At 30.4% G+C, this 101,458-nt stretch overlaps 7 protein-coding genes across 13 annotated transcripts; 4 read left to right on the top strand and 3 right to left on the bottom strand.

The window, feature by feature from the left end:
• Nucleotides 1–4,129: 4,129 nt before the first annotated feature.
• On the top strand, nt 4,130–19,486 carry SERCA (ATPase sarcoplasmic/endoplasmic reticulum Ca2+ transporting SERCA). Of its 4 annotated transcripts, none has more exons than XM_065511130.1 (9): nt 7,818–8,018; nt 10,610–10,756; nt 10,846–10,946; nt 11,065–13,236; nt 13,315–13,430; nt 13,504–13,740; nt 13,811–13,928; nt 14,076–14,193; nt 18,893–19,486. In XM_065511130.1, the coding sequence occupies exons 2-9, from the start codon at nt 10,639–10,641 to the stop codon at nt 18,919–18,921; spliced, it is 3,009 nt and encodes a 1,002-aa protein (XP_065367202.1). In that variant the 5' UTR covers nt 7,818–8,018; nt 10,610–10,638; the 3' UTR covers nt 18,922–19,486. The 4 variants fall into 4 exon arrangements, with proteins under 4 accessions (XP_065367201.1, XP_065367202.1, XP_065367203.1 ...); XM_065511131.1 differs by lacking the exon at nt 18,893–19,486 and adding an exon at nt 17,115–18,591; XM_065511129.1 differs by lacking the exons at nt 7,818–8,018; nt 18,893–19,486 and adding an exon at nt 4,130–4,287 and having other exon boundaries at nt 14,076–15,639.
• A 4,119-nt stretch (nt 19,487–23,605) lies between these two features.
• LOC135960495 (uncharacterized) lies at nt 23,606–30,681 on the bottom strand. The gene is made up of 4 exons (XM_065511799.1): nt 30,344–30,681; nt 27,592–27,785; nt 24,194–24,471; nt 23,606–24,096 (listed from the first exon to the last, which is right to left on the bottom strand). Exons 1-4 carry the CDS (start codon nt 30,393–30,395, stop codon nt 23,826–23,828), a joined length of 795 nt encoding a protein of 264 aa, XP_065367871.1. The 5' UTR covers nt 30,396–30,681; the 3' UTR covers nt 23,606–23,825.
• Nucleotides 30,682–37,001: 6,320 nt separating this feature from the next.
• LOC135960065 (helicase ARIP4) lies at nt 37,002–48,145 on the bottom strand. 2 transcript variants are annotated; one of them, XM_065511263.1, is made up of 7 exons: nt 45,158–48,145; nt 40,635–41,281; nt 40,363–40,561; nt 39,796–40,279; nt 39,582–39,714; nt 39,230–39,502; nt 37,002–38,189 (listed from the first exon to the last, which is right to left on the bottom strand). In XM_065511263.1, the coding sequence occupies exons 1-7, from the start codon at nt 47,545–47,547 to the stop codon at nt 37,285–37,287; spliced, it is 5,031 nt and encodes a 1,676-aa protein (XP_065367335.1). In that variant the 5' UTR covers nt 47,548–48,145; the 3' UTR covers nt 37,002–37,284. The 2 variants fall into 2 exon arrangements, with proteins under 2 accessions (XP_065367335.1, XP_065367336.1); XM_065511264.1 differs by having other exon boundaries at nt 39,582–39,699.
• Nucleotides 48,146–54,960: 6,815 nt separating this feature from the next.
• Nucleotides 54,961–56,704, top strand: LOC135960531 (beta-1,4-glucuronyltransferase 1). The gene is made up of 3 exons (XM_065511836.1): nt 54,961–55,790; nt 56,111–56,267; nt 56,466–56,704. The coding sequence occupies exons 1-3, from the start codon at nt 54,994–54,996 to the stop codon at nt 56,673–56,675; spliced, it is 1,164 nt and encodes a 387-aa protein (XP_065367908.1). The 5' UTR covers nt 54,961–54,993; the 3' UTR covers nt 56,676–56,704.
• A 5,225-nt stretch (nt 56,705–61,929) lies between these two features.
• Mlp60A (Muscle LIM protein at 60A) lies at nt 61,930–75,222 on the top strand. 2 transcript variants are annotated; one of them, XM_065514550.1, is made up of 9 exons: nt 61,930–62,082; nt 62,208–62,339; nt 62,498–62,657; nt 69,646–69,775; nt 69,855–69,951; nt 71,084–71,180; nt 73,295–73,591; nt 73,664–73,984; nt 74,047–75,222. In XM_065514550.1, the coding sequence occupies exons 2-9, from the start codon at nt 62,225–62,227 to the stop codon at nt 74,315–74,317; spliced, it is 1,488 nt and encodes a 495-aa protein (XP_065370622.1). In that variant the 5' UTR covers nt 61,930–62,082; nt 62,208–62,224; the 3' UTR covers nt 74,318–75,222. The 2 variants fall into 2 exon arrangements, with proteins under 2 accessions (XP_065370622.1, XP_065370623.1); XM_065514551.1 differs by lacking the exons at nt 69,855–69,951; nt 71,084–71,180 and adding exons at nt 70,506–70,602; nt 70,772–70,856 and having other exon boundaries at nt 61,931–62,082.
• A 5,224-nt stretch (nt 75,223–80,446) lies between these two features.
• On the bottom strand, nt 80,447–88,942 carry Rap2l (Ras-associated protein 2-like). Its single transcript, XM_065510757.1, has 4 exons — nt 87,953–88,942; nt 84,515–84,652; nt 82,806–82,923; nt 80,447–82,634 (listed from the first exon to the last, which is right to left on the bottom strand). The coding sequence occupies exons 1-4, from the start codon at nt 88,085–88,087 to the stop codon at nt 82,477–82,479; spliced, it is 549 nt and encodes a 182-aa protein (XP_065366829.1). The 5' UTR covers nt 88,088–88,942; the 3' UTR covers nt 80,447–82,476.
• Nucleotides 88,943–89,349: 407 nt separating this feature from the next.
• On the top strand, nt 89,350–100,942 carry enok (enoki mushroom). Of its 2 annotated transcripts, none has more exons than XM_065513626.1 (6): nt 89,350–89,511; nt 89,702–90,247; nt 90,320–90,738; nt 90,819–92,390; nt 92,470–96,985; nt 97,703–100,942. In XM_065513626.1, the coding sequence occupies exons 2-6, from the start codon at nt 89,714–89,716 to the stop codon at nt 99,068–99,070; spliced, it is 8,409 nt and encodes a 2,802-aa protein (XP_065369698.1). In that variant the 5' UTR covers nt 89,350–89,511; nt 89,702–89,713; the 3' UTR covers nt 99,071–100,942. The 2 variants fall into 2 exon arrangements, with proteins under 2 accessions (XP_065369698.1, XP_065369699.1); XM_065513627.1 differs by having other exon boundaries at nt 89,350–89,549.
• The last annotated feature ends 516 nt before the right edge of the window (nt 100,943–101,458 follow it).

Genomic DNA, 101,458 nt, shown 5'->3' with positions numbered 1-101,458 from the left:
TTTGGTTTTGTTAAAAGATAAGTATACTGTCAAAGTTGCCTGTTGCTGTTTTTGCTTTTGGGTTTGTTGTATTTTTTGTCACAACAAACATAAGTGAATTGACAGCTCAATTGTCTAAACAACTGAATAAAAATAATAATCAACTGTTCTTCTGAGGCCTGTTTTTGCATTCGCCTTGAATGCAAAAACAGGCACTACGCCAAGGTGCATTTAATAAGGTGCCATCGGCAGCACAGCTGATTATAGAAATAGCTCGCACAAATGTCAAACTACATATATAAAAAATATTCGCCCGTACTTGCACTACGCCAAGGCGTATTTAACAAGGTGACAGCAGTGGCGAATTGAAATAAATACAGGCGAATTCACTTATTTTTTATATATAGAGTTTGACATAAGGGCGTACCGGCGGATATTTTTTATATATGTAGTTTGACATTTGTGCGTGCTATTTCTATAATCAGCTGTGCTGCCGATGGCACCTTATTAAATGCACCTTGAACAGGCATTTTATTGTCATCAAAAGAAGTAGAAGACAAGGCAAGGTGTATTTAACAGGGTGACAGCAGTGGCGAATTGAAATAATTACAGGCGAATTCACAGGCACTTTATCAAGGTACATTTAATAAGGTGTCATCGGGAGCACATGATTATAGAAATAGCACGTGATATTGTCAAACTACACATATAAAAAATATTCGCCAGTTCGCATTTATGTCAAACTCCATATAAAAAAATGAGTGAATTCGCCTGTATTTCTTTCAATTCGCCACTGCTGTCACCTTGTTAAATACGCCTTGACACCTTATTAAATGCACCTCGAGACAAGGCGCCTTGTTACATATTCCTACATTTACTGTATTTGATTTGTTATAATATAATATACCTACATATAAAATAAATTATAAATAAGAGTATGACTGAATTAGTAATCAGCTAATTTCATGTGGTCAACTTATTAATATGACTTGGTATACAGTAAAAAAAACAATAACAAGTAAAAGTGTTGTATTGGGCTGTGCCGAATCTTGTAAATATTTTTCTGATATGAACCGATCCTCACAAAAGTTAGCCGATAGATTTATGTTCATATAAGTGTCCAATTTCATCGCGATATTAATTATTATAAGACAACTATGAATGTTCATGTCATTTTCTGAGGGAGACCTTGTATGGGGACTAGGGAGAATTGTTGCCATACTTTACAGTATAATTTCAGAGTATTTTGAACTGATTTGCGCAAAATTTTATCAAGATTGACTTTTATAACTGCTCAATATTATGAGGACCCACATTATATATACTAATGTGGGTCTGCGACAAAAATTTTGATGTGTTACAAACGGATTGACAAAATCAATTACCCCCATCTTTTTTGATGGTTCGTATAAAAATATGAATTATTTGGTTAAGGTTGGCCACCGATTCGAAACGGTAACCAAAAGTATATGAAAAGGTGTACAAAAGTCCGGATGAAATATACTATTTGCAGAAAAGAAATTAACAAATGTTCTTTAAAATTAAATCAAAGATTTTTTAATGTGTTGTATGTATACATATTGTATATGCAAATGACCATTATTTTAAGTGCCGCCAGGTATCGGTTGGTCGTGTTATCTACAAAATTACATTTGACTTAATATACATATATACATACATACATACATATTTTATTAAATTAAAATTATATAAGAATTTAAGAAAAATGTTTTATATTAGTATGCATTAAATTAAAAAAACAATTAAAAATTATGTAGCAATTCTTTTAAAAACCACCCCCTCAAATTAAACACAAACTTTTATTTTATAAAGTTTCTTGACCTTTTCTAAAGATATATACATACATACATAAATATATATACATACATACATATGTATACATAAATATAATATAAATAAATACATACATATATTTTCACATATGAATGTGATAGTACATACATATATACATACATATGTATGTTTATGTAGATAAGTTTATATAAATTTATAATTTAATTTATTAACACGGTAGGTAAGTTTTATTATTGATTAATCCATTGTGATTTGTATACTTTTTATGGGTCTTCAGCAGGAAGGATTATAAGGCCTTTATTATTAAAGTGTAATTTGACATAATTATGTACAATATCTAAAGTACAAACAAAAATGTTTAAATTTATGTTTGTATGTACAAATATAGATATACATACATACATATATATTTGTACATAGTCGTATTAACATATATATACAAAAGTCTATCTATATTTGTACTATCCTTCGAATACTAGAATTTTTGACATTGCATGCCTTATTTTTATTTATATCTAAAATAAGTATGAGGTTCTGTAATATTTTTTCTACTTTTGTTATTGTTTCATTTAGTGCTTATTTAGCTTGCAGTGGCGTAGATTAAAAATATGTAGGTACGTTCTTGATTCCAAATAAACTTTTAATATGTTTTTTAGCTATGTGGCTCAGGCAAATAAGCGTAAAACAAGATGGCTTCTAGTTTTTAATTAAATTTTTAAAACAATTTTCATTTCCGGGAAATAATAATATGTTCATTCCCGGGAATTTTTTAATATGTACTAATTTAAGTCGAAGACCAGTAATATCGTTCAAATGATCGGTCAAAATTTAATAATGTACCTATTTACTTTTATTAAAGATTAAATATTCCGTCTAAATTAAATCTGAGAAATGAACTGTTCCAAATCAGAATTTACCTACATATATAATGACATAACTATACAAATTTAATTTAAAATTAGTGTAAACTATAGGTCACAATTTTAAAAATTATGAATTTAAAAATTAACCAAAATGTTTAATTTAATTTAGCAAATATAATGTGACACATTTCAGTAAAAATTTTCAGTATTTAGACCTTAGTGCATTAAGTTAAGTTCATATTGTTAATAAGCCTTACCCCCATTAACACCAAGTCTGGTTATGTGTTAACTAATAGTTAAACTGACAGTTTTCATACAAAAATATGTTTAACCGACAGTATAACTATTAGTTAGGGCATAACCTGGCTTCGTGTTAATGGGGGTTAGAAGTATTAATGTTATATTATACATCTTTAAAATTTGTTTACAACGTTGTTAGAACAATTTCCACACACCGAAGAACACATTTGTGTCCGTAATTCTGCCGACGTTTTCTTCCTGTGCGGACATAACGATGGCTAGTCAAGACAGAATGTTTGTTCTTACCCCCAGACTTGACAGAATTACGGACACAAATTTGTTAAAGTTCTTTGGCGTGGGGGAAATAGTTATGATTACTTTGTATTTTTTATTTTTAATGGAGGTATTTTTGTATGAAAATGAGATTTGATGTTAGACTTAGTTGTTATTCGAACAAGAACATAACATCGAAAAGAGTTGTCCACACGAGACAAATTCATGTGCGGAAAATAAATTGTCAATACGGGGATAACCCGGCTAATGTGTAATTTAAGTTTAATGTGATACATTTGAACACGAAAATCATTTAAAATCAGTTCCAGCCAACTTTGGCCTGTGTAGTTCTAAACTACGTCCCTGGTAAAAACACAAATATGTATAATAACCTTAAGCACTGTCTAAAAAATGCTTCAGAAAATCAAAACAACAACGGTAACAAAAACAACATATAGTGGTGGCTACTACTATATCTACACTAGCTGCGGCAATAAGTAGAAACCATCAAATACACACATTTTGTTTTCTTTAGCTTTATGAATATCATTTGAAACAACAACAACAAACAAAAAAAAAAAGAAAAACGACATAAACATCAGCTACAGGAATGAAGAATATATGCATTCATATTCTTAAAAGCAAGAACAACAAAAGCATCAGCTAAAAGCACACTACTAGCCACCACCAACCAAATATTTAGTATAAGCAAGCAGCAGCTAGCCTGGCTGACTTTCGGGCTGCCTTTGCTCGCTGTGGTCGCTTTTATTGTATTGTATTTGTTGTTTTTGTTGTTGTTGTTTTTGTATTATTTCAATGTTCTATGTATGTACAGATGTACAATCTGTATGATGATTCTTTCTAATATGCTAAAAGTATTTTCCCGGGCAGTAGAGAGTTTACGTCTGTCTGGGAATTTTGCCAAAAGCAACAAATTCTGTAATTCAGATAGACACTCTCATCAAGCACTTTCTCCCTGTGTTTAGTCGCCGTCGATCGTTTCAAAAGCGCGATCTTTTCCTTAGTTCTTAATTTTTTGGCTGGGCCAAAAAATACAAAAAAATAATAATTATATAAAAATTTCGGTTCGCACAGCATTTTAATAACAATTATTTTTGTAAGTTTCAACTAAAATAATTGTAATAACTTATAAAAAAAACAAAACAGTCTAAAAAAACCAACAAAGAACATTACAAAAGGATATTAAAAGTGCTGCAATTCCTGTACTAGTTTTTAATTATAAATACCTACTACATACAATTATTAAGTGCTTCATTATTATTGGTTAAGAATAAAACTAAATCAGAAAAAAAAACTGAAAATGCCTCAAAATTGCCGTTAAAAACAGATGAAAAAATAAAATAAATTAAACAATAACGGGATACATATTTAAATTGTCAGTCAGGCAAAAGAAAAAACTGAGAAGAAAATTATAAATGAAAGTTAAAGCAAAAAATAAATAAATTTTATTAATAAAAAACAATATGGATGGATGGATTATAATAATAAATATGTACATACATATGTATATGAAGAAGTTGTTATATAAATTGTTTCATATTTTGTACAAAATGTTTTAATTAAAAATGTATGAATGTATGTTTGCACAGTACATACATCCATATGTACATATGTATGTATGGATGTAAAATTACGTTCTTAAGATGTAAAATCATGCGTAATAGATAAATATTAGTTATTTTTGTAGTGTTTGAAACTATAATAATTATATTTCTGAAAAGAAAACAAAAGAATACTCTATAAATTGAAATATCTTAAAGAAATTACGAACATTGATACATTTTATTTCAATATTTACACATGTAAATATGTATACATATGCATCAGTAATGCTAATAAAGTGCTTTTTACGGACTTTAGAAAGGCACAAATATTCCAAACTTTCAGAGAAAAAGCTAATACTTCTTTCATTTTATATTTGTTGTTGTGAGATTTGCTCCCAAATTATTGGCATCACTTATTTCTACACACACACTCTGACACTTTTTAGAAAGACTCTCTCCCAAAATAAAATTTAATAAAAAAAACAAAAAAAATTAAAAATAAACCATCATATATTCAAGGTTTCTTAAATCTTTCAATACACACACTCATGTATATGCTTGTTCTTCATTAATTTCTATATATATAAATGATATATTTTTATATATATGTATGTATGTATATATGTACCTACTAATTTAGATTTTATTTATGTACATATATATTTATGTATATATATGCATGTGTATGTATATTTGTCATTGCTCGTCGAAAATTTTCGAGGTGATTTGAGCAAAAAAAAAAATTAAAACGCTTAAGAAAACACAATTCCGATGTTTTAATAATAAATTATTATTTCTTTAATGAAGAAATTAAGAAAATCACCTTAAAATTCAGTTGTCAAGGCATATCAAAATTTTCATCTACATGTGGATGTGTTTGTATGTGTGCCTGTATTTATATATAAATATGAAAAGAGGTAGAAAAAAGTGCTGGGATTTTTTGATGAGTATTTTTTTTTTGGTTTTTCATATTTTCTTATTACATAATAACAGATATTTTTGGCAAAATTATGAACATAAATTTGTATGAGTGCACATCCATCCATCCATACATACTCTCTATATACATATACATAGCATAAGTTTTAGTTAATACGTAAATAATTATTTACAGAGCAATAAAACAAAGACATCATATCATCATTAATCTTATATTGTGTCAATCAATTTGAAAAGTTACTCTTTAGCAATTAAAGGGATGTCAGAATGTAGTTCATATATATTTACCTAAGAATAATTAAAAATGTATTACATACATACATCCATAGAACCTAGAAATTAAAACATCTGATTAACCCATAATTTTATTTACGTAAAAACTAAAACAGGTACCCATTGTGTTATGCGTATGTGTGCGTGTTAAATGCCCGGGAAAAAAATCTGTTAAGAAAAACACCTGCTATTCGTTTTTAAATGAAAATAGGCCAGCTCACTTTATTTTGCATGTGTTCATCACAAATGTTATAAACAGATTTTGAAGCATCATGACAAGTGATATTTTTACATCTCCATATAAATCTTAATCATATTAGGTCAATCACTTTTTTTTTTATAATTTTTGTTAAAATTTGAAAATGAACATAGATAATATGTTTAACTAGGACATAACAAATTAAATGTATTAGTTTTTGAGGGTTTAACAAAATGTTATTTAAGTTTTCTAAAATCAAATTCGCAAATATTGGCCATGGAATACAATCACATACAAATTAATAATATTCATACGTACCTATGTACGGTTTGAAAAATGTCTTCGATGCTTTAGATTTTTGTTTCAAAATTATTCGTATAAAACGGTTGTTATTATGATCTATCGCTTAGTAATAATTTTTTTATTATTATTATTATATAGCTCAATGGGCCATATATAGTTAACAAAATTGCATATAGTAGTCTAGATGAAGATGAAAAATCCAAAATAAATTTCAATTGCACACTGTATCAATTTAGTTATAATAAACAAATTTAGCTTTTAAAGATATGAGAAAACTATTCAAATGTGTTAAGAAATTTTGGCAAATGATTTAAGGAGCTAACGCACCTTCTTAGGATGCGTTATGGAATTAGTTTTCTCATCTTTAGTTTTTTTTTTTAAATTGGCAAAAGCTTTAGAGACCAAACATCTTCTGAGGAACCGTTCTAGAACTGATTCTTTCAAATGTGATTTTTTTTAATTATCACGTTTGTAACTAGTTCCTAGAAGCTTTTCGTTTAATAAATAAATGGAATTTTTAAATTTCCAATTCTTGTAATTGAAGTATTAATTACAATATGTAGATTTAATCATATAATAACCGGGTCAACACCAATAACTACCCCTTTAACATAAACATAAGATGGAAATAAAGTTCCATTAAGAAATAGAAAATAAATAAATAAAAATTACTCGTGGAGACGGGGTAAGAAAAAACTTATTGAAATTCAGAAATTAAATTTTATCATGAGAGAATACAAATTGTAATCCATAAAAGCAAATTAATATGGAGAAAAATAAATTGAAATTCAATTTAATCTAGAGAAAATACAAATTGAAATTGAGTAATCGTGAAATTAATAATATTTATGAAATTTTTTAGTTAATATTTTCTTACAAAAAAATTATGCTCAATATCAATTTAAGTTTTCTCAATATCATATTGTATTTATCAATTTCCATTTTCTGAATATTCATTTCGATTTCTTAATTTCAATTATTTTATTCTCAATATAAAATTGAATTTGAATTTTTGAGATTCAAATTTCAATCATCATAATTATTTATTAAGCCTGTTTTAATTCTCTCAAAGAAGATAAATCAAATCAGAGCAAAGTCTATTTTAGGGTAATAATTTAAAAAAAAAATTCTATAAACTAATTTTTAAATAATAGTTTGAAAAGGGACTATTTTCTCTTATAACTATTTTGTAATATTTTATGCAAAAAGAAAACGAAAAATATATGTACACTTTATATATAGGATTTAAAACAGAGTTGTATTTAAAAGTGTTATATTTACTACGAATTGTAGTACAATTACCACACATTTTACTTAAACCTTGTCATGCAAACTCTATATATGTAGTTTTGACATGAAGAATAAGAAGAAGAAGAGGCACACAAGAGGAAAGCAAGTCACTGAACAATAACTAAATTTGAAAAAAAAGAAGAAAGAAAAGTCAAGAGAAAATCGTCAACATTTTGCAAATCATAAGTTATATTTTATACAATAAGAAAGTTTACTAATAGAATAAGTGAAAAAATATTATAACAGAAATTTTATAAATATATAAAACTACAACAACAGGTATTTAATAATCTTATTGAATGTTTATAAATCAGGGGAAAAAATATAATGGCAACAACCAACACATTTATTCAAGAGCTTGTTGAGACAGACGACCGACTGACTACTTTCGCAATTTCGAGGGAATTTATTGCATTTTTGTCCTTTTTTATTTTTTGTTATAAAAAAACAAAAGACATTTCGAAAAGTGTCGAGTGATTTGTTTTTAAAATAATTTAACTAACAATTTATTAATACAAAAAAAGCCACAATAGAATGCGCAATAATTCACTCATTGTATGCGGTTGGTTTGCTTTAGAAATGGTAGACAGAAATTTACGTACATACATTTCGTTCGGCAGCAGTAGTTCAGGGTAAGCGGCAAATAAGAAATAATAAAGACAACGTAGACGACGATTTGGCAAACAAACGAATGTACAATATATATATATATTTTTTTTTTTTTGCAAAATCTCTATGTTACACGTGTTCTTTTCGAAATGTTACCAAGTCATCTATTACATGGCAGGCAGTAAAATTTATACATATTTTGAATTTAAATAACTTTCTCAGTAAAAAAGTAAATATTTAACTTTGTAATTTAGTTTTAAACAAATGTAGCAAATGCGCTACATATCTCTATTTAATTAATATTAAAGATAACAAGTTTATTTGTTCAAGTTTTTCATCGGTCGGTCGTAGCTGAAGCAGATAGATATCCACTGATAGAAAGAAGAAATATTTTAATTATTTGTTGCACATACTTTTTAAATTGCTTCTTTAATTATAGGTATTGAATAAATGTTGACTAAACATTATTTAATTAGCAGTTAAGAATATTTAGTATGCGTGAGTGATGGCGCTGTAATCTTTTTTTTTTAATGACAACTATTTCAATAAAGATAAGGGAATTATTTTCCTAATTTGCAAAGTCTTATCAATAAATTTTTACCTCAATAAGAGAATAGGCGTTTGTGTGTGACAATCTAGTTTATATATGTATGTAGTCTATGAATGGGGTCACCACACTAATTTTCACTATTCCCATTTGGGGATATGTAGATATGTTTGTTTTTCAAGATACATGTTTGTACAGATGTAGGTAGTTGCTTTTAGTTGTGCCTTCTTTATATTTATTTCTAAAAAAAAACATTGTATGTACGTTGCATATTTTTGTTTTACTTACTTTTATCGCACATTAACCTTTTTTTGTTTCGTAAAGATTTAGTGATATAATTAAAAAAAAAATTATTAATTTTAATCACCGCAAAAATTTTCAAGCTGAAATCGCTTACGTGTACCTATGTCGATGTAGGTATTTTTTGTTGTTGTTTTAATATAGGTATATGTCTGAATGTATGTTAAACATTCTAATTTCTTTTATTTTGGGACAGACCGTTGATAAAAAAAAAGAAAACTGCATAAATCATGAACACCCGGAAATTTGATTTTTATATACATATTAGCAATCCATTCTGTTATAAAGTTTTTAACGAAAATTTGTCTATTGAGGCCTAATATTTGCTGAAAATTTAATAATAAAAAGAAATTAATTGAAAGTGAATTCTAAGCATGTCACTGGTGAAAATATGCAGTAAATGGCATATTTTGTAGACACAGGATGCCCAGTAGTATCGCAAAGTACACCACCATAGTGTGGAGGTTACAATGCGTTCATGCTGATGTTTTTAATGCCCTAAAGTATTAGTTCAATAGCCAAGCTGATTTAACAATGTCCGTTCGTCTGGCTGGCTGGCTGTCCATGTAAACCTTGTGAACAAAGTAAAAGTCGCAATTTTTTTCGGCCCAAAGACAAAGTCTATTAAATCTGGTTGAAATCGGTTCCTTATTTTAACCTAAAACCCGATACAAATTGAAATTAACCTCTAAATATTTCAATCCATAATAGACCATAGGTCCCAAACAATGCCCACTTCCTAGAAATACCTTAAATTCAACACAAATTAGTTTCACATAGCTACAATTAATTCACACGATCTAATTTGATGAAGATCGCTCCATTCGTCATAGCTTCCATATAAGGCAGACTTCTGATTTCGATTTTGAATGTGAATCACAATTTTTAAAAGTATGTAGAAGTAAAGTACATCTTATACCTATTTTAGAATGTGTAAATGAGTCATTTTGTCAAGTGAAACCCTATACATTTTTCCCCCAGGGATATTAATATGTCGCTAAATTTGGGTCAGACTGTCATAACTCAAAAAGTTATGACTAAGTTTATGTTTCATAAATAAAATTTGGTCCAATGTATTATTAAAGTTGAATGAGAATTAGAATTTAAAATTTAAACGAATTTTAACATTTTCAAATTACAAATTGCAAAGTACATATCCTGTTTATGTGGTTATTTTAGAAATAAATATTAAAATTTTTATAAAACTATAATAATCACCCTTATCGTGGTTGTCGTAAACGTCTTACGCCTACGACTGTTTCGTACTAGATTAAAGATAAAATGCAAACTGTTTCTTTAATCTAGTACGAAACTGTCGTAGGCGTATGACGTTTACGCCAACCACGATAAGGGTGAATGTTATAACAATATGGATATGTATATTAATTTTTTCAATATTTATATGTACTTGCAGTTACGTTAAGTGCTTCTTACCGCTAAGCCATGGAAGACGGTCATGCTAAAACCGTCGAACAAGTATTACAACACTTTGGTACAGATGGAGAAAAAGGTCTTACTCTTGACCAAGTAAAAGATAACCAGAAGAAATATGGTCCAAATGGTAGGTTTTATTCTTCGATACGTCCGTTTGAGAGTTGAGAATTGAGTTGATTTTAATGTGTTTATTGTACCTTCTTTGTTGACTTACAGAGTTACCTACTGAAGAAGGCAAGTCTATTTGGCAGCTCGTATTAGAACAATTCGATGATTTGTTGGTCAAGATTTTGCTTTTGGCTGCTATTATTTCATTTGTAAGCACATATTATCTATCTAAAAAATTGTTTATTTTTTTATTTTATTTTTGGTGAAAATTTGTATTAATTTGTAATTGTATTCTTTAAAATTTATTTTAAAATGTGTGGTTTGTAGGTTTTAGCACTTTTTGAAGAACATGAAGATACGTTTACTGCATTTGTAGAACCTTTAGTCATTTTACTTATTTTAATAGCCAACGCTGTTGTCGGTGTTTGGCAAGAGAGAAATGCTGAATCTGCTATTGAAGCCCTTAAAGAATATGAACCTGAAATGGGAAAAGTTGTCCGTCAGGACAAGTCAGGTATTCAAAAAATTAGAGCGAAGGAAATTGTACCCGGCGATATTGTCGAGGTGTCTGTCGGTGATAAGATCCCAGCTGACATTAGACTTACACACATCTACTCGACCACCTTGCGTATCGATCAGTCCATCTTGACTGGTGAATCGGTGTCTGTGATCAAGCACACTGACGCCATTCCCGATCCACGCGCCGTCAATCAAGACAAAAAGAACATTTTGTTCTCTGGCACCAATGTTGCCGCCGGTAAGGCTCGTGGTGTTGTTTGCGGCACTGGCCTCAACACTGCCATCGGTAAGATTAGAACCGAAATGTCCGAAACTGAGGAAATCAAGACTCCATTGCAACAGAAATTGGACGAATTTGGTGAACAATTGTCCAAGGTCATCTCTGTTATTTGCGTTGCCGTATGGGCTATTAATATTGGTCACTTCAACGATCCCGCCCATGGTGGTTCCTGGATTAAGGGTGCCATTTACTATTTCAAGATCGCCGTAGCTTTGGCTGTCGCTGCCATCCCAGAAGGTTTGCCAGCTGTCATCACCACCTGTTTGGCTTTGGGTACTCGTCGTATGGCCAAGAAGAACGCTATTGTCCGCTCTCTGCCCTCCGTCGAAACCTTGGGTTGCACCTCTGTCATCTGCTCAGATAAGACCGGTACCTTGACCACCAACCAAATGTCCGTCTCTCGTATGTTCGTCTTCGACAAGGTTGAAGGCAATGACAGCAGCTTCTTGGAATTCGAATTGACTGGCTCCACCTACGAGCCAATTGGCGAACTTTTCCTTAATGGCCAACGTGTCAAGGCCTCCGAATACGATGCATTGCAAGAAGTTTCCACCATCTGCATCATGTGCAACGACTCCGCCATTGATTACAATGAATTCAAACAGTGCTTCGAGAAGGTCGGTGAAGCTACCGAAACTGCCCTCATTGTGTTGGCTGAAAAAATGAACCCCTTCGGTGTCAACAAGGCCGGTTTGGATCGTCGTTCTGCCGCCATTGCTGTCCGCCAAGAAATCGAAACCAAGTGGAAGAAGGAATTCACTTTGGAATTCTCTCGCGATCGTAAATCCATGTCTTCATACTGTGTACCCCTCAAGGCATCTCGCCTCGGAACCGGACCTAAATTGTTCGTTAAGGGCGCTCCCGAAGGTGTTTTGGACCGTTGCACACACGCTCGCGTTGGTACCTCCAAGGTTCCACTTACTAGCGCCTTGAAGGCCAAGATCTTGTCTTTGACTGCTCAATACGGTACTGGCAGAGATACATTGCGTTGCTTGGCTTTGGCTGTCGCTGATAGCCCAATGCGCCCCGATGAAATGGACTTGGGTGATTCCACTAAGTTCTACCTCTATGAAGTCAACCTAACCTTTGTCGGTGTCGTCGGTATGTTGGATCCCCCACGTAAAGAAGTTTTCGATTCGATTGTCCGCTGCCGTGCTGCTGGTATCCGCGTCATTGTCATCACCGGTGACAACAAGGCTACCGCTGAAGCTATTTGCCGTCGTATCGGCGTTTTTGGTGAAGATGAAGATACTACCAACAAGTCCTACTCTGGCCGCGAATTCGACGATTTGTCCCCCGCTGAACAAAAGGCTGCCTGTGCTCGTGCTCGTTTGTTCTCCCGCGTAGAACCCCAACACAAGTCAAAGATTGTTGAGTACTTGCAAAGCATGAACGAAATCTCCGCTATGACTGGTGATGGTGTCAATGACGCCCCTGCCTTGAAGAAGGCCGAAATTGGTATTGCTATGGGCTCTGGTACCGCTGTCGCTAAGTCTGCCGCCGAGATGGTGTTGGCCGATGATAACTTCTCTTCCATTGTGTCTGCTGTTGAAGAAGGTCGTGCCATCTACAACAACATGAAACAGTTTATCCGCTATTTGATCTCATCCAACATTGGTGAAGTCGTCTCCATTTTCTTGACTGCTGCTCTTGGTCTTCCCGAAGCCTTGATTCCCGTACAATTGTTGTGGGTCAACTTGGTAAGTGGCAATTCGCATTGCAGTCGCCAGAAATATTAACGGTATTTTGGTATTAATTTGTGTCTTGTTTCACAATAGGTTACTGATGGTCTTCCAGCTACTGCCCTCGGTTTCAATCCTCCCGATTTGGACATCATGGAAAAACCACCACGTAAGGCTGATGAAGGTTTGATTTCCGGATGGTTGTTCTTCCGGTAAGTTTAAGATTTGAATTTATAATGCTGTTGTGAAAAAACTTACTGACTGTAATCATCTCTGTATACACAGTTATATGGCTATTGGTGGTTATGTAGGCGCTGCTACCGTCGGTTCCGCTGCCTGGTGGTTCTTGTTTGCTGAATCTGGCCCTCATCTAAACTACTGGCAACTCACTCATCATTTGTCCTGCTTGGGTGGTGGTGATGACTTCAAGGGTGTCGACTGCAAGATCTTCAGCGATCCCCATGCCATGACCATGGCTCTTTCCGTATTGGTCACCATTGAAATGTTGAACGCCATGAACAGGTAAACATTTCTTAATAAAACAAAAGACATTTCAAAGTACATGTGCTAACGATTTATTGTTTCTCTCTAGTTTGTCTGAAAATCAATCTTTGATTTCCATGCCCCCATGGTCCAACATGTGGTTGATTGGTTCAATGGCATTGTCATTCTCATTGCACTTTGTCATTCTCCATGTTGAAGTACTTTCTGTAAGTGAACATTTTTTTTATTTTTTTTTTTAAATCGTGACAAACTATTTACGTATCTCGATTTATATAATACATAATACTAATTTATATTTATTTTACAAATTTCTCTCTCTCTCGTACTCTTCATTCTTTTTTCTCTACTCATAGACCGTGTTCCAAGTGACACCATTGGGTACTGATGAATGGCTAACTGTGATGAAATTCTCAATTCCCGTAGTTTTATTAGATGAAACACTTAAATTTGTTGCTAGAAAGATCGCTGACGGTGAGAATCCCATTTATAAAGTGCACGGGATTATTTTAATGTGGGCCGTATTTTTTGGCCTTTTGTTTGTTATGCAGTCTTAAATAAAATAAGTTTAAAAATAATAATAATAATACTACACTTTTTAACAAAGCCCTCTAATTTTAAACAATAATCATCGTTATGCATACCACTAATAATTTCTTATCTCTTACGCTTCTTTATCCTTTTTTTTATATATATATAAATACTTTTAAAGAAAAAGAAAATGGAAATTAATCATTTATGATGATACAAAATGAAAACAAGAAAATCAAATCAATCCATTTACTTATTTTATTATTTTTCGTTTTGTTCACTCTACTAACTAAATAATAAGCTTTAATATAATCTGAAAATACCGGAAATATTTATTTTCTCATCATATCCGATATCTGGGGATTTCATGTGAATGATTTCCGTTTTGTTCGGATTTGATGATTTTACATAATCTATTGATTGCTTTATTGTTTATGAATGTTTTGAATGAATCTCTCTATGTAATTTCAATTTAGCTTCTCATACATGTGTTTTTTATTTTAATATCTTTCCTTTTGTAACTTTTTTTTTGTATTTTTTTTTTTTTGTTTAATTTAATTAGTGCAATTTATTCCCAATTTTCTTTGTTAAAATTCATTGGTTTTTCATTTCAAATAATAAGATTTATTGTGCAAAGGAAAAGGCTTAAAATAAAAGAACTATATTTTTTTTTGTTTTATAAAAAAAATCTACTCCTTTCAATGTACATAAGATCATACAAAAACCAGCAATATTCTTCACATTTTCCAAAAAAAAAGAAAGTAAAAAAGTAAAGAAAAGAATTAGGTTTCCATTTATTGTTCTAATTTTAACATTTATTCGGTACTTATCAGAAATTTAATAAAATTTAAAATAAATTATAATAATAGTGCATCAAAATATAAAGAGTTATTAACACTAACAACATTTTTAAAACAAACACCTAGTTAGTGTTCCTCTGATGCAGGTTTTACAAAAAACAAACAAAAAAACAAATTCTTTAAAGTAAATTGAGCATTTTGATTAAAACCTGCACATTTCAGTGGAACATGCCAAACTTGGCAAACTATAAAATAAAATGTTGTTACTGTTTTTGTCATAAACTCTTTATTAATACATACATACATATTGTAGGTTTTAGAAGTATTATTGTGACTTAAATATGATATACATACATACAAACATACATACATATATAATATATAGAAATAGCCTTCTGATAATGAGAGAATATGTTTTAGGAAACAAACAAAACAAAACAAAAATAAATTAAAAACAAGTAAAATTAGTTTAAATAGTGGTAATTAACAAACAATGTAAATTATTTAAAACAAAACTTTCATTTAAGGATCTGCATTACATTTTAAACGAATACTATGGATAGAAAAAATAAACAATCTGAAATTGTAACGTGTTTGCTTGCAATGAAATTTCAATTAACCCATCATTGAAACTCGAAACTAATTTGTATGCATTTACACAAAGACTCAAAGACTAGTTTAATAAACATTTATTTATCATTTTATTTAAAATACAACGTTAGATCAAAAATTTAGTTCATTTGTTAGAAAATAAATACAGCTAGCTAGCTACACGTTGCTTCTCCTTGTGATAAACTTTATTATTATTATTTTTATATATACATATATATAGAATAGTGTTATTGCCGTTCCCAATAAACATGTTAAATAATTCCTCTCATCTTTCCCGATGTAATTACATGTCGAAAATTACATTACGAATAAATTTAACAGTAGGTGTATGCACGTCAGTGAATGCGTAATAGCTGACGTAAGTAAGAATTCTTCGAGAAATTTTCTTGATGCAAAAACTTGTTAGTTTTTATTAATAAGTTTATATGCACAAACAACAAAAAAAAAGTAATTAGGTTTCAATATAAACATTTACAGTTTATATTTCTGGAATTATTGAGACTTAACAATTAATCTTGTCATTTTAAAAACAAGACAACACAAATTACTGAGTAAATACACACTTAGATAGTGCAAAGTTATTTTCCACAGACATGCTATTTCAAATTGGGAACGTGAATACTTTCAGAGTAATTTCGATATACATATGTGTGTTGTGAGCTCGGTATTTTTAAACAGTTGAATGTTAAAGTAAAGTTAATTAATTGGAAGTCATAGATCGGAAACTTTCCTGTCGAAGACCTAACTCAGTCGTGAGAAAGTAAAAATAACACTTGTATTTATAACAATACTCAAAACATAGCTACATTCACTAGTTAACTATATTTATTTTTGATTAAATTTAGGGATTTAGAAATGCAGGAACGCTTTAGCATATCAAATTCATGTATAATCTTAGTTTGTTGTTTTTTCTGTAATGTATAAACACTTTAATTTCCCTCAACAGCGGTTAATTGAAATTGCATTGTGTATCTATATTTATTTATAAAAACTTAGCATTAATATATTTTGAAATGATTTTTATATAATTTCTAACAAAAAAACAACCATTAAAAAAAATGTATTTTCCAAAGTGCTGGCCTATATTTCTACACAAATGACACAACCAAAAACTAATCTCAGAATGTTGACCCACAACGAATGAACGCTTTACAACTGTTGCAGCATTATTTACAAAAAAACAAAAAAACAAGTCGTTAAAACACTTGAGGATGATGCAATGATGTCCTAACCTATTTTATAGCGCTCTCTATTGTTCCCAACAGTCACACATAAACGATTTAAGTGGAAATTGCAATGCTTGGAGAACGTAATAAAATGGGTTAAATGAATGAATGGTTTATTATCGCTGTACTAATATACATAAAAATGCGTATTTTTATAGAGTTATTATTTATATCTGAATATTATTTAATATTTTATTTTCTTTCTCCAACCATTTCCCCCTTTCAGTTAACCCCGACTTCCATTAACGATATAAGGCACATAAACAACCCAACCCCGATGTATTTCATAAAACCAAAAATTTAAATTATATTTTTTCTAAGATGCTAGCTGCTTAAGTAATAAAACAGATACCAAAAAGGCAACGGAAAAACACGAAAAAAAAACATGTCATTTCATTTTACAAATTCGCAAAATACAATAACAATTCGATTATATATTAAAATATACATACATACAAAATACTCACATACATACATATATAATATATTATAAGAAAATATGTACTAGCGTTAATTACTCTTGGTGGTATATTTGCAAGAGTTGCAAACATTCTATATTATTTTGCTACAAAGCGTGAGTTTAGTTTTCCGAATCCGAGTAAGGTTTTGTTTTTAAAATGAATTCACAAATTTTCGTGATCGATATAAATTCCGAATGCTTCTTAGATTTCTAGTAAAAACTCGCTCCTTAAAAATTTCTATACATTATTCGATATCGAATAATGGTATCCCAAAAATAAAAAAAATCGCACTTTCGATTAAGTATTTCTTCGTAAACGAATACGAGAATTAATCATCAGATGATTTAGTCGATTTACTTTCGAGTAAAAAATCGAGCGATTTGTTGTAGAACATCAATTACATATTCGTTTTGGAAAATCATTCGGTTTTGAAATAATTTATTTTGGCGGCAAAACAATTAGCTGTTTTAGTCTTGCATGTATGCTAGACCCCCAAGGGGGTTACTCCCTAATTCGAATTTCGAATTACAATGTATTTTACCACACATTTTCGAACATTTTCGTTTTCGGATTGAGTTTCATATAATTTTCATGCTGTGACCTAGCAAACTGTAGTATTTTTGATAGACTTCCAAGGTTTGCATGCTTTGCAAAGGTAGTTTTGTACGAAGAAGTTAGTCTGTAAATCGAATAGTTTTTCAAATGACAATTAAAAATTCTAATATGAATGAAACTAAATCGAATATAAAGGGTAATATTATCAGCCCAATTATAAATAAAAATTCCCCGGGAGTTTTTCCCCTTTTCTCATTTTTCCTACTCAAATTCAATGGGAAAAAACTCCCGGGGAACAAACTCCCGCGGAATTTTTTATTCATAATTGGGCTGAATATCATTTTAAGTGCAGTAATTTGTAACTAAAATTAAAATAGTATAAATAGCAGACAAAGCAAGAGATACCTATGGGGGCTACTCCCTAATTCGATTCGAAAGGAAATCGTTTCGAATTACAATGTATTTAGTACACAATTTCGAACATTTTCATTTTAGAATTGAGTTACGCAGTAACCCCCCCCCACAAATTTAATTGAAGGCGTGGCAATTTATAGTGTTAAATCTAAATAAATAAAAATCATGCATCTTGTAAAATTTGCCATTACTATATATACTACTACATCCATCCGTACATTATTATCATCCTACTATTATTATACATAGAAAAGGTAACAACATAAATATGTATGTATAAATATCAAAACATCCAGACTCTTGCTAAACCATACAGTAGTTGAAGAGTAAATGAATGAATTAATTAATTACACCTGCGTTTACACTGTTTGCAGTTGTTTTTCTCTATCTCTCTTGTTTTTCTTAAAAAAAAACTCCATTCTCCTTACAGCTTTACCCCTAATTCCCACCCACAGCGAACTTATGCCAAAAAGGACCCAAAAAAAAGTTAATCGTTATTTGATTTCATAGTTTTAGCTGAATATAGAAATTTGAAATTAATATGTATTTAAATTTTATCCAAAACATTTTATAGTTCCTGATGTTGTCATTGACAAGTGGTGATCTATATCTCTGATTCGATCAGCGTATTAATCCACAAAAACAAATTTAAACTTATAAGTGAATCTACTACAACTACTTCTACTTCCTACAATACAAATAAACATAAACAATTTTGTTGTGTAACTTAGATGATCCGCACCAGTTTACAAACCCTGAGGAATAAAGAATTTACAAAAGAACTAAATAAAAAAAAAACAAAAAAACAACCAAAACAAATAATGAATAAAACCAAAAAACAAATAAATAAATAAATATATCTTTATCTATCTTTACCTTTAATAATGTTGAGTGTGTGTATATATGTATGTACAATGTACTAAATAAATACAATTAACGATCCTTAGTTGGAGCAATGAATAAAAAACACCAAAATAAATGACAACAAATATACTGATGTACATATACTATACTATATATACTCATTTATAGTGAAATTATATTTTATTTATTATAAATATAAACAAAAGTATTCGCCAGAAAACAAAGTAATTCAATAAATATACATATATACATATATGTTAATAAAAATACATATATGAAAAATAAAAAAAAAAACAAAATTAAATGTGTTTTATTTATGTATGTAGATTAAAATTTAACGATATTATATCTTAAAATAGTTTTGTATTATCCAGGCATTCATTATTAGAATATCAAATCAAACATATTTGACAATTAAGTTAAATATGTAGTCCACACAAATTTGGAATATTTCAAAATCATATTTTAAGTTAATTTGAACTTCTAGTCAAATTGTTTATCTATGGTTTTAAATACTGTTGGTCAATTCACAAGGTCTCTTATCAGTCATAATGTCCTAATATATCACGACTCCACAGCTCGGCTTAATCGACTCTTAGGCATTCGGCGCAGGTCTCTGCTGGTTGGTTACGATAACACAATAAACGGCATACAGAGTAGTATTATTTTAGGACATTTTTTGCTTGAAAAACAATAAAAACCATTGTGAAATATTAGGACATTATGACATGATAAGAGACCTTGTGAATTGACCATGTACATTTATAAAGATTGATTTAAAGGTTAACCAATCATATGCTAATAATCAAAGAAAATCCCTCTTCACCACTTCAAGTTTATATTGCGAAAGTGTAATTAATTCCCAATTTTTTCGGTTTTTTTTATAAATTTCTTTATTAACCCGGCAATTCCCATACCCTCGCCAAAGGGAGAAATAATTTGTTTTTATTAAAAATAGTAAAAATACGTCTAGTTTACACTATAAATAAGTTTAAAATATAAAAAAAATATAGCTAGTTTCGATTTTATAGCTGGGTCACCTATAGGTGACACTGGGCAGAAAAAAAATAATTTTCTAAAAATACTTGCTCACATTGCTAGCCGAAATATCTAGCAGTATTTATTAAAAAAAATTATTGTGATACTTACCCGTTTGGCATTTTTATAACAACTTATTTATCATAAGACACACACCAGTATGTTAAAATCAAAACCACTGCTTAAAGATTTTTAAAAATCCCCTAGTTAATAAAATTCTAGCGTTGCCAAAATAAAATCAGATATAAAACAGGATCTTGTCTGTATATAAATAATACCAATATTTATCGGCGATATCTGTTTCTATGTTTAAAACTACCTTTAATCTTTGTCACCTGTAGGTGACACTGGGAATTGCCGGGTTAAAAACTTGACTTTGGTGTTTTAATATACAAAACTTTGTGAAATTTAAATTGAAAAACATAATCATAAATGAATATACATACATATGTATGTAGATCGAAAAGACCTAACTCAATTGTCTAAAACCTAAGTGCTGAGAATGTATTAGTAAAAAAAAGTATGTGAAAACAAAAACAACACTCGTAGATGTGATTATTTTGTGTCTCTGTGAACATAAATCATTTGGGAATTAACCCTTTGACGACCACGGGAACACCGGTGTCTCAACACAAATATATTGAATAACTAAATAACGAAAAAAAGAATGGGTACCATCCATTTTAACTTTAATTAGTTCGTAAACGTGTCGCTTATTAATGTGCTTAGATTAAAACAAATTCGGTTACAGTTTTATTTTGGTACTGTGTTCAAGAATTGTGCAAAGATGTTTTTAAGTGTAAAACTAAAAAAATTTAAAATTTTATATTGCGATATATATTAGGCCTGGTATGTGCATGTTTGTTACATAAAGTTATAAAATCATTATTCATGCTGCGTGCATTGATATGTAGTCAATAAACGTGAGTATGTGGAACTAAAATTTGCACTTTACGACCAAAATTCCAGTAAATCAGTTAAAATTTTTTTTGTTTCAATTTCAGAATATGTTTTTTATTTGATTTACATTTTGTTTTTAAATGAATTCACAAATTTTCGTGATCGATATAAATTCCGAATGCTTCTTAGATTTCTAGTAAAAACTCGCTCGTTAAAAATTTCTATACATTATTCGATATCGATTTAATTTCGAGTAAACAAAATTTGTTTTTTTTTTGCTGCTAACTGATTTACATTAAATAGACAAAATGATTACTTTTATCCAAAGGAAAGGATTAACAAAATAAAACGGAATCTGAAGAAGCCTAAATAAAATCGGCCGAAATATATCACAGACATCAAATTCGTACGAAAGTGAATACTATAACGAATTTAGCTTCTATGAAAAAATGGAAGTAATAAATATCGTCGTTTTTGCTCAAATAAAATTTGGATTTTCTTTGGAAATGGTGTAGATATGAATTTAAATTTAATATCAACAATTTATTTTTGTTTATATTGTATGTTTGTTTAATAATCAGAATAGAAAGGCCCATGTGTTTTTTTTAAACAATATTTCTGTAATTAGTTTTATTTTTGTATGAAGGCTATAGAAATTCGCATAAAAATTATAAATATTTGTGAATATAGAGTTAATTGAATATGCAATGGGTAAATGCACAGTATCATAAATTTCCAAAAAATTTGTGAAAAAATGATGCTGGAAAAAATAGTGAAAAATAAATTTTGGTGACAAAAACAAATATTTAGTGAAAAAAATGTATTGTAAAAAAAAATTTTAATGAAAAAAAACAAGTCAGCTGTTTCGATTCTTATATTATAAGATCACCAAATTATACTTTAAAATAAAAATTTTGGCCCTAATTTTGTAAAACACGTCACCAAAGTGATATTTATATGGAAAACAAAAACAAAATTTCAAAAATTTTAAAAATTTGCTTTTGTTTTATATAGAAAATTTTCAAATTTTGAAAGGCAAACCAACGCTTGAATTTTGGTGCGTTTGTTCTGTTAAGAATTGGTATATAAAACAAAAACAAATTTTTAAAATTTTTGAAGTTTTGTTTTTGCTTTCCATATAAATATCACTTTGTGACGTGATTTACAAAATTAGCCTTTAAATATTTTTAGGAAAACTAAATTTAAAAAAAAAATTTCGAAATAGTTTTTTTAATTTTATAAAGAATTTTTTGAAATATCTATTATTAGATATCCATATTGTCTGTATTAATGATTTAGTAATCCAGATATAAATCCAAAATATGCCAAAAGCCGAGGTTGTACCGGGTCAGACGGACATGTATAATGATCCAGAATATATACTTATGTATACTTTGTGGGGTCGTAAATGGAAAAAAATTTTATGAGAAATATGAGAAAAAAATCGTTTGCAATTTTTTTCTCATATTGAATTTGTTTGAGAAGTTTTTATTACTTGTTCAAGTACTTTTTTTCGGTGACCATTTTGACCAATAGAACAGTTGTAAAAGAATGATTTAGAAAAGATAATATCTGACACATTTTTAAAAGGAAACGTGATTAAAAAAAATAAAAATTGTTGGACCAATGATAAGATTTGGAATAGTGTGTATACGATTTTTTTGACTCACTCTTTAGGTGGTGTAAATAGTGAGGAGATCAGATGGAGTTTCAGAAAATCGAGACACTTGAATGCTACTTTCAATACTTGAAAAAATGTATTATCATGTCCAGAACATCAAGAGCGTCTGATGCCACAATATTTACAACACCCATAAATACAGATGAAACGACATGATCTGTCGTTCGTTTTGTGTCATAACATGCTATTTTTTATTGTGATGGACAGTTCTCATATAAAAATTATATTAATTGGAAGTATATCGTTACGAAAAATGACAACCAAAAATTGAGAAAATGGGGCTGGTGTTTTTCAAAGACCTTTATTGTGATCCTTTGAAACAAATATGTATGTGTCAAAAACATAGAACTCTGATAATTTTGGTTTTTGATCGAGCCATGAAAATATTATTTTAGTGGGAAACAGCTATTGCTGACCAAATTTTTGCTGGGGCCAACATAAATAACATATGTATGTGTGCTAAAAATACTTACATTCATATGTATGTATGTATGTAGTATATATATTGTTAGATATGACCTCACATCGTATGGACACTGTCTCTTATTATTGCACGAACAACCAATATACAAATGTATATTCACAAATTTTCTTTATACGCCGATATTATTTATAAATGCTAGTATATACTATATACATACATACATACTTATGTAGTTTATTTTACAAAAAACTTTTTTTTTAATTTTTAAATCTGTATGTATGTAAAATTTATTGTAAAGATTGTCAAATTTAATAAGTATTTTTAAGTTTGAAATAAAATTGTTGAATAGATAATAAAATAGAAAGAAAAATTCTCATAAGTTGTTAACATTAAATATTTTTGATTTTTTTTTATTATTTATTTAAAAATATATAGATAATTTTATAAATAATTGGTTTATTATGTACATACATTTATAATGTAAATAAGTAAATAATAATAATTTATTAGTTTTAATGGATTAGATTTAAATTTTTTTTACAAAAAAAAGAAGAAAAAAACATTAAATAATAGTAAAGAACAAGCAACAAATATCTACAATTAGAACAAACTTAACAATTTCGAGGAGAAGGCCACAACCATTATTAGCCATATATGATCAAGGGCTAGAGAATTTCTAGCGACTGCCGATCTAACCGTATTGGCTGTAAGATTTAGATTTATACCATCAAATGTAATAAAACAGTAAAAAGCATCAGCATCGTCATCCGTATTTTGAGCTATGGCGGTCATGGAGGCATCGTAGTAGTCATTATTATGTTTTTCTATGTGCGTTTCATTACTGGACATCACAATATTCTCATCGGCAGATCTGAATTAAAAAATTTAAATTGTTTACCGTATTATATCTACTATAAATTCTCGTACATTCATATACATATATAGAATATTTATATGTTAGAACTTACACTAAATGTATTCTGGGCTTTGGAAATATGTTTGTGACTGTACATTCCAAATAGGTTTCATTTCTAACTGGCTGATTCTCAAACACAATTGAACTGTTGCTAATATCTACCACATGTAGTTCCTTTTCCATTGATTTCCAGCCATTATAGGTTTGTACTGAACACTTATATGTTCCACTTAACTCGATCGAGGGATTGATGAGTGTTAAGCCACTGTACTCATGGTTTTTTTCCGTCGATGTTGCTTCTATTTTCCCAATATGATGTTTAAAGGATGGCTGCAATTAATAAATAATTTTATCATTATTTTCAAAATTTTCAAAATTTTTGCAAAAATGTTGATTTTCAATTTTAAAACAAAAAAAAAAAACCTGCAAAAGTATCTTATTGTCCTCTTATCTAGCTCAGCAACGGACAAAAAGTTTATAAGATTAATATTATTTGGCTCTATATAAACGGCACCACCTTAATGTGTATAGTTTTTCGCTTAACAAATTATTAGTTTAAATCAAAATGCTGCCATTTGTTAAATTTGTTTAACATTTTGCAATGAGATCATAATCAGTGAAAATTTGTGTATTTTTAGAATAAAAGGAAATGTTTATTTTCAATTGTAATAATATACATATGGATTTGTATTTTGTTTTATTATTTAGTTCATATTTTCAAATGTAGGTAAATTCCTTTTAAGTCATCCATCCAATCAACTCAAGCGGACCATCTTAAGTACATTCATTATACATAATATATTAGCTGAGTCCAGAGATATACGAAATTTGCAGATGTTATTTACAAGGTCGCTTTAATTTTTCAGAATTAAATAAATTAATAATAAAAAAAAGAATATTTTTTTTAAATGTGCTAAAAATAAGAAAATAAAGTTTAAATTAAATTTAACTATTTACTACATTATACAATTTTTTATATCATATCGAGCCCTTTTCGCAAAACGGATGTAAGCGACATGATATTATATTATCGTTTTTTATGGAAATCGATAATTTAGGTCTATTAGCATCATTCCTGAAAATTTCGTAACTATAGATGCAATAGTTTCAATTTTACGAGAAAAAGTAAAAATACGTATGTACACATTTATTAATTTCTATTTAAAAAAATGCTCTCCTGTAAAATTTAGTTTTTGTCGGTTAAGTCTTTTGTGCGAAAACGGCTCGATATAAATTGTATAATGTAGTAAATAGTTTCACTTAACTTAAAGTTTGTTTTCTTATTTTTAGCGCATTTAAATAAAATCCTGCTTTAAACAAGTTTTTTCATTATTAATTTATTTTCTTCTATTTAGAGCACCTTGAATATGTACATATTTGTTATAAATACTTTAAAATTCATGAACATTTTTAATTATTTTCAAAATTTTATGTTCAAAATTAAAAAATTTAGAAAATTGGAATCAAATAAAACTAAAATTCTATTTTTTAAGGATCCTCATAATTTACATATTATTTTAACCGCTTGAAAAAATTTCGAACATAAGTTCGAATTTTCGAAAATATTATGCCTGATTTAGAGATTATTTTAAAAGCTATAAAATGGTTCGAACATAATTTCGAATTATCGAACATAATATTGCATTGTCATCAGGTATATGTATTATTGTCCCTTAGAATTAAAATTTTTGAAATGTTGAAACGGTACCCGCTAAAATACCACCAAAAAAATGTTTAGCTTGTTCTAAGAAGGGCAACCCGTGCCGATATTCGATTTAGTTTTGAGGTGCATTTACAAGGGGAAAAAATTAATTTGTTCAAAATTTTTGCCATTAAATAATTACTTTAGTAATTTAATTTAAAAGAATCGAAATGTGTACGTAATTGTCGTTCTAATAAGATATAAAGACAAATATTGGTTAAAAAATGTTGAAGTTATTAAAAAATCGCCAGGCCATTAACGTGTCTCAGGCCACTAGTAGGAACAAAATTAACATATTTTGAGAAATATTAAAACAAAAGTTTATTCTTACTTAAAATACATATATCCATATTTACTTGTATATGAGTTTTTATCTTCATAGGATACAGTTAACCTATTCGCAGGTATAACCAAAAAAAATATTTTTTTTAACGGCAGTTTCAAAATTCCAATTTCTTTAATTCTATTACAAATAAGATTTACTCCCATTTTCTCAATCTCTGGTTATTTTTTATCGTGAGGATAAACTGACAGTTCTCATTCAAAAAAAATGTTAATTGGAAGTTTTGTTAAAGAAATTTCAAAAATTTTTGATCATCACATTGGGATTTATTTACAACATAATAGAGAATAACAATGTGAAAAAAGTATATCAATACCTCCTATAGTTTTTCCGTACCTGCGATATAAATTTTGCGATATTTTGTCTAATAAGCCCAATTTCCTTACTGTTTAATTTTAATTAATTTTAAGTAAAATCTGTTCAGAATATTATAGTCCATGTAATTTTAAATATAGTCTGAAAGTTTTCCTAAAATCGGAAAACGTTAACCCTTAAATCGTGAAGATCAAAGGTACATTTTTTCAATATTAGGAATTTCTAATGGAAAGATTGCGAAATATTACATTTGTTTGGGCAGATTTTGATGAAACTTAAGAAAAATATAAAATAAAGTCTCGTACTTACAATAACAGTATAAAAATGGAAATTAACTCTTAATTGCACATGGGGTCCAAATGACCCTGAACTTTTAAAATCACGAAAAACATAGTCATTTTGACCCCAAGTGCTCTTAAGTGTTAATTTCAATTTTTGTACTGTTATTGCAAGTACGAGACTTCATTTTATATTTTTCTTAAGTTTCATCAAAAACCAAATTAAAAAAAAAAGAGAAAAATTACAACATTTTGAAAACATTTTGTAATTTTTCTCTTAAAATTTAATAATATTTTAAATTTGAAAAGTATTAATACTCAGTCTTGCCGTCTATAAAAGCATTTAATCGCACTTTAGAAACTTAATTGAAAACAAATGTCTAAATCTTATTTGTAATAGAATTAAATTGAAGAAAAATTTAATCATTAAGCTACATACATATATGGTATAGGATTTCAATATGCTTGAATTCGAATTCGTATTAATTCGTAATGAATTCTTTAAAGGAAAATGTTTAAAGTATAATTTAATTTGATTTTAAATCTTGCTTGATCTATCTATCAATCTATTCGTTTAAAGAAGTTATTACTCACTTTTAGAACAGTTTAACTAGTTGAGAACAACACTAGACACTACATTTTAGACCAGCAATATGATTTATTATTAAAATAGAACCAAAAGTCTCTGTATGGAATATAACTCAAAACACTCCACAGACAAATTAGCACATTACCAACTAAAATACCGGTGCACTCGAATGCATCTCTATTTTTGTAAAATTGATATCCAGTTTATAATGATTTTTACTTACTAGCACTGAAGGGGGTTGACCGCGTATCCACTGATATATGGTATTATTATTTAGAAACCATTTGACAACCAAATAGGAGGGATCTTCATCCAGTTCATAATTGCAATTCAATTTAATGGGCTCTCCATCATCATCGTTTTCGATTTTAACCAATTCGGGAACATCAATGTCGTGCAATACTACGCAATTTATACCTGAAATTATAATTAATATTATAGTTAATTAAATAAAAGTATTTATACAGGAAAAACATTCAAAAAGTATTATTAAAGGTTTACAGCGGAAATTTTATGTGTAATATGGCGATAAAAAATATTCCTGATATTAAACGTTATTAACCCTTTATTGTGTGGGAATAGAAATTGTCTTTATTTTATTCATGCAAGATTTGGAAAATTAGTTGCAAAATAAAGTTTTACAATATGTTCGTAAACTAAATGTTGTTTTTTTTAAGCCCGAAATAACTTACGAAAGGTGTAACTGTCAAACGAACTGTCATACTGCGCACACTTTTTGACATTTATGATCAGTAAACTCTGGCAAATCATCATGAATAGATTGAAGATTGAAAAACGCTACTAAATTATACAAATTTACTTTGAAAATTGTGTTGATTTAACGGGTTTGTTAAAAAACAAAATTGCCGGATATGGTGTGAGACCGAAAACCGGCCAACCGGTTTTTTCATCTTTGTAAACTCGACCGGTTTCTGTTTTTTGACAAAAAGGTATTTGGTAGGCGGTTATCCAGTTTTAATGATTTTTCTTTTAATATTTTCTTTCATTTCATTTAAACATATTTTTGAAAAACTTTGTTATCACTTTTAAAATATTGATTTAATTTATAGAAAATTGTAGCATTTGACAATATTTCATAAAAATATATAAAATAATTGCCAATTAAAGAGGCAAAATTTACAAGGATTTAGTACACAATTCTCAATATACATATTTCTTATTAGCGTCCACAAAATTGAAATAGGATGACAAAACAATAGGGATTAAATTTTAATATTAATATTTAAAGGTAAATGTAAACACATTATGCATAGGAATGAAATTAAACATGGCATTAAAAAAAAAACTTTACACATGAAATTATTTTTTCTTCAACAAAAATGTCTATGAAAAGCCATTTTAAGCTGGGTTTCCGCATACACCGTAATCGGCGCCGATAACGAAAACTGAAAAACTGGTGTTCGTCACCGTCTCGTTTCTGAATTGTTTTCGTGGGTGCGTTGCGGCATAAAACAGAAACGAAATTATTTTTTAATTTTGTATGTCGCACAGAATACAGAATTTCATTATTTTTGACAAAATCTATTATTTTTTCCTCTTTCAATAAAGAAAATTTATTTTTTTATTCATATTGATTTTCTTTAAATTTGAAATAAAAAAATAATTAAAATAATTTCGTTCCTACAGCACCGAAAACAACCTACTTGAAGTTGTTTTCGTTTCGGCCCCAAATGACAGGTTTTTTGTTACTGATCGGTGCCTTTTCGTTCCCAATTTTCGTTGCCAACTTCTGAAACGAACTTTTTTTCGGTGCAAATATATGGAATTTCGTTTTCGGGGCCGATTACGGTGTATGCAGAAACGTAGCTTTAATAGACCTTCATATTGAATAAAAATTTAATATAAAACGGTTAGTTAACCGGTTGCCAGTTTTTTAAAAGTCAAAAACCGAAACCGGGTTTTTTAGAAAGACATTTTTTCGGTTAAACCGAAAACCGGTTTTTTAACACTCTAGTGAGACCAATTCAACAGACTCCATTACATCCAGAAAAATGCATAGTAGAGGACCTGTCAATTGGCCACCAAGGTCGGGCAATTTGTCACCTTTCGATTATTTCCTGTGGGGCCACGTGAAGTCACTAAGTCACTGATGAACCAGCAACAATTGACGCCTTATAGGCCAACATTGTTCGAAATGCTTGAAAAAGTGGCCCAAAATTGCACCACATATGCTCGAAATCAATTTTTAATGTGAATGCCATGTATTTGATTTACTTTTTTGTGTAATTTTTTTTTATACAATTTCAATTTCTATCGGCCTTAAAAAACACCCTTTATGTAGCAATTTTGGTATTAATTTTTTCCAACTGTATAACACGGATATTGTACATACATATGTATATAGTCCAAAAATAATAACACATTCTAAAATTGGTTTATTTTGACATGAATCACTTTAATAATTCATACATACATACAAACACACATTGGTTTTCTTTAAATAAAATTGATTTTCTTTTATTTTCGTTATATCAAACAATTATGCATCATCATAAAGAGAGAAAAATAAAAACTTTTTATTTGAATTTTAGTTTTTAGTTTTTTTTTTATAAATATCACTTGAGATAAAAAAAATGTTTTCATTTTCAATTAATGCTAAATTTAAGACAAGCTCAAAATTTATATTTAAAATATGTATGTATGAATATATTTTTTTAAAAAATAAAAATGAACTTTTTAAATACGTCTTTATATAGCTGTTTTCCCAATTATTTCAAATTTGATTGTATCATATAAATTTCTTTGCACAAAGTAGTAAAAGCTGTGTTTTTTTTTTTAAACGAATTTCAAAAACTATACACATGTTACAAAATAATATTTTTTTTATAGACATAGACATATACTACATATATTTTGAATATACTAGATATAAACACATATGAATATGTATTATAGGCTATGTAACGATTTGTGTTTTGAAATAAAAACAAAACATTGGAAATTTCAAAATTTACCTTGAACGAATAAAACACTAAGAATAAGTGAAGATATAAAAAACAATTTCATATTTATTTATATTTGTAATTTTAATTTATTCGCAAAACAGAAAACACAATTATAAAATAAATATTCAAAGTATATTCATTTATTTATTATTTTTTATTTTATGATTTTTAAATATTGAAAACAGTTGGACTAAATTATAAAAATATTAAACCGTACCGAGTAGAATGTATCGAAATGTGAACTACTAAATAACTGAGCGAAAATTTTGTACGATCTTTATGGCATTTTGAGTGCGATACAAAAATAACGTATAGTTCGTTCCAATTGGCTGCCCAGCAAAACCGTTTGCACAAACATCACTGACTGGCAATGAGCGCAAAAAAGACAAAGGAGAAGAAAAACAGACAGAAACAATACAACTCAAAATATTGCTTGCCATCATGGTGGTGATGTGGTGGTGTGTAAATTGTGTTTTGGTCAAAAGGAATAAGAGTGGATATGGTACGGTACGATCGTTTTGTATCTCATGAGTGTCATATAAACATATCAATGTGTAAGTGTACAATATGGTTTTAAGAAAATAGAAAAAACAATAAAAACAAACAAGAAAATTTAAACTAAACTAAAATAATACAATATAATGTTTATAATTCATATTCCAACACTTACACTTGGCCACAAAATTATTCACACAAATATTTAACATCGTTCCAACTAGTTTAATCTTAAATTATTAAGAATAGGAATTTTGCTGAAATGTTAACATGATTCTTGGAACAGTGGAAGGAAGTTTTACAAACAAATTTCCTAAATTCCCGGTTTTATACCCAATTTCCGAGAACAATAAAAAATTCTCTTCATTTTTATACCCTTCACCTTCGTGAGAAGGGTATATATAAGTTTGTCATTCCGTTTGTAATTTCTACATTTTCATTTCCGACCCTATAAAGTATATATATTCTGGATCCTTATAGATAGCGGAGTCGATTAAGCCATGTCCGCCTGTCTGTTGAAATCAATTTTCTGAAGACCCCAGATATCTTCGGGATCCAAATCTTCAATAATTCTATCAGACATGCTTTCGAGAAGTTTGCTATTTAAAATCCGTCCATAAATAAAGGAGATATGAGCAAAAATGGGACAACCTTGATTTTTGACCTATTTTTTTATCTATATCTGGATTACTAAGTCATTAATATAGAAAAATATTGTTTAACCCGAATTTTTTTTCATCAAAAAATTATTTTTGTCATAAAAAAACATCATTTTTTTCCAAAAAAAAAATTTTTTAAAACTAAAAAAAAATTTAAAAAAATTTTTTTAAAAAAAATTAAAAAAACAATTTCAAAAAAAAAAATTTTAAACAATTAAAAAAATTAAATTTTGTTTAAATAAAAATATTTTAAAAAATTTATTTTAAAGTATAATTTGGTGAAGGCTATATAAGATTCGGCACCGAATATAGCTCTCTTACTTGTTAATACTAAATCAGGCCAAAACCCTGTAAAGTTTTTCGAATAATATGTTTTCACAGACTTTTGTGTGCGTTTTAAAAGTTGTATACAATACCCAGTAAGCACCAAAACCCCAAAGATTCAAGCACGTGAACATTTTGTTGGAATTTGACTTGAATACAAATGTAATTATGCTTTAAACTTGAAAAATATTTGAAAAAATTAAACATTTTTCAAACAAGATACGTATGGCTTGAATTTATATTTCCTTTTTACTGGAGAATGCTATTGAAATAAAGTGTAATACAACTGTAATTCAATTGCTTGACTATAATTCAATGCTTGAATTATACTTGCCTTCAACTTGATTTCCAGTAAAAATGTTTATTGGGTATTTTAGGTTGTACAATGTTGGTTCATAGTTTGTTATGCAGTTTTTGTTTTAATCCGGGTTAAGCTTAGTCTGTCCAGGTTCTTCAAAGGTCTGCTTCCTTTGAAATCTTCTTTACCACAAAGCTGTCTTGTATCTTTGGGATATGATTGTAAAAGGACGAAAGTTCTAATAGAGGATTCGGCTCTCGGTCGGCTTAATTAATTTTGGGAAAGAAATTGCAACGTATGCAATCCGAGGAGAGGAATTTATAGCTCTATTAATACAAGCCGACTAGTTAAATGCTTTGGCTTTCGATCGGCTAACTACTAATTATGTATAAATATAGCTATGGATGCGATCCGAGGAGTTAACTTCTTCGGCACTGGTTTGGCTAACTACTACTTATGGATCCGAGGATATAAATACGTCAGCTCTCGTTGGTTAACTACAACTTATTGGCTAGGACTAGCTAATTAGTACAATCCGACCAGATAAATGCTTAGGCTCTCGCTCGTCTAACTAGATCGAGACTTCGATTCTTGCATGCTTTGTACATGGTTTTTTGGTTGCCTTATGTTAAAATTCACATAAACTGTAACATAGTACTGTAACTTTAAAAAGGAAACTTTTAAAGAAATTTCCGAAATTTTTAAATAAACAAAATTTTATAATTTTAATGGCATGTACTCGTATGATATATTTGGTTACTGACTGTAAATGTGGGTATTTATTTGGTGGAACATATGAATGTACGTTAATCTATGAGTATGTAGCAACAGTTGAACACAGTTAAAATGAACTCATACAATCTATTATTTTTGTAACGAAAATTTCAATTCCGTAGTTATTATTCCCATAGAATTTGCTTTAGCTTCTTCAGAATCTGTGTGATTTTGTTATTTCCCAAAATAAGTTATAATTCTATTACATATTCCATATTTTAATTTGACAACATTTTATTGTATGTAAGTTAAAACCGTAGATAATTACACATAGATCGGAAATTCACCTGTCAAAGACCGAATTCAGTTGTCAAAAAGCTAAGGGGTGAGAATGTATTAGTAAAAAACCCACGAGAAAACAAAAACAACACTCGTACATGTGATTATTTTGAGTAATTTTTTTGTTTAAGTTTTTCTATAGTTTCCGCTCCATGTGTATTTCTCTATGATTAAAGCAAAAGTAAAGTTTTTGGAAAAATAAATTTAATTTTTTTTTCACTTAATGATTTTCGATAAATTTTAAGATTTTTTTACCAACAGCTTATTATTTTCTAACAAAATACAGCCCATAATTTTTCATTTTCGAAAACAATGTTTATCACATACTTATACGATTTTCCTGAATTCGTATTATAAAATTTGTCGATCTATTTCAGTTCGTTATAATCGTGTTCGTATGTCTAAATACAGTGTTTGGTGGTTGTTCCTTTAGGTTTTCAAATAGAATCATAGTTTAAAGAATTGAAATAGGCTCAAATTTAATGGTATCTTAGTTACTATACATGTAGGTATGTACATCCATAAGTATATATTTGAGTGAATAATATCAGTAATAAAAAAATAGTCATGCTTTGTTTACCTTTTACTTTCCACACAATGCACACACATCTGATGACTGCCTGACTGACTGACTACTTTATCATTTCTACCCCCTTGTGCACATGCTGCTGCACATGATCAGTTTAAATTTAACATGTGCATACTACATCCATACATATATGTACATACATATGTGTGTAATTAACTTTGTACAACTCAACGAACTGATAAACAATAGAACGTGCCACAACCGAAAGGTGTTTGCTTTAAGGTTGTCAAGTCATTGAACCGTTAATTTTTCTCCAGTAGCTAATTTCCTTGTTTTCCGTTTAATATTTAATTTTTCCAAATTTTTCCGTATTTACATTAGACCAGCCCTAAAAATGAATGGAAAAGTAGTTTTTAGTAATTAAAGATTATCAGGCATTTGAAAGTTAAAAAAAAAATACTACTCAACTGTACATACATAGTTTTCTCTATATAGTTTAAAGATTTTTTTATGTTAATTTTACAAACGATAAATTGTGAACATGTTTTGTTTATCGAAAATAGTTAATCATTATAATAAGAATCCTGTTCTTATCAGAGAGTGTTAGATAATATTAATTTAAAGTAAACTAAAGATAATGTACTTAACTGTGGCCCAGAAAAACGAGACAGTTTTATATAGGAGTACCATACATACCATTTTTACCTCGAATATGCCGACTTGTGTTGAAGTTGTATCAGTTGCCACTTTTAGTTCATTTTGATGTCACCTAAAGACTTTACAGCTGCTGTATTCATAACAAAAAATAAACTCTGAACAACGAGTGTACAAATATTATAAAAATTTACATGCATTTTATTTATCTCTTGGAACTAGTTGTTCAGAATTTATTATACCCTTCACCAGAGTGTTATAAATGTATATTCTAATTCTTTCCGGACCCCCACATAATTTACAAACATGATTGATACGGTCTAGCAAAAAAAACCACGACTACCTTGATCTTTGTTCTAGTCATGAGATGACCTAACACGTGACATGACATGTAAACTAAAACGTCACTTTTTTGTTGAAGAAAAAAAAATATGACGAAAAAAAAATTGTGAAAAATTTCATTTTAATTTTTCCGAAATTGTCTAATTGTGGATCCGAACATATTTCACTAATTATTTAATATGAATTAATGTTATTATGTATGCGCATTAAACAAAATATAATTTTAAATAATGTTGAAGATTTCTGTTCCATTGAACTAATTTTTGGACATTAGAACCGAAAATAGATATCAGTTACCTTGTTTTTTCGAAAAATGGAGTTACCTAGTTTTTCAAAAACAAATACTTTTTTTAATTTATTTTTATATTTTACGGAATTAAGGCAACTTTAGTAATCATTTGTGGTAAAACATTGACTATTTGACTCAGTTCGTTAATTTATCTGTTTTTATTTACGAATAAATGGAGTTACCCAGTTTTTTCAAAAAATATCTTTTCCTTTTATTCCTATATACATATCAAAGTTTTTTTTCTTGTTTTAGGTTCAAAATTTTAACCCAAAGACCCGAATTTGCTCTGTTTCGCTCTTTCTCTCTTAGTTTTCGAAACAACGTCGAAGTTTAAAATTCAAATTGTTCAGTTTTTTAAGAAAATATGGAGTTACCTTGATTTTTCAAAAAATGCATGGAGTTTTACATGAAAATAACTTTTAAATGAGAAGCTATATCAAAATTTCGATCTGACTGAGTGATAGTAAATGAAACGTACTTTAGATTTTTGGTGTTATCTCAATTTTCTCAAAAAGTGGAGTTACCTAGTTTTTCCAAACCACCACAGAAATAAACAAAATCTCTTAATCACAAAAAAATGCATTGACAAACTTTGGATAGAAAAAAACCATTTCAGTTAATTTATATGAGGTTTATAATGTATTAATTTAAACTACTTTAAATAATTCTATGTCAAAATTTAAAAAAAAAACACTTAAAATATTTGCCAAAAATTATGAAACTTAAAATATTTTGGGAGTTACATGAGAATTCTGATATGGCATCGAAAGCACCTTTAAATGACATTTCACATAATATAAATATATCATAAGTTGCCTTTGCGAGAAATAAAACAAATCTTAAACAAATTACCTTTTCATCCTTTGATCCAGCTCACCAATTATCTAACAAACTAAACTATCATTTTAGTTTTATAATCGAGATATAGCCAACAATAAGTATAAAATCGAGGTAATATCGTGGTTTTATGCTTATGTCTCATCCATTTGTCCTAATATACCAGATATGTATATTGCTAAGTAATTTGGGGGCTGCGGAAAGTTGATTTCAGCAGATAGGCGAACATCGCGAAATCGAATCGCCAACTTTTACATACATACATATATGTATGTATACTGTAATCCTCATGGTGAAGGGTATAATTATTTCTTGTTATTGTTCTTAAGCTAAAAATAATTTATTTTTGCAAAATAAAAAATTTTCATAAAAAATTTTTTTAAGTATTATTAGTGGAATATTAGATAAAGACGAATATAGCACCATACAGTGCACTCGCGATAATATGAACTAATTAAAACCAGGCCAGTTCACTTTTGTAAGATTGTTCATATTTGCGAATGGCAATCTAATTCCCATCAACAGCTAGGGAAGTACAAAAATTATTAAGCAGTTGAATTATAATTTATCCACTCTGTGTAGATAGATAAAATACGTTAAAAAAACAAAAATAAGCTGTTCATATTTTAAAAAGCTTTAAAATATGAACAGCACTAAGTTCATATTTTAGAGTACCTTATGGAAGTAAAAAGTGTTCATATATTGGGGTGTTCATATTATCGCGAGTGCACTGAAATCGGTATTATTCTGATTTTATGAAAAAAAACTTATAAAGATTTCGGACAACTTACGGACATACACACATTAGAGCGACTCACTTCATATGGAGAGGAAAAAATTGATTTTTTTACCCCCCTCAATATAAACCAAGGTCTAACCCCCATTATCACAATGTATGTTTATTTTTTAGCCTAAAGATATTTTAACCGACAATATAACTGCAAGTTAACACATAACTAGGCTTTATGTTAATGGAGGTCAGTAAGTTATTTTGTGAGAGACCCAAAAGGGGTAACAAAAACAAGTTTTTCTGTGAGTCGGTCCAATATACATACATACGTACATTTATGTATGTGGCATCGGTCCAATTATTGCCGAGTTACTGTACTAAAGCCTCTTTAACGAGCTCCCAGATAACATATGTATGTATGTATGTACGTTCCGTAAATACCGTAAAATACAGATCGTTGTATCTTTTAAAATTATTATTTTACTTTATTAATTTAATTTCAATTATTACTAAGCTAGGTATTTGTTTGAATGTATTCTTATTATATTCATATTAATTATGATAATTGTTTTTTTGTTTTTGTTTAAAGTAAAAGTTTTTATAAATTTATTTATAAATTGTAAATTGTTGTATGGGTTTGTATGTTGCAAACGTGTGGTGTGTGTTTGTGTGTGTGGGAGTGTGAGTGTGTAAAATGTGATCGATCCTATATGTTGATATAGGAATTTATATTATTACTATTATGGATGATATTGTGGCCAGGGATGGGAATTTGATTGCACTTTGGCATGATGGGAATGTGAGTGAGGTTGAGCTGCAAGTGGTGGATATGTGCTATGCATCAAATGCGGATTATCATTTGACGTTTGGGTAGGCGCTGTTAACATAAATGTCGACCATTGCGGATAGTATGATCCGTAGAAATCTGAAAGCGATGGTGGATGCGAGGCTGCTGCAGTTTGGGGATTTGTGGGAGGAGGTGGAGGGGGTGGGGGATGAACCACGGGAGCAATGTTTGTGTGAGACGAATTACTACTGGTCGGATGATAACGTGTGCTTTGTGGCTGAGATCCATAAGATGGGTAGTCTGTATACTGTGGTGTTTGTGGATAGGAATTGTATGTATTTATATCGCCTGCTCGAACGGCGGTATAATGAGCGGCTGAATTACGCAATGTTGGATGTTGTGTGTAGGCATATGTTTGATGTTGGCTGTAAGCTGTCGGCTGTTGAGAATGCATTAGCTGCGTTTGCGAAATAGTTGGAGTTTGAGTTGGAATCTGTGGAGGATTTGATTGCAAATGTTGCTGTTCGTTAAGTGTTTGAGTATGAGAAACATGCGAATTCTGCTGCTGCTGTTGTGGTTGCGATTGTGATTGCACGGGTTGAGCTGGTTGTTGCTGAATTTGTGTCTGTTGTCGCTGACTAAAATGCAGTGATGTACTTTGTTCTTGAGTATCATTGTTTGCTCTGATCATTAGATTCGATTTAGACTTATTTTCTGATTCTATTGATGTGTTATTGTTGTTGAAAACATTTGTGTCCACATTAGTAGAACTATTGAATAGATTTAATTGATTGGATGCTTCCTTTGGCGCTTCATCATTTTGATTACCGTTTCCATTATTTAGCTTTAAATCGGCATCTGTAAAATAATGAAAGGCTTCGTAAACTAACATAAGACTATGACGTTATAAATTATTATTTATTTTAAAAATTAAATTAACTTAAAATTAAGTTCGTGTTTTTAACATATTGCTCTTTGTCGACATATTTTCAGAAAGCTGTAATTGAAAACAAACAAGTAAGAGCAATATATTCGGCTGTGCGTTTTTATTTTATTCATAGTAATATAAAAAGCCAAAAGATTTTTTTATTTTTTTAATTTTTTTTAAAAAATTTTCGACAAAAATTTAAAATTTTGTTTTTAATTTTAAAAATTTTTTTCGATGAAAAAAAATTTTATGTAAAAAATATTTTTTTAGATTTTGATTTTTAATTTATGTTAAAAAAATGTTGTTTTCATTTTAAAAATTTTTTTCGATGAAAAAAAATTTGGGGTAAAAAATATTATTCTCGATTTGTAGGTCCAAATTACTATAGTCGTTGCAATGGATTTTGAAATATCTATCGTTAGATATCCATATTGTCGCTATTAATACAGATATAGATACAAAAAAAAATAGGCTAAAAATCGAGGTTGTCCTGGTATATCTTATAGCTCAGCCATTTGTGGGCCGATTTTACCGATTTATGAATCATGTATATAAGTTATTTGGCGGCTACGGAATGTTGATTTCAACATAAAGACGGACCGATGGACATGGCAATATCGACTCCGCTATCTAATGAAAAATGTAGAAATATTTTATTTATTTATTTCGTATCAAGCCTTCATGGTTAAAATAACAATATACAAGGGAATGACAAACTTATATCTGTGGACTTTTGACAAAACAACTTAAGTTGAATTTTAAAATTTTTCAGGAGAGCGTAAAAACTGTTGAGTTGATCGATAATTTATATTATAATTTATTTATTTATCCCTAATCTATCAAAATATATATACTTTTTATCTTTTTTATGCAACCACTTAGAAAATGATGATCTATTCTGTATCAAATATTTATATATAATCCGGAAATCCCTAAAGTATATAATATAAATATATGTGTGTATGTATACCTTTATTGGCAGGTGATGATGCATTATCAGTTTCGGATTTCTCAGTCTTTGGCGACTCTTTCGACGATGCAGTTTCCGATTCTCCAGTTATATCAATAACATCACTTTTTTCCGTTGTCGCAACGTTCGGTTTGTTTAAAGTCCTTATAGCTATTATTTTCCCGCTATCTAGCTGCATGTAAATGCCCTTGGCCGATTTCAGTACCATTACCCTTTGGCCAGCCTTGATTATAATTTTTGATTTATTGCTTGAGTTTGTTGGTATGACAACATCTACGAAAATGTGTGTAATACAAAACAATTGATTAGATTAATAAAATTTAAATAACTAATCACAAGTATGTCTACATACCTAGTGGTAAAGACATTTCTTGGGCAGTCATTCCCTGTTTTTGCCACACTTCTGCCGGTATCCACCTGGTAGTTCTTAGGCCACTGCTATTCTTTTGAGTTGTTTGACTCCTGGGTGCCTGTATGGGACGAACCTATTTAGTTAACAAATGTTTAAAATTATGTGTTATATATAGGAATAGAGGAAGAGAGGAAAAAAGAGTTATTTTGCATACCGAAGCGACTGGTCGGGTAATTAAAGAACCATCTTTGCGCACAGTCTGATATTGGATTCTGTTAGAGTTTGAATAAACTGTTTGTTTAGCTGAAGTCTTCTTTTGCATTTCATAGCTGCGATGTGCCAATCTCTTCTCGGCCTGTGATAGTTTTTCGCCTTTGCGATCAATTAATAGACTTTCGTGGAAGAATGGTTCTTTGGTTAAACATGTTTTGTATTCGGTTAAAATGATTTTCATTATTGTGTCCGTATAGGTATCCAAAGGCTTTATATATTCGAAGGTATTTGTTTTGTCATCGTCATCGTCGTAGTCGTAGCATAGATTGGTAACGTCCTTTATGGAAAGGTGGGCATCAGGGTTGCATTCATCGACCACACGATCAGACATGCCCTGTTTTTTTATTTGTCGATCATAAATTTTCTTTTCCAAACATCTGTCCATAACCAAACGATATATAAAACAAGCTCTTCGCTGGCCATACCTTTTCAAAGAAGTAGAAGTAGAAGAAAATACCAATCAATATCATTAACACAATACTAACAAGACTTTCTCTTATATCTTTACCTATAAATCCGATAAATAGCTTGTGTATCATGACAAGGATTCCAACTTGCATCGAAGATAATAACTCTATTGGCTCCTACTAGATTGATGCCCAACGATCCAGCCTTTGTTGAGATCAGGAACAACTTGACATTTGTGTTCGAATTGAATTCATTGACAAACTTTTCTCTTTCTTGAGAAGTTGTTGAACCATCTAAACCTATATTGTTTACAAAGAGATGAAGATGATTATTAATTACATTATTTATGGCAGCATTGCTACAATCACTTACGAAAATAATGTTTGTTATATGTCCAATTAGTGTCCTCACCAGGAATACGATTGGCCTGCAGCAATTTCTCGATAAGATTTAATGTTAGTAAACTTTGGCTAAACAATAAAACACGATCGCCTATGCAAACGCTTTCGTTGAGAATACAGAAAAATATTTCCATTTTAGGAGAGTTCGAAATGAGACCAGGTTCATATTTCTTCATAAATTTCATCGCCCAGTCGTACGTGATCTTTTCAGAGCCCTTCTTTTGTTCGACGTCATTATTTTCGGAAGCTCCAATCGAACTACTAAAATGACTGTCCGTCTCTGATTTATCGTTATCAATTGATGCGTTCGGTTTATCGCTTTTATCGTCTTTATTTAATGGGATATTTTTGTCCATGTCTATGTCGGTTTCGATCGTTCGAATTTCATTTGTATCCAAATCGACTATTTCCGATGACGAATTGTGCGAGTCGTCCGCATTACTTGTCTCGTGGGCAGTTTGCTTAAGCATACAACCCACATAGTTGGGTTGCAACGGGCGACCCATGCTACTCATCATAGTCGGATAGGAAAAATATGATGATTGCATGTCCGGATTGTAGGGTACAGTATTGAGAGTAGGATTTTCAAACTGATTCATTTCTGAAAAAAGCGATGGCCTAAAGAAACATATGAATGGAGAATATTTATAAAATTTTTACTAAATACAAACTATAAGTAAATGTATGTATATATAACAAATGAATGAGTGAAGATTTGTAAATTTAGATTCATCTATGTATGTTTGATGAAGTTTTATATGAATGTCCAGCTGGTTTTGACATTCGCACTTTTTTTCTATTTTGATCAAATGGCTTCAAATTGTCTATGTACCGCAACTTATACTGAACTTTAGTGTCCATTCAATGCAATTTATATTTGTCCTTGTCGCCTGATTTACCAGTTCATTCTCGAAGTTTTTAAAATAATTATATTCCAAATAGCACTCTGCTACAAAATGACACTTTTTGTAAGATCTTGAAAAGTCACCTAATGGAGGTTGTAGGCCTAGGTGAGGACTTACTAAAACTGTTCTCAAAGATTTTGAAACACCATCAAAATTTTGAGATATTTTGAAAAAACTGTTTTAGGGTAGGTCGTAGTACTTTAGTACCTCTAACTCACTCATTTTTCAACCGATTTCAAAATTTTAAACAATTATAGTTAGGTAAAGAATTAAGCTTTCGTAAAATGTATGTACACATCTGCTCAAAATAATAGATACACCTAATTGGAAAAAATTTAAATGGCGGTAAGATTGAAAATTTCCTCGCAAGCGTTAAGAATACATCATATTATTAAAATTTCTATCTGGCAATGTCATGTCAGTCAAAAATCTGGCAACTATTTGCTTTCATGTTGATTTTTAAAAACGAATTTATTTGAATTACAAAAAATTATTTGCTCATAAAAATAGATACACATCAGTAATTTGTAATTTGTTTATATACAATTTTTTTTTTGTGCAATTTTTTGTTCCTATTTACGTGAAACAGTAAGTATAATTTAAATTTTAGCAACAATTTTATAAAAAATAGGACTCTTTTGAAGAAAATGGGACGAAATCATCATTGTACCGAAGATGAGAAAAAAATTGTTCAAACGATGAGAAATCAAGGAAAATCATTACGGGAAATAGCAAAGAGCATAGGAAGATCTTTACATTTTGTCCAAAATGCTTTATCTAAAAAACAAAAAAGAGAAACTCGCGGTAGACCAAAGAAAACCAGTCCAGAAACAGATAGGCGGATCGTCCTTATGGTTAAAAAAGACCCTTTCATATCATCGAAAGCTATTTCTGCGGAGCTATGTAACGAAATCAGTCCACAAACAGTTCGTCGTCGTCTTTTACAAGCTAAATTGCCGGGAAGAATTGCCAGAAAAGTGCCACTAATGCGCCAAAATAATATCAAGACAAGATTAGAATTTGCTAAAGAGCACTTACAATGGTCCGGGTGTGAAGGCGGAAAAAAATGGAGAAATATTTTATGGAGCGACGAAACAAAAATAAATTTGTTTGGAAACGACTGCCAAAGAAATGTACGCCGACCAAAAGGAAAAGAATTCCACGTTAAATTTACAAAAAAGACGGTAAAACATGGCGGGGGAAACATAATGGTTTGGGGTTGCTTTTCATGGAATGGTGTTGGTCCGATATTCCGAATAGAAGATACCATGAATGCTAGTGGGTATAGAGACATATTGGAAAACGTAATGCTTCCATATGCATCGGAAAATATGCCATTAATATGGACATTCCAGCAGGACAACGACCCAAAACATAGTTCAAGATTAGTTAAAAACTGGTTCTTGGAGAATAACGTACCTGTTTTAAGCTGGCCCAGCCAATCCCCTGATTTAAACCCAATAGAAAACTTGTGGAGTGAATTAAAGATAAGGCTTTCGAAGGAAGTTTTCAAAAATAAAGACGATTTATGGGAGAAAACGCAAAAAATATGGTCCGAGATTCCATTGGAGAAGTGTCAGAACTTGATATCCAGTATGCCCAGAAGAGTGGAGAAAGTTTTACAAAACAAAGGTGGATATACTGGATACTAGCTTTACTTTAATAATAAACTAATTTTTTTAAGATAAAATTTATTAGCTTTTGTTTAATAAGAATTTTTAAAAATGTATCTATTATTATGAGCACCAAATTTTTCGAAATTTAAGAAATTTAATTTACTTTATAATATTTATTATTAATTATGAAATATTTTGTTTTTGTTTTTTACTCTCCTTTTAACTATAAATAAAAATCGACTGAATTTTTTTTATAATTTTACAATATACCATTATTTTTTTTCGTTTTTAAAAAATAAATTTTGGTGTATCTATTATTTTGAGCAGATGTGTATATAGTTTGGCATTCTTTTTTATTTTTTTCCTAATTTTTCAAATTCAACAATAGTTATTTTAATTTTTGTATATGAAACCATATTTTTTTGCACAGTATTTTATAGGCAATTTTATGTAGACAAAAACGAGATATTAGTTGTTAAAATCGGTTTCTACTTGCAAAAGTTATTAAACTTTTTCGAAAAAACTTCCACAAAATTTACCTTGTAAATTAAAAATTGTAGAACAAATTTTTTTTGTATAGTTTTTTGTTTTTTTTTTATTCATATGCCCAGCCCATAGAAAATACTAAAAAAGGTGTTAATGAAAAGTTAAATAACTTTTACAATTTTCATCCGATTTTAATAATTAAAACGATGATTTGTTAAGAACTAAATTTCCTTAATACATTGAAATAAATTTTTATAAGCTTCCATATCAAAATAAGCAAAAAAGTTGAAAAATTTTGTTTTTCTTTTAGATATTCTTAACAAAAACCATACTTATAACTTAAAAATGCACGCTATTTTAAAGCGTGATCAGTTTTCATTTTAACCCCGTTTAAAAATTTAAAGTCGGACAGAGACTGACTGAGTTACAGATTGATAAGTTCACTTACATAACCAAAACGGTATTTTCAGAATAACTTCTGAATTTGAGGGTGTTTTTGAAATTTTTTGACACAATTTCTAATGTACTCTGCAATCCCTATAACCTAAGCTAGGACGTTTTCCAAGTTTTTTTTCCATCGTAGCACCGTGTAGTTAACTCTAAATGGTTGGGATAGTTTTTTGTCTCCTATGCGCTTTATAAAATCAACTAGAGAATATATACATAGAAGGTTAGGTTCTCAGGCAGCCGCATAGTGGAGACAGGCAATAGGTCCCTTTGTGATAATATACATAGAAAATCAATTTTATATTGTTGAATGAATTAGTTGAAACTCGATGCCATTTTTCATTGAAATTAAAAAAATTACATACGAAATTAAGAATTTATCGCACTACCAAGGAAGTGATTTACAAGTTATAGTAACTCTATATTTTATATAAAACGTACCACAACATAAAATGTCCGATCCTATTCAAGTACATAGCAATGTCCATATAATACTTGAGACATCAACAAGGCATACATACGCCAATTTATATCTAATTCTAGAGGGCAAATAGAAAGCAGTGAGTATAAGCTCCGTAAGATACCAAAAAATCTAAAACTTAACAAATCAATATGATCAGCAAAATAAAAATTGCAAACCAATACAACAACCATACATTTAAGATGGTCAAAAAAACCAATCGGAACATCGCTCAAAATAATAATATACACTCAAGTTCTACCTTAAAGTCCCTTAAACAGCTGCTGAACAACAAAAAACATCAACAAATAGAAAATAATCACATATCCTAGAGTTAACACAACAAGGAAGACTATTTACATACACATTAAATTAAAGAGGTCCTATGACAAATCCCTGAGGGACACCAGATGGGAGAAGACGTAAGCTTGAACTAGTTTCATTCATCTGAACAAATTGCGATCTACCACATTAAGTGAAATGTAGAGGTTCGTCAACTGAAACCTAATTATAAATCCATGTAAGCATTAATTAATGGATAAATTAAGAAATAAAGTTGAATGACAAACATTATACATACCCTTGATAGTTGTTAGTTTTCGTGGCTGATGCAGAAAGTGTCTGTGCAATTGCTTGTGATGTGTCCTTTAGATCATTTTGATTTTGCAATTGTTGTACAGATAAAGGCGTGCTTGTTTCAGAATCATGAATGGAGGATTTTAAGATCGGCTGATACGTTTGTGTTTCAGACGGTGTTAAAGGTGTATCGGTGTTAAGAGGAAGGCAAGCAGTTGTCGCAGGCACAGGCGGTGGGAAGCCATTTTTATTTACACTTGATGCAATCGGTATATCATCGACTTCTTCAATGTCCCAATCTAAACCGGAATCGGCCATCTTCATAGCATCGTACAAAACATCTGGATGATTCCAGATTTTGCAACATACTGCAAATGCTTTAAGTGGATTGGGTACATTCTTTGTACGCACAATGTCATTCATGAATGTGTCGTACAATTGTTTCTGTAACTCCGACATGCGGGTAAGGATCACAAATTCCTGCTTCTCGGGCAATGAAAGCTGTAGTACTGTATGTGATCTCCTTTGAACAAAGCCCACAAGTAACGAGTGCAAGACATGTGCACGATAGCGCATTAGTTTTATGTCGTCCGGCGTAGAATCAATGCAGAGTCCATTCTGGATTGGTCTTTCGAACATATTGCAAAATTCGGTTCTTGTGCCTAAGTAATTGGGTCGTACAAAATCAACCATACACCAATATTCGAGTAAGTTATTCTGCAAAGGGTAACCGGTGAGGACAATTCGTCGGCGAGTTCCAATTTGCTTAAGGGCCTGTGAAATGCCTGCCTGAGCGTTCTTAATACGATGACCTTCATCACAGATAATTAAATCGGGCCCTGGTTTCACCAAAGCTTCGTACACTTCATCCATGACGCGACTGCGAGATTCGGTGAAATTATCATTCGCAGTCTGACATTTTTTACTGCGACGTTTCCCGGCCGTACTTAGTTTAAGTGCTAAAAGCCGATATAGTTCGTAGCCAATCAGCAAAACTCCGCCTCTTTCCTTCCATTGCAAAATTACTTTGGCTCTGGCTGTGAGAGTCTTTTGTTGATCGTTAAGTACAAAGACATCAAAGTGTCGCGGTCTAATGTATTCGGGATTGTCAGACTGTTTTGGTATCCACATGTCGAATTCTGCTAACCAGTTTTGTAGGGTATTTATGGGCATTACGCATACGACGTGTTTTGATGGGGTATACCTTAGGAATATGTCACTAAAACAAACAACCTGGAGGGTCTTGCCAAGTCCCATTGAATGGGCCAAAATGCAACCAAATCCCCCCGAACTTTTGAAACGTTTAATCGACTCAATTATATTATCGAATAGAAAACGAACTCCACCGATTTGATGGGGTTTAATGGTGCGGGCTATTTGTGGGGCTATAAATATGTCTTCTTCGTCCTCGGGGTGGCCCACATTGATAACAACTCGACCCAAGTGATCGGGCACATTAAACTCATCCTTGACATGCATGCCGCTATTGTGCGGATCATCGTTTTCGTTGTCTTCTTCTAGTTCGGCTTCGTCGTCTGACAACACGATGCAGTCATCGTCATCAGAGCTGTCTTCGATGGTAACGACTTCAGCCGGCACCGCATCTTCTTTGTCTTCAGCACTCTTAACCGGTTCTGTATCAGTTTCTGTTTCTGTACTCTCAAATGATTGACAGGTAGCTGTTTGTTCTACCTTCACATCATTCTCTTCCGGAACTTTATGTAAGTTGGCCTTTTTCTGTTCGGGTATAAGATCGGCGGGGTCCCGTACTCTGTGTTCATTAACAAAACGATCGAAATGGGTTAATACAGCTTCTCTCTGTTGATATTCTCTTAGAAGTTTCTGCTGCTCGGCTACACGGGCCAAACGTTCGGATTCTTCATGCTGTGCCCTTAACGTGTTCGTATCCAACTGGTTAGTGTCCATAACTTCTCGAATATTTTTCCTCAAACTAGACTTTTTCTTCTCCTCTGCTAACTGACAAAGCTGTTGTTTTTTTGCCAAATGACTCACGTCGACATTTGGTTCGACGGGCGATTTACGCTTCTGACTCTCGCACATATCGTTTGGATATACTGGAGGTATTTCGACATCTGCAGGCATCTCATGTTTTAACAGAGAAGAAGTAGGGCTACTGGTTGCTTTTGGACAATCAAGCGTACCTGTACTAGTAGTAGTAGTAGCTATGGGGGCATCACAACTAACAAACATGCTACCGTTATTGGATGACATTTTCTGGACATTTGTTAACTCATTATTTAGCGGATCATCACTTGGAAATTGGTGTATGTTTGTTAAATGCTGATTAAATGCATCCTGCTGTTTTAAAGCCTCTGCCATTGGATTGTCAACCGGGTTATTAACCATATAGTTTATTTTGTCCGTATTATCCATGTCTAGTTCTTCAGCAGTTAGATTTCAATATTCTTACAATTTTACAGTATTTTTAAACGTTAGTATTTACAATGCGATCTTAGGAATCCACTTTATTCTTGGACTCGATTCACACAATTTTTCTTTGCTCCTATTTTTTAATTATGTACATACAAACTAGTGTATGACAACTACAAGATACAGATTTATTCATTACAAGGGTGAGGCGAGTGAGTAGATATTAATTCGATTTTCATTCCATTTTCTTGAGAATTCATCCCAAATTTACACAATTAACAATTATTAACATACTTCTATTTCAAGTAAACTAATTGATTTTTTTTCAAGTGAACTGAATTTGCGATTGAAAGAAAAACTATCAACATTCTTCACAGATACATATTGACTACTTTATGATACAGACTTTTTCTCTGCAAAACTTCTGTGGTTCGTTCACACCTTTTGATTAAATAAAATTTATACACTTTTCCACTAAACTACTTAAATTAATTGATTTAAACTGTATTCTTTAAGGGTTCGCCTTAATAATTATTATAAAAGTTTATTTTTGACATATTTTTATTTATTTTCTGTAATTTACAATTCTCTCGTATAATTCAAACAACACTATAATACAATCAAATAGGCAAGTAAGCATAGTTGCCACATGATTTCAATTGAAAATCGTAAAAGTTTTAGAAAAAATCATCAAAATATTCAAAAAAAAAAAAACACTATTTTTCATTTTGTGTTTTATTTGCTCTGCTAAAAAACTATACAAAAACATCAGGCATTTTGTTTTCTGTTAAAATCCTAACTATCAAAAATCGAAAAATATTTAATTTAATTTTATTATTTAAGCCCCGTTTACAATTTCCCACAAGTAATATGATCTGTCAAAGTTGTTTTGTAAACAAAACAAAAATACACATCATACTTTCATACTTTATACGGATCGTGTAAAAGCAAAAGTCAAACGACTTTCATCAATTTGTTTTGCATATTGATGAATTTTCATTTTATTTTCTCTCCGTAAAGTCTTATCGTCTAAAACCACCATTTCCAATTTTTGGATTTTGTTATCAAAAATCGTCAAAATGTCTACATGGTTTTCAAATCTGGCAACTATGCAAGCAAGTAATTATGTCAACACAATAGTTAGCAATGCGACATGAATTTAAATTAACTCGATGGTTGGCATCGCTAAAAGTACACAATATACTTGACATTTTATACTTGAATTAACGAACTGACAAAATAGTTGCTTACGGTAAATATACATATGTGGTAAAAATATGAATACTTTATAATTTCGACGAGTGAACACAAATAAATGTAATATGCTAGCCCGTTGCATAACAAAAACTAATAATTTAGAGTAAAATTACTTCATTGACATGACAATCTACTGTAAAGTTCGACATTTGCTTTTTGTGTATACATCATATTATAGTTGGAGAATCTTTATCCTGAAAGTAGTTTTCATTTTATAAAGTGCTATAACATTACGGGGAGTTTTTATTAATATCTTGAAGCTTTATAATTACAGCTTCAAGATATCAATAAAAACCTGAACTGAAATATAATTCCACACAAAGATCACTAATTGAGGCTTGAATCCATATTTATCATAAGAATCTGATAAAGTAAACCGTCATTATTTACGTCACTCTACGATACGTTAGAGTAAATGAGCCTTAAAAGAATATATTATAGGGCGACAATTATATTAATAAAATATAAAAATAATAAGGTGACTCAAATATTGAATAGTTGTTTAAATACGGCACAAAATAACCAATTACCCGAATGAGAAATAGACGAATTTTTAACGATATTTTTAGAAATTAAATATACAATAATAACAATTAAAAAATACTTATTCACTGTTTCTGTTTTCATTTTAAGATTTTTTTTATTGATTATGTTTATAATTATAAATGTATATATGTATATATTTGACTAATAAATACAAATTTTACAGAGCGTTATATTGTTTACAAAAAATTTAAATAAAAAGGCATTTCTAAGTGCGTTAACATTTCGCCATCATTCCCAGTTTATGTTTACAACAAACATTTTCTTTTCCAGCAATAACAATAACAATGTCGGTGACGACTGCAACGACAATACAGCTTTACGTGACTATGAGAGCAATAGTAATATGGTGAACACAACGAGTAGCAGGAATCATGGTAGCAACAAGAGATGTACGTCTCACACATTATGCTGGAATAGTACAATAAATCTAGTAATAGAAATTCATTAGTGTATTTTCCTTATAAAATATTCAAATATGTATGTAGGTACTAATATTGTAATAAAAATAGACTAAAGTGTTTAAAAAGTGTATTTTAAAAATAAGAATGATAAAATCATTTCAGCAATTACAAAGTTTTTAAAAAAAAAAACTATTTGACCCAATTTTGTTATTCAGTATTTAAAACTAATTGCTGCAACATTTGCAGCCAGTGAGATTTTAAATCTCTGGTGGAGAACTGAAATCTGATTAAATTGTGATTTCGTATTAATGTATACATTCTGGATCCTAAGGTGAATGGTACGTACGTTTGTATGTACAAAAATTCCTAGCTGTTGAGTAAGTAGTCAATGTATGTAATTGTCATAATGTCTGATCACTTGGCTGACTCCAATTGATATATTTGGGTTATTTGACACGTATGTGCTATTTGTGGTACAGAAAGAAGTCAATTGGCTATGTTATATATCGCAGTTAATCTAGCGTGAAGGCATTGTCACTGAAGTGTCTCTAAGTAATCTAGAGTGTAGCCACATTAAATATTTATTGTGCACTGCACTTTTTTGTGAATAATTACAAATTGTGTTGATTTAACTCTCAGTTTATTTTCTTTTTGCTTAAGTATACTGACATCCCATGTAACATAGCGTGAAGGAAGTCAATTGTCACTTTAGTGTCTCTAAATAACCTATAGTGAAGTAATTTTAAACGTTTATTTTGCACAGCACTTTAGAAAGTCGTTATTTTACCTACCAGAAGGAATCTATTGGAGAGTTGTTGGAGGAAGGATTTGTTTATTAAGCAATCGGTTATTGGACTGTCTATGAGATTTCTTTTTAACTGACTATGTATATGATTAATTAGTACCAGTACATGTTAAGATAACTAGTTACATATGTAAGCAGTATGTGAATCCAATGTGTTGACTACTTTGGACCAGTTGTCAGAATGTCTCCCCCTATGCACGTGTTAAAATAATTAGTCACGTAGCTAGTTATCGGGACATTTTCCTAGAACTGCTGGGTTTACATTAATTTTGCTGATTTACATATTCACTTTGCTATTATGATTTGTTATAATACAAACTAAATGGAAATAAAAATAGCAAAAACTCATACAAATATTTTAATACTTTCGTTCGTTTATTTATTAGTGAAAAAATGTTTATACAAAAAGTAAACAAAATGTTGGAAAATTGTAATTCTATCAGGTAATCGAACAAACAATAAATAAATATTGGTTGCCATTATTATTAAGAATGGAATGGTTACAATCAAAATTCTGTTAAGGTATTTTTAGATGGGAGTACTGAGTACTTAATTTTTATCAAAAATGTATGTGTGGTAATATGTCTAAGACCTAACTCAGTTGTCAGAAACCTAACTCAGTTGTGAGAATGTATTAGTATAAAATACTATATAAAAACAAAAACAACACTCGTATGTGTGATTATTTTGAGTAATGTTTTTGTTTGATTTTTTTCTAGTTTCCGCTCTATGTTTCTCTATGGCTACATATTTTTTTAAACTTTAAATACATTAAGGTAATTCATTTCAAAAAAGTGAAAATTACACTGATTTTTTTACACTTTTACACAATAAAAACATGAACAAAATACCATGAAAAAAATAACTTTTTTTTGAATTTTTTTCTTGTGTTTGTTTTTTACAATGTAAAAAATCAGAGTGTACTTTCCATTTTTTTGAAATGAATGCCCTCATTATTTTCCGTTTAAATTTTTTTTTTTATTTTTAGAATACAAATTGAATTTTTATATGTAAGTATTGAAAATGAGTATCGCTGCTGAAAAATCTTAAGCGATATTATAGAAAAAATTCAATAAGCTTACCGATATCTAGTGTACTCAACAGAATTGACTCTAAAACCTTTAACTAAATAGAATTATGGTTTAACTAAATTGTTTATCATTCACTTAAATACGTTAAATTAATACTGTTATTAAAAAATAACAAAAAAAAAAAAACATCAATCAATCGGTATTACAATTTATATAAAAAATCTTACATATTGATAAACAATAGCTGAACAATTTTCCCTTTTGGGTATAGCCGAAAGAAACGTTATCTTTTATCCACAATTCACTTACTACTAATCTTTCAAGTTTAAAATTTGTAAAGCTCTACTGGTAATACATTGATGTAGTATGTAAGAAGGTAGCCATAGTAACAATACGAAATATTGATATAACTGAACATAACCTATATTCGAATATAATTGCCAAAAAACATGCCAATTAGGAAATCATATACACGAGAACGATAAACACACTTTATGTTTAGTAGGTCAGGATATTTAGCTTAAGCGAATTCGTTGACAGTTGTATGACATCGCCTAACACTAACTTTATATTAGACGGTGGATATCTCAGTTACATTTTTATATTGAGAGCCTATAATCAAATTAGGTTAAATCGAATTTTGATAAAAATGGGACTCACGTATTCTCCATGTTCGATATAAATTTAAAAGCATAAATTAGGTTTTGCACATCTTTCCTCAATGTTTGTTATTTTGCTATATCAAGTTCCATATATTAATTTAGAGCTTTTCTTAAAAATTAATAACATAAACACGAGACGTAATTGTCCAAAACCTAACTCTTGCAATAACAAAATACATGTTAAATAGTCAATGCATTTTGTTATTGTATCAGACATATTATTGTTATTTTTGTTTGAAATATCGGAGTGTCCCGCCTCTATGTATTATTAATTTATCTCTTATGTTATAAAATTTGACATGCTGAACACATATTGGTGAAACAATTGGATATTCAATGATCAGTTTTTTGATATATGGATAAATGTTTTGTGGATATAATCCCAAATAAAAATATAGTTGTAAAATGTACCAAATTGAACAAATTTACAAACAATTGTAATTTTTTAGAATAGAGCACGGCACCGTAAGTGTTTCCACCCCATGTGGGATACATCTGTTATTTTCAATATTCATCCCTGCTTTTAAAATAAACGACTGAAACTTCAAAGGTATATGTATATTGGGAGTGTTTCATTCCATATTGTTTCATATATACAAAGGATTGCAAAGGATAATTCATTACAAAGAAATAAAAATCAAAGCAAGTGTCAGTAAACTAACACAAACAAAAAAAATAAACTTGTTAAGTGAAAACTTATTTTATAGTAAAATTTTATAAAATTAAATACAAGATTTTAATTGCCATTAAAGAAACTAAACCAACTTTAAAATAGTTTTAGAATCTTACTGAAAAATAATAATAATAATAACAATATATACTATACGAATACTTTCCAACCCCCACAACATAAAAAATTATGACTGCAACAATGAAAAACTATCCCTTAAAAGTGTTTTATTCATAAAATCAAATATTTTAAAATAATTGCAATAAATCAACAATTATTTATATTAAATGAAATGTTTCATAATAAATACATATCATAAATACATTTGCCTATGTATTTTAGATAAATTCCAAGGAAACCTAAACAAAACCCATAAATAATAATGAATTAAAAATGACTGAGTTTGGTGCAACAGATGGCCCATACAATTTTTTGTGAGCTTTACAACCGTCTAAATAGATCCATGACCAGAGTCCTCAAAATAAAAATACAATCAATATGAAAATAATTTTAATTTTGTTTTTGAATAAAACAAATGGTTGAATTATTTTGTAATCGATTTTTAAGGAATTTTCCTTATACATATACATATATTTATAAGCCAGCGAAATTAGTTTAACACAGTTTAGACGTCACTAAGCCCCGGTCGGAAAATAAATATGGTAAGACATAAATTTCAATATTTAAAACTTTATAATAACTTGTCAATTGAAATTTGTTGTACATACTTTCACGGATAGACATACATACATATGCATGTTAGATCTTCCTTTAATAATAGATCCAAGCAGAGACTGTCTACTGACTAAGACATCTCATAGACACTCCAATAACCGATTGCTTGTAAACAAAACTTCCTCCAACAACTCTCCAATAGATTACTTCACGCTGTGTTAAATGGAATGTTAGTATTCTTAAACAAATATAAGTAAGAGAGCTATATTCGGCTGTGCCGAATCTTATAAACCGTTCACCAAATTATACTTCAAAATAAATATTTTTAGGTGAAAAAAATTAATTTTTTTTGGAAGTTTTTTAATTTTTTGGAAAAAAAATTTTTCGAATTGTTTTTTTAAAATTTTAAAATTTTTTTTTTTAAATTTTAAAAAAAAAATTTAATTTAAAAAAAATTTTATAACCAAATAATTTTTTTGGTGAAAAGATGTGGACCCATTGTAGGTCCGACTTACTTTGGCCTTATATATACGCCGTTGCAAAGGTCTTTGAAATATCTATTATTGGATATCCATATGACTTAGTAATCCAGATATACATATGTAGATCAAAAATAGGTAAAAAATCTAGGTTGTCCTGATATATTTATGTATGAATCATGTATGTAAGTTATTTGGGGGCTAGGGAAAGTTGATTTCAATATGTTAGTAAAATATTAATAATCTTTATTAAAGGAAAATTTCTGACAAACTAAAAAAAATTTGTTCAACATAAAACATATTTCTCAAAATTTACATTGAAACTAAAGTATATTTCAACTAAAGTATATTGAAACCATTTCCAACACAATATACAGACGGACATGGCTATATCGACTCCGCTAACGGTTAAGACATCAAATTGAAATAGATTTTGAAAATAGAATTAAAAAAAACCTTTGATACGATAAAATAACATATTTAAATATTACTTTACAAACATTTGTAAAAACAAAAAGAAAGAAATTACATAGTTTGAAAAGCTGAGTGTTCTTTTAAAAAACGTATGTGGTCATTCATTGTTTTAGGGACAGAATTTAGATATAGACCTATTATTCACATTTTAGAATACAAACAACATATGTATGTATAATCAAGAGTAATATAATTTTAATTGATGTTATTTTTTATCTTTACAGATCGTTAAAAAATATTTCTCCCTAAAAACTTCATCTATTATCTTACTTGCTGGCAATTTGCTATGGTCGCTACATTTATATTTCTTAAGCAACTGCAATACACTGACTACCCACAATGGATCTCATAATTTCGTTAAAAACATCAGTGCAGTTCAAGTTGCAACGTTGAAGGATGGCCGGCTTTATGGCAACTCGAGTAGCTATCGGATAAATAAAGAAATTGCAATGAATGGAAAACATGGTCTCAACAAGTTAGAGTCATCGGGATTAGCTTTTGAAAATGTACCGCTAAATTTGGGACGTTGGGACAATCAGCGTGTATATAAATTGTTTGATTTTGCACTGATCGGTGACACCTATGAAGAGTCATCGCTCAGCGGTTTAGTATGTTTGGCCACACAGACATCTGTCGAGCGATTACTGTCGGTGGCAGAGGTGGCCAGAAAATGGCTAGGTCCGATATCTGTTGCTGTCTTTGTATCAGGTAGCGATGAATTCACAATATTGAAACACTATATTACCTATCTGAGGTTGTGTTTCGACTTTGTACGCACAAATGTTACATTTCATTTGGCCTTTCCTCACGACCGGAAGCCCAAGCACGAGACGGCCAACTCATACAAGCTGTTGCAAATGTTCGATTGCCGGAATCCGCAAAAGACCCTGCACAGCATGTTGCAAATGAGAACAAGCGAAACAATACGCTGGCGTTCACGAAATCTGTATCCACAAAATCATTTGCGCAACTTTGCACGCAAAGGCTGCCAAACGAAATATGTATTTCTCACAGATGTCGACATAGTACCAAGCAATAATATTGTGCCATTGCTAAATGATTTTCTAGCAACGGCCAGATGTTCGACGGGTCTGTGTGCTTACGTCATACCTACACTAGAAATTGATGATCGCGTGCGATTTCCATCCAGCAAAACCGAACTACTGCGGCTGGTGAAAAGAGGATTGGCAAGGCCTTTCCATGAAAAAGTTTTCATCTACAATCAATATGCTACAAACTTTTCAAGGTGTGAAAAAACATACATATCTACATATAAGTATATAAAAATATGTATGTATGTACTTGCATATAAGTATGTATGTATGTATGCATGGATGTGCGAGCTATTAATAAACAATATGTATAATTATTTTTGTATTTATTCATTATGAATCACTGAATCTTTATTTGTTTGTTTATCCGTCTGTCCGTATGCCCATATTCTCTGTCTCACACAGTGTCCATCGTCCGTCTCCTTGTTTATATTCTTTGATTACATTTGATTTTTTTTTTGTTTGTTTGTTTTTACCATTTGTTCTTATTTACTCGTATTTTTCTTCTTTACAGTTGGCTTGCCAACAGTCACACAGATGACCAACTGATCGCCATTAGTCACCAAGTGACAAATTATGAATTTTTTTATGAACCTTTCTATGTGGCTTTGGACAATGTGCCCCCGCACGATGAGCGTTTCGTTGGCTATGGTTTTACAAGAAATTCACAGGTTTAATAATAATGAAATTAATGCATAATAAATATAATTGAATATGTATTTAATAACACTTTTTTCTATCTTCTTCCATTTTTCTTTCTTTTCTTTTTTTTGCATATGTCTGATGATACCCCTTATCCACCGTACCTGTCTGTCTAAATAAACATGAATGTGTTTATGCATGTATTTGGATTTGTATTCGAATTGAAGGTCTACGAGATGTATGTTTCTGGTTACTCATTTTATGTCTTAACTCCTGTATTCACCTGTCATTGGGGTTTGCAAAAGAAAAACGCTCGTCCGTCGTGGCGTGAACAGCAAAATACATTCAACAGCAAACGCTTTGAGATATTCAAAAAAGAAATATTTGCACGTTACAAAAAACCATTACATTCATTCGATCAGAAGAAACATGGATGATATTGATTGATATTATTGTAATAAAATTACTTTATACATACATATTATCTACATACTTATGTACAAATATGTATGTACATACATATGTATTTATATGTACATTAGAGTGGCATTTTTTTCCTTGATTTTCGATATTCTCTAAGAATAACACAGATTATTAAAGTTTATATGGTAACATACATAGTTATTTGAGCCATAGAGAAAACACATAGAGCGGAAACTCTCCTGTCAAAGACCTAACTCAGTTGTCAAAAACCTAAGTGGTGAGAATGTATTAGTAAAAAAACTATGTGAATACAAAAACAACACTCGTATGTGTAACTTTTTTGAGTAATTTTTTTGTTTGAGTTTTTTTTCGAGTTTCCGCTCTATGTTCTCTATGATTTGAGTCCAAATCAAAAATTTCAAAAACGTATGCAAACTATAAAACGTTTAACTTCAACCTCAAAGTTCAAATTATGTGTATTTTTCATATCTTTAGATTTAGCTCAAAACTACACTGCTACAGTTAAAATCCTATTTTTATAATAATTCGACCACTAGTAGATAAGCCAAGTACAAAAGGTTTTTCTATAAAAATAATGCCACTTGATAACTATCAGCCCAATTATGAATAAAAAATTCCCCGGGAGTTTGTTCCCCGGGAATTTTTTCCCATTGAATTTGAATAGGAAAAATGGGAAAAGGGAAAAACTACCCTGGAATTTTTATTCATAATTGGGCTGTATATTTAAAATAAGTAAACTAATAAGAACTACATACAATTTTGTAATTCAGAGCTTACTATGAGATAAATATTTATAAATTTATTTCCAAAAAATCCGATCCTCAGAACATTTTAACGTACACGTACATATTGCTCGTTGGCGTAGGTTTCCATTTTGCTATTTTTAAAACAATAGAAGTTATAAATCACAGATTATTACAGATATGCAACAAATCGATGGCTTAATACAGAAAGGTTATAGCTCAACTATTAGTTACTTTACAGGAGAAGGAAAAACCCAATAAAATCTGAAAGTGAAAGCCAAAAATAACAACTAAAAATTTGTAATATATCAAAATATACTTGTTTGTGTTAATATAAACCAAAAAATAAGCATTCAACTTTAAATGAGTTAGGGCTTTTTCTTTCAAACTATTATTGAAATGAGATCGGGTTTATTTTCATTACTATAAAATCTGTTATTCGTCAACATAGGAAACCGTATTTAAGGGAGGTCAATTTGAGTTTTGTCTAACAGAATATGTAAAAAACCCGATTTTGAAAAACCTAGATACGACGTTTCTATATTAAGCCATCGAAATGTCAGTTCTCTAAAAAGTAATATCAAACCGTAAGTGGTTTGCAGAGCGATATACATTTGTCCCTCTTGCCAAACCACAACCAATTTTTACATTTTCTTTCGTTTGTTTTCGATTGCCATATTGCAGGAACCAGCTGATTCATATCTGTGTAATCTGTGATATACATATGTTAGTACTAAGTTCGGATATTCTTGCGTCATTGCAAATGCAAAGTTTCACAGCAATCCAATAACGAAAAAATACACACAATATTATGCATCTACTATCATTTTGAATTACATATCTCATCAGAATAAACACTTGAACAAATTTAAATTGTATGTTATAACCGACCGAAAATCTTGCATTAGGTGAGCGATATGTTCGTACAATATGTATTTTGTATGTATGTATAAGATATTTGTTTTTTTTTTATTTTTAAATTTTAAGTATTTACTACATTAGCGCAATAAATTAATTAATTTTTTTTACTTAAAAATTATAGATAATTTCCTAAAATATTTAAAAGTACTAGTTGCAATGTAATTAAATAAAAATTGTAATAAATAATTTTAAAAAAAATCATCAACATATATGAGTATTAGTAACTAAATAAACATATGTATATGATGCTTTTTAAATCTAATAATAAAAAATTCAAGTCAGAATCCATACATGTATATATCGAATATTTCTAGGTTATTTTTTAATGTTTCTAAATCCCAGTCAAGGTATGATCCTTAGTTAATAAACTATTTTCTGACTTTATTGCAGAACCAACCGCCTTTACTGTAGAGAATTAATTCAATTTAAACAGAATTCACTAAAATTAAACAAATTGCAGTTATTCATTCCATAAAACAATTCTTTAAATTCATTCAACGACTTTAATTTGAAGAGAATTCAGAATTTATTGAATCAATTTATAATAAATTTCAGTCAACCATTGAATGGTTCAAGTCATAGGGTAACATAGAGACGAGACGGAATTGTCAAAAACCTAAGTCTGTTGTCAAAAACCTACCTCTTGCAACAACAAAATACATGCTAGTCAATGTATTTTGTTGTTGTATCAGAAATACTTATTATTTGTTGTATTTTTGTTTGACAAATCAAAGTGTCTCGTCTCTATGTATAATTCTCTATGGTTCAAGTCATCGAGAATACATTCCCGCCACTTAGGTTTTTGACAAATGAGTTAGGTGTCTGACATTAGAGTTTCCGATCTATGCGTATTTATCTATTTTTCAAGTTTTGTTAATTCAAATCTAATCCAAATTGAATGGAAATGTTTTTTTTTTATAGATAAATATACATACAGCGGAAACACTTCTGTCAATGACCTAAACATAATATAGATAAATACACATAGATCGAAAAATCAACTGTCAAAGACCTAACTCAGTTGTCCAAAACCTAAGTGTTTAGAAAGTATTAGTAAAAAATATCATGTGAAAAAATAAAAACACTCGTATGTGAGATTATTTTGAGTAATTTTTTTGTTTGAGTTTTTATACCCTTCACCATCGTAAGAAGGGTATATATAAGTTTGTCATTCCGTTTGTAATTTCTACATTTTTCATTTCCGACCCTATAAAGTATATACATATATTCTGGATCCTTATAGATAGCGGTGTCGATTAAGCCATGTCCGTCTGTCTGTCTGTTGAAATCCAGACCCCAGATATCTTCGGGATCCAAATCTTCAATAATTCTGTCAGACATGCTTTCGAGAAGTTTTATTATTAGCAAAATCGATCCACAAATGGCTGAGATATGAGGAAAAAACCAGGACAACCTCGATTTTTGACCTATTTTTTACCTATATCTGGATTACGAAGTCATTAATATAGACAATATGGATATCTAATGATATATAAAACCATAGTAAGTTGGACCTACAATGGTTCAAATGTTTTTTTCATTTTTTGTTAAAAATGTTTTTTTTTTAAATATATTTTAAAAAAATTTTTGTTTTTTAATTTTTTTGGAGAAAAAAAAATTCGGGTTAAAATTTTTTTTCCGATTTTGAAAAAATAAAATTGTAATATAACTATTCAAAAAATCATTTTTAACAAAAAATTAATAAAAATTAAAAAACCAACTTTTGAAAAAAAAAAATTTTTGTTTACCTAAAAATATTTAAAATTGCACTTTGAAGTATAATTTGGTGAAGGGTATATAAGATTCGGCACAGCCGAATATATCTCTCTTAATTGTTTCTATGTGTATTTCTCTGTGGACCTATCCCTAAAAGGTTTATATATCGCTGAACTAATTTATAATCGAATTAATTATTACAGAATTCATACAAACTTTTAATGTTCTATTTTTGTAAATTCAAATCTAATCCAAATTGAATTGAAACATTTTTTATAACCACCATCAATCAATTTACAATGATTTTGTCATTTCATTTGTAACACATCAAAATATTTGTCGCAGACCCACATTTGTATGTAAGTGTATATATTGTGGGTCCTCATTAGATGCTAAGACCATCTACGTTGGTCCGTTCGCCTGTCCGTCTGTTGAAAAATCGATACATATGTCCCAAAAGAAAGGAGCTAGCTGGCTGAAATTGTACAAATAATCTCTATTGTTAAGTTGTGTTTGGTATTGAAAATGGGCAATATCGGTCCATGATTTCACCTAGACCCCATAAATATGTCCCCCTGGAATACTGTTTTAGCAGTCATAAATATGTTGATTATGCGGCAATCCCAAAAAATTAGTTCTAAGTACACAAAAATTATTTCATATTTTTCAACAAGTATTTTTTTTAGAAATTTTAAAATTATTGCCACCGAAAAATACGACACAAAACAATAAAAAAAATCCTATATAGGCAGATTATGGTTGCAAGGGACGAGTTTTGTTTTTCTCCCAAGCAAGGAAGCAGTTTCTCACTAGACAATGCAAAGAAAGAGTTTTGGAACTCATTCCAATTTTCAATGTAATTTACAGAAGTTTTTCACTTCAGATACTAAAGATTTTTTTTTTTTAAAAATAAGTAACGAGTTTTGGAATTCAGCGCCTCATATGGACTAGTTAATTACATACATTTAAGCTTTGTGCTTTCCATGTTATTAATTTCTTAAAATAAAGATCAAAAATAAATGAAATTCGTTTACATGCATAGAAAATTTAAAGTATCTTTTTTTTTTGCATTTAGTCCATATGAGTGAGTACCACGTACATATGCATTCAAAATCGTATAAATTTATAAATATGTATGTATATAGATAGATATGTATGTATATAGAATGATGAATACATACATACATAAATATTTTTTTAATACAAAAATGAGTGTTTATTATTAAAAATAGATTTGTTATTTATAACAAATAACAAAAAAAAAATTAATAAAAATTAAGCAACAACAAGAAAAACAAACAAACAAACAAAAAACAAGCCAAGAGAATTGTGGCGGGCGGGCGATCGGTCAGCAGTTACATTCAAAATTCTTCCGCATTAAATCTGTATACGTAATATACCAACAACAAAATATCACATCTCTTCAGTGGTACACAAAAATATTGGAGAACAAATATTGGATGCTAGCGATTCACGATTGGACTCCATACTCCAAATGATAAAGGAAAATTTTCTTTTTCATTTGTATTTGTATTGGGTATAAAAATGAAGATGGCGGGGGAGGAGGAGGAAGAGGATAAGGGTTAGCCGATGTACTACACACATACATGTAGTGGATAGATGATGAATTCTCAAAGTTTTGCATTGAATATCATCAGAAGAAGCAGCATCAGCAGCAAATGTATTCTCATGAGAATAAATGTTATTGGAAGACGTAAAGTGCTCCGTGTGCATTTTTCAAATATACATATGTATGTATGTACGTGTTGTGGCAATGGGGGAACGAACATATGTGTGTACCGAGAGACGACCAACCAAGTGAAATTTTGGTGAATGAAGGGAATTTTTGTATTATTATTTTGAAAATGTGTGTGTCTCTCGCTCTTTCTATCCATCTTTTTCTAATGTTGTATCTATTATGTGTTGTGCCGTGTGCAGTATGAAATAAAGACTACCTGCGCTGAGCATCAGTGAAGTTCATTTTAAATCGGTATTTTTCACGTAGTGGTACCTCAGTGCGGTAAAGTGAAATTTTAGTAAATCATTTTTCTTTTATACATTAAATAAAAATTAAATTTTCAATACACCCTTTTAGTGAAGAAATAACTAATTGTTTTTTTATTATAATTCTCAATTCATACATAGATTTTAAACAAAACAAAATGCCTTTCACTCCCGTCGAAACTGCAAAGTGCCCCAAGTGCGGCAAATCCGTATACGCTGCCGAAGAACGCGTTGCCGGAGGATACAAATACCACAAGACCTGCTTCAAATGTGGTATGTGATTGCTTAATTACATGATTAAATTCAAAAATAAACTGAATATAATTTAAAAGTTTAATTGATTAATTAATTAATTAATTAATAAACTAAATAACGTGCTGAAAAGTGAAACTAACCTAAAAAAAACACACAAAAATTTGTCTACTCCTTAGGAATGTGCAACAAAGCTCTTGACTCCACAAACTGCACAGAACACGAAAAGGAATTGTTCTGCAAAAATTGCCATGCCCGCAAATATGGACCTAAGGGTTACGGTTTCGGTGGCGGTGCTGGTTGCCTTTCCATGGACACTGGTGCTCATTTGAACAGAGAGTAAGTTGCAAAATTTATACATTTACTTAAATAAAAACCAAGTTAGTCTTAACCCTAGCAAAAAAATAAAAAATAATAAAAAAAAAACATAAAACATAACTATTTACTTATACATACATATGTACTACATTTACTATGTATATAAGTATCTATGTAAATATTACCAAAATTATATATATATATATATTAATATTAATATATGTACATACAATATGTATATGTATGTATCTCTGTGTATGTATTTATGTACAAAAGTTTAACCGAATATTTCAAACTAAACAATAGAAGAAAAAAAAAAACACAGCAAATCTATTCAAAATAAATCCTAAATATTACATGAAGGATTTGAGTCCATAAAAAGTTATCGATATTACATACATACTTAAATACTATATTACACTATACACAAATACAATTGTTGTAGACATACATACATACTACATACATATATACAAATGTCGTCAGCTTATTATATTTTTGGCTTACATCCAAAAAGTTTTACTTACCCCCATTATCATAATGCATAGTTATGTTTTAACCTAAAGTTATACTGATAGTTTTCATACCAAAAAGTATAACTATAACGAGACATCATAATAATGGGCTTTAAAGTTTTCTCAAAATGTACGTTATCATTTTTACAAAACCTCCAAACAAATGTCCTCCCGGACATGGCCCTGATTAATGTCTTATGAGTTGATTATAGATGGCAACCAAACTTCAGTTGCGTTGCCAGAGGGCAACTACAAATTTCTAGTTGCCAATTTGGCAACAGAAATGAAAGCTGCGAGTTGCCATCTGTAATACACCAATTTTGTGCAAAATCACTCCATAATTGACTAGAGCCTCCATATAAGGACCACATCCGAAAATAGTTTTAACTTGAATAATAATTATGTTATAAATATCAATATTGAGATAAAATTCAAACTCAAATAACTTTTATAAATGCCTAAATCATACTTCCAAGTTTTATGATGATCAGTCCATAGCTCTCATATAAATTTGTGATATTTTGCTTGATATTTAAAAAAAAGCTTACAAAATATCAAGAAACGGTTTTCGCAATCATAAAGAGGACAGTTAAAATATATACATATAATCCAATCCTAACTCTATTTACAAAAAAAAAAAAATGGATGGTTGGTCAAAACAATAATAAGCTAACGATGTATGTACAGATATTTATATATATACATACATATACATACATATGTATACATATACTATACACACACACACACAAACTTTGTACATTTACTCTGTTTTTATAATTAATACTACACCACTCACCACTACTATGACAGCCGCAAGTTGTTATGTATATAACTGTGTCACCGTTTATTTTTAATTACATTTTTTTCCGTTTTTCTTTTGAACAAAAAAAAAAAATTAAAAGAAAATAAAACAAAAAAGAAAAACACAACACATACCCACACACACACACACTTTTCATTTTGTGCAACAAAAATATATATATATGTATACAATGTATGTATACGATATTTCTATATCTATATTCTTATAATTATTATCGAATCCAAACGAATCGAAATCGCTACTATCATTATTATTTACTATAATAGTTTTACAGCCTAACCACAAAAGAAATATTAAAGTTAAGTTTCCAACAAATAATTGAAAATATTTTTTCAATTTTTCAATGTAATAAATAATAATAAAAAAAATTTCAAAAAATTAAAAAAAAAAACAAAAAGTTCATAAAATTTCCAAATTGAAATTTGTTTTATGCAACGCGTATTAGAAAATAATAGTCATTGAGACTTTATGGATTTAAAATTTTGATTTCGTCATTTGTGGTTAGGCTGTTAGTTTTTATATTTTTCAATATAATAATAATAATAATAAATAATATATAGATATGTATATGTATGTATGTATGTATGTAGTATATGTAGTGTATGTATGTATATGTAATTAGTTAAATATTTAGTGGTTAGCTTTAAAATTTAGTTACATACATACTTATATTTTAAATATCACAAACAAAAAACAAAAACACATACTAAGTTAATTTTTCGTATTATCACAGCAACTAAATTACTTACTGGCGAATTCTAGACGCAACAACGATGGAATTCAGGATTTGATCTGTTTCAGTTTCAATGTTATGTTTCAGTTAGTCCATTTGTTGTTAACTACTACTACTACTCCACTACTACTACTACTTCTACTACTACCACCTTCTACTTCTACCGTTGTTCCCAAATGTACAATTATCAGAAAAGAAAAAATGAAAAAGAAAATGAAAATACCTAACTAAAACAGAACAGAACATACGAAGTGGTATTCTCTATTTTTACATATAAATATATAATTTATCTATCTACATATTTATTTATTTATCTATTTATTTGTTTTTATTTACATCATTTTATTTATTGTCAATTTATTCTGTTGTTTCCTTTGTTTGTTTAACTTTTGTTTTTATTATTTAATTCTTGGTTTTTTTTATTTTTGTAATAAATTTTTGCATTAGATGTGATGATGTCCATTTTAAAAACAAACAAAAGAAAGAAAAAAAAAAGAAATGAAAAGTAAAATTTATGTAGTTTTGTTACAACTTAAAATAATTATATTATTATTATTTATAAATTTAATTAATTTGCGTCTTTTTTTTATAAATAATGAAAACTATACATATAAACTACTATATACATATATTTTTGTTATGAAATGAAATTGTCAAATAAAATAGACTTCTATATGAAAAAACACACACACACAAAACAAAAAAATAATGTAATTGTTAATAATTTGATTGATTGATTGATTGATTGATTCATTTATTTGTTTATAAATGTAAAACAAAAGATAAACGGTGAGAAAAACATAAACTTGAAGTTGTCATATACTAAAAAAAAATCAAAACGAATCGCATGGCTTAGCCAACAAAAATTAACTCTAATCAATTTAAAAAAAAAAACAAATTGACTAACAAACATTTTAACATATTTAAACATATTAAATGTAATTAACACTCTTTGTAGCAACAATAAATAACATTTTAAACGCTAAACTTCTTTATAACAATAAAAATTTTAAAAAAAATAACAATTTCAATAACATGATTGCCTATAGCTGCTGCCGAATTACCTTATTCGTGATCGAGTCTTATAGAAAAATAATTTCGATATCGAAATTATGATAAAAAAAATCATAATCTCAAATAAGAAAATTACAATCAATATCGATATCGTTTACGGTTATTCTGCTCTTGCTAAATCCAGTTCAAACTTAACATATACTCAAACATACACTCTCGCTTTTAACCAAAAATGGCCTGGGATGGATTTAAAAAAAATATATATTTTTGGAAATTTGATGCCATTCGATTAACCGCTTTTTTAATTTTCAATATTGTTTCAAAAGTCGCAAAATGATTATTATTATTCCTAAAATAACTTTTTTCCAAATCGAGTGGGCGGAAAAAATTTGCAAAAAATATCAAATTGAAGGGTGTTGAAAACCACAAAAATAATCTGGGTGTAACAGTTAAGAACTTTAATTTTTTTCTTTTTTAAATAGCTTTAAACTATTCACTTTTTCAACACAATTCTTAATACATATATAAATTAAGGTGTTTACAGAAGATAATAGTGTGTATTAACACTTTTTAAATTTTATTAAATCCATTCGGTTTGTCAAGAAATCATTTTAAACAAGTAAGAGTGTTATATTCGTCTCTGCCGAATTATGTTTACCCCCGCCATCAATATGTGACAACAAAATATTTTTTTGATATAGGGGTTGTATGTTGGGGTACGATCAATTATAGACCGATCCTCAGAAAGATTTAGGTTTGAGTAATTATTATAAGACAACTATGAATGTTCAAGTCATTTTCTGAGGGGGGACCTTGTATCAGGACTGGGGATAAATGTTGCCCGATTTTCGCCGTACTTTACAGAATAATTGCAGAGTATTTAGAAACAATTTGTGCTATATTTTATCAGGATTTTCATATAATCAACATATTTATGACTGCTCAAACAGTATTCCGGGGTCCCCATATCGCGTTTTCAATAGACAGACGGACGGACATATATGGTTACTTTAATATAGAAAGGCCCTAACTCGTGTTTTTTTTTTTGTAAGCCCAGATTTTCGTTTATTTCGATAAATGGTCCGCTCATATATCATATTTAGCCAAAAAATCTTGACTTAAAAAAACACGAGTTTTGTTCGAAATGGTTTCAAATCCGTAGTTTTTATTCCGATCGATTTCGTTTTAGGTTCTTCAGATTCCGTAGAATTATTAATTACAAAAATATTTCTTAATTCTGTATTTCTGATTTTAATTTGACAGCGTTCTTCATATTAAAACAAATGTGAAGGTTTTTGTACAGAAATTGATTAAAAATTTTAGAAAACCAAACAATTAAAATCAAATATCAATTCCTCTTTGAAAACTGAAAGTGGTTTCATTCCGAAAAGAAATTTTCGTTTTACTTTTTCTGAAGAAGCAAAATACGGAATTAATTGCACTTTCGATCGGAATGGAATTCTGTGACAGGCATGTATATTAACGTAACCATATATACAATATGGGTCAAATATTCTGATGTGTTACAAAATTAATGACAAATTTAATATACCCACATCTTTTTTGATGATGTCTTGTATTCAAAATATATATGTACATATATTTTTATATTATTTGAAAATCTATTACAATGTTTGTTTAGACGATGAAATTGTATTATGTTACATACGTTTTTGATAAATATTAATACTGAGTATTGCCGTCTGAAAAAACCGTTAGAATTATTAGTCAAATCAAGTTAAAAAAAAAAGTGGAAATTTACTACAGATTGGTTAAAGTCGTAGATTTTTTCGGAAAATTGTCACTTGCGGTAAAATATGACAATTGTTCCCGCCCCATTGCAAATTGAAAAATTTCAAAAAAAATTTTCCAGAGAACAACATTTTGAAATAACTAAAGACCAGATTTTCAAAGAGTTGAACAACATGCCGTTATAGTTAAAGTTACCTTTAAGGGTACTTTTTTCTATTGCTTAAAGTTACCTTTAACTATAACGGCAAGTTGTAATAATGGCCCTAAATATGATAAAATAAAATAAGTATTTTCTCTTTTCCCAAAATGTTGGTTACAATTTTTTTTTTTTTCGCAAACGATATTTAAACTAGCTCATTCACCTATCAGGCCTGTCACAAATTTTATTCTGTATAGTTTCAAGTCCGATCGATTTAGTGTTAGCTTCATCATATTCCGATTAATTTTGTTAATTTCAAAAATAGTTAATAATTCTGTTATTCTGAATAAAAATTTCAGAAATAAAACAAATATCAAAACTGAAAGTGCTAACATCCCGGAAAATTTTCGTTTTACTTTTTCTAAAGAAGCAAAATACGGAATTAATTTCACGGAATGGAATTCTGTGACAGGAGAGTATATAGAAAATCCAAAAATATAAAACTTTTGTAAACAAATTATGTTAGACACATATGTACATACGTGTATGTGTGTCCCTCTGTTGTTTTCATACATATTATGCCAACGTATGAGTGATATTAATTATAACTAATAATTATTCATCATTCGTTGACATGATGCAGACTTATTATGAACTATCGCCATTTTCCCATGCTCCCAAGGTCTAACTAAAATTTTTCATTTTTACCTATATACATATGTATGTATGTATATTTAAATCTACTCGCAAAATATAAAAAAATTCATAAAATAACATGCATATCTGAAATTTTACATTTTCAAAATTTTTTTTTAACGAAATTTCAAAAAATATGTGAATTGAAAATGTAAATTTTAAAGGTTACACCTACTATGGCTTAGCGATGGGGTCTATCACAGCTATTTTACGAAAGTGAAAATAATCGTATGTTCCAATTCGAAACGTTTTTAATTTTCTACTACCATTTTTTCATTTGAAAGTGTAATTGTTTGTTTTTATATAGAAACTAAATACGAATTTGTTATCTGTGACATATCTGATTGTTAATCAAATATTAAAAATATAAAATACAAGAAATGATGACGACCTTGGCAGGGTAGAATAGAAAATGCATTCCAATTTGTCAATTGTCTAAAAATTAAAATTCAGTGATATTCTTTGAATTATTACAGATTTAATTATAATAAATGAACTTAAGCCTAATTAAAAATTTACTTCTTCATAATTGGGCTGTATATTTTTTAATAATTTTTAGTGCAAATGTCAAACTTTGATGTCTTGGACAATTATGATCCCAGATTTAAAAGGGTTAACAATGTTCTAGAAATTTAGAATTACAAAATCAAAAATAAGCAAAGAAATAATCTGAAATGAAATATTAGTAAATAAGCTACGAAATGTATTTTTAAGAAACAATTTTAAAAAAACTAAATTTCCTCGAAATACCCCAAATTCAAATCGGTCCTCACGCTAACCTTTAGTACGTACAAGCATTAATGTTTACATTTTTATACCTACCATCAAAAGGATAGGGGTCATTCCGTTTGTAACACATCAAATTATTTGTCGCAGACCCACATTACACGATTTAGATATACATATCTGTCTGTCCGTCAGTCAATCTGTTGAAAACAAGATACGGCCTAAACGAAAAGAGCTATGGCTGACATTGTTCGATATTGAAAATAGGCAATATACGGAATACTGTCCTAAATATGTTCATTATGCGGCAATCCTTTTCAAATTTTGTACAAATTAGTTCTAAATATGGCGAAAATTGGGCAACATTTGTCCCTATACCCAATAAAAGATCCCCAACCCCCCAAATTGTGTATTGCAAACTAAAAGTGTACTGCTATAACTTTTAATTTTAATTGCAACAATTTCATGCGATTTGCTACTACCATTCTACTTATTCGTAATACGTTCAGTAAGCCAGCTAATAAATAATCTAGAAAACTAACAACAAGATCAACATTATTTTTTGAGCAAAATAAATTAATTTATTTATTTCCTTTTATTTATTTTAGAGAAATTGATGGTGTACGCAATGGTGCTCGCCTTGAACCCAAAAAAATTGCCAAAGCACCAGAAGGCATGGGATGTCCCCGTTGCGGTGGTTATGTTTACGCCGCCGAGCAAATGTTGGCCAGAGGCAGAGTAAGTACAGTTTTTTTAAAACTTTATTTATAGATGTATTTAGAACAATTTTTTTTTTAAAATTCGGAAATACTGAAAGGGTTATCACAGAAGATGTTTCAAATGTTTGCTCTGCAATCGTACTTTGGATTCAACAATGCATTGTGATGGTCCTGATAAGGATATCTATTGCAGAGGTATTTAAACGGGCAATTAATAAAAATTAGACTTGAAGTTTTCGTGTTATTTTTCGTTGATTGCATTTGTTATACTCGTATGTAGTCCGTCGTTACATTACATGTCACCGTTTCTACTCGTACATCCTATTTACATGTGTCAAATATGTAAAAAATCTAAATATTTTTGTGTGTAATTGAAAGTGATAACCCAATTCTTGTGTGTTCCGTTACTAAATGAAACAATTTTTTTTTTTTAAAACGAAACCAAATATTTATTTTGTTCTTTTCTAAAAAAAAAACAAAGAAAGTCTAGAATTTTAGAACTTTCAATCTCGTTAAACCGTTTTGCCTTAAAATTGTCATCAGTTAGTTTACGATACTAAAGAACAAAATAAGAACTACTTATTCAAACAAAAACTACTTTCTAAGGGCAGGGATCTAATGTAGTGTGTTTCCAATTAAATCTAATGATTCACTTGTAGAATGTATTTTTATTTGTTCGTTCGTTTGTTTGTTTCTATGTATTTTAATTGTTTTTTGTTGGATATTTTTTGTTTTTAATCGTTATTTAGGCTTGGCATAAGGAGTGCTTCAAATGCGGTAACTGCTCTAAGGGTTTAGATTCCATTTTATGCTGTGAAGGACCAGATAAAAATATTTATTGCAAAGGTAAATTAATTGTGAAAACATTTAACAAACAAACCAATAATAACACTTTCAACAAATTGGAATTTGTTTGCGTAAACATTTACTAACACTCTGTATTAATTTAACTAATATATGTATAAATGTTTATTTAACATTGTGTTTTGTGTATCTATTTATTATCTAAATTCAGCTTGTTATGCGAAAAAGTTTGGTCCCAAGGGTTACGGCTATGGCCAGGGCGGTGGTGCCCTCCAATCCGACTGTTATCCCAATGGGTAAGTAAAATTAAAATCAATGTCTAGTCTGGTCTATACGCTACATCGTATGCCTATTTATTGTTTTATATTTATATTTGTATAGTAATTTTGTTAGTTAACTTCAAGGGATAAGCTGAGCTTTTTCAGAACCTGATCAAATTGTTCTCAAAAGCTCAGAATTATATGCGATCGTTTCTATTATTGCAATTCTTTAAAGCATTTCTTTAATATTAACATATTTAAAGGTTGCTACGCACAAAGATTTGGTACCAGAGGTTATGGTCATATAGGCATGTCATCTTTAGGTCTAATGTCTGATATAAAAGACATTGAATGGCAAAGGTATATTTTGTTTATAAAATGTTTTCCAACGATCATTTAACAGATGTACACACTCATCCATATACAATAAATATAAATATGAATATAAGTATTTGTTATATGTATCCACAAGATAGATATATGTATATACAAATATTCCAACATTTGTGAATGTGTTAATGTATATACATACATAGTATATGTATGTGTCAATGTATGTAGCATTTTGTATAAATTCTATGTGGGAGAACCGAACATTTGTTATCCATCTATTATTTCTTAAAATTATTTAGATGAATTTATGTTCTACATGTACATTCGTATAGATAATTGCTATAATAAATTTTGATTTGTTTCTTTCTACGTATAGATATATTTATTTATAAAACGGTCATACACTGAACCAAAAATTGAAGATAATATGAAATAGGGTGTAGAATTGAAGAAAATTTGTTTTATATATAAACTAGCTTAACCCGCTGAGCTTCGCTTCCCCTATCATAGTAAAATAAAAAAAAAAAATTAAAGGATTTTGTAAAAAATTAAATGAATATAATTAGTACCGGATTTTGATTGTTAGTTTTTAATTAATCTTGCCATTGAAAGTATAAACAAGAGGATCGGTACAGTGGTTTAGGCTCCTATAAGTCACAAACAAATAAATAAACAGACATACATTCATTTTTATCAGAGATGTAAATGAATTATTCAATCAAAAAAAGTAATTGAATGAAATTTGAGTCAATTCAAATGAATTTGGTAAAAATTAATTGCAATTCGTTTCCAATTCAAATAAATTGAATTGATTTTGAATTAATTCGAATGAATTTGGTAAAAATTAATTGCAATTCGTTTCCAATTCGAATGAATTGAATTGATTTTGAATTACATAATTCAAATGAATTAGAAAAAATAATTAGCAATTCATTTCCAACTCCGAATTCGAAGCGTATTTAGCAGATTCTTCAAAGTCATTAAGTATGCTGTATAATTATCCGACGGTTAAAAAGGCTTTCATTAAATTTAATGCGCCGTTACCATCGTCAGCTGCTGTTGAAAGATTATTTTCGTACGCCTTTATTCTAAACATCCCTAAACGTGGATATCTTTCAGATATTGAAAAGCTCATTTTTACAAATTCAATTGAAATTCATTTCTGCCTAATTCGTTTGAATTAATTCAAATTTCATTCAATTCAATGAATTAATTAAAAATGTAGATAATTCATAATGAATTAAAATCAAAAAAGAATGATTCATTTACAGCTCTGATTTTTCTATATGGGGGATTTTTTTACTTGTTTTTTTGCGCAAAAGAAAGCTTAGGTCGGTCTATTCCTTTAAGAGCTTTTTGGTCGCTTAGTGGAATGCGAAAGAGATATCTATCAATATAAATGTTTTGTAACTCAAGACATACAACTTTTTTTTTAAAATGGACCCTTTTTTATTTTGCTCAAAAAAAAGCTTAGGTGTTATCCTTTAACACCTTTTTGGTAGGTGGGGTACGTCTTACACGATTTCACAGAGCAATTTACAATAATACATCCAGTCAGTTGGATAATATCTAAAGTTGAGGAAAATATGTATGTCCCTTCTATTGTGCAAAATACTATGTTTGTGATCTTCTATAAAATTGATATTAACCCAGCGGGAAAAAGATGCAGTAAAGAGGCCTTCCTAAATGCCTCATTTTGCAGACACAAGGACTTGCAAAATCATTTTGCCGCATTGCAAAATCATTTCAATTTTACACGGCGTGTCATTGCGAGCCAAGGCCTTGCATACTCGCTGCTGTTAGAGGGCTGAGAGAAGGCTTACTTATGATGGGCTGTTGGCAGCCAACAAACTCACTTGTTATTAGAAGGGGATTCATAGGGCTTCTTGAACACCTTCTAAGAGCAGGCAGGGTGGAATGAGTATCGGATCTTTTAGAATGTGTAAGTATGCCCTTTAGAAGGCCTACAAATTGAAGTCCTATCATTTTTTCCCGCTGGGTAAGTATGTAGTTACATACATTCATATGTATGTGTATGTAGTATTGTTATGTATTCGATTGCAGACATTAATGTATATTTATGTATGTCTATTGTTGATAAGATAATATTTACATGATACTTTTACACAATACAATTTTAGCGATATGGCTCCACGTACAGCTGCTATTGATGTGAGCAAGATTCAAGCTCGTCCCGGTGAGGGTTGTCCACGTTGTGGTGGTGTTGTCTTTGCTGCCGAACAAGTGCTTTCTAAAGGCCGTGAATGGCACAGAAAGTGCTTCAAGTGCAATGATTGCACCAAGACTTTGGATTCGATCATTGCTTGCGATGGTCCCGATAAGGAAGTCTACTGCAGAACTTGCTACGGCAAAAAATGGGGTCCTCATGGCTATGGTTTTGCCTGTGGATCTGGATTTTTGCAAACTGATGGTTTGACGTAAGTTTCCTTGCTTCAATTTTATATTTGCAATTGGTTTTAATGTGAAATTATTTAACTACATATGTGTAGAGAGGAGCAAATTATTGCCAACCGTCCATTCGCAGCCCCTGATACTACATCAATTAAAGCGCCCGAGGGTGAGGGTTGTCCTCGTTGTGGTGGTGCCGTATTTGCCGCCGAACAGCAATTGTCCAAAGGCAGAATGTGGCATCAGAAGTGCTACAACTGCAGCCAGTGTCATCGTCCTCTAGATTCGATGCTTGCTTGTGATGGTCCCGATAAGGAAATCTACTGCAAGGCCTGTTATGGCAAGAACTTTGGACCCAAAGGCTTTGGTTATGGCCACACTCCAACATTGGTGTCTACAACTGGCGAATCTACTATGCAATAGTGAGTGAACATTTGTTTAATTTTGTTTATGTTTCCCTAACTTTATGCATTACGATATCTAGCCCTGATGGCAAACCTTTCAGTGGTGCCCGTTCGTCTGGAGGTTGTCCCCGCTGTGGATATGCAGTCTTTGCTGCCGAACAAATGATCAGCAAGAGCCGTATTTGGCACAAGAGATGTTTCCACTGTGCCGATTGTCGCAAATCATTGGATTCCACCAACTTGAACGATGGTCCTGATGGTGATATTTATTGCAGATCTTGTTATGGTCGTAACTATGGTCCCAAGGGTGTTGGTTATGGCCTAGGTGCCGGTACTTTGTCAATGTCTTAAGCGTTACACTAACTAACAGAGTAACACTAAGAAAAACATTTCCATTCAAATCGCCTACCACAAAAAACAAACAAACAAAAAATACCACTACAACGACGAAAAACTTTAAATTAAAATGATACAAATGAAACGAAATGAAAAGTAGTAGATTTAAAATAAAACTTTTAATTAAACGAACAAACAAACAAACGATATTTACAAACAAATCCAATCAATGATAATAATTAATCGTATTGTAAATCTACACCAACATTAAACAAATGGAAGTTACGACCCCTTTTTAACGAACGCCCACACAATATATATATTGAAATTCTTGTTGAGGAACATTATAATAGAAAAACGATCATTGCGAAATATGTATATGTATCTATAATGTACCTACCTATACATATATACATACATCATATACATATATGATTATTATACTTATTTTTATTTCTTTTTTTATATTTTATACATATACATAGATAGTTTACAATATAGAAACAAACCTGATTATAAACAAAAAAATAAAATAAAATATAAAAATGCATACATTTATAGTTAAGCATAAAGCATAAGAATGTGAAAATGAAATGAAATGAAAAAAAAATAATGAAAGTGAACAAACCTTTATCGAGTATGAGACAATAATTAATTACAAACATACATACTAGAATTATTACATTATTATTTTATATATACATAGAAGATACATACAATACATACTACTAAGTATATATAGTATACATACATACATATGTATGTATGTAAGTAAACTCAATGAAGTGCATGCATGCATATACATACATACATACTATATAGTTTTATATAAACACAAACAAACAAACAAATCTAAAACTTAAACTAAAAAAAAGTAAATTAACAAACATTTTAGAAATAAATGCTATTAAAAAGAAAAACACACACAATTTAATTTCTTTAGATATTATTGGAAAGAGGCAAATTTATAATCTATAATTAATCTATTTGCAATCGATTATGAGCACAATTTTAAACCACTTGACACTGGTCGAGGGTATAAATTTTAATCGGAGTCGCGATTAATTTAATCGTAATCATAATCGCACCTTAAATATTGCGATTACGATTAAACATTTTTTTTTAATTTTTGTGCCAAAATAAAATGTGGTTGAAAAAATTTAAAAAAAAAACTACATATATACAAAATATTTTCCCGATATTTAGCAATTGCACATCCGAATTATTATGGCGTTTTATAAGTCATTGAAAATATGTATCTTTGAAATATATTTCATTAGATATCCATATTGTCTATATTAGTGATTCACTAATCCAGATATAGATCACCAATCGAGGCAGTCGTAGTTTTTTGCTTATACCTCAGCCATTTGTGGTCCGATTTTCTCGATTTTAAATAGCAATCGAACCAGGACTACAGCTGATATATTGATTTATTAATAATGTTTGGAAATTATTTGGCGGCCATGGAAAGTTTATTTCAACATACAGACGGACATGATTATATCGGCTCCGTTTATTAAATTAACTTTTATATTAAACGAGAATTTTAATTTAAGAATAACTTATTCACTCATTGGTTACACAAATGTGTACCTTACATTATTTCAAGTTAATTAATTATGTTTTTGGTATCGATATCTATATTTCGCTGGAGATACTCGTGTCACTTGCAATTAGGGTTTTTAATTTCCCGACCTTTTTCGAATCCCGGGAATCGGGAAATTTTTTTCTACATTCCCGGGTACCCGGTTATTCCCGAAATATATAATGATACTATAAATTAGGAATATTATAGCCAAATTTCGTATAAAAACTTTGTGTTATAATTATTATATATCAGAGCTTCGAATTAATTAATAAAATTTGAGCTTAATTCACTAAAATCTTAATCCGTAATTAAAAACAGCCCAATTAAGAATAAAAAATTCCGCGGGAGTTTGTTCTCCGGGAGTTTTTTCTCATTGAAATTGAATAGGAAAAATGAGAAAAGGGAAAAAACTCCCGCGGAATTTTTATTCATAATTGGACTGAAAATGTCATTCTTTCATTCCATAAATACATTCCCAATATTTATTTTTTTAGATTCATTCAAAAGCCTTTGTTTAAACTAAATTAATTTTGTAGTTAATTAATAACAGAATTTATTAAAACTTTGAATGACTAAATTTTTGTTAATTCAAATTGAGTTAACATTTTTGTTTTCTTGATTCAGTTTTGTTTTTATCATTTACAAAATTAATTGAAAAAAAAAATGCCTTAAGCCTTTTTGTAATAGATTTGAATTGAAGACAAATTTAATCATTTAATACATTTTTGAAACTATTTTGTTACGGATTTGAAAAAGAAATTTGAATGATCCAATAAGAAATAAATTCTATAAATAATCAATTCTCTTTTTAAATTTTCATATGAAAAATTAGAGTTGGGTTGTTCATGAACGAACAAGTTCAATTGAACAATACAGTCAAATGAACAGTTTCAATGGGATTTATGTTGTTTGAATTTTATATAATTCCTTCTTCTTTTCTTTATTATTAAAATCATGTTATAATATGCCAAATTCTTTTTTCAAAAGTGACCTGTTCGTTTTTTTCAGTGCAAAAACATTAAGCGAGCAATTGTTCATTCACTTAGTTCAGTCAAACACCACAGAATAGAAGTGAACAACTGAACAAAAAAAACGAACTTGTTCATTTATTTGTTCTGGACAAAAACGACCAATCAGTAAAAAGAACGATTATGCCCAACGTTACGAAATATAATAAGCGGTCTATTATTTCCGAGATATGAACAAAAAACTGTAAAAAAAACATTACACGGTTATTTGGTGAAAAAATTTAGTTCTAACTTGTTTTCTTTGTATTTTCATCAGTTTTTGATTCCCGGGATTCACGGGAATCGGGTTATAAAAAATTGGCAAAATTCCCGGGAAATTTGTACCGGGAATTCCCGGGATAAAAACCCTACTTGCAATGATTGGGATTTAAAAAAACATCAATGACACTTTCGTCACTTTTCTTTCATTTTGTTCAATTTGATAGATTGCATTTTTTGCGGTGCATGTGCAGATCTTAAAAGGATAAAAGTAATATAAAATGCAATGAATCGTTTAGTGTTCGTGAATGAAGACAAAGCCTCTAAGTCCATATTTTAAAATTTTGAGGGAGAGACAAAATTATCACTACAAAATAACAATAAAAAAACGAGACAACTGCAATTTTTTTCTTTGTAACAAATATATTTTTACTTATTGTACATTACTGCATTAAAAACTCAATTTCTAAAAAAGTGGACTTAGAGCCTTTGCATGTTAAGCCAGCGATATGTGCAGTTTCTTTTTAACATGCAGCTGATATGTATCAAAAGTTCTTATGATTCAATCAAAATGCGCAAAACAATTTATGTGTCGATTATGGATGGCAACCGAACTTCAGTTGCGTTGCAACCTCAAATTTCTGGTTGCCATTTGGCAACAGAAAATTATGCTGCCAGTTGCCATCTGTAATACCAGTTAGGCAACTGACAACGCAATTGAAGTTCGGTTGCCATTCATAATCGACCCATTAGATTCACTTAGAATTTTGTGTCATTAAATTTCACAAATGTATAGAAACTAGCATATACCTCAGACTTAGCAATAATAAACGTAAATTTTGATGTGAATGGCCGCTTGAAATGCATTTATGCCTAGTACATGGATCATCTTGCCGTCATGGATGTTATAAATACATTATATTATATTGAATCAGCAAGTGAATCGTAAGACAATACAGATTAAACTAAATCAAAATTAAATCAAAATATCAACAATTGCTTAGAACGTATACGAATTGTTCGATTTTTGAAATAATCGTCTGTAATGAATACAATTTTACAACTAAATGATTCCATTATATCCATGGATTTTTTTGATTCTAGTAAAAAGACCATGGAGCTAGGAGGCTTGAAAAACAATATTTAAGTTTTAATTTATGTATATTTTTATGTCAGTTACTAAATGAGAAAATATGTTCGAAATTGAATGCATTACGTAATGAATGTTTAATAATATTTTGTATGTTTCAGATTTTGTTGGATAATCTTGAATGATTGGTCAATATTGGGCCATTATACAAAAATATTTAAACTAAATCATTACATAATGCAATTTATTATAAAATATCAACAAATTTGTAAGCAAAAAGTAAAAATTTCAGTCATGTACAATTTTATAATATGTATTTATGAACATGTTCATATTCCGAATGAAAAAAGTTTGGGACAAAAAAGTCATCTTCGATTAATAAAATTTATTAAAAAATTATTTCATAATTGAATCATTAAATTATTTTATTATTGAATCTTTCAATTATTTCATAATTGAATCAAAAACTAAATTTTCTACTAAAATTTTAGTTTTTGGTCGAACTTTGTTGAACCAGTTTCAATAATAGAAAAATACACATAGACCGGGAACTTCCCCGTCAAATACCAAATTCAGTTATCAAAAACCTAAGTAGTGAGAATGTATTAGTAAAAAACTATGTGAAAACAAAAACAACACTCGTATGACTTGAGTAATTTTATTGTTTGCGTTTTATCTCTAGTTTCCGCTCTATGTGTATTAATTGCTCTATCGTACAAAACAGACCATCAATTTGTCAATTATTCGTTTTTGAAATCACTTGATTTACAGAACAGGGGGTATATTCTCGTTCTGTGAAACGTTGAAATGAAAAATACTTTTCATTTTCGTTTTCATAAGAACTTTTCATATTATCATTTCACAAAAACACAAATTGCGATTCCCGTTCTTATAATGAGTTTTTATTCACTTGTTCTGTTCATATGAAAACATTTGAATTTATTTATCATTTTTTCACTAAAGCTGGCCACACACGGAATGATTTGTTCGCCTGATTTGTGATTGAAAATTTTCAATTACTTGTGATTTTGTTCGCGCACAGCCCCATTAACAAGTAAAAATACGTCGAACACGAACAAATCGGACTCACAAATCATCCGTGTGTGGCCAGCTTAAACGAGAATCAGAAACTCTATGAAATTATGAAAAAAAAACTTTACATTTCACCGTTTCAAAGAACCAGAATCGACCCTCAGGCTGTATCATAGAGAAAATACAAAATGGCAAAAAAAATTTTTTCAAATGTTATTTTTTTTAATTTAAAAAAAAATAATTTATTAGTGAAAACAATTTTATAAAAAAAAAAATTTTTGGGTGAAACAAATATTCGGGATAAAAAATATTTTTCACGATTTTGACCCATTGTAGGTCACGCCGTTGCAAAGGTATTTGAAATATCTATTATTGGATATCCATATTGTCTATATAATGACTTAGTAAACCAGATATAGATCAAAAATATGTAAAAAATCTTATATCTCAGACATTTGTGGGCAGATTGTATCGAAAATTCTCGATATACTGATGTATGTAATTTATTTGGGGCTGATTTCAACATACAGACACATGGTACATGGCTATATCGACTATCCGCTATCTATAACGATCCAGATATGTGGCGTCGCAAAAGAAATATATAGAAATTACAAACTTATATATACCCTTGCCACTCATGGTGAAGGGTAATACAACTTCGTATAAATTCGAAACCTTCCTATTTAATAATATATATGTACTTAAAATTATATATAGAGTTTCAACAAATGTTTAATGTGGAATAAAATCAATCAAATAGTTACATACTTTCCTCTATCTGCAGAACAGAACTTTAAAAACGAATTTCAATTTTCAAATCTCGAAATTTGGAGTATTATTAATAATAATTATAGAATTAATGTACTTACCCATCAGTACCGATTCATATACATATTGATGATATATCCAGTCATTTAAATTTTATACTAGCTATGCTGCCAATTTAACACATAATTTTTCGTCAGTTTTCTTTAATAAAATGTTGTTTGTACGTAATCTTAAATTTGTTGTCGTTTTTTATAAAATAAACATTTGTAGGATTAGATGATGACTGTAAGAATGACATCTGAGATTAGTCCAAATCAAAACATGAATGAGCATGACTACAGAATAATAAAAAGTACTCGTACTACATACGTACTAAATTTATACTAAATAAAGAGAAAAAGAAAAAAAATATATATTGAAACAGTGTAATAGGATTGTTGTATAAGTATTTTCATTCTTTTTTTTTTTTTTTTTTTGTTTGTTTTTTAATTGTTTTACTTTAATAAGTAGTATAAAAGTGGGGATGTCTTCTGTGTATATAAATTTTATATTTATGCAACTCACATATCAAAATTACACAAATATTTAGTTTATTATGGCATATTTTTAGAAATTTGTGTCAAAAACTTTGCAAGATTTATAGTATTTTACAATTATAAATGATGTTATATATTTTTCATACTTTCTTCTTTTTAGTTCTTTCTTTCTTTCTTCATATAAATGACATACATACATGCATATAAAAATTAAAAAATCCTGCATATTAATTTTTTTTTTTTTTTTTTAATATGTATATCCTAAAGATGTTTTAGGAATAATATTACTTGTTTTTCTTTTCTTTTTTTTTCGTTTTCTTTTTAGTTTTTCTTTACAGATATTTTACAAAAATATGTTACATTATTATTCTCAAGAGACTTACATTAAGAGACGTTAATAAAATTGGTAATTTAAAAATCATTATAAACTGTTCAATACTTAAGAGTGTTTATGTGTTTTTTTTTTGTTTTGTTTTTTTTTCTTTTCTTAATCATCTTCTCTTCTTCTGGTTGTTTTTTTTTATAATATTTATATTAGAATTATTAGATATATGTATGTGTATAAATGTGTCTTTAAGAGACAATCAAATACGTTGGTTGATCTATCTCTTTAAAAATTAAAAAGAAGTAAACAATATTTGTTTAATTTTTAAAAATATTAATTAATTTCGTTTCTAGCAGACAGTTAAACAAAAAAAAAAAAAAAATACAATCTTAAAATTAAAAAACGAAATAACAAATAAAGAAATTTTAATATTTTTCATAACTAAAAAAAAATCAGAAATGCCCATTTAAATGGTATAGGAAAAAGTTGGGAACTATAACAATTGTTTAATCGATATTTCCAATTAAAAAAAAAAATATATAAAATGGAAAAATTAAGATCTCTGCAGAATTAGAGAAATTATCAATTATTTATATTTGTTAACATTTCTTGTTTTTTTTTTTTATTTCCATATCCAAGTGTATGCTTTTAGTGTTTAGAGTCAATATGGAAAGTTTTCAATTCAAACTTACTGTTTAAAATCTCTTTATGAATTTTCCACAAAATTAGCAAGTGACAAAAAACATAGCGATTCAATGGATCAGAAACAAAATTAAAAAAATAATTGAAAATTTCCGAAATCAGAAAGTTAAGAGTTGCATAGGAAATATTTGGATAGTTTTATATTGGATGTATTTAGTGCTACATTTATTAATTGGGTTCATGTAAAAGGATAATAATAATATTGCCGACTTATATTCAAAGAAAAATAAAAATGTTAGTAAACAGCATATCAGGGTTAAAAATGCTTTTAAATGATTCTTGTGATTTGTTTGTTTCTTTCCATTTTAAACTTACATTTTAACATAAATGAGGGGAATGCATTTTCAATAGACATCCATCTTTCTTTTCTTTCTTTCGTTCATTGTTAATGAATGTAAACATTTTTTTCTTTTTTAAGTTTTTAACTTTCAATGCAGCATTGTATATGACTGAGTGTTGTTATTGTTTTATTTTATTTGCTGGATAAGTCTAAGAAATTAAGACTTGTTTAAGTAAATCAAAATTATTATTATTGTTTTTACTTTTACTTTAACTTGTTATTTTTTTTTTATGTGTGTTTAAATGTGTTTTTGTGTTTGCTAAATTCGCTTTACATTTTGACATACAAAATATATATTTATCATTAGCTAAACAGTTAATGAATTGAATGAATAATATTGATGATAATATGATGATGGTGGTGTGGTGGTGGTGGTTTTGATGATGCATTTCATCAATTTAAATAATTATTATAATTTTGACCCTCATTTAATTAACATTATAATTATATTAATACATTTTCTTTTTCTTTCTTTTATATTATTGTAGTATTATTGTTAGTTAATTTATATTATAATATGTACGTGTGTGCATAGTTGAAATAATTATTTGCAAAATCCTTCTATAAAAGAGCACAACAACAATAACTTTTTTTCTGTCTTTTATCCTGGGTCATATTCATTTCACGTACTATTGTAGCAAATACTTCATTGACATTAATACGATCCTTAGCAGACGCTTCTATGAATGGACATTCCCAGAGTTGTGCTAGGGCATTACCTAAAATACAAAAGAAATATTTATTTATACAGATTTATTTAATTATTTCTGGTAAATAAGGTCCACAACGAAAGTCTGTCTTTGCTACTATTACTTGCGTAGAAAGTAATATGTAGTAAATACTTTCGTCTAGATCCTCTTAGAAATTTTAATTTGTTAATGTTGTACAACCTTCGGCAGTCGAAACTTCTCTTTGGCAATCTAAATCTAATTTATTAGCGACTAGTAAAATAGGTGCTGGTTGACTTCCTTTAACGCGTGTTATAACATTTTTCATGCTGGAAATATCCTGTAAATGTTTATAAAAATTAAACATTAGTTAACAAATAGTATTAAGAAATATTTGATACATAATGTCAGTGTCGCCAAGTATATTTCTAACAAAAATAAATAAAAAAGTATTATTTTTATACCCTTCACCATGACTGGCAAAGGTGATAATTTCTACATTTTTCATTTGCGACCCCACAAACTATATACAAGATAGGATTTGATTTTAGACCTATGATTTCTTGAGGAAACTTTCTTAGAATTTTCCGAAGATTGCGTTTCTGCTATACGATTTTTTACTTTTTGATCGTCCATACAAATCGACCCAGCCTAATATATGTACATATATTCTGGATCGTTATAGATTGCGGAGTCGATATAGCCATGTCAGTCTGTCCATCTGTATATTAAAATCAATATTCAATATATCGGGAAATTCTCCTGGCTCGGTTACTATTAAAATCGAGACAATCGACCCACAAATGGCTGAGATATAAGACCTTGCAACGGCGCCAATGGGTCAAAATCGGAAAAAATATTTTTTTTTCATCAAAAAAATTTTTTTTTGTTATTTTCAAAAAAATTAAAATAAAAAAATATTTTTTTTCTCTAATAAATTAAAATTTTTTTTACCTAAAAATATTTAAAATTTTTATTTTAAAGTATGTACGTATAATAAGATTCGGCACAGCCGAATATAGCTCTCTTACTTGTTTTTTTTTTATCGATTTACATCGATTTCTACGATTACACTATTTTACTACCAAAATTTCAGAAAACATTCAAGTTTTTATTTGTACTTTTGTAAAATACCATTTGTACACTATTATATTTAGTTTTTATATTTTAAATTTGAATTAATGATGTTATTATTGTATAACATGGTTATTAATCTAACAATACATGTATAATTGGCCACGAAGGCTTTTATGTATTGAAATCAATAAAAATAAAAATAAATAAAAATAAATTACCCAGGAAAATTTTCAGAACTTAATCTAAAACAACTAGATCTAGAACGAGTGTTATAAGAACCACATCAGGTTTTTTAATAGTATCCTCGGAACTAGTGATATCGCAATTACTCCTGGAACTCGTTCTATTATCTCTATTGTGATTCTAAAGAACTTCTATAGAGTTTTTAAGGAACTAATTCTTTGGCACTAGTTATACATGGGTTCTGGACTAGTTCTATAAATCACTTATAAGTTCCTAGTTCCGAAAGTACTTTTTGGAACCGGTTTTAAAACTTGAAATATCTCTCACACTTGCAAACAAAAATATGAAATTATTTATATAACCATAAGTGGCCCTTAAATTCAAAATTACACATTCCATAAATTTTCTATATTCTATTTATATAAATTGACTAAAATTCGTCCCAAACTAAAATCCGCACTAGAATCCCCCAGACGTGAAAAATGTTCATAAATCTGGAGAGAAACCACTTTACTTGACAACACTGCTTTATATGTAGATTATAGCCATAGAGAAATACACATAGAGCGAAAACTCAAACAAAAATAACTGAGTTAGGACTTTGACAGGGGAGTTTCCGATCTATATGTATTTATCTATGGATTATAGTATGTAGTTGACTTGTTAGTTACCTGAAATGTTTGATGGTTCGTTAACGAATACATTACGATAAATCCGTGTCCATTTTTAATGTAGAGATCCCTCATTGAAGCAAATTGTTCTGTACCAGCAGTATCTAGGATTTCTAGCACACATGGTGAACTATCAACCTTTAAGACACAAATAATTAAATAAATAATTAACATTTATTAGCATAAATAAGTAAGTATGTATGTGATAATGATTTTATATTTAACTACTTATTAAGAATTATTAAAAATTGTTACAAATTGTGCGATGTTGCATGGTTTTGTCATCGGTTTAGAAATAATAAAATTTTCTAATTAAAAATAAAAACCAACCAAAAATAATAATTTTTATTAAAAAACTTTTTTACACAAACCTTAAAAAAACTTGTATTTTTCTCACACTTATACGTAACAAAAAATAGTAACTAAAAATGGATAACTACGACATCACATTTATTGATATAGAATCTCATTATCAATATTTTTCGAATTAGAACTTTAAAAGACTACAATATAACCAGACCAGATTAAATATTTGCTGGACATGAATATTATTAAAGATGCCAGAGGAGGCGGGTAAAAAATATGCATTCCAGCCCGACAAAAGAAAATCAGCATCTTATCACTAATTGCTTCGTATTCTAAAAATAGAATCAATATAAGGAAAACAAAAAAAAATACAATAAACATTCCTGAAATTGTGAATCAATGTTAGAAAATGCATTCCAGTCTGTCAAATGCATAAATTGGTAATAAATGAACTAGAGCTAAAATATTAAATTAACTTCATATTTCAACGGGGTTTTACGGGAATCTTGATGTGTTCCCTTTGTCTGCTTATGTCCATAAACCAACAGCACTTAAGGAGAAGATATTGAAAACTAAGATAATTGCATATTGATACCATCGTAAAATCTTTTTTTTTAATCCGAAATTATACATTATCACAATTTGCAATAAATTTAAGCTTTTTATTTGAAATATTTAGATTTGACCGATATTTAATTACTGATAATTTAACACTTAACGGATTTGTTATAGTAAGAAAACTTGTAATATACATACATATATACAAAATTTCATAAAAATAGTTAAATATTGATATTTGGATATTGCTCATACAAAATACTAAAATCTCGGCTAAAAAACGGGTGGGTGAGGGTCGGTTGATGAAAATTTGGGGTTATAGGTATTTTTTAATGCCAAATAAGTAAAATGCGAAAAAAAAAGATTTGGCCAAAAAATGGTAAAAATAAATTCTGGATAGGGTCACCCTAATGACCTAGCGGTATGAAATATACTTTACGACCTATTCTCATACCTACCAAACATACATACAAAATTTCATAAAAATCGGTTGAGCCGTTTCGGAGGAGTTCAAACACTAACATTGTGACACGAGATTTTTATATATTAGAAGATTAAAGTATTTTTGCTCTGAAAATATATGGTTTTAGCCGCAGGTGAAATTTTAAGGAAATAATTACTCCATTGTAATCACTGATGCAAAATTCTTCTAAAAAGGATTTTAGACGATTTGTTATGCTATAATATGGCCAGAAACTATACTATGTAAATCTAAGATAAATTATGATAAAATAATGCCGATAGCAGTTTTATAACATTTGTATGGTCTCGTGTAAAATTTCTAAACGATTTATATGCCTTTATACGCGTCTATGCTTCCAATTTAGTTAATATGTATGTAGGTATAAATAATCCTTGGTATAAATCAAAATCAATCGAAACAGCTTGTATGTTTCTCTGGAAATATAACAAATTATTATTAAAATATAAACTGTTGGGAGCATGGGGTAAAACCTAAGTCTGTTGTCAAAAACCTAACTCTTGCAACAACATGTTAGTCAATGAATTTGGTTGTTGTATCAGACATATGATTTGTTGTATTTATGTTTAACAAAACGGAGTGTCTCGTCTCTATGTATAATTATGGTTGGGGTCAAAGTATAACAATTAGTCCGACTCTTTGGCAACAGTACCTAACTCTATATGTGTATATGATATGTGTATGTGATATATGTTAGTAATAAAATGTACATGTGTTGTTGGTGCCTTTTTAATTTTCATCAGACACCCAGAGTTCTATAAAATACCCTGTAGTCAGTCTAGAACCATGGTAGGCGTTCATATTGTTCAGGTTACGATGATTTTCGTCAAACAACCCGAATGTGAACAAAAGAGCGTAATAGAGCGTAAAAATACACACAATTCATTCAGTTTATAGTTGTGGATATTTTATTTTTTACCCATAGTTCTTGTGTATTTCTGGTGACATTGTCAACGAACGCGTTAATAGTTTGTTGCTTTTTTTATTATGCTGTTTATCAATAGTTATAGAAAATAACTACCTAGACAGTAGTTATACGGTCTACTGGTGGATTTTCAATGAAAAGCTAATGTTAAATGTCAATAGAAGATTACATTGGCTGAGGTACATCTTGTCAGTTGTACTACAGGCAATGTCACTAGTAAATCACTACATAACTGATTCTATATGTGGCAAAATTTGGTGAAATTCTACTTCCATAAAGTGGGTCAAAAGATCACTTGAAATATTACTTTTGTTCTAGTCTACTAACACAAAAACTTTAAACTCAATTATTTCGCAATGGCAAACAAATTATACACTATTGTTTTATTAAGAGGACGATATATGTATACATACATATAAATGTAAGAAAAAAATCCATGTATGTAATGGCATCACAGGAGATGGTTTGTAAAGAAAAAAAATTATGGTAAAACTCGGAAATATTTTAATATATTCGGGGTTGTCATAGAATCCAATATTTTCGGTACCGGTTTTGAAAACGACAGAAAACGTACATTGGTCTTGTGAAATCGATAGTTATCGGTTCAATCAAGAATTAAATTATTTATCGATTAAACAAAAATTACATTGGATTTCATAAGACAAATGTACCTCTTTTGTTGTTTTCAAAACCGATTCCGACAATGATTGGATTCTATAACAACCCCGATTGACTCCTTTTCACATCTCATTTTTCTTAATAAGAGAATTTTTTGGAGAAACTTGAGGAGCTAAAAACACTACCTCACTTTCACTACTCCGGTATTAATTACATTTTTTTATACAATCTTTTCCTTTATATTAAATATGAATTATTTTGTATTTCCAGTTAAAATTAATTCAATGAATTATTTTTTGATTTGTTATATTTTTATTATTTAATTATATTTATGAAGTAAATGAATAATTTTTGGACTGGATGGATTATTAATAAATAGTTTTAATTGATAAATATGATAATGAGAAACAAAAATCCCGGTGTTTACATTTATAAATAAAATACCGTATACGGGATTGAAAAATCCACTACCATTTGGCCACCCTAGTATGTATACATATTACTATGAAAGAATAACTTAAAAGTTAATTAATCATAAGACTCCACAAACCTCAATTTCTTTGCGATAGAAATCTTCTATTGTAGGATCATATTTTTCTATAAAACATCCTGAAACAAATTGCACGGTAAGAGCAGATTTGCCAACACCTCCGGACCCCAAAACAACAACTTTGAATTCACGCATATCTGATGATATTGCCTGCTGCCGCTGCCGCCGCTGCTTTTATATACTACCTACTGTCGTCGGCACTGTTAGTAATCGGGCCACAAGGAGGATCTTATGTTAATTTTTCAAATGTTTTTTTTCTTTTTTTGTAACCAGTTGCAATAAGAGTCGATTATTTTTATTTTTCTGTAGCTTCTTGATGTAATCTTTTTTTTATCTTTTAGTTGCTTTTTCGATATTTTTGTTTGTTGAATAAGCAATTTGATTTAATAAATGTATTATATATACACTCACTCACGCACACACACACTCTTATATACGAACATGTATATATATATGTATATAAATTTAATTGTTGTTGTTCTTTTGATTTTTTTTCTTTTAATTTATAATTATTTTATTATAGATATGCAAAATGGTGTGGATCGAAGAAATTTTTAATAAATGTATGTATGTACGTCTGCACGATTGGTTGGTTTTTAGGAAAAAATAAAACAGAAAAATCTTTTGCCTTTTATCTTAATTTTTCTCGTGATTTGTGTTCTTTCTTTCTTTCCTGCCTTTGTAGAGTTTTAGTGGAAATAAAGTAAACGTCGTAATTGGCGTAGTGGTGGTGGTAGAGGTGGTGGAGTCGTAGTTCGTTCTTAAAATATATACGAAGTGTGAACAGGGGACAAGCAGAACACCTGCGAATTTCTACGATATATTAATTATTTTCGTTTTTTATTTGTTAACATTTTTATTTAACAAAGACACTTATTGAAAATGTTTCTTATTTTTTCACACAAAACATCTTATTAATAAAATAAACACGACAACCAAACCAACTATTGGCAGAAATTCTTCTCGCTTTGTCCAAATTTCACAAAAATCTACAGGAGATCTACTTCCAGCCTTGCCATATCTTTTTTAAAGTCTCCACTTGAAAAAACAGTTTTCACAATCACAAAAATATTTTTCACTTTTGCCGACAAATGTCACACAGTTGTATTTCATTAGAACATAGTAAATTTACCACATTTCTTCCTTGCATTTATTCCAATTAAACCCATATTTTCAACGATTTTATAATATTTACAAAACAAAATGTAATGAGTAACATTAATACATAACATATTTACTCAGAGTATCTAAAAAATAACTGACATAATAACTGAATAATGAGATATTTAGAGGCCATAGTAAATTTATTATGCTCAGTCGGGTAATCGTTTGTTTATTCATACATCACTAGAACAACCACCGTTTTATGCAACTGCTTCCATGTAACGATTAGCTGTCAACATTGTGTCTTGTAAACACAGTTTGGAGAAAAAGTTATTGTGTTTTTTATTGTTACGAATCTTTTAAAATAAGACTAATTCAATGTAAATTCAAACAAAACATTTACAAATTTCAAAAAAGAAGCAAAAATATAATTAATTTTTCATAAGGAAAACAATGTACGTGTAGAGAGTATTGTATAAATTCATAAGTATATGTATGTATGGGAAAAAGATATGTATCCGTATTTGTATACGCATTTTTTTTTTTTTGTAAAATACGTTGTAGTACAACGAACGGTCGGTTGTACGTACGTATGTGGTGTGTATATATTGTAGATATTTAGTTTTGTTGCTTTTTTTCCCGCAGATATTGTGCAAAATGTTCGACTCCACCCAAGAAATAAGTTTGGATGTGTGGCAAAAATGGATTTTGGAAGCCATTTCCAAAATTCGTTCCCAGAAGCAGAGGCCCAGTGTTCAGCGTATTTGTCAGGCAATTGGTACACATCATAAATTCCACGAAGACATTGTGGCCGAAAAGCTGGAACAAATTGTGGAAACTGGCGCCGTCATTAAAGTTTACAACAAGGGATTGCATTCGTATAAGGCTCCAATGGCGAAGCGCGTAATTAGCATTGAGAAAAATACCAACTTGTGCAAGATAGTGGCCAGAGCCGTACACGATCTGGGCGAATGTGAAGGATCCAGCTTAAAAAGTATTGAAAACTACATACAAAAATTCAATAATATTGAACTTGTTGATGACGCAGACTACAAAACGATCATCAAACAGTCGATTAAAAAGGCCGTAGAGGCTGGTTTTCTCATACAGGAGGGTAAACTATACAAAAAAGGTCGTTCATTGACGACACCAAGAAACTCAAATGCATCGGCCGACATACCCGTACAAATTGTAAGTTCACATTTCAAATACGAATTCGGAAAACAAAATTTTATTATATGTATGTATGTACATTTATTACAGGGCAACGACACATGCAAACACTGTTCGGGAAATGCTCAGAAAAATCTGAACGGCATTCCTGAACCATTGAGTTCATGCAAACAATGTGGTATTTCGCTGCACACTACGTGCGCCAATATAGCTGCGAAATGCAAAACACAGTCATTTGTATTGCTTTATATGCTGGTGACCAAGGGTAGCTCATGGTATTGTGAGAATTGTGTCAAGTGTAGCGCATGTGGCAAGGGCAACAAAGGTCCGTGTCTTTTGCAATGCTTTGTCTGTCAGAAGAATTTCCACTTGAATTGTTTGGATACGATACCTGACAAGAAACCCAAACATCCATACAGATGCAGTACTTGCTTGAAACTGAATACGGACGTTTTCCGATTGGTTAAGGGCAAAGATGCTCAAAAAAAGATGGTGTTGACTAAAAGTCGGTATGTTTCAGTAAGATTTTAATTTGTGTCCTGGTTGTGATATATATTTGTTTTCTTTTGTTGGCTTTCTTTTCATTTAGTGCATCGGCAACCGCTAAGCAACAAGTAACCAATTCTTCGCCTTCGTCAAAATTAAACTTGAGTAATACGTCGAATACTACACCCAATAGCTCCCCGGAAAAGGGATGGTCTGTCGTCAGAAGTAAGGGAGGCACTAAAGCGACACCCATCAAAGTGGAACCGAATGTATTCGAAGCGGTCGCAACTTCAACGGCAGCAGCAATGGCTAAAGCCAGAGCTCAAGCTAATGCAGAGGAAACATTCAAACAACAGTTGAGCGCTTACCAGGAAACATCCCTGAAAAATCTCAAAAGTCGCAAAAGAACTCTATCGAATTTATCATCGTCGAGCTCTTCCAGTGACAGTGACGATGAACAGAATAACGAAGGTGATGACCAGGATAATGACGATACTTCGTCCTCAGATTCTTGTTCCTCAACTAGCAGCAGTGGCTCGGATTCGTCCGAAAGTAGTAGCGACAGCTCCGATTGTGATGACAATGATGATGATAATGACGACGATGACTACGATTCGGAAAATAGCGAATCAAAATCAAATGTCATGTTGGCGCAAATTTACAAGAAGCAAAAATGTGAAGGTTTATTGAGTGCTGGGTCGATCGGCAAGCATTTAAATTTAGTGCAGCCCCAGAAGGAGGAGGAATGGGGTTTTGCTGCTGTCGCTAAAAGTCATCCTGATATTTTCGCCAATAGCAGCAACAGCAATACTGGAAATAGTAGTAGCGATATTGTGAAAAGTTTAAAATCGGTAAAACGAAAAATTACCGAACATTTTACTTTGATGACGAAAGATCAAGAACAAGATCAACAGCAACCACAACCACTAACACCAACCCCAACACAACAACCACAACATAATCAAACAGAACAACAACAGCAACAACAATTGCTACAGAAACCTTCTTTGATCCATCAAACGTCATGTGGGAATCCGCAGGCAATTTTTCCTCAGAATGATTCGAAATTAAATACAGACAAAATTAAGAATAAATCAACTACGCCCAGTCCGACTCAAACTCAGGCTGTTCAGAAACCTACCATGATGATAAAATACAAGTCGAAACCAACGACAGATGTCAGTTTGGCAAAAAAAGTCGAAGCTGCGGTTGTACAAAAGAAAGCAGTTTTGTTAAAGTCGATGCCATTGGAAAAGAAGCCGATTCATAAATCGGCCGATGAAGATGAGGAGGATGCCATACCGTATCTATCGCAAAAAAATGTTATCAAATATAAAATGTTGGAAGACATCGACAAAGCAAAAAATCCAGAGAAAATAGAGGAAGCGCCCAAAGAGCCCGAAGAAAAACATCCCTGGGAGGTGAAGGCAGATGAAAACCCCTTTGATTCACAACCACTACCAAATGGTGTGTCACAAGCCGACTACGATGTCTACAAGGTGATTAGGGAAAGAGCACGCAAAGCAATTACTGGTGCTATGGAAAGTCCCAGCAAACTGATCACAAAGCCAGCGTTTATTAGTTCAAATGCCGAACGTTGCCCCGGTTCAATCGAAATAGGAAAATGGCATATAGAGACCTGGTATTCGAGCCCCTTTCCACAAGAATACGCCAGGTACTTTTTTCTTCTTATTTCACACACAATATGTATGTATATGTCGTATATTTTATTTTCTATAAATTTTCTTCTTTAGACTGGCCAAGTTATATTTATGCGAATTTTGCTTAAAGTATACAAAAAGCCGATCAGTGCTTGATCGACATCAAAATAAGTGCTCGTGGAAGCAGCCACCCGGAACAGAGATATATCGACATCAAGACCTTTCAGTATTCGAGGTTGATGGGAATATCAATAAAATCTATTGTCAAAACTTGTGCCTCTTAGCCAAGCTCTTTTTGGACCATAAAACACTCTACTATGACGTAGAGCCTTTTCTTTTTTACGTCCTCACTAAAAACGATAATAAAGGTTGTCATCTAGTTGGTTATTTTTCGAAGGAGAAACACTGTGCCCAAAAGTACAATGTGTCGTGCATTCTAACAATGCCTCAATTCCAGAGGCAGGGATTTGGTCGCTTTCTCATTGATTTCAGTTATCTTTTGAGCCGCGAAGAAGGCCAGCTGGGCACACCCGAAAAACCTCTGTCGGATTTGGGCCGACTCTCGTATTTCTCATACTGGAAATCAATTCTCTTGGAGTACATGTACGACCATAGAAATGATCAAAAGATTACGTTCAACGAAATTGCTCTTGAAACTGGCCTAACTGTTGTGGACATCGCTCTGGCCTTAGAGTTGTTGGACTTTATAAAATTGCGCAAAAACGAGCATGACATTCGCTATCAAATTAACATAAAAGTTGACTGGCAAAAGGTAACTGAGCACCATAATAGGCTTGAAAGAAAAAATAATCGCATTCAAATCGAACCGGAAAGACTACGATGGAGTCCACTGTTGACGTACGTTAAAAACAACCATTCGTTGGACCAGTCAGGCAGACAAAGCCTCTCGCCAAGAAAAAATGTTTTGAAAATTGAAGAATCGCCGAATATACCGAAAATAAACAGCCAAAGGCCACAAAAGCTGCCAACATCGTCGCCGTCAGCAGCAATATCATCTGCAACAAAAACAATTAAAAAAATATCTTGCGGTAATCCAAAGATAAATGATGATGAACGCAGCAGCATTGTTCCGAAAACAGAAAATGTCTCTACTATCGCTAAGAATGACCAGGTTGTTGAAATTGTTCAAAATTGCACGAATTCGGAAAATTTGTTTCAAGACAACAACAAGGAAAGCGAATACATGAACAAGCGCAAAAGAACCGACAGCCCTTGCCAAATAGAAGCAGAAAATGAAACAAAAGTGGAGAATGTAGAAAAGTTACAGAACGCTACTACTAATACGAACAACTTGGACGATCAACATGATATGGAAATATGCTCACCAGTTGAAGAAATACAGACCAAGCAGGAACAGGAACAGGATCAGGATCTGCAACAAAGTAATCATAAAAATGAGGACGATCCGATCGTGAAAGCTGAACAAGCTGAGGCTGCTAAATGCGGCTCAAATCGCTCCCAACGCTTAGCTAATCGCAAACAAGGCACCGTCTTACCGCCACTTAAAAGAAAACACGAGGAAGTATCCGAATCTAAAACTGATTCAAATATAGAGGCTACCGCATTCACCACCGGTAATGAAACTATTGAAGAACCTGTTTTGGAAAAAACTCCAACTAGCAATGAAAATACTGCCGCAAAAGATGTAGAAGATCCATCTAAAATAAATATAAATACACCAGATGCAGAACAAGAGAAAATAGCACCAACATCTGCCAAAACTGTGGAATCAAAAAATGACAAGCGTGTGCCGAATTTGTTTCCCAAATTGAGAGCAAAAAATTCGGGAAAAATAAATGAGGAAATTACAAATGATGCCGAAATAGAATCGCCGCAGCAAAAGCCAAAAGATGATGTACCAGCTGAGGCTGCAAACAAAATTGAGGAAATAGTGGAAACAACAAATGAAAGCTTTAAAAAATCGGCTATCAAAGTTGAGTACAATCCTCCTTCAACTGGCTTCAATACGTCTCCGTCTCCATCTAGTTCAGTTATAAAATCAACAGAAAATGATGAAAAAGTTCTAGAGGCTGTTGCAAAGAAAACTAAAAAATCTCTTTTCAATGAAACCCAAAGCCAGGTTAAACCTGAGATAGAAACAACACACGTCATCAACGTTCCCAAACAACCGGACATTGCAGCGCTAGAGCAGAAAGATAATACTAAACAAATGGAAGATAAAGATCTGGATAAATTAGGGACAAAAATTCAAGCTCCGACTAAACAAAATGTCGAAAATGTTTTCATCGAAAATTCTGAATCAACCAAAATCAATCAACATGTGACAAATTGTAATGTATCAGTCATTAACGAATCCAAGTTGGCAGTGGAAAATCGCGAAACACCTAGTGCTGCCATCGTAGAAGCTACCGAAGAGATGAAACCTACATCGTCTACCGAAGAGCCCAAGCAGGAACCAAAAAAGGAATCTGAAGTTCTAAAAACCGAACAATTTTCACCACTTGGTAAAAGTCCCCATCAAAGTGAAACAGCAATAGCAATCGCTCAAGAGCCTGTAACAGCTAAGCCTTTCAATGAAGCTGAAATTTCAATTCCTCCCGAAGGCGACATAAAAGTTGCAAAAAACTCAATATTGGAACAGACAAGGCAAACTGAGACAAAGCCGCAGGAGACCATACTGGCAAATAACCCGTTACCAACCATTGTCAAACCAGAAATATCTCAAGTGCAGCAAAACACAGATCAAATACAACCTAAAAAAGAGCAGCCCACATTAAAAAGTCCACCAAAAGCAGCTCCGCCTATAAACATACCAGACACAAAACCTGTTTTAGTTCCAGCACAATTGCCTCAGTCTGTATTGCAATCTACAGAACAGCACATTCAAATACCTCATCAGCTGCCATTACCGGCACAGGCACATCAGTCACATCCAACTGTATTGCACACATCCAGTGGTGGTATTTTGAAGACGTCTGCAGACAAGTTCAAATGTAAATCTGAAAGAATGTCCTCGGAACATGTCACCGCCAACATAATAAACAGTGAAAGATCAGCGACGCACGAAAAACACCTTAAATCGTCAAACAAATCCAAGGACAAGATGGACCCAAAAATTTCCTCGGAATCCAAAAGTAAGTCCTTGCACACTGGACGCGAAAAACCAGACCTACAAAACAAGTTAGTTGCCCAAAGTCAAGGCGTAAAGCCTTTGCATGGCCCCATACAAATTAAGGAAGAAGATAGAATGTTGCAAGCTTCAGTATCTTCTTCGACAGCGCCAGCAGTCCACGATAAATTGCATTTCAAGCCCACAGCAGAACACAACTTGAACACAATCGATTTAAATAAAATAGCGCCACAATTTCCTTTAAATCAGTTGTCCAATTATCACACATCTCAGTATTGGCAGTGGGACTACTATGGTTACAATCTGTCACATTTGGATGCTACTGCACAGAAAAATCAAAACAAATTCCACAAGGATTTAGCCACATCAATGGCCTACAATAACTTCACACAAAATCTATACCAATCGGCAAATTTGGCCATGCAACATGTCCACCAACAACACATGCAACAGCAACAACAGCAGCAACAACAACACCATCCCAAGGACAAACTGAAGGCCGAACGTAAAACAAGCCCTCTTAAAAAAGAAGAGGCCATCAAAAATCATACTCACACATCCAGTGTCAACGAAATGATGCGCGAAGAAAATCCGGCTTGCAGTTATAACAACAACAATCAACTTCTATACGCTAATGCCCAGAAGAATAGGCCAATAACACAATCCGATCATCATCATATACGTTCCACAATCAACACTCATCAGAGTTCCACAAACAAATACCACAATGCGCAACAGCAACAGCAAGGCTCGGCAAGCCTGTTGGCGGCTCAGCAACTGCACCAGCAACAGCAGCAACAAGCAACTTGTCAGAAAGCTAAAGTCGAACAGAATATCAATCAGTCAGCCACGGCTCCACCATCGACAAATCCTAATGAGGACATTAAAATTAAATCAACAAGTTCATCTGTTATGAGCAATAATTCGCAACAGCAGTCTACCAATGCGGCTACTGTCAGTCCTGAAATCCCTTCCCCAATGGTATACAGTAGCAACAACACTAACAACAACGAAAATGTAGGCACTAATAGTAACAATGCGAGCGCCGCCTCCAACAGCAGCAACAACACAAATGCCAACAACTCTAGCAACAACAGCAACAACGGCCCGAATGCAATGCATCATTATGAATGTAATCTTAATGTGCCAATGGGTATGGATTCTCCAGCCAGCATCGCCAGCGATATAACACAGAATTCCTCAGAAGTATCGGGTAGTGGAGTTCACATGCAACAGACACAACAATTCTCTAATTGTTCAATGCAAAATCAAGGAACCAACACACCTATGCACATGTCCATACATACACCACAACATATTCAGCAACAACAACAGCAGCAGCAACAACAGCAGCAGCAGCAGCAACAACAACAGCAACAAAATAATATGAGTATTAACAATCAAAATCTCAATAATTTGGGACATAATCAACAGCAACAACAACAGCAGCAGCAACAACAACAGCATAATACACAACAAAATCGTAAAATAAATCAGGTGAGTAACTATCAATCACGGCCAATTCTAAATAACAGTTTATTCATAAATGAACTGCAGTTCATTCAAAGAAATCAAAAGCTGCAAAATCACTAGAGTATTAAAAAAAAACCGACTTTTTAGAATCCCGTTTTTCGGGTCATTCGACAAATTGTATTTTCTAAAAAATCCGGTTTCGAATACGTTTCAGTTATAAAATCGGTTAATCGGTTTTTCAATTTATGTTGTATTTTTTAGTTTTTCTTTATATTTACTAGAACAAATTAGATTAAAAATAATGAATATGTTTCCAACAGTTCATGAAAAAGTATTTCTAAATATAAAATATTTTTAAAATGCAGATGTTGGAGAATCCATGAAGATTATCTAAATATTGCTCAATAAATGAAATTGTTGAAATCGATTTTGAGACCAAACATTTCTTCTTTCACAAACAGGCACTTGTTGGTTTTTACAATATATTTAAAAAACGTCTCGTCGAGTTATTCGAAAATATAAAATGGGTGAATTGTGAAAGGTATTTTAATTACTTTTCAAGAAATAGTGAAATATGCAATAAGTTTTTGTAATAAAATTAAGCAAAAGTACTAAATGTAATTGGGGTCTGAGAGTAGCTCTGTTGGCATCAGTAGCAGTGCTTTTGAAAAACACTTTTTGTAAAGGCACGTTAATGGATAAGAACGAACTTTAACGATGATAATTATTATTTTCTTTTAGAATGAAAATCCAACATCATCTGGCTCCAGTGCTGTCCAGAGGTCAACTACACCAAAACTAATGCGAAACGCAAATACATCAACCTCGAATGCGCACAGACAATCTAAGCAGCAACAGCAGCAGCAACAACAACAACAGCAGCAGCAGCAAGCTTTAAACAATGGTCTTACTCAACAACAGCAACAGCAGCAGCAACAAGCATTAGGTAACCACACCAATCAGAACAGTTCGGAACAAACGCAGCACCAAGAACAATTGCATAACATTCAGTTTAGCCAATTAAATGCACATGCCCATCATCAAAACATGCAGGGCTCCGACAACATATACATTTCTCACCTGGGACAAAATTACGCCGGCAACTCTTCGAACTATAATGAAATCGCTAACATGCCCGCTGTTATACAACAACGGATGTCACTAAACAGCGCAATCAATTCACATACAGGATCATCAGTACGTGTCGAACAGTCGTCACCTTCTTGTGCCGTCAATAACTTTTATTTACAAAACAACTTGACTGCAAACGATTCGTTGAACAATGCAGCTAGGGTGCCTATTTCTATACCATCGGGTGGCTCTTCAACAGCCAGTTCGTCCAACGAACATACATTAAATCAGCAACAACAACAACAGCAGCAGCAGCAACAACAGCAGCAGCAACAACAACAGCAACAGCAGCAACAACAAACCAGATCGGAATCGTTACCAAGTGCACAGGCTGGATCGCCAGCTGTTGTTGGTAACTTAAGCAGCCTCTCTAGATTGCAACAATTAACGAATGGTTTGGATATACCACCATGCAATACATCGCCTATAGGCCAGGTCGACATGACCTCGCCACCGCAACACGGTTTGGCCAATAATTCGATGACTCCGCCACCACATTTGATTGTACCACAAAATAGAAATCCGAATACATCGCCCAACATGCTGCAATCTCAAATGGCATCGTTGCAGTACAAGTACTATTCGAGCAACATGAATATAGCACCCATTACTACAACTCCGCAGAGTATCAGCCGATCTGTACGCAACACTGCATCGGCACCCATTCAGCACATTTCCTCTTCGCCCTCCACCTCTTCACCCAATAGTAGCCGACCCGCTAACGTACACATTACACCGAATTTAATGGCACCCTACAGCGCCATCAACAGCTATCGTATGTCTGCCCAACAGGGCCCTTCGTCCGGCTATTCAACCGGTGGCGAATATCCAAACACCCAAATACCAATGCAAATGGGTGTCATGAATATGCAATCTCAATATCAAGATGCATGCGCCATACAAAGAGCTGCGCAACAGAATTCAATGTACTCTACCTACTCCCCATATATATCTTTGAATGCCCCCATGAGAAGATAAGTGAAAAAGAAGAACAAGTTAAAATATTGAATATTTTAGCTTGCTTGCACACACAACAAAAAACTTTAATAATAATAACATTTACATTAACACAACGTCCCTTCTTTTTTCATGCATTCACTCTCTCTCTCATGAATATTTTCGTATGTACTTTAGAATAAAGATGAGCGATATTTCCATACCTGAGATTTAATCACTGTGATTGAAAAATCACTGGTAACAACAGTTACTGAATATAGGAAGTAACAGGTACATTTAAGTCGTTCTTTCACATTTTTCAACATACTGTTAAATGTCGTTCTGTTATATTATTCAACATTCACTGGTAACGTTTTTAAAAAATCACTGGTAACAAATGGAAAAAGTAACAGGTACTTTTAATGCCGTTCTTTTACGTATTTCAACAAACTGTCGTTCTTTTATATTTTTCAACATTCGTTGGTAACAACAGTTACTGCATATTTTTAGGCGCATAATTTTATATATCTCCAAAATAATGTACACAATAAAATGTTAGTAACATATGAAAACTACTTGAGATATTGAAACTAAATTTTCAAATTTGAATTACAATGACTCTAGAAATATATTTTATGAAAAAAAAAAAATATTTTTAGATAAATAAATTTTAAAAAATACATATAAGTTTTTGGTTAACATAAGAACAGATTTATTAATGAAAATTATACATAATGTATTCTTCTTAACATAATTGTTATTTTGCTTAACATAGACAAAACGTGATCACAGTTACTGTTTAAAAGAACAGCGATTTATAAATCATGTTCACTGAGAACGACGTTCTTCAAAAATCACGGGATCGCTCATCTCTACTTTAGAATACATACACTGTGGGGCAAAAATTACTGAATGCTTGTAATGTTTTTATGAAATTGTCAATCTATTTTGTTCACATTTCAGAATTTTAAAACAGTTTTCAATTTTATAAATCATTAAGTGTACTCGTCGATTACAAATATATGTTTATGCGAATATTTAAATATACACACTGTTCTTCATTTGAATGCATAATTTTAATAATCTTTGGATGAAATTTTTAAGTGCTTCATTATTGACATTATTTAATCGAATTTAGGAAGTCATTTAGAAGAAATTGTAATGTACTATTGCTTTAGAAGTCATGTAAATTACATTCACTTTGAACTATTTCCAAATTTTATTGAATAACATTTAATTTTTTTTTTTTAAGTTTCAAACATTTTCCGAAAATGTATTCATTATATTAGCAATTTTCAAAAGAATTAAAAACATTGTCTCATTTTTGCACCACCATAAGTTGCATACGATTGAGAGTAATAAATATTACACACCACCAATTGATGTTTCATGGCTAAAAGCATGGAAATGAGGTTAAGGCAAAACACACTAAAATCTTTTTACAGTTTATTTGTATTTTTAATTTTTTTTACCTTATTTTTGATCCAAAAGGGGCAACTTAATTTTTGTTCCACTCAACACTAGGGTGTTGGTTACAAGAAATTTGTTCAACTGCTTTGTATGTACATATCTATACCTACAGCTGACACTTAGGCCGAACTGTAACAAACCAATCCAGCCGCTCAAACAATATAAAATAGAATTTTATGGAGAAGCGGTGGAGTATATGCAAAGAGGAATATATGGAGAATTTAAAAATATTACAACTATAAATTATATTAGAAATTACTGGCATTCGTAACATTTCTTATTAGCATGTATTCACTATCACACAAACACACACACATAATTATTCTTACTAAACTTTTATTCACTTGATGTCCTTAAAAGGAAATTATTAATAAAGTTTTATCAACAAAAAAAATAAAAACAAAATAATAATAAAAGTAATAGATATTGTATGTGTCAATATAATATGTATGTAGTATTATTTTCTAATTTTATTTTAGACAGGAAACAAGAATAACTCCGGAAATATTAAACAAAATAAATAAATAAACAAATATTTATGTATACTACCAAAGTATAACAAGTAGTCCAACTCTTTGACAGCAGTACCTAACTCTAAACATGTGTTAGTGAAAAAGTACCTAACTCTAAACATGTGTTAGTAACAAAAATGTACATGTGTTGGTGCCTTTTCAATTTTCACCAGACCTACAGAGTTCTATAAAATTGTGTAAAGTTTCAATTTGTTTGATTTTCAATACCAAAAATTGAAACTCTGTTCTATAATTGAAATTCTACCACAAATAAAATTAAGTGTCAAAAATTAAAAAAAAAATATTTTTTTCATTTGTTCAAAATAAAAGCTTTTGAGAAATAAATGTGTGCTGCAAATGTTTAAAAAATTAACAAAAAATTGTGTAAAAGTGTAATAACGTGGTTCGACCTTTATTTAGCCGGAAAATAGTAGTTAAAATTTCAAGT

The sequence above is a fragment of the Calliphora vicina genome, chromosome 5 (assembly GCF_958450345.1).
Source record: "Calliphora vicina chromosome 5, idCalVici1.1, whole genome shotgun sequence".
NCBI classification, from domain to species: domain Eukaryota; kingdom Metazoa; phylum Arthropoda; class Insecta; order Diptera; family Calliphoridae; genus Calliphora; species Calliphora vicina.
This window is presented reverse-complemented; position numbering and strand designations above follow the sequence as displayed.

Bases quoted from the DNA above. Each gene is read 5' to 3' on its own strand.
- SERCA (XM_065511129.1), top strand. From the start codon at position 10,639: ATGGAAGACGGTCATGCTAAAACCGTCGAACAAGTATTACAACACTTT. The intron at 10,757-10,845 runs GTAGGTTTTATT...GTTGACTTACAG, and splicing joins GAAGAAATATGGTCCAAATG to AGTTACCTACTGAAGAAGGC. The intron at 13,431-13,503 runs GTAAGTTTAAGA...CTGTATACACAG, and splicing joins TCCGGATGGTTGTTCTTCCG to TTATATGGCTATTGGTGGTT.
- LOC135960495 (XM_065511799.1), bottom strand. From the start codon at position 30,395: ATGAAATTGTTTTTTATATCTTCACTTATTCTTAGTGTTTTATTCGTT. The intron at 27,786-30,343 runs GTAAATTTTGAA...TTATAATTTCAG, and splicing joins TAGTGTTTTATTCGTTCAAG to GTATAAATTGCGTAGTATTG. The intron at 24,097-24,193 runs GTAAGTTCTAAC...TTTTTAATTCAG, and splicing joins AAGCCCAGAATACATTTAGT to ATCTGCCGATGAGAATATTG.
- LOC135960065 (XM_065511263.1), bottom strand. From the start codon at position 47,547: ATGGATAATACGGACAAAATAAACTATATGGTTAATAACCCGGTTGAC. The intron at 40,280-40,362 runs GTAAAGATATAA...TTCTTTGAAAAG, and splicing joins GCTATTTATCGGATTTATAG to GTATGGCCAGCGAAGAGCTT. The intron at 39,503-39,581 runs GTATGTAGACAT...ACATTTTCGTAG, and splicing joins AGAAATGTCTTTACCACTAG to ATGTTGTCATACCAACAAAC.
- LOC135960531 (XM_065511836.1), top strand. From the start codon at position 54,994: ATGAATGGAAAACATGGTCTCAACAAGTTAGAGTCATCGGGATTAGCT. The intron at 55,791-56,110 runs GTGTGAAAAAAC...TCTTCTTTACAG, and splicing joins TATGCTACAAACTTTTCAAG to TTGGCTTGCCAACAGTCACA. The intron at 56,268-56,465 runs GTTTAATAATAA...TTCGAATTGAAG, and splicing joins GTTTTACAAGAAATTCACAG to GTCTACGAGATGTATGTTTC.
- Mlp60A (XM_065514550.1), top strand. From the start codon at position 62,225: ATGCCTTTCACTCCCGTCGAAACTGCAAAGTGCCCCAAGTGCGGCAAA. The intron at 62,340-62,497 runs GTATGTGATTGC...TCTACTCCTTAG, and splicing joins CAAGACCTGCTTCAAATGTG to GAATGTGCAACAAAGCTCTT. The intron at 71,181-73,294 runs GTATATTTTGTT...ATACAATTTTAG, and splicing joins AAAGACATTGAATGGCAAAG to CGATATGGCTCCACGTACAG.
- Rap2l (XM_065510757.1), bottom strand. From the start codon at position 88,087: ATGCGTGAATTCAAAGTTGTTGTTTTGGGGTCCGGAGGTGTTGGCAAA. The intron at 82,924-84,514 runs GTAACTAACAAG...AAACATTTACAG, and splicing joins CGAACCATCAAACATTTCAG to GATATTTCCAGCATGAAAAA. The intron at 82,635-82,805 runs GTTGTACAACAT...TTTGTATTTTAG, and splicing joins AGAAGTTTCGACTGCCGAAG to GTAATGCCCTAGCACAACTC.
- enok (XM_065513626.1), top strand. From the start codon at position 89,714: ATGTTCGACTCCACCCAAGAAATAAGTTTGGATGTGTGGCAAAAATGG. The intron at 90,248-90,319 runs GTAAGTTCACAT...CATTTATTACAG, and splicing joins CCGACATACCCGTACAAATT to GGCAACGACACATGCAAACA. The intron at 96,986-97,702 runs GTGAGTAACTAT...ATTTTCTTTTAG, and splicing joins AAAATCGTAAAATAAATCAG to AATGAAAATCCAACATCATC.